General features: G+C 39.4%; 1 protein-coding gene across 1 annotated transcript; it reads left to right on the top strand.

The window, feature by feature from the left end:
* Positions 1–22,994: 22,994 nt before the first annotated feature.
* On the top strand, positions 22,995–118,503 carry MDFIC (MyoD family inhibitor domain containing). Its single transcript, XM_055138216.1, has 5 exons — positions 22,995–23,246; positions 23,605–23,814; positions 49,392–49,514; positions 78,240–78,515; positions 115,617–118,503. The coding sequence occupies exons 2-5, from the start codon at positions 23,715–23,717 to the stop codon at positions 115,862–115,864; spliced, it is 747 nt and encodes a 248-aa protein (XP_054994191.1). The 5' UTR covers positions 22,995–23,246; positions 23,605–23,714; the 3' UTR covers positions 115,865–118,503.
* Positions 118,504–144,179: the final 25,676 nt, after the last annotated feature.

Below are 144,179 nucleotides of genomic sequence, written 5' to 3' on the forward strand. Positions count from 1 at the left end.
CCATTTTTTCTTATATTTTATGCTTTTTAAAAACTATGTCTTACTACTTCTGAGTGGAGTTTCTTTGAATTTTGTTGAAAACCATTTAGTAATCTTTCAGAGTTCATTGAGTGGCCATGAATTTCTTTATCTGTTAGTCTGAACAATCTTACTACTACAACAAATTAAGTAATAACCTAGCTGTATAGAAAAGTCTAGTTTTCAAGGTTTTTTTTCATTTAATATTTTGTTTGTATCATATAAGTCCCTTCTGGATTCTAGAGTTTTAGTTAGGTCTTCTATATCTCTCATGGGAATTTCAATTAAATGTTAACCATTAATTTTTCTCATGTTATTCCTCAAACTTCTATTTCTGCATTTGGTTCTGGTCATTTTATCTATAGTAAATCTTTGTGTTTGCTTGTTTGCATTTATTTTGTACTCTGAACTTCCTGGACCTGACATATATTTCTTCATTAGATTAAGGAAGTTCTTGCCTATCAACTATTCAACCAATAATTTTCCCCATTTCTTTTTCTCTGGCTGGGATCTCTGTAATACAAATATTCATCTTAATGCTGTCCCATAAATTGTTTATATTTTTAAATATAGCATATAGTTAATGCTATATTTTATTCATTTAAAAAAATACTTTCTTCAACTTTTTTTCTGTTCTGTTAATTTCTCTACCTTTTTAATAAGATCATCTGATTCTGTCATGGCTTCTTACTGCTGAGTCTCCTTACTGTTTTCTTTTAATTCAGCTGCTATATTTTCAAGCTCAATTATTTTTGTTTTATTTTTCTTGTACTTACTTTTTTTTTTCTAAGTACATAACTCTCTCTTTTTTTCTTTCTCCTTCCCAAGCCACCAAGTTCGTACCTGCTTATAGTCCTCATAATATGGTGGACGCCACTCTGCTTCTCCCCAACAAGGGAAAAAAAACCGAGAGAGAGGGATATTTCCCCTCCTGGGCCAGCATGGGGCAGTGGCTTAGTTCACAGTCTAGAGACATGGCTGCAAGCAGTTTCTGGGACCCAAAGTAGTCTAGCTGGCCTCCGGATTGTGGTCAAGCAGCAGCAAAGCGGCCGCACCAAAATGTGGCCGCCCGGGTTGAGTCTTGGCAGAGCACGCACTGGTATCGGCCCCAGCCCAATTTTTCTTGTACTTTCATGGCAGAGAGTCTCTTGCCCGCACACCTAGCTGTCTTCCCTGGGGCCCCTCAGAAGGGATGGGATACAGCTTCCCTCCCCACCCCGAGCAGAGCTCCTGGCGGCCAAGGACCAGCAGAACCTGGCTACAGTCATGCTCCAGGCCCCTCTCCACACGTTCGGACAGGCCACACGCATGAAGGTACCAGCAGAGGAACCCAGGTGTGTGTAATCCCATCAACAGCCAACATCCAGAGACTTAAAAGCGAGCTCCAAGAAGCGCGTGGCCACACAATATCTTGTAGCCTACTTCTCCCTCTGGGAGAAACTGGCAAGCTTCTGAGAGTTTCCTGCCCACATGGGACAGCCTTGCAAGCCTTGCAAGCTTCCCATGGTGTATTCATATGCTAAATCCAGTAACAAGCTGGATCTCATTCCCCTGACCCTGAAAGAGCCCCCAGTGCGACATCATTGGGAGGGCCAGAGTCGAGAGAGACTTCTAAGATCTCAGGGAAAGGACGAATGGAGGGTTACTGAGCCTGCTTGAGAAATCAATGATTAACGGGATTTCGTGATCGTGATCGTGATCGGACTTTCATACTTTATCTTCCATAAAACTCTCTTTCACCAATTTTTAAATTTAAGTTAGCATGCTGGGATTGTTGCTTGGTTTATCAGGGAGTTTGGAAAGTTCTAATATACCTAGGGTCCATAATTTTGTCTTTATTCATTTATATGGACAACATTGTGTTGTCAAGGCCCGTGACACTTGGTTTGAGTAGATGTATACGACCACCAGATGTTCAAAATCTTAGCTACTCTAATGTTATTCTGCCCTATATTTGAGTAGGCCTGAATGATGACTAATGGCACACACTTGTTCATAATTATAGATATATAAATGGAAAATATAAAAATTATATATAAATCGATATAAATATGAATCCATATAAAATATACATTATTAACATATATCAATAACAAATACTAAAAGTTAAAATTTATATTTCACTTACTCTGCTCTAGAAAATATATAATTTTGATCATTTGAAAAATGGAATTCCATTTACCATCACATCAACAAAAGAACCCAGAAATAATTCTCTATAAGGTCTTCATTTTTTTGCTTGTCTTACAAGTCTAAGTGCTGATTGTTCTGAGCCATCTTAGTAACAAAGGATTCTTTGTTACAAGATAACATTGAGAGACAGATTGAGTGTCTTCCTATAGATTAAGGTCAGGATGCTTATTGCTACATATAAAAGTTTTGGATTTCTAGCCTTGTGCAATTATCACATAAACTTTTTGTGCATTATATCATGGGAATTAAGGTTTAGAGAAACTGTGTAAATGCTGATACTCTGATTAGTGCTATTGCTGTGATAATCACTTGTCTCTGACTTAAAAATTTCCTGACTTCTACCTGCATCTATGAACCTCTGGTTAACTAATTTGTTAACTTGAAAGTACAGTAAAACTTTAGAGTCTTCATAATTTATAATTGGAAGAAATAATTACAAGTGGTAAAAAAAAATTCTTCTTAAGAAATTCTCCTTACCACTTACTTATAATGGAAATATTCTATATTTAAGGATAATGGCTACCAAGATATTTATAATTGTCAACAGTTATCAAATCAAACATTTATCATCTTTACATTTCTTCAAATTTTATTCTAATACCTGATACTCTTTGAGTGTGGAAGAATTAATTTATTGTACTATAGGCATTGCAGGAAAAAGTTTCAGTCCTAACAAATTAGACACTTATTTTTTTCAGCTGGTTACCAAATCCTATGCTAATTTGGGTTGAGAAACAAAGGAATAATGATCCACTGCATCTGGAATATGAATTAATTGCTGGTCACTGCAACCCTTTTTAGGGTTGATGATTTTTAAAATCTCAATAGCGTAGAATCGAGTTCTATTGTTTTTAGTGAATTTAGAAATAAACAAGTGACAAATATTGTGTTCCCTAATCTGTTTCTATTAGATTTTCTGTGGGTCTGAGTGGAGACCAGTTTAAGCTTGGTTATTTTCTTCAGGTTCTCTCATAGGCTGAGGTTAAGATCGTATTGAAGTTTTGAGGATTCATCTGAAATCTCTCAGGGTTTTAGGTCTGCTTCTGAGCTTTTTCTTAGGATTTTGGGCAGGATTCAATTTTGAGGGGACCAGTTTACTACAGGCCTCCTTCAGTTCCTTCGCAGAGAGCAGATAATAACAATGAGAACCAATGAAGCGATTGATATTGAGATATAGTAAGATGAAATTCTCTGGCTTTGAAACCTCTTTATGGGAGACACTTCAACCGTCTTGGCTTATTTTCCTCAGTGCAGGTAAGTCACTAGGTACAACCACACTCAAGACAGAGAATTACACGAAAGGTGAGAATTACTGGAGGTCACCAATTTCTGCCTTCCAGGGTAGCTAAAAATGTGTCTAGAGTAGGAGAACCTGTAACATACTGTTTTTATGAAACTATTTTCTGACCTTCACTATGCATGTAGCACTGCACTGCCGTCCTTTTGTTCAACAATTTTCTCTAGCAGGCACCAGTAATGTCTCCATGTGAGACTTGTTGTTACTGTGTTTGGCATATCGAATACGCCATGGGTAGCTTGCCAGGCTCTGCTGTGCGGTGCAGGATACTCTCGGTATCTTGCCGGACTTTGCCATGTAGGCGGGATATTCTCAGTAGCTTGTTGGGTTCTCCAAGAGGAACAGAGGAATCGAACCCGGGTCAGCCGTGTGCAAGGCAAACACCCTATTGCTGTGCTATCGCTGCAGCCCATTATGCAAAAGTTATTTTATTTAATATCAAGAAAATCTTATATTAATATATGTAAAGAAAAATTATATTTGATAGATTACAGTTGCCAGTACATAATATAAATCAAATGATAAAATGTTTCAAAATTATAAATTACTAAATTCGTACTATAGTTTGTAAAGTACTAAGACAAATAAAATTAAAATATTGTAATTCAAATCTCCTAGTCACCTGGATAATGCTGAGATGATGATAATTTTAGTTTGTAAGTCCATTCTTGGCAGTGCTGAGAGCTTACTCCTGACTCTGTGCTCAGTGATCACTCCTGGTGGTGCTCAAGGGACCATATCTGGTGTTGGAGATGAAAACTGGGTCTGCAGCATGTGAAATAAGCACTTTACCCTCTATTCTATATCTTATTTTAATTTTTATAATTATATAATGGATTAGTTTTAGAATTATAATTTAAGTCACTGTCACTGTCACTGTCATCCTGTTGCTTGAGCAGGCACCAGTAACGTCTTGTTACTGTTTTTGGCATATCAAATATACCATGGGTAGCTTGCCAGGCTCTGCTGTGCGGGCAGGATACTTTCGGTAGCTTACTGGGCTCTCCGACAGGGGCGGAGGAATCGAACCTGGGTTGACTGCATGCAAGGTGAAGGCCCTACCCACTGTGCTATTGCTCATAATAGTGTATAATATAATTTGATTGTGCAATTGTTCGCTTTTTGGCTTGAGAGTTCAATGACAGAACTCATTCTAAATCACTAAAATAATTATCTAACTTTGTTTTATATTTAAGTTGGTTTTCTTTAAACTTTTTAAGAAAACTTTTAAAACTTTTTGGTACTCTTTAAACTCTTATTAAGTATTTATTGGTGTATCATAGAATGCCTCTGTGATCTTGGACTCTGGGCTTAATGGCACCCAGGAGCAGAGATCCTCTGCTTGCTTTTCCCAGTCTACAGCCACCCAGGGGTCACACCCATAAGCCACCTCCTGCCCGTGCCAGATAATCTACTCTTCTGCCACCGTCCAGAACTCACAGCTGCTTCTCCCAGAAGCAAGCATAAATTGAGGCCCCCATAACCATGCCACCAGACTCCACACCAGAGGCTGTTTCCACTCCGGGCACTCCGGAGTGGGGCAGGTGAGAGCCCTCCCTGCCCCAAGGACCCAGCCCTGACAGCCGACCTCCACTACCCAACCACTGCCATGCTCCAGGCCACTTTCCACACACTCTGGTGATCCTCATGCATGAGTGAACATATATTCCTGGACACATCATAAGACACTCCCTACCCATAAAGGGATATATATACATATATATAAAAAATCATAGAGGAATATATATATATATATATTTATATACCTCTCAGAGAACCTGGCAAACTACCAAGAGTATCCCACCCTCACGGCAGAGCCTAGCAAGCTTCCCGTAGCGTATTCAATATGCCAAAAAAAAGTAACAATAACAGGTCTCTTTCCCCTGACCCTGAAAGAGCCTCCAATCATTGGGAAAGATAAATATGGAGAGGCTGCTAAAATCTCAGGGCTGGGATGAGTGGAGAAGTTACTGGCACCCGCTTGAGTAAATCGATGAACAATGGGATGACAGTGATATAGTGATAGAATGCATTAGGTGTTGATTCCAAAAATTAGTTACTTTAAACAGCAACCATTTATTATCACAAAGTTTCTGTGGGATATGAATCAATAAAATGGCAAAAAAATTTAAAAATATTTCTAATATGAGCAGAAATGCTACAATTTAAATGTAATATTCTGAATTTACCATTAAGCTTCTACTGAATATACCAAGTTATATGAATATAGGCAAATTTTTAATCTATCTCTCTCGATATATACATACATATACATATATATATGTATATGTATGTATATATACATATGTATACATACATATACATATATTAGTCAAGCTTCAAGTTATCCATAACCCTGAAAGCAAAATTCTTAGACGTAGAGGTTATTACTTTTTGGAGGAATTTTAACAAACCAAAGGAATTATGTTAAGCTCATCAGAGACCAAAAAAAAAAAAAGGAAAAAAAGAAAAAAAAGGATTTCTTTCATTTCATCTCATTTAAAATGTACAATTTTTAATGTATCTGTTGCCTTGGGTCAGAGGACTCTAGGGAAATATTTCAAGCTGCTGATTGTTTTACTATAGCATTTCATCTTTCTCTCTGAATAAGGTTTAGAATTTCTAATCAAAAGTACTCTTTTTCTCCCTTACCCGATTGTCTACCCTGATTGGGGTGAGGTACTCTGGGGGAAAGATGTGGCTCATTGACCTAAGAACCATTCAGTGTGGAAAGCAAGATATTAGCAGAGTCTGAGAAGGCCATTGGTTTAAGTTATTTTATGCTAATATGAAAGTCAGAATTATAATTTGAGTTATTTAATATCTTTTTATGGTGCTTATGTTTACTTTGGGAATTAGACCTCATTTTTTAAAATAGCCTTAACAAGGCAACGCTAAAAAAATTCAGGTTTTCTACAAAATGAATTTATTAGGAGAGAAAATTCTAGTTGGTCCTAAGAAATTACTTCCTTCTTCTGGATGTGAAGGTTTGAAGGTATTTACAGCCTTGCATAAGAGAGGATTGGTGTCTGTAACACTAAAAGATAATAGACAGTGAAGAAGAGCGCACTCTAGGTCTCAGAACAAATAAAATGGAATTCTCAAAAGTTTTGGGGGCGGGAAACTGGAAAGATGTATAGCATGTAAGATGCTTGCCACGTATGCTGCTCACTTGGTTTTGATCTCCAGAACCCCATATGGTCCTTCAAGCCTTGGCAAGATTCATCACTGTGCCCCCCTCAAAAAGAAAACAGTTTTTTCGGGTTACTTAGAATGCCCTTGCTTCATTTTGTACCGGTTTGTTTTTATATCATCTTCAAATATTATTAGGCATTTTACTTTTAATGATTCAGTGGTTTTCTTTAATATAATTTTATAATACTGCCTTTACAAATACAATTAACTCTCTTTTGCTTAAAAAAATTATGTTTTTATCCAACAGGAGAGAGAAAAAAAGGGAATGCCCTGCTGCAGAGGCAGGGTGGGGTGGTGGGGTTTGGGGTGAGGGTGGTGGGAGGGATGCTGGGAACATTAGTGGAGGAGAATGGGCACTGGTGGAGGGATGTAATCGATCAACTGTATGACTGAAATGCAAACATGAAGGTTCATAAGTTTGTAGCTGTACCTCATGGTGATTCACTAATAAAAAATGTTTAAAAAATTATGTTTGCATGTTGCTGACCCAAATTTGATTTCTGGCACCACTTGGTTCCCTGAGCATCAACAGGTATGGCTCTGGAGACATACAACATCAGCCAAGTGGCCTAATAAGTCCCTGAACTTCAGGCCAGAGCAGGGTCTGAGTAGCATGGCATCCTTATGCTCTCACACTGAAGCATCAGCTCAGCTGGCAGAGATCACCAGAAGGGTCCTTGGCCTCTTGTGCTTCTTTGGGAGTCTTCTTGCCCCTCTCTTCACTCCAAATTATCTTTTGGTCATCAGTGGGATTTTGAAGTGCCACCTTTTTGATTGCAGAGGACATTTATTACTTTCCCAAGTGTCAAGAAATATTGCTATAAGTTTTAAGAAAGAAAAGGCCAATGACACCTTGGGATTTTTTTTCTAGCCTGACAATGCTATAGACTCCTGAGCGAAGGCAACATTGTTCTCCTATTAGTCATATTGATAGTACAATTTTTGTTTTAATAACTAGCGAGACTTTTAGACACAATTTTCCTTGTTGGAGGGGGAAAAGGGCTGCTTTCAGGTGGATTTTTCCCCCCAATTTTATATAACCAATAACACCTTGGAAGACACTCAAATAGACTTTTATCTGGTGAAATTGTATGAACAGCCTTAACGTTAGAAACTAAGAAGTTTAACGAAGAAAATCTCCTGGAATTGAATTGTAAAATAAAGTTAGTAACTTCTGCATGTAAATAAGTTTCTACTTTGATTTATTCATAGATATTGTAATAAGTATATTAAATGGTATCTCTCTTAATCTCAAAATAATAACATATCTGCGAAGATCCTAGAACCAAATAACGTTCACAAGTTCTACAGATGAGGATATGGGAGATATCTGTGTTTTTGGAACCACTCTATAGTTGACTGAAGCAGTTGGAAAATGTGAATAAAGGAAACATTTATTTGTACAGGCTGCCTTTTCTAGCCTAAGTGTATACTAGTACGACTGGATTTATTTATTTGTATTTTTGTTTGGGGGATTTCACAGCCAGGGTACCCAGGGATCACTCCTGGCAGGGTTCCAGCGACCATGCGGAGTGCCAGGAATAGAATTTGGGTTAGCTGCTCTGTAAGGTAAGCCCACTATGGGTTGACTCTAGCTCCAGCCCAGTGTGACTGATTTTAAATTCAGATCCGATAGGTAACTATCTGTGTAGCGATTTTAGGTATCCCTCTCCTGATATTTATTCCCCCACACATCCTTACTTCATTTGGACATTTTATTGCGCTGCCTGATACCAAATATAAATGCAGGAAACTTTATGGCTGAAAATACTATTGTTAGTGGCAGTAGATGTAATTGGTTTGATTCAGTCAGAAACATCCCAATACATGGTACATGGTCATCATTGATCTGTGCATATCCATTTTCTTGAACACATGCTTATCTGCATGAGTTTATATTTTGTCTCTGGTTCCCATTCTCCTCAATATATTAGCATTGCATGATTCTTATGTATGTCCTTTTGCTTACATGCTTCTTATAAAATGTTCTGTTTGACATTGTTTGACATGTACATTTAAACATTACTAATTTGCACTGTACTAAAACATTTCATTTCTACTGAATCTCCAGGCTGCATGGTGGCAGAGGACACGGGCTATCCCTCCCCGGGTTCTCACCCACCCAGTAGACTGGCTGGAATTTGCCTCCGGGCACCATCTTAGTGCACCAAAAACCCTGGCCCAGAGATACAGTAGCGAGTCCCAGAAAACAGCACAGCACCAGAGATCTCTCCGGGGCCCCATACCGGGCCAATTTCACCGGGGCACCCCAGATGGAGCAGGTGCAATTTCCCTGCCTACTCCTGATGGAATCCTGGTGACCATGAGCTTCCACAAGCATGGCCCAGGTATGCAGGTTCTAGAACTGAATCTCAATACCTCATGGCAGCAGAGGATCTGGGCTGTCCCTCCCCAGGTCCCTTCCTGCCCAGCTGACTGGCTGTTATGCCCACAATTTGCCTCTGGGCTCCATCTTAGTGCACTAACAGCCCTGATCCAGACTTCCAATTGAATCCCAAAATGTATTACTGCCATACAGAGATGTCTCTGGAACCCAATCATTTACAATCTAGAAATTTACATTTACAATCGTGGCTGTGCAAGCTCTCATGATACTTAAAATGAGCAATGGAAAATAAATTATCCAGCATCTGCCACTTGCAGGTAGGCTTGAATGGTGGTGGGAAATTTCGAGCAAACATAAACCCAAAATTAGAAAGAGAGTATTGGGAAAATTGTTTGCCCTACAGGCAGGGTGAGGACTGGGATGTGGGTGGTGGAAAATGTGCACTGGTGGAGAGATGGGTGTTCCATCATTGTATGGCTGAATCTCAAACATGAAAGCTTTGTATCTCTATCTCATGGTAATGCAATTAAAATAAAAAAGTAAAGTGGCGTTCATACCCAATTCAATCAGCATAATCAATGGCTGAATAAATAGCAGTACTCCTACATTATTAAAAAAATAAATAAAAACAAATAAATAAAACATTTCATTTCTTACTCTTTTTAAGCAAACACAGTGATTTCAAGATGAGTTTATTTATTTAAAAAATAAATATTATCACACAGGCAATATTTATTTTATTGTTAATCTGCCCTTTTGAATAGCAACACAGACTCATGTCCTGCTTCCATTCCATTAATATCCTGCTCTCCCAGTGTTACTTCCTAGGTTGACTCCAACTTCCTGTTATCAAAATAACATGTTACTTTTGAGCCTGAATGGGGTGGGGGTGGCGAGCAGGGGGAGTAGGTACAGAGGAACAGAACTGGTGACAGTTCCTAGATTTAAGAAGACTACAAATTCTTTTGTAGAAAGAATCTCAACAAGATGATGTTCATGAAAAATGAACTGGTTCCTGAAGCTCCATTTGCTCTCAATGGAAGAGCATCTCCGAATGCAGCAGCTATGTGTACCTGGGTCGAGAAATCAATGTGAGGAACAACTTGGTGCCAGAACTGCACAGGAGGAAGAGAGCAGTGTGGAATGCATTCAGGAGCATCTAAGAGGTGGTTAAGAGAATAAAAAACCTCCGACTCTGGGCACATCTTTTTGATTCCATCGTTCTTCCTGCACTAACATATGCCTCAGAGACCTGGGCCCTATGCAAACAGGATGAGAATGCTATTAGAGTATCCCAAAGAGTAATCGAAAGAGCTATGCTGGGAATATCATGTCTCACTCAGGTGAGAGAAGGAATCCGGAGTTCTGACCTCCGTCAACGGTCAAAAATCAGGGATGCTGTCTCGTTTGCAAGGCATCAAAAATCAGACGGGCCGGTCATGTAATGCGATTCAGAGACGACCGCTGTTACCGACTGGATTCCACGGGACATCAGAAGACCTCGTGGCCGCCCACCAACTAGATGGTCAGATTTCTTCATCAAATCCCTGAATGAACGATTTGAGCCTCTTCCTGTTCTTGGAGCAAGCAGATATCATTTGGCTGCACTAGCTCGCGACAGGGACAAATGGAGACGTTACTGGCACCCGCTCAAGCAAATCGAAGATCAACGGGATTACAAGTGATACAAATTCTTTTAATCAAATTTTATTTCTGTTGGTGTTGTTCTCCACCCCTAACACACACACGGATTTCTTTCGAGCTTTTCATTAAGATATATTCCAAATGGAAATCACTGTATCACTATATCACTGCCATCCATTATTCGTAGATTAACTCCAGTGGGCACCAGAGGAACATCTCTATTCCTCTCAGCCCTGAGATTTTAGCAGCCTCTCCTTACTCGTCTTTCCCCACGATTGGAGGCTTTTCCAGGGTCAGGGGAATGAGACCTAATGTTACTGTTTTTGGCATTTTGAATACGCCACGGGTAGCTTGTCAGGCTCTGCCCGTATGGGCAGGATGCTCTCGGTAGCTTGCCGGGCTCTCTGAGAGGTATGTATAAACTGTCATCTTGTTGATCAATAATTTGCTCAAGTGGGCCCAGTAATGTTTTCATTCATCCTAGCCCTGATATTTTAGCAGCCTCTTTTTACTCGTCCTTCCCAACAGTGCCACATTAGAGGCTCTTCAGTGTCAGGAGAATTAGACCATCATTGTTACTGTATTTGTCATTTGAATACACCATGGGGAGCTTGCCATACTCTTCCTCCTGTGGGAAGTAAACTCTCGATAGCTTGCCAGGTTTTCCAAGAGGGAAAACTAGGCTATCAGATATCTCGAGGTCACATTGCAGCCTCGCGATTCCAGGAGCTTGGTTCTATAGTCTATGGATGTTGGCAGTTGATGGGATTACATGGCCCTGGGGGCAGTTTCTCGGTGTGACTGCCTAGCTACTGGAAAATGGGGAATCTGGGTGGAAGAGGCCCAGTCCTGATCCGAGCAGCCTTGGAGATCTTGGCCCCGGCTGCCTCACACCTGGGTTCTTCTGCTGGTTCCTACATGCGTGAGGCTTGTTCGAATGTGTAGAGAGTGGCCTTGAGTATGGCTGTGGCTGGGTTCCGGAGGTCTTCAACTGCCTGGGCTCTGCCGAATGAAAATAGGAAATGAAATTTCTTAGCTTCTTCAATTTTTCTTATATGTGTCTCTGTTCCTGATTTTTGCTTCATGGTAAACTGTGAGTAATATATCACTGTTTTTGTATCAAAGGTAGTCTGTGTGTGTGTGTGTGTGTGTGTGTGTGTGTGTGTGTGTGTGTGTTGAAACTAGTGGCATCTTCGATTACATTAATTCTGTTTGCTTTCTACTGCCCCTTTGTTACTTTGCTGTTGACTCATTTCCCCTTGCTTTTATTTACTTTTTGTTTACTATTTATCACCATGCTCAAAGTTTAAAATCTTCTATTTTTACTTTTTCTGTAGAGGAAATCCCCTCAACAAATCTGGTGGTTGTAACTTCAGTTACTTTTGCTTTATCTGGGAAAAAAATCTGCATTTCTCCCTTCACATTTAAATGAGAGTATTGCAAGGTAGTTTTCTTGAATGGCTGTTTTTTTGTTTTTTCTTTTAGAGTTTTATGTCATTCTGCTTTCTCTTAGATCATAAAATTTTTGCTTATGAAACTTATTGTCTTTTCAGAATGACTTCATATTACACATTTTCCTTCACAACCTTTAATAATTTTATCATAGATTTTTTGGTATATGTCCTTCCACCTAGAAATTTTTCTTTTGGATTTCAATGGCTAGTTCTTTCTTTAAGTTTGGGATATTCTCAGCTATTATTTCTTAGACTAAGAAACATTTCTCTTGACCTCTGATTTACCGATTATGCTGATATTTCTTCTTTTACTGAGTCTGATAGTTCTTGAAAGGTCTCTTTATTATTATTAAACATTATACCCGTATCCTCTTCCACTGAGTGATTGCCAAAATTTTTTCTTAAATTTTATTATGTGTTCTTTTTAATTTCACTATTTCTGGAGACTAAGTCTGTAATGCCTTATATGCTTTAAATTCTTCCTTTATATATAATATATATACAAATACTTAAAAAAAGAAAATTGAACTATCCATACACACAGAACATTGCGTTGGAATTTTTTAAACAGTTTTCTAAACACTTTTTTTCATCATACAGTCCTTTGCTGTTGTTGCCGTGACTATAGGGAGAGAGGTGGTACACATTACGGACTGCGCATTTGATTGTGATCTCTGGGGATCACAGGTGCGGTTGAGGTGCTTGCACTTTAGGTCCAGTGCTTTCCAGAGCTGCAAACTTCTTTGTGATATCTGCACACTAGTTGTTGTTCCACAGAGGATTGTACATGTCAGTCTTGGTTGCAGTGTGTCAGAAATCGCACACATTTTTGAGGCACCCAGGATATCTAGAGGCATAACTGCTGGGATTGCACTGGACTTGTGGGAAGTGCCCAGAGTTGAACTCATGTCCTCATACCCTCAAGGCAGCACTTTGCCTAAGAGCTGTCCCCAGGCCCTAGCTTCCACACCTTTGATGGAGAACTCCCTCTGCTCCTGTTTTTTCTTTCTCATGTCATTAATATTTTATTTTGCTGTGTGCATTTGATGTATTTCATTGATTTTCTTAATAATTGTTATTTTAAATTCATTGTTAGATTCCCTATTTCCCTGCCATTCAGCTTAATTTCTAAGGGACTTCTGACTCATTTGATGGCCAGATTTAACCTTTTCTTGCTGTTTTTCTAGGAGGATGCGAAGAGGTTTTTGATTTGAAGATATTTTGGTTTTTTAGGATCCCTTTACACATGGGAAGAGAGATTATTGTCAAGGGGCTTCTTCCTCTGATGCTTTGGATGAGGCAACCGTTCCTGTATGATATTCCTTGCTGTAATATTTCTTTATCTGTCTGGATTTTTTTTTTCTGTCTGAACAACAAGAAAGTGGCCCCAGGAGGGACTTTCTCTTGCCATTGGTGGCATACTCTAGACAGAGCTGTACCTGGATTTCCAGTGAAAGTGGGAGGTGTTCATTTTGTTTTTAATTTTCATTTTTTTTAAATACATAGCTTCAAAGATGTTCAAGATAGGGTTTCAGGCATACAATGTTTCAACACCCACCCCCTTCACCAGTTTACACTTTCTGCCACCAGTGTCCCCAGTTTTTCCACCCCAAGGGCCCCCAGCCTGCCTCTATGGCAGGTACTTTTCTTCTCTCCATTACCACCCCCTACTTCTGAGGGAGGGAAGTTTTACAAAGCATGTCAGTTCCCTCTCAGAGTCTAAATGATAGGGTAGCTTCTTTGAACTTTGAGGTGCCAATGGGTTGCAGGTGCTGGTAGCTCTGGCCAGGAGGAAGCTTCCTTTCCCCTATCTCTGGGATTTCTGTCTAACCCGATTCCATGTCCCTAGGCTCGCCGTGGACTGGAACAGGACAGCTGGTGGTCAAAGAAAGGCAAAGGAAGAACGAGGATCCAGCTGGTTGCTAACCTGTTACTGTTTCCCGCACTCCCAGCTCTAGCCTCTCTCAAGATCTACTCAACTCCTCTCTCTCTCTCTCTCTCTCTCTCTCTCTCTCTCTCTCTCTCTCTCTCTCCAGGAAGAACATTGAGGCGACATTTTTCTCTTGTATCTGCAGGCCAGTAATCTAGGCCTCCGGAAAGACAGGCAGCACCTGGAATCTACAATGTAACAATTCAAGCTTTCAGCAGGACCAATCAATGATGAAATCCCATGGTTGTGTTTCTCTTCTCCTTGTCCAACAAACATATGAGTTTTGCATGGGCATAGCAAGAGATGTATTAAACTTTTAGAATTGCTCTCCTGGGGTCATCTCAATCTCAGACTACAGTGCTCAGGCCAGATTAGTCTTTCCTATCCCTAGCAGGGTCCTAGTCTCATCATTACTTTAAGATCATGACAGCACTTGTCCATGATCAGACTCTTAACTTACAGTTAAGAATGAGGCACTTTGGCCAGGCCCATCTCGATGCCAGGGTAGCACATAACTTACCGCTTGCCCTGGGTCCGTCTTGTCCCACGTCGGGACCCTGCTTTGGGGATGCTAGGAAGTAAGGGCAGCTGAGGCTACAGTCAAGAAAGCAGATGCCCGGGAATTAATAATATTCAAGGCCAATCAAATGTCTTTCTTTGTCCATACAAAAAGGACATTGCTCTGAATAAACCATGCAAAGGATTCAAGGAGAAGAGAAAAACATTATTTACAAGTTAACAGAACACTAAGAAAGAAGGTACAAATAAACAGAGGAATGGGAGCACTGTGATGGGAGTAACCCAATAAACCTAAATTACCTGAAGCTATGTAATCCTACACCTAGACAGTTATCCATGCAGTTTCCCCATTATTATTACAAGATGCACAGCTGTGATCTCCTCTTCTAGGCCAAGAAACAGGGAGAAATATATCTCCTGAGGATCTTGCACTGGAGCCTTAGAACTGATGGCAAGAAAAGGGTTTTGACTGCCGTCCTATGTCCATCAAAAATGTTAGTTTTTAGGGGGTTGTCTCATAACCCCAGGCAACTGAGGACCTTCCTGTTAACTAAGGGGATAAATTCTTGGCCTCTGCTTGGTCTGACATTCTCTTCTCAGTGACTCAGATTTTTTATGTCTGGGCTGTAATACTGTTTCCTTTCCTTACTCCAGAAACATTACAGTTTTTATGTCACTCACTTTCAAAGAACTCAGGTGCTTGACTATCTTGAGAAAAAATTGAAATGGAGGAATGAAAACTCCCAATGTTATACTATAAAGCTGTAGTAATCTAAACAATCTTGTATTTAAACAAAAGCAAACATACTGAGTGATGGAATTGAACAGAATTGAAAGCCCAGAAATTATACCCCATATAGACACTAATTTGTAACAAATGAGGAAAGAATATAAAATGATGAAAGGTTGAAATATATATAAAATAAATCATTTTGGGAAAAACAGTCAGGTGAAAAAGAATAAAATCAGTCTCCATATCAAAAACAAAAATTAATTCCAAATGGATTAATGATTTTGATTTTACACACAACATCATAACAAATTGAAGAAAAGGGATAAAACACCCTATAATATTGGCTCTATTTGTCTTTGGTTATTTGATTTTGGCTATAACAAAACAAACAAGCAAATGGGTTTTGCATTAAACAAAGAGTATTCTGTGGAAAAAAATCTTGTAATTAAAAAGACATATTAAACGGAAAAAACATCACACCACACTTTGGTACAAATTCATAAAGACTTTGATTCTGGGCAACTGTAGAAGTAAGAGATTATTATGGGGATCCAAGTGACTTGGTGAGAGGGCAAGATTTTTTCAGAAAGATTGAATAGTGAGAGGATATTCCAGAAATCTTTCCCTATTTCCCCTTAAATGAACAGTCTAGTTTAGCTATAATTCTGCAGTTTTTTCTTTGTGTTCATTTCTCAATAATAATAAAAAAGATAGGAGAGATGTATACCTTAAAGTCAGAGTAGTATTTCTTTTTTTTTTATTTGTGACCATAAATAAGTTTAAGGGCCATAGTGGCAAGAGTATCCTCATCTTTCACATCATCTTAAACGTCTTTGTCATAGTCATTATCTAAAATTCTTTTCAGTTGCAGATTCAGCAATCTTTCATCAGTTCCACAATACTTGGTAAATCTAAGTTTACATTCTATGTACCAAGGAAACGGATGCTTAGTGTCTATTACCTGTGAGATGTCCATTTTCATTTTTCTCATCACTCATGTTCTTAAATTGATATGTGCCACTGCCTAATTGTATATCTTCCTCTCTTCCTTCTAGACATAAACAGACATGTACAGTGACAGCAAGATAAGACCCTGAATTCCAGTGCCTCAGGCCAGTGAAGTCAATCCACTGAGTTGAGTTCAGGAGGGAAGAATGAGTCAAACTAATTTAGCATTTGGCGATTTGGCACCCAATTCTTTGGTCATACAGTCACCAGAGAAAAATCTTGGGAACTCCCAGGTATATGATATGTATGCCCTTGCTGTACCATCACTTAGAAAGGACAAACTAATTTACAAGAATTGTCCACAGAACTGGAGCTAGTGGTTGCCTATGAGGAAATTCAGACCCTTAGTGCTATATCTATAATCAACTCACTAAATGATCTTTGCTAAGTCATTTAATCTTTCTGGGGATTTCATGCTGCTGTGCCTTTTTACAATGTGTTCTCTACTACGCAATTTCATAGGCGAACTTTGACTCATCAGTAATACTCAGTTTGGTGTCTTCAGTTCTCCCCACCTACACACTTAAGCATTTCAGGGCTACTTCCTTTGTGTGTCCACACTGCAGAAATAATGTAGCTGGTATACTCTTTGCTCCCATCTCCTCCCCCCTCACCTTGACACCCTATAAGCACCCAGAGGACCAAAACATATGAGCCTCACATATGAGCTTTGTCTTTAGGTATTTTTTTTACATGTGAAAGTAAGGAACTGCACCTGCTTTATGATTTTTTTTTTTTTTTTGCTTTTTGGGTCACACCCAGCAATGCACAGGGGTTACTCCTGGTTCTACACTCAGGAATTACCCCTGGCGGTGCTCAGGGGACCATATGGGATGCTGGGATTCGAACCTGCTGCTTTATGATTTTTAAACATTTAAAAAGTTGGAAAAAAGAACCATTTGAAAAGGAAAAACTATTATCTATTATGAAGAGAAAGAATTGCTCTATTTGAACTAAGTACTGGATTCCAGAAAGCTGTGTGCTGACCTGTCATCTCTGAGGAAAGGTCTAGGAAGTGAAGAAAAAAATAATTAAATTGATGAAGAATCACGATTGCTCATTCATTGCTGCTAAAAATCCCAATCTGTGAAAGTTGATCTTTCAAGTAGTTGCATTTGTCATGTGAACAGTTTTAGGTATAATTTTTTTAATGTAAAAATATTGCAGCCAGTCCATAAAGTACTCTAAGAGTATAGCACTAACATAACTGAATGTTTCCTTAATGACTCAGGCCCTCACTAGGAACATTCACTGTTTGCTTGAGCTGAATTCACAAAGGTGTTGTTATGATGTGTTTATTTTTCTGTGTCTTTCTTCTCTGTCAGCTATCATTTCTGCCGCTGTCATTTTCTCTGACCTAATAACTCCCTTAGCTAATCTCTCTTGCTCAAAACCCCTGTGCCCTAAATTTTCTGTGAGCTAAAACAATTTTTTAAAAAGTTTGTTTAGAGATGTATGTTCCCATTGTGTTATCACTGTTATCTCGTTGCTCATTGATTTGCTTGAGCAGGCACCAGCAACGTCTCCATTGTGAGACTTAGAGATGTATGTTCACAGAGAAAAAAAAAGAAAACGTGAGAGAAGGAGTTGAGGCAGCTGGTGGCCTTTCTGTGGGCACTATGTGAAGTTTATGAAGGTATTAGATACTTTGAGGTCTAGGGTTATTTCCTTTTTTTTCTTACCTTGGGCTTGGGGATTTTTAAAGTCAGATTTATGTAAGTGGAATATTTGATTTTTAGAAAAATTAAATTTTGTACAATTTGGAATAACTAAGTGTGTGCCTCTTAGATTATTTAAAATCATTTTGAAAAAAGTGATAAAATACTTTTGAGCATAAGCCTCTAATATATGATTATATTAATTGCATAATATTCTGCTTATGTTATATATACTATTAAACATAATCAAAAAGTAATTTGGAATAGCATAGAAACAAACATAAGCATACATCCTAATATTTATTTCCATATTCCAGCAAATTACTTATACACACCCTGACATATACATATAATTATATACCCCCCTGGTAAATCTCTGGTTTAGATTCTTATGTAAGGATATTAACTTCATCTTTGGTCTAGCAACTAAGCTTCTGCTTAGTAAAATAGAATTCACACAGATTTTTAGGATATTAAACCGTTTTTTTATATCCCCAGAAGTCAGCATGTGGTCTAGCACACAGTAGGTGCACAATAAATGTTTGATTAATGTGTAATTGATGAATGACAATTGAATACTCCATAAGACTAGCTTAGTAAGTGCTTAGCTTTTTTTCTGTTTAGCTCAACTCATAACTATTTTATAATGTGTTCACATATTATTTATTATATCTTCATTGGTGTGGACACCACTAGGCAGGAATGGTTGTAAGGCTCATTGAAATTTCAATGTCACGGGGCTTTGAACCAGGAGTAGGGGGTCTAAATTCTGAGTTGATGTTGGGACATTATAGTAACTAAAAAATAGTGGTTCCGAAAGCCTGGCAGACAATAGTATTATGTATGAAATTCAAAAGGAGAGGACCAGTAAGATTTAGATAAGTGTTTCATGGCACAGATGCCTGGGACTTGCTGCTCTTTCTCTCCACGCTCTCGGGCACTCACGACCTCTGAGCCAGTAAAGCACAATCAGTATCATTACATTGCAGCTTGCTGGGTGCTTCCAGTTAGCTTCAGGCACTACTCCTACTAATACCTCAAGAGCTTTCTAGAATCTGCTGCTTCTCTTAAATGTTTCCATCTCTGAAGTCTGCACTACCACCATTCACCTAGATGCAGAGGTGATTATAAGATTGTTTTTCTTTACAAAATCCTCTTAGTTCAATGCAATCCCATTTGTTTGTTCGTTTTGTCCTATCAAAGTCGAATAACCAAATACAAATAGAGCCAATATTGCAGGGTGTTTCTGTTATGCTAGTCCATAAATTGGAATTAATCTGTGTCCCTGATATGAGACTGATTTTATTTTTTTTTACCTGATTATTTTTCACGGGATGATTTATTTTAAACTTTTTTTTACCTTTCACCATTTGCCTTGATTCTCCTAGCTCCCACATCCTTTAAGATTTGCCATCATCATGATGGCCACTCAGTATCTCTACTGCAAACCACAACACCCAAAAGGAGAGAGAGAGCAAAAGAGAATGCCCTGCCACAGAGGCAGGGTGGTGTGGTGGGGGGAAAGGGTGGAGGTGGTGGGAGGGATACTGGGATCATTGGTGGTGGAGAATGGGCACTAGTGGAGGGATAGGTGCTTGACCACTGTATGCCTGAAACCCAAGCACAAAAGTTTGTAAGTCTGTAACTGTATCTCATGGTGCTTCACTAATAAAAAATTTAAAAAAAAAAGATTTGCCTTCATGTTTACTACCGTTATTATCTCTTGCCTCCCAATTGAAGCTCCAGCTTCAATTTAAGTGCTTCCAAATTATTTTATAATTTATACCAGAGAAACTTTTATGAACAGCCACTTATATACTTTCCTTGTTTAAAGTTGTGATTTCATCCCAAGAATCCCTTAAGTCTTCTCCTCAGCGTCACTTCCCATTGTTGCTTCCTAGCATCTGAGCATCCTTTCGTATCGAATTCAGTTCTGCAAAGAGGCTCGGTTGCCCTCAAACCTCTGGGCCTCCTATCACAGGTGCTTTTGCCTGGAGCTGAATTTCCTTCTCTTTTTCCTTTCTCCTTTTTGCTCAGCTGAGGCAAGGCTTTTTCCAGAAACTTTTCCATGACACCCAAGACATGATGACATTTTTTCTGCGAGAATCATCATGGCTTCCAAAGCTAGGATTATCCCTTCTCATCCAACTTAGGCACTGTTGTACGTGGTTATGTGGCTATGTTTCTTTCTTGACTAAGTAAGAGCTCCATGAGTGCAATGGCTCTATCTGTTATTCCACGGTTACGTTTCCTGGAATCCATGACATTGCTTTCTACATCATTAAATAATTTTTGAATAAAAGAAAAAGAATGGGGGCCTTGGATTGCTCATCAGGGACCAAGGAAAGTGCTTAACCAGACAGACTGAACAAATACAGCAAGTGATTGGGGTAAATGGGCACCTTGGGAAACACTTAGGAGCCCACACTTAATTCTTGGTATACTGAACACCAGGGTTAGGACATTTAAGACCTCCCAGAGGGAAAACCGAATTTAACCCAAAGAAGTAGGGACAGCTAGCCAGACTTGACTTGTAAATCCTAGGAAGTTACTTATATATACTTGTTGAGATCATTTGGACAAAGTACTTGACATGGTCACTGTAGCACTGTCATCTTGTTGTTCATTAATTTGCTCGAGCGGGCACCAGTAATGTCTCCATTGTGAGACTTGTTGTTACTGTCTTTGGCATTTTGGAATATGCCACAGGTAGCTTGCCAGGCTCTGTCGTGGGGGAGGGATACTCTAGGTAGCTTGTTGGGCTCTCCGAGAGGGCTAGAGGAATTGAACCCGGGATGGCTGTGTGTAAGGCAAACACCCTAGCCACTGTGCTATTGCTCCAGCCCTACATGGTCACTAGGTTTATTTTTTACTAAGTTCTAGTGCTGTGCTGAGGGCTATGGAGAATGAAGTGGTGATGCTGATGGTGGCGGTGCTGTTGACAAATATTTCTGAGTACTTTCTCCAACTGAGAGTTTTCAAATCCTACAGAATTCTCTTATTGAATCCTCTGATACCCTACCAAGTTTCTTTTTTCACTGTCTCTTTATGAGACAACAAAATCATGGAGAGGTTAAGTAAATTGTATGAAGTCAGAGCTGAGTAAGATTCAGCGTCTGAACGTCTTTCTTTCTATTTTGGAGGGAGTGGGGTGAGAGTGGGAGAATGTGGGAATGCGCATTTGGGATTGAAATGTCTCTCATGTATGCATAGTAGCACATGTGTTGTCCTTATTTTTGACGAATTGGTGATTCAACTACATAGCCTTTTATTTGTTCATAATATATTATTGGGGTGGGAGGCGGCACAGCTGGTGGTGTTGCTCCTGATGGTGTCTGCGGTCTAGAGCTGCTGGGGATCTAATCCACGCTCATATATGCAAAATAAGCGTTCTGTCCATTGGACTCTCTCTCCAACCTACTTCCTATTTATATCTTCCCCACTGAAATATAAAATGTTTACATTTGACTATTTGTTGAATCCTTTACGATGTGAGCAACATTAAATATGGTGTAACAAATATTTAGAACTAAGGCTTGCCAGAAGAGTGCTGTCTATAACTTGATATTCATGCACTTGAACGTCTTACTGAGAGGATTTAGAAAAACAAGGGAAAGATGGAAGGGATGTAACAGAATCTTCCAGAGCAGCCACACCCTTGCAGATTATGCTGCAGTAGGCAGTGAGATGTCCTAAATGTTCATTCTTTAAAGGTAATGCAGTCATTCTCAGAATCCATCTGTTCCCATGAAACAGATTCCAGGTTGTCCAGGCCCATGGCAGATTTTTAAGTGATTTCTAAAACTCTTTTATACACATTATTTCTTTAAATTGAAAAAGAAATATAACTCAGAGGCCATGGAAGATAACGTCATTTGTCTTTTGAGGAGAATGGTATCAACATTAGAAACCTCAAGGCCCTGTTTTTTAAAGTTAATTAAAAGTAAGTTTGATTCATTGACTCTTTAAGAAGATCCATTGTTTATCTTTGGCTAGAATCAATTCCAGCTTTGTTTTTGCTCTTGTTGAAGTCTCTGGGATATAAGAGAAGCCTCAGAAAGAGAGTGTTTCAAGTATAAATTTTCTTCACTTTTGATGGTTTTCAAGGCCCGCTTGTCCTACGGATTCAAAGAATGAGTTTTCTAGTTTTCAGCAAGTGATTTCTGCATTTTATACACAATGAGATAAAGGGAAAAGTTATTTGTATGCATTAAAATACTCTCCTTGATCTGAAAATGTGCACTTGTTATTCTTGATTGGTCAGATTAAGCTGCGGGCGCTCTAGTCCCTTTATTAATGGAGCGTGGATAAACTTTTTACTTCTCCACAGGTTTGCTTGCCACAGAACCATGCATCACTCAGCAGCAACAGGCTGGCCTTTGGGGACTGGGCCCAGGACAAACCCAAGGGTGTCACCCTTGCTACAAGGAGAGTGCCACCCTTGCCTCCAGGGGATTCGAGCAACAACTGGTTCTACCTGATCCAGGATCTAGCCTGACATAAATAAACACCACTGAAAAACAGAATAAGGTCATTTTAGAGTCAGGAAATTAACAATCAGGAGTCAAGATCTGAGTCCTGCACTGCAAGTCACCAGGAAATATTCTTAATATTCGTGTCCTTTGTTTCTCCTTCCTAATTTAGGGCACTTTTGCGAGAGTCTTGCAGATTTGGGGCAGGGTTGGGAACAGAAGTTCAAAGAGGTGACCGGGACTTTTCAGGTCCAGCAAACCAGGAACCAAGCGACCTTCTTTTCCAATCCTCGGAAGAGCCTGGGCTGCCTCGCCAAGTCCGCCAGGTTAGCTGGACTTCGGCCTCCTGACCCAGCCGGGGCCCAGGGGGCGAGAGAGCACGAGGCCGGAATCCCAGCGGCACCGCCCCCAGCCTCTCGCCAGGAGTTCGAGGCCTCCCCAGTCCGGATATGATGACAAGGAGCCACTGAGGGAGAAGTGTTTCAGGAGCGGCGGCGCGGTGGCAGGGGACGTGCGGCCCCCGGGTAGCGGGTGGGGGGGAAAGTCCCGGCGGCGGGGGAACTGGCCCGGGTGAGCTGGCTGGAAAGAGGGGGCGGAGAGCGCAAAGTCAGAGCCGCCGCCGCCGCGTCCTTGCAGTCACTGCGGCGGAGTCTGGGCTGAGCCCGGGGGAGGCGGCCGGGACGTGCCGGGGCGAGATGCGGCGGCTGCTCCAGCCTCTCTTCTAACTTTCCGGGGGACCAACGCGGAGGAGCAGGGAGAGAGTTGGGGGGATGCCCAGGTAGGTAGTGAGCTCTTGGGCTTTTGCTCTCTTACCCTTGATTCCCCGCCCCCCCGCCCCCACCCACCCACGCACCCACACTTTTCCTTCCTCCCATCCCCATCCTACCCCCTTCCCCAGTACCGCCGCTCTGCCACCCGCGGGCCCTGGCACGGCGCAGCAGTGCTGCCGTCCACTTCCCGGGAACAGTTTTCCTCGCCAGTTTCAAATCACAACTTCCCCGGGGTGGGGTTTGCTTCTGGGAGGGAAGCGGAGGGGGAGGGACCGTCCCGCCGGGGGTGGTGGAGTGTGCTCTTCTCCGAAAACACTTTTTTAAAAATTTTTCTCTCTCTCTCTGTGTCTCTCTCTCTTCCGCCAGAAGCCGTCGGTTCCCCGCAGCCCGCGCTTAGCAGCAGCAGCTCCCTGGCACGTCCGCCCGCGGGGCAGTGAGCGCGGCCGGCGGCGGGCGCGCGGGCACCGGAGCGGCCCATGTCCAGCGCGGGCGACGCGGCCGCTCCCGGGCCAGCGGCGGGGCAGCCCTGCGCGGCCCCGGCGAGAGGCGGCGGCCGGCTGGGGGCCCCGACCCAGGGTGAGTGCGCGCCGGCGAGCTGCGATCGTTGGTGGTGGGGAGGGCCTGGTGGCATTCAGTTCAGCCGGGGCACTGCCCGGGGCGGGGGTGAAGGAGGCCGGGAGGACGGTGGTGCTGCAGGACGGATTCCTGCCTCGGCGCTGGGGCGAACTTTTGCATAGTTAGCATGACTCGAGCGAGTTCTCCAGGATTCCTGTCCTGGATCAACAACAGGATGAAGAGGGCGGGAACCCCGGGGCCCCTCTCTCCACCTCTCCCCCCTGCCCGTGGCGGCGGAGACTGGTGGACAAACTTGCTGCTTTCTCCAGCCTCCGCATTTGGGGCGGGGGTGGGTGGGGGCGGGGTGGGGGGGTGAGGGCTGCTGCAACTCAGACGGGGGTTGCAAAGCTCTGTGCTGCAATTTCAAGTCCTGTCTTCTTGCAGTTCGCTGCCGCTCCCCGGAGGAGCACGCGCCCTCGATTCTCTCCCTCCCTCTCTCTCTCTCTCTGTGTCTCGCGCTCCTCTGTGCCCAGGCTCAGCTGAGAAGCCAGGGTTTCTGAAACCAGCCGTGTTTGGAATGGCTCTTGCATACGTTTTCAATAACTTTTGTTTTGAACCGGAAAAAAAAAAAAAGACAACCAAAAAAAAAAAAAATCCCTCCAAAACCCAAACCCCAAACATGCTTTAGAAGAAACACTTTCCAAGAATGAATGAGCGCCTTGTGTTCTTCCAAAGTGCAAACACTTGCAGCCAATGAAGAAAATACTCTTGTTTTTAAGAAACTTCTGCACAAGCTTGTAAACAAGTCCGATCGTGCTTTTCTTCTCTTCAAGGTACCACGCTTGGTTTCCTCTGGTGACAGCAAGCCGAGGCCCCAGTCTTCTAAGTACTGCTCTGACTTACGAAGTCTGAGACTGGTGAAAATGAAATCATTTTCCAGGGCTCAGAAGCCTCGGTTCATAGTCTTGATTGTAAGCGTGTGTTGCTTACAGTAATTATTAGTATCTACTGATAGCCTTTTTAGTTTAGCTATTACGTAGTGAGCTTGGGATTCTTTTTTAAGGCAGGGTAAAGTGGGGAAACAAGTTAATGCAGTGTCTACCTACAAATGGTTTAAAGCAAAAAACTCGCCCCCTGGCTCCTGGTTAAATTCCAAGGTCCTGGCCTCCAGGGCTGTTAAACTGAATTATGTTTATTATTATCTATTGTCTCTGAATGGTGACTCATTATTTTCGAAACGAAAAAAAATCACAAGTGATAAACATCACCCCCATCCCTGCAGACCATGTTGTGCACATTGTTTTGTCCATACTGTCATTTTTCTGTCATTAGGCATGCCCTCAGTGGACAAGTGGATGGGCTTTCTAAGCCACAGCTGAGCTGTTAATCACAGTTTTTGAGTTAATGCTTATGTCACCGACCAACATCCATCACACTGGAAAAACAATGACTTTGGAAACAGTTGATGTTTATAAGATATACCCTACCAGTATATATTTTGAAAACTCAAGCCAGCACTTACAGTAGAGGTGCAGACTTACATGGTATCATGCGATTTGACTTTTAAGATACTGTGCATCTGGAGTGTTCTGAAAGAGAACCAAAAGAGTAGTCTAAATGTGTTCTTGGCAGTGTGAAAACGCTTTATCTAAGTTGTATTTTACCTGAAAATTGACTTGACTTTAGTAATGTGTCATTATATTGTTTTTGTATTAAATATTTATCTAAAAGCACTCAGAATTTTGTTAAAATATCGTGTCTCGATATAGTCAGGTTTCATAATGCAGTATACATATCATGTGCATATATGTGTACATGTATACATGTAGACATCTATGTATATGAGTGATTAAAGTGGGTAGGGAATAAACTTCAAAAGTTAACAGCTGTCCACAGTTTGGTTGGCTTCCGGGTAAAGGCTTTAGTGAAGAAGGTTTGCCTGTCCCCCAGTCTGTCATAAGGTCTTCCTCAAGTACTTTTATCTTCTTCCTTGCCTCTGGATTCTTTGACATCATTTTTAAAAGAATGCAGTAATAGTAGTATCTTTTGCTGAGTTTGTTGATTCTTCATCTAAATACTGAAATAAGTAAGGGAGAAATGGAATGTCGTATAGAAGTTAATAGGTTAGCTTAAAGAAGTTAATAAGTCAATAAAAATATTTCCATGAAAAGGAAGGAAAAGATCAAGTCTTTCACTGAAAAGTTAAATGTACAATAAGTTAGATGTGCAATCAGACATTTACCATAACTTAAACATTTTTCTGTGTTGTGATGTGCTATCTACACTGAGCCATGGAATTTGGAACTTGGAACTAACTCTAGGAAAGTTTTAGTCTAAAATGTCCATCAAGCCCAGAATTCCCTGCTATGTCCTTTTAGGTAGGTAGGTAGAAACTACATTCTATTCACCAGTGTTCAAAGTGATGTAGGTGTGCCCTACTGAGGCTTCATAACACCTTTTAAAAACTTCTGCCCATTTTTTTTTTTTGTGCTCCAACATGCAAAATCTTATTGCTTTGAAAGCATTAACTATCATGTGTAGGGCCAAAGACATAGTCCAACAAGTAGGGAATTTGCCTTGCATGTAGCTGACCCAGATTTGATCTCTGGCATCACTATGGTCCTCCAAACCATTTAAGGAGTGTTTCCTGACTTTCAGTCAGGAGTAATCCCTGAGCATGGCTGTGTGACTCCCAAATAGAAAAACCAAACCAAACCAAACCAAACCAAAATAACTTCTTTTAACGGGCTGGGGAGATAATACAGTAACAGAATGTTTTCTTGCACGCAGCCAACCCCTGTTCTCTGTGGTCCCTTGAGTACTACCACGAGTGGGCCTTGATCACAGAGCAAGGAGTATGTCCAGAGCACCATTGGGTGTGACACCCAAACCAAATAAAAGTCTTTTACACCTAACCATGAAGCATATGCTCAGGCTGGTATAGATGATAGAGGGTCAAGAGTAAAGGAAATTGGGAATTGATGACAATCCAGATTTAGGAGATAGTATTTCTCAGTTCTAGTTTATTGTTGCTACTTTGGTTAACATTTTCCAATATTCCACAAACTACTGAAAATTTTTTTGATTTCTTTTTAGTGTTTCTTTCCCTTTTTAAAGGTTTCCAAATAAGTAAATGCAGTTTTTGTCCAGGTCAAACAAAACACCTACACCTATAGGCTTGAATTTACTGCTGTGCAGCTGATTTGTAATCTCTGATTCAGAAACCAGAAATTGTATATGATGCGAAACAGTTTCCTTGTTTATCCCATATGGTCCCCAGAGCACCGCCTGGAGTGATTACTGCAGTAGCCCCTGAGCATCACTGTGTGTGGCCTAAATACAAAAAAAAAATTTAAAAAAGAGTACATCTATACAGCAGAGCCTGGCAAGCTCCCTGTGGTGTATTCGGTGTGCCAAAAACAGTAACAATAATGGGTCTCATTCCCCTGACCCTGAAAGACCCTCCAATAGGCAGCATTAGGAAAGACGAGTAAGGAGAGCCTGCTCAAATCTCAGGGCTGGGACTAATGGAGACATTACTGGCACCTGCTTGAGTAAATCGATGAACAATGGGATGACAGTGATACAGTGATGATTAATTTATGGAAGAGTGATTTGGTTTGTTTCTCCTGCAAAGTGTTTGTGTCTAAGCATTTTTTAGGTGAAGGCAAATTTTGACTATTCTTTCTTCTTTTGGTTTTTGGGCCCTACCTGCTATGCTCAGGGGTTACTCCCGACTATGTTCAGGGGACACTCCTAGCAGGCTTATGGGTCTGTATGGGATGCTGGGAGTCGAACGTGGGTCTGCTGTGTGCAAGGAAGGCAGGCACTTTAACCACTGTATTTTCTCCCCAGTCTCTTGACTATTTATTATTTTTAACGGAATAGATGGTGTATACATTACTTTCTAATGGTCATACTTTTCCTTCTTTCTTTTTCGTTAATGAAGTATCACAAAATTCATTATGTTTTCAAATAACATTGACAGTTTAGGTATTTACTTAGTGGTGCAGTTGTTACTAGAATTCATCTGGTCAAAAGAGCCTTTTAATTAAGTGCTTCGTTGAAAAAATGTGGCATGCCACGAGTAGGACGTTGAGAGATAGTTTAGTTAAACTGACTCACTTTATTATAGAAGGACATCTAAAAAATGTAAGTGACTTGCATAAGGTCTCATACCCAGTGAGCAGGAATGAGGGTGGAAGCACAAATTGCAGAATACATGTCATTGTGATAAATGCGGTTGGAGGAGAGAATCAATACAGCTTTTCCATACAGATGGATGCGTCAGAGATAATAGGCTTTGGGTAGTGTGCATCATTTGAAACTGTTCCTGTTTTTCTCTCACCCCCCCACCTCCCACTCCATTGCATTTGCCAAGATTTAGACAGTTGGACTGTGAGTGCTGGAATGTACTTTAATGTGATAATGTGTGATTTAATGCACTCTTTTCTCTTGGGAGAGTCCTTTGAGACTATTAGGCGGACTTTTCATAGCAGGATGCAAAATGCCAGTGAAGTTAATTAAAAATAATTTAAAATAGAGGCTGGGGAGAAAAAGCTTCATGGTGAAATTATGTAAGAAGAGCTTTGACTTAGAAGCTTAGCTGAGTTGTCAGGAGTTTATAATGGCTAATCAGATTCCCTTTTGTGGGACGCCTGTTTATTTTATTAAAACATATTTATGTAGCAGCCGTATTCATCTGTTGTTATTGTATTTGATCCTTTTAATTAAGTCTGATAGTTCTCAAGGTGTGTTGTGTTGGACCAGCTTCTCTTTCTTAAAGAGGGACCCCTTGGGGTCTGTTGCCCTCCAGGAGATATTTGGCACAGTCTGGGGTCATGACGGGTGATCCTAACAGGAAGGAAGTAGGTGCATTTCACAATGTATGCAGAGGTCAGCCTCCCCCATTGCTCCTGTGACAGAATTGCCAGCCCAGAATGTCAGTAGTGATGTGTTGGGGGACACTGCTCGCTCTCCATTGCATGTGTAGCTCTACCTCATCTACATAAACGACTCTCTGTGTGTAAAACTCACAAATTTGAAATTTAAATAAAATCTGGATATGCTGGAACTTTGTAAATCAGTGTATTAGAGATCGTTATCTGTAGATTAGAGATTGTTATCTGGAGAAAGACATATTTTACTGATACACTCAAAGATTTATTACCTGTTTTGAAGAGAAAAACTTCACAAAACTTAGGAAAAGTCCCCTTTTCAGTATTAAGCTTTCGATCGTATACTTTTTTTTGTTTTAACTTTTTGGGTCATATCCAGTGATGCACAGGGCTTCTCCTGGCTCTGCACTCAGGAATTACTCCTGGTGGGTTTGGCCGTGTGTAAGGCAAACACACTACCCACTGTGCTATTGCTCTAGCCTCTCAGTCATATAAGTTCATGTTTGTTCAGTATGAATGCTCTCCTCAGAATGCTTTTTAGGATGTCTTTGAAGCAGTGCTCAGGAACTCAGAGGGTCTCTTCAGGTGATACTGACCCTACTAGGAAGATCTGATATACTTAAGTCCAGTGATGCTGGGGGCCATCATGGCCACATGAGGTGATACTGGTATACAATGTGGTGCAGGGAGTTGAACATGGCAAGGCAGGTGTTCCCACTCTTTGACCTTCTTTCTGGCCTCTTCTTAATATTTATCACATACCATAATTAGTAAAAATAGGTCATAGTTTTCCATTGCTGAGAATGAAGAGATATGAAGTCGTGTGGCCACAATAGCGGCCGCGAGGTTTTGGATGTCTATATTTTAGTATTTTAGTAACTAAGTCCAGAGGAATTTATGCCAGAAGTTGCATCATTGCTAGTTCGTACCTCTCTGCTACATTATATTCCACAGATGAGTGCAATCTTTCTATGTCTGTCTCTTTCTTTCTGACTCATTTCACTCAACATGATAGTTTCCATGTTGATCCACTTACATGCAAATTTCATGACTTCATCTTTTTTAACAGCTGCATAGTATCCCATTGTGTAAATGTACCAAAGTTTCTTTAACGAGTCATCTGTTTTTGGGCACTCCGGTTGCTTCCTTTCCAGCAGGTCTGACTTTGGCGGGGGGAGGGGGCTCCAAACAATAATAGTGAGTTTTTTGTTGAGATATTGAATATAATCAAAGTAAAGAGAAAGTAACATGAAATTTATCAGCTACACAAGTGTGGTAGGGGACTGGGGAGCTGGGGGGTGGGGGGGAGGTTTACTGTGGTTTTTGGTGGTGGAATATGTGCACTGATGAAGGGATGGGTCTTTGAGCATTGTGTAAATTGAGACTTAAGACTGAAAGCTTTGTAACTTTCCACATGGTGATACAATAAAAAAAAAGTCATAGTTTTCATCCTATAAGTGTTCCTTTTCAAAATAGTATATAATATAGGTGTTAAGGTACTTGCCTTACACACAGCCAGCCCAGGTTCTGTGTCTAGTACTGCAAATGGTACCCTGAGCACTGCCAGGAAGATCCATAAGTACAGAACCAAGAAAAAGCCCCGAGCACTGCCAGGTGTGGTCCTGACTACCCTTTTTAAAATAATACTGTTGACCCAAGTACAAAATTTTTGTCAGTATTTTTACTTCCCTTGCCATCCCGTTGATCTTCGATTTGCTTGAGCGAGCACCAGTAATATCTCCATTCGTCCCTGTCACATGCTAGTGTAGCCCAGTGGTATCTGCTTGCTCCAGGAACAGGAGGAGCCTCAAACCGTTCATTCAGGGTTTTGACAAAGAAATCTGACCATCTTGTTGGTGGTCAGCCACGAGGTCTTTTGTCGTCCCGTGAAGTCCAGTCTATAACAGCTCTAGTGCAGCAGTCATCTCCGTATCGCATTACGTGACCGGTCCATCTGATTTTTGACGCCTTGGCAAACGAGACAGCGTCCCTGATTCTTGATTGGCTCCACTACCCAGTCAGTATTTTAAAATATAAAAATAAAAATCAATGAAATTAAAAATTAGTAAGTAAATATCAATAATAATAAGTGATAATACTTGTATTACCTCAGTAGATATTTTTCTTTTTTTTTTTTTATTTAATCACCGTGAGATAGTTAAAAGTCTTCATGCTTGGGTTTCAGTCATACAGTGATCGAACACTCATCCCTCATACCAGTGTACGTTTTCCACCACCAATGTCCCCAAGTGTCTCTCTTCCTCCCATGCCACCCCTCCCTCTGCCTCTATGACAGACAGTTTCCCTCTTACCTCTCTCTATTTGGGGGCATTAGGATTTGCAATACAGATACTGAGAGGCCATCATGTTTGGTACTTTATCTACTTTCAGCACACATCTTCCATCCCGAGCAATCTCTCCAACCATCATTGACAGTGATTCCCTTCTCTATTTCAGCTGCTTTCTCCCCCAGCTCCTGAAGCAGACTTCCAACTGTGAAGTGATCTTCTTGGCTCTTGTCTCTGCTATCCTTGGGTGTTAGCCTCATATTATGTTATTCTACATTCCAAAAATGAGTTCAGGCATTTTATGTCAATAAATATTCTTGATCTAGCTTCCTAACCTACTCTTTGGAGATGCCAACATTATGGAATAATAAAAAATGAAACAACAAAAAAAGAATGTCATTTATTTACAAGTTATTTGTAAGATGATTTTTAAGTTGGATTTCTGGAACTGACTTACAGTTTTTTATAGGAACTAATAAATTATATTTAGTTCTATAATAAATTTCAGGAGATTATTGGAATTTTTTAAAACTAAATGTAATTGATTGCAGTGATAGATTTTAAAAAGCATATTTTTATTATATTGACAACCAAATTAAAAAAAGTCAAGACCAACATGAAGTTCAATAGGATCTTTTTGAGAAAGGACAGGATTAACTGGAATAACAAGGAGATTTGTCTAGATTTGGGAGAAAAGTTAAAGATATTTTCAAGTACCTTGAACTCACAGACCTACTTTTGTGTCTAAAGGAATAATTAATAATTATTTCATAATTTTATATATAAAAATGCAAGACTTATCAGCAGGGCATTTTCAGGTTTTCTTTGTTGAGAAGTGGAAGCAAATAGGTAAGGGAACAGAGTAACAGGGGAAAAACAAGAGATGGAAGAAAGAGGTAAGAAGCAAGTATATAAGGAATATTTAAACCTGTATGTTTAAGAAAGAGGGGCTGAACTCTCTGGTCTGAGGTTGTGAAAAAATACGCTTTTTTTTTCTTTTTGGGTCACAGCCGGCGATGCACAGGTGCTACTCCTGGCTCTGCACTCAGGAATTATCCCTGGAGGTGTTCAGGGGACCATATGGGATGCTGGGAATCGAACCTGGGTCAGCCGAGTGCAAGGCAAACCCTACTCGCTGTGCTATTGCTCCAGCCCCTGAAAAAAAAAAAAAGTTTTAAGGTATATCATGTTTTGAGCTGAGTTGATGGCAGACCTGTTAAGGAATAAATGAGGGAGGTGATCTTGAGTAAGCAGATAATAGTACTAACCTTAAATTCTGCTTGTAACATATATTTTTGGAGTAAATAAGTAAAGAGAGACTCCATCCCTGTGGAGAACAGCAGTCTGAGTCAGGGTAGCAAATGGCAATAAAAGGGGATAGTTTGGGCTCAGGTTGGAGAATGGAAATAGAAAAAGCATTTCCGTTTGTGTTTATAATTAAGAGTCCTTTTACAGAGGCTTAATTGCATCACTGATTTTTATATCTACCATAGTCTTATGGTTTCTCTTTACATTGTTTACTTATCTGTTTATTTAGTGTTCGGACTATACCTGGTGGTGCGAGGGCTTACTCCTGGCTCTGTGCTCAGAAATCACTCTTGATGTTGTGGCTGGGGACCATACGTGCTGTCAGCGATAGAACCCAGGTCGATTATGTATCAAGTACTATCTTACTGAGATGCTGTATTGATATTCTTTCTTCCCCACCCACGTGCGCCTGCAGGTACACTGAACCTTTTTATAGGAAGGATAGCTACGGAGAAAAATAGATTGATGAATGAAGTCTGAGGCTTTGGAGGATAATAGGGGAAAACACATCTACTTTTATTTATTTATTTATTTTCTTTTTGGGCCACACTCAGCGATGCACAGGGGTCAGTCCTGGCCCATGCACTCAGGAATCACCCCTGGCGGTGCTCAGGGGACCATATGGGCTGCTGGGATGCGAACCCGGGTCGGTCTCGTGCAAGGCAAACGCCCTACCCACTGTGCCATCACTCCAGCCTTGAAAACACATCTACTTGTAATACCAGTAATACTAGAAGATTGATTTTTAGGTGTTCTCATAGAGATACAAGACAATATAATGGCAAGGCGTGGATGAGAACTCGCGACCAATCCCGGCAGTGCTTTAGACTTATTTTTGGCTCCGTATTCAATGATCATTCCTGGCAGTGCTCGGGAGGACCGTATGGAGTGCTGAGAACTGACCCTGGATCAGCTGCGTGCCAGGCAAGAGTCCTGCCTGCTCTATTATCCTGCTGGCCACTCAAGTGAAACTTCTGAGTCGAGTTGGGCTAAGAATAGTTGTAGAACTGAATTCTGGAGATAGGTGATGTAAAATGATAACTGGGAAATGGGGTAGGCTATTACAGAATAGTGAGTATTTCACTACTACTACGCCAGTATATGGACTTAGTTGTTAGTGAAATACTGAACATTCTGTAGTGTTGAGTTACATTACAGAAAGAGCAGAAAATAAGGTAAAATTATAGATATAGGGTAAAGCCATTTTGAGGAGGACCCTGGTTTGCATGTTCAGAATTTTGTATATCCTGTGGGGAGAGGTGATCCATTGAATGTCACTGAGAAGGGAAAGGACAGGACCAAACTGGTGGTTTTACAGAAATGGTGCAAGTTTAGAGGTTGCCTTTGGAGTTAGGATCAAAGGTGAAGCAATAATTAAGGGGACACCATTATTATAAAATCCTAAAAAAGACTAGAGAACCTAGAACAGTGCAGTAAGAGTCGAATTGAGAAAATGAGTGTAAGATTAATGGCAAAAGTAGGATGGAACTCTACTTTATCTCTTTGAGAGTCTGTTTAGGTCATTGGTTTTTACTTACTCCTCTCTGAATCTCTTAAAGTTCCAACAGTCTCCAAATTTTGTTAAGGTAGATTGTTATGGTTGAAATATTTGACATATGGAATACATAATATTAGACATCATCAAAAATTTGCTTATTCATGGATCTTCTTTTTAAATCAAATAAAACCATAGGATGAATCTGTTAGCCTATGTGTTAAGAGTTTCAGGGAAGTTACTCCTAGCTATGCTAGCCAGCTGATGGCCAAAAAATAATTTATAACTAGCAAAGACTGGAGATTTTATTCACATCCTAAAAGTTCACTGCCACAAAACTGATGGGTGGGCATGAGAGTGAAAGAATTAAAACCAAATTTGGGGGGAAAAATAAGACAGTTCATAAGGATTGCTCAAAAAGTGTCGTGTTTGGTAGTTATGGAAGATAAGAAGAGTTGAATTTATTAAGGTAGAAGCAAGCATATAGAGATTAAAAAAATTTTTTTTTGATGGTGGTTGGAGTTTTGGCATGGCCACCGTTAACTGATTGGAAAGAAAGCCAAATAAAAAGAGATATGAAAGGCCATGAAAAAGGGTAATGGTGAAGGGTGAATATAATTGAGAGGATAATATTTGGGGAAGGATTGTGATGAAGAGAGTAGTCTTAGGAAAACTGAGAAATTTTCTCTTTGAAATGCAGGTGAGAGATAAGGATGGGTGATAATCTACAGAAAATGTGATATGCACCGGAGATTGTTAATGGCCCAAACCTCTGAGAATTTTGTGATAACATTTTCTGAGGAGAAGTGGGCTTAGAGTTTTAGACTTTAGACTTTTAGACTTCTCAAAAGTCAAGAAATTTGAGATGTGTGGAAAATGTTGGGAAGAATGAAGAATTCAAGAGGGAGTCAGTCTAGGGCAGACAAAGGACTACTCAGTAATACTGAGGGCTTAGCTAAGAATGAATGGCATGAATTCATTGTGGACATGGACAGCATGATTGATTGCTTTTATCAGCCTGGATATGCGGGAGTTTGTGAATAGAAGCAGAGTGTTGGAATTAGCAGAGACTTGGAAGTTGGCAGTGTAGAAGCGCTGGGGGTGGGGGGTGACAAGGGAGGAACATCTTGCAAATGTGGGCTGAGTGTGTTTGTACTAACTGATCTTGTGTTCTGGCCTGGACAGAGGTGGGGGAGGGGCGGAGAGACCAGAAGTGTACTTGGCAGGCTCAAAATCTGGCCCTCGAGAGCCACACTTGTTGGCTGCATTTGGTCAGTTCCCGTGCAGAAATTTAATATATATGATTGAGTGACCTTTGTAGGGCTCCTGGGAAAACTGTGGAATTTTGGGTGTGTGAAGTGACTTTCCTGTTTCTTTGAACCTTATTTCCTGGATCTTGTTGAGGTGATTTCATGGAAAGGTGAAATAACAGTGTGTGATTTTTTTTTTAAAATTTCGTATTTATTTTCATAATAATAAATGATTTAGGAAAAATAAGGAAACGTAAGTGGACATAATCTAAAGTCATTCATTTGCCAATGGAAAATTACAGCTGCCACCGACAGAAAAAAGAAAGAGTTGAACTGAATTGTGTTTCAGAGACAATGTGATATACTACTTATATATAGACAATATAAGTAGGGAGGTGATTTTTATGTTTCTAATTATAAAATATTTACTCACTTTTAATGCAGGGCAATCTGCTTCTGCACTGGTTAGAATCTAGGTGATTGAATAGTTTGAGCTTGGTGATTCATTGGAGCAGATTAAAGACACTGGTACTTCCTGTAGTATTAATCAGTTGTGATTGTTTACTCCTAGTTTGAACGCTACTCTACTCTCTCATCTTTTTCTTACTCTTTCCTCATTATCTCCCAGCCCTCTTGTCATTAGACTTTACTGAAGTTACTTCAACTTTCCATATATTCTTTTTAAATCTCGGTAAATACCCAGAAGGAAGAAAGATTTTAACTTTAAATTTTGAAAGAATCTGTGTAATGGAGTCTAATCTTTATCACCAGTCACTGAGTAGGAACTATGAAAAGTTATTTTAACAATGGTTTTGCTTGTGGTTTCTGCTTACAATCCACTTCTGTTTTCAGATTCACACCCACGTGATCTGAAATACGATGATTCACTTACATGTGCTTTTTATGCCAGATTTTTCAGTAACTTCAGAAATCATCTTAAATTAATTTTTATGAAGGCACATATTCGTTGACAGGGTTTCTCCTCCAGTGCCTTAATAGTAGAAAACAGTGTTGTATGCCTTGTATGGCAAAAAAGTCTTAAGAATAAAAACGTATAATATTTGGTTGCCCACAAAGGGTTTGTCAGTTAGGTAAGAGAAAGGGTGATATAAGTATGTCAAATTTGCAATCTCTTCTCTGTATAATCAGTTAAATATTATTACAAAAACAATCTGGTAGACTATTTTATGCCCAGTTAGCAGCTGAATGGTATGGTTTTGGGGGGAAACGGAAGTAGAGGTTTTGAAAAAACTCAAAGTGACAGGTATTCAGTTATTTTGGGTTTGGCAGTTCATAATACCAGCTCAAGAGCACTCAGTGCATAAATCTTTTTGGTTTGGATATTGTAGAGTTTGAGCACTAAAAATAAGACAGTTTATGGTTGAGCAGGTGACATGCTCTTTGAAGCAGGTGGCAGAACACAGAAGAAGTATTTTTCTTTTTTATTTTCTCTACTCCCAGATATAATCCTTCTGCTCTTAAGGGGTGAATCAGCCTATGATCTTTCGGGTGTCTTTAAATGTAGATCTCTTCCCATTTCTTTTAATTACCCAACAATATGCTGGAACTTTAGTAAGAATTTCTGAGTGGTTTTACTCTGTATTCTCCACTGAAATAGAAAGTGAAATTGCAAAGTATGGTGCAAATATAGGAATTTATAATGTTAAAATGCATACAATGTTAAAACAACGATCAGTTATCATCAATATGCATAATGAGGAGCTGAGAGATGACTCAAAAGACTGTGTTCATGCTTTGTCAAAGAAAGGGTGAGATTCTACCTCTGGAACTGGGTGCCCTGATTCCCAGCACCCCTGGAGTGACCCCTGAACACACCGTTGGGAATAACCCCTGAGCGCCTCTAGGTATGGTCCAAAAACAAACAAAATTTGTGTAATGAATTTAATTCTAACTTGGGCTCAGTGCTTAAGCCTGGGGATGTGGTGCTGTTCAGGATCACCTTGGTTGTGCTCAGAGTCCACTGGGCCACTAGGGCTCCCTCAGCAGTGCTTGGGGGCTTTCCAGTGGTACCTTGGAAATGCTCAAAGAGACTTATGAAGCTGGGGATCGAGCAGGGCTCAGGTGCATGCAAGGCATATTCCCCAGCCCCTGTTCTATCTTCCCAGTCCTGGAATTAATTCTTTTTCTCCCCCGTTTTAAAAAATTGTTCTCGTTATGGTGACATAGTTATAATAGTGTTAGCGTTAATGAGCTTGATGTACAGTTACCACATACTTAGTCTCTGTTAGTGTAGTATTGTGGTTGGAGGAGATAATGGTACTTGTAGTGGTCATGGAAAAGAAAGCATAGCACAGCGGTTGGGCGTTCGCCTTTCACGCAGCCAACCAGAGTTCCATTCCTCCGCCCCTCTCAGAGAGCCCGGCAAGCCACCAAGAGTATCGAGCCCACTCGGCAGAGCCTGGCAAGCTACCCGTGCGTATTGGATATGCCAAAAACAGTAACAATAAGTCTCTCAATGAGAGACGTTACTGGTGCCCGCTCGAACAAATCGATGAGCAATGGAATGACAGTGACAGTGGGAAGTAGTCACTAACAGGATCTAGTAATTATGTTTGGGCAGGGGAAATAGCTTACAGATGATTCTAAATCTGGTCAGTGGAGAGCACCAGAGACCAAGATGCATATTTGGAAAAACAAGCAAGAGCGAAGGGAAGTACTTAAGCTTTATTCATGTAGAGTTGAAATTTCAGCCTTCCTTGAAGATGACTGGAACTATGGAAGTTACTGAGATTGAAAATATTGCAGATGTGGAGTGGGTTTGTTCTTGGTAGTTACTGGTGGTGGAGGTCCTTCCCCATGGACACCTACTGGACTGCACCTGGTTGGTAGCCCTAGGTTAGTAGTCATAAGAGAGAGTCACAGAAGATGATGTTCAAGGAAGATGGTAGTGATGAGAGGCTGTGTCAGTGAATTACGAGGGCTCTTGTTTCAGGCTTTAGGAGATTTGCCCAAGAGGATATATGCCCTGACTTCTAATCCATATTCATCATTTTGAAACCCAAGAAATCAATTTCAGTATGTTTCTGATTCTCCTGTTACTTTATGTGTGCCTTCCTGAGTCTCTGAAATGCATCCTCTCTCATCTATACACTTCAATATTAAACCCATGAGACATTTATGCAGATTAAAATTCTCCCTTCCACTTGACTCACTTTTGGTTTCCACTGGCTCCCTTCCCAGTAACTGTGCCAAGTGAAGGCTCATCCCTTGGCTAGAGATCTTGGGAAAAAAGTGATCTTGATGAGATAGTTCTGTAGGTGCCAGAGAGATAGTACAGGAGGTAAGGCATGCATGCATGTTGCCCTACATGCAGCCAACTACAGTTAATCTGCCAAGAGTAAGCCCTGAGCACTGCTGGGTGTGTCCTCAAAACCAAAACCAAACCAAAACCAAACCAAACAGGAAAGAAATACATCTCTATATAACTGAGAAGTAACAGAGAGGTTTTAAAAACTGTTCACTTATAACAATGGTCATCCTAAAATATAGATGTGTATTTTTTTTTTATAAAAGGAAACATGGTAATGTTTTCATTTCCTTTTATAGTAGGGTTAATTGATAGTCAAAGATAGGGAGTCTCTGGAGTTTAGAAATCAGTACAGAAATTTGTTTATGTTTGCTTTTTAGACAAGATAAAACTGCCCCAAAGAGTGACTATGAAAACTTAAAAACCATTAAACTAATTGAGGGTGTTTAACACAGGGAACATTAAGGTAGAGGAGCATGGGATATTTTCTAGTACAGTAGTGTCACATGGAGGGAAGTTTAGACTTTAATTATGGAGAACAAAATAAGATGAATCAGTGAAAATTACAGGGAAGTAGGTTTAGGCCAATTGTGAGCAAGTTTGTGAATAATTAAAGGAGTCCCAAACTGGAGTGAGCAATCTTCTGAGACTATTTCCCTATCTTTGGAAATACTCTTGCCTACTCTCCTTGGCTTATTTTTGGAGGTGATGGTTATTTTCATCAGAATTCACATTACACTTTGAGCTAAGAGACTTCAAAAAATCTAACTCCAAATTCTGTGAGTGTATATGTGCTTGGCTCTAGCATGAGTATCCTTGTTGATTCAGTGAACACAACTGGACCTATATTTAAGTAGGCAGAAATTTCCAATGTCTTAGTGTTAGTGACTGATAATTTTCAGGACAAAGGACAATGTATTGATTTAAATGTTGAAGGTGCAGGAGAATTAGATTACTGGGATAATGTGTTCTTATAACTCTTGTCAACTTGCTAGTTTTTAGTCTATATGCCAAACTTTTGCAGCTTTTCAATGGAAAGTGCCAAATTCCTTCCTCCAGTGTCTTGCTTATTATTTGAACTGTGTGACTACATTTAAAAATTATTAATATATTTTTGGCTAGTGGGCCACACTCCTGGTTCTGCACTCAAGGATTACTCCTGGTGGTGCTGAGATGCTCATTTGGGATTTTGGAGATGAAACCCAGGTAGGTCTTGTGAAAGGCAGACACTGTACTATCTTTCAGGCCCCATAGTAACATTTTGCACTGTTCATTTGCACATTCATGTTCATTTGCATATTAATGAACTTTAGTAATTGTTTTCTACTTTACTGTGTGTAAATCACTTTTCTTTACCCTACCCCAAACCCACCAACTTGTTAATTCAAGGTCACATTTTTCATTTTTTTTGACACTAAACCAACATAAACTTCTAAATATCTATGAAGAATTTAATGGAATTGGAAGGCACTTAAGATTTTCTTCAACTATTTCCCCCTTGTCCCCAGAATATTGATAACAATGAATTGATTAAATTAAGTGCATGATCCCATCAACATTTATAATGTATCTATTGTTATACAACTTCTTTTTATTTACAAAAGTTATGAAATGTTATGCATGCTCGCATCCATCTGTTAAAAATACTTTGGGTTATTTTTGGACTTTTTTTTTGTGGGCAATGAGATTTTAATCCATTTTAGAAAATTAGAAAAAGCAGGGGTAGGTTTTGCAATGTTTCCTAAAGGTCATTTTATTTGAGAGTTTTTAATTTTTATTTATTTTTTAAGATAAGTAAGAAGTAACTTTCCAGAGCCTCTGGTCTTCCTGAGAGTTGCCTTATCTTTAGTTTTTTAAAGGTTACATTTGGGAAACATTTGTAGATTTCTTCATCATTCATAGCCTCTGGGAAGTACAGACCCAGATTTTTCACTTTTCCCAGAAATTTTAGTCTCAGATTGCTTGAGACCTCAAAAACCAGAGTACACAGAGATCATGTGAAAAAAAGCAGGTATTTGAATGGAAGGAAGATTTACAAAAATAAAACATTTAAAGTGATTTTTGTACAACTAAAGGAAATAGGAAAATAGATTTTATAACAGCATGAATATGAGTACTGTGTAGATTGTGAGTGAGCTATGACCTTTAGGATTAAAATTTTATTGAAATGACTGAAAAATACCTGAAAAATTCCTAATATTTAAGCACAGTGAAGCATTTTAAGTACTTTTCCTCCTTTATAAAAAATGGTATATTTTATACTGATTAAGTTTCATGTAGTTTTTTTTGTTTTGTTATATTTTGTTTTGGGGCCACACCTGGTGATGCTCAGGAGTTTCACCTGCCTCTGCACTCAGGAATTACTCATGATATTCCCAGGACTGAAACTGGGTAGGCCTTGTGTAAAGCAAACGCCCTACCCACTGTACTATCTCACCAACACCTTCATGAGGTTTGAAAAAAAAGATTTTAGTCAAGTGCAATCATTTGTATCTTCAGTGTAAAGAAATTAAGGTAAACAAAGAAAATATGTATCTGATGGTTGGTTTCTGCATTTGCACATACTTTTCCTACTCCAGACAACTATTTGAGATGATTTAAAAGAGTATACTAAAATTCAAACAGAATAACTGGAATTATAGCAGTCTTGGTGAACCAAAACTGGGAAAACTAAGAATGTATAGGTGTAGGTTACAGGGTTGGTTCCAGCGATTTCATTTTTCTATAGATTTGAATAAGAAATAATGTATTTAAAATATAATTTTGTTGTCCATACAGGATTTTAAAAAGGAAATAAAACTTACTTTTCTTTGGAGAGGGGTGTGAAAGGGGCCCGGTTGGATCAGCAACCACATGCCAGGCAAGCATCTTAACTTTTGGACTATCTGTGTAGCCCTCAAAACATTTTCTTATATTTGGCCTAGAGACAGATTCTTGCATGATTTTTACATAGGTATTACTTGATTGGTACAGCTCCAAGTAGCCTCCCTATGACAACTTTATACTAGATTTTAAAAAGTTGTTTATATATATACACGGAGCGATAGCACAGCGGGTATGGCATTTGTCTTGCACTTGGCCGACTTGGGTTTGATTCCTCTGTCCCTCTCAGAGAGCCCAGCTAACTACGAAGAGTATCCTGCCCGCATGCAGAGCCTGGCAAGCTACCCTTGGCGTATTCGATATGCCCAAAACAGTAACAACAAGGCTCACAATGGAGATGTTACTGGTGCCCGCTCAAGCAAATCGATGAACAAAGGGATGACAGGGCTATGACAGTGTGACAGTGCTACAATAACACTTTCTGTTGTAGCAATAGCAAGTGAGAATTGCTCAAGAGTAGCCTGCTCTTACTATATACCAGGCAGAACCCACGGAAAAGGTTTTTATTGGTTAGCAAGGATTTAGATATCTCAACTTTTAGGTAACAGTAACGTTTCTATTTCTTGGCAAACTGTGGCATTTCATTATAGAACTTTGCATGTTTTTAAAAGCTCATTATTTACTTTGACGAACTCATTACAATTTCATGTAACATTGCTGCATTCGTCTCTTACTATTATTTGCTAGAAGCATTTAGCTCTGGAGATAATAGATTTGCCTGACTTTGATAGAATATACCTCTTCAGTAATTTGAACTGCTACTGTATAGGCAAATTTAAGCTTACTTATTTCTACATAAGAATGAATAGAAATAGAATTCTTTATAAGTAATATGACACTGGATTTCTTTCTCTTCAGAATGTAGGATAATTTACTAATGAACCAAACTGACCAAAATTATGGTTTGTTACGGGAATAATTGATTACGGCGGGGCTTTCTTTTCTTGATGGTCATGACACTCTAAACTTCGAGGTCCATTGTAACTTTTGATAATTGTATTTCCACTGTAATCCAGTTCTGAAATAAAATATATATTAATCTTTTAAAATGACTAATAGTATAATTTAAAAAATTATATAACACAGCGGGTAGGGCGTTTGCCTTGCACTCGGCTGACCTGGGTTCGATTCCTCTGTCCCTCTTAGAGAGCTTGGCAAGCTACTGAGAGTATCCTGCCTGCAAGGCAGAGCCTGGCAAACTACCTGTGGCATATTCGATATGCCAAAAACAGTAACAAGTCTCACAATGGAGACGTTACTGGTGCCCTCTCGAGCAAATTGATGAACAATGGGACAACAGTGCTACAGTGCTTCAGTGTTACCAGTATTTCATTTTTATTTTTGCTTATTTAACAGTGATCTCCCAGCTGGATGATCATTCTCTATATTATTTTTCAATGCACTTAGTTTTCTTTTTTTTTTCAATGCACTTAGTTTTAGTTGTCTCAGATTTTTTTCTTTCGTGAGTCATCCTCTAGTTGTTTTATTCCCCAGCTCTCAGAGATAAGTAAGACACTCCAAGTTTTAAAATTGGATAATGCCAATTATGTAAAATAGTATAAAATTTAAATCAAATGGATATTCTATTTACTTGAATCTTCCCTTATTTTTCTTCAGCAGAATAATCGAGATTGGACAAAGATTGCTTCTCACCATTCATGTCCTTCTTTGGAAAAATAGTTAAAAAAAAAGTATTGACCATGTAAGATAGATTATCATTTCTGAGTATAATATATTGTATTTAAATGGATTCTATGGAACTCTTATTTTTCCCTTTGATTCTTTTGCCTAATTTATCCTGGTGACTTTCTTTGAGAATGAACTCAAAGCCAATTGTCTCACAAAGGCTTTTCTCTGATTTCTTCTGCCCTATTCTCCATACCCTTCAGTGTGTATATCAACTTTTGTTTCTATTGTTTAGCTCTTGTGCAGCGTCAGGGTTACAAAGTGGCTTCTGCAGCCACCCCATGCAGCATCCTCATTTCTCTAGGGACTGATGGGTTAGTGTCAACCCAGCATTATGACCCAGGGCAGTTTTCCTTCCTTTATGTAAGCCATGGCTTGATTGTTTCATGTGATTGTTTTATGTGTATGTTGGATGTCCCTAGATAGAGGATTTGTTGTCAGCGACCCAGTTTTTTCGTTTGTTTGTATGTTTTTTACCTTATCTCAAGATTCTGCACTGTTGTGTTTAGGGTAGGCATACTCCGGAAGTTAGCTGGTTGGAAGCAGGTAACCGTGGTTTTCAACTGACCTTTAATTTTAAAAGTGTCTTTAATTTAGTGCTATTTTAAATGTGTCTTCCATTTTTATTTAGTATTAGGGCCACTCAGAGTGACTGTTGGGAAGGACAAGTAAAGAGAGGCTTCTAAAAATCTCAGGGCTCGGACGAATGGAGACGTTACTGAGACCGCTCGAGAAAAATTGACCATCAAAGGGGATGATGATGATGATGATGATGAAGATGATGATGAAGATGATGATGATGATGATGATGATGAAGATGATGATGAAGATGATGATGATGATGATGATGATGAAGATGATGATGATGATGATGATGATTGGGGCCACAAGGGCTGAAGCTATAGCACAGTGGGTAGGGCATTCACCTTGCACGCAACTGACCCGGGTTTGATTCCTCTGCCCCTCTCGGAGAGCCCGGCAAGCTACCGAGAGTATCTCCCCTGCATGGCAGAGCCTGGCAAGCTACCCATGGTGTATTCAATATGCCAAAAACAGTAACAACAAGTCTCACAATGGAGACGTAACTGGTGCCCACTCAAGCAAATCGATGAGCAACGGGATGACAGTGATACATTGATACAGTGATTGAAGCCACACTTGGCTGTGCCCAGGACTTACTCTTGGCCGTGTTTAGTGATCACCCCTGGTAGTACTTGGGGGACCATATTTGGTGCCAGGATTTGAACCCTAATTAGCTGCATGCAAGACAAGCACCTTACCCACTGTACTTTCTCCCTGTCCCAGAAACATGTTTCTTATGGATTCATTTGTTAACAGATCTGATTACTATTATATATTAGTCAGGTTTTGTGTTCTCCCTGTTTTGACATGGAACTGAATACCTCTGTGCTAGTAAGTGGTTAGATCAAATTATAGTTCCTGATTACTGCAATAAGGAGATAAGAAGCAAAACTTCTAGCTCAGTATTTGATTCAGCCCTTTATTCCCCTCTGAATCATGTAATACATCAGATGACCCTCAAATTTGGTCACATACGATGACGACATCTTTTCCCACCTTCAGCCCTATCTCCCCAGTTGAATTTGGACTGTTTGAGATTGGGACCTTAGTGTCTTTATGTTTAAAGAGTGATGTAATAAAGAATTGCTGGCTTAAAATGAGCAATATTAAGATGATAGAATTGTTAAATGGGGTCTCTGGGCTTGTTGGTAGATATAAATGTTACAGAAAGGAACAGACTGATTTTGTGCATTACTGAAATTACTTGATTGCCAATGACACAGGACATTCAGGCCCATAGAAGGTGTGAATTACAAATACAAAACTATGAACTCAGATAGGACTTGATTAAACTGGAATTGTGTTCTCTTCTTCTGTAGTGGTGAATTGACACAGCAAACCTACATTTATAATATAAATCTGCTACTAAAAATTTGTTTTGTCACCTTCATGTAGTCAGGAGTGGCTGACTCATCCTCTTGAAAGTTGTCATATGTTAGTTCTCTGACTGAAATCATGGTGCCCATCTAATGACTGTATATTCAAAAACATTTACAGTGCATTTCTTCAGTACTAGGATGTAACTAAGCAACATTTATGCTCCTACCAAAGAGGTACTCTATTAAATATTAAAGAAATGCTAATAGAACTGTATACCTATGTTAGAAAGTTTCAACAGTCATGGGGTAATGGAAACAGTTTACAGAAGCAGAAATTGTTCAGGTCTGTTTAAATTTCACACTCAGTACCAAAGCCTTGCTTTGAACTGATGTTATGTATCTTAGTAAAAACTTGATATCAACTTTTTTTTTTTTTTTTTTGCTTTTTGGGTCACACCCGGCGATGCACAGGGGTAACTCCTGGTTCTACACTCAGGAATTACTCCTGGCGGTGCTCGGGGACCATATGGAATGCTGGGATTCGAACCCGGGTCGGCCGCATGCAAGGCAAAAGCCCTACCCACTATGCTATCGCTCGAGCCCCTGATATCAACTTTTGAGACATGACATTTGATTTCAAAGATGCAAAGATAGCAAGATTGACTATTATGATTTAATAGAAGTTAAATGTTATTTATTGTTTTACTATAATGAAGAAGTGATAGTTTAGTTTTTATTTTTAAAAATAAATTAAAAAAAAATTTAAGACTCTGGTTATCTTCCAGTTCCAGAAATTCATTGATTAGGAAACTTTAAAAGCACACATAGTACACATATTTAGAATAGGTAGAAGGGCTGGCACTATTTGGTTATTAGTAGTGTTACCAGTAGGGCACTACTAAATCAGTGTGTATATGGACCACATGACATATTCATTTATTCAGTGAGAGTTGAGAGGGTCTGTGTGTAGCACTTGAAATATTGGACATGATTCAAATGTGAGTCAAGTGTGTCTAGAGGCTTTATTCATACCTATTTTCTTTTAGTCAGCAATGCTTCATAATGCCCTCGTTTCATGAATTAATTTTAATGGAATTAAACTTGAACAGCTCAAAATTATATAATTAATTTCATTCAGCTTCAATTAAAGTTACTAATTGAATCAAGCCTACTAGCGTGACACCTGGCGGCAGATAGCTACATAACAGTAGCAGCAGAAAGAGAGGACTCCGCTGACGAGCCAGTTCATGTTTACTAACAAGTCCGTGTAAAATCCTCATCTGGTGATAATCTCAGAGAGGTCTTGAGTTGACTTTGGCAGTGGAAAACTTTCTGGGGTTGTTTAAAAAGAAAAGATTCTAATTGAAACGAGCACATGTCAGGAAGATTATATTCTCTATGATAATGTTGAATAAATGTTACATAAATCTAAAACATCTTGGCTTAACATGCCTCTAATTAATATTTTACTGCTATCTGAATATGGTTTTGCTTTCTAAAAGTACTTAATGTTGAAGATCCATTTCCCCCCCCTCCCAGAGAGCGTAGTCTCAGGACTTCGGCTTGGTGGGTCTGCATGTATTTTCATGTGCTGAAATGTGTTTCATGGCAGAGCTTCATAATTGCTGTGAAAGCTTCATGCTACTGGAGGGAGTCATTTCTGCATATGCAGACTTTTTTTTTTCTTCCTCTGGATGTTCTCAACACAGAGGACCAGCAGCTTCTGGTTGAATCTCTCTCCTGTCTTTGTTTCTGTGAGTTCACATCACCCATTTCTTTTGTTTTCTGAGTCCTTTCTAATTGGACAGACCTTACTGAGTACTGACTGTGAAATACATTCTTTTGGTAAGCCCATTCATTTGAATGAGTTTTAGCTATCACGCTCCACAATGGAGACATTACTGGTGCCCGCTTGAGAAAAATCGATGAGCAATGGGATGACAGTGACAGTGATGCTTTTAGCTATAACTGTTTTGTGACTTACAAATTCAAATTGAACACTAAATTCGTCCTTGAAAGTCTAAGCTTCCTCTTATAATTTGTTGTGTCCACTTGCTTCTATGCTTGGCCATCTCCTGCATATAAATATATATCTTTAAAATGATTGAATTCACCTAGACTAGAGGAATTTAACCCCAGTCAAATCCAAACTAAGAGAACTGTGCCAACTTCATTTATTTGATTGTCTGTGCAAATCTCTAGTTATTTTCTTTCATTTCACTGTATCACTGTCACTATCATCCTGTTGCTCATTGATTTGTGTGAGCGTGTACCAGGAAGGTCTCCATTGTGAGACATGTTGTTACTGTTTTTGGCATATCGAATACGCCACGGGTAGCTTGCCAGGCTCTGCCGTGCGGGTGGGATACTCTCTGTAGCTTGCCCGGCTCTCCTAGAGGGGCGGGGGAATTGAATCTGGGTCTGCGGCGTGCAAGGCAAACACCCTTACTTGTCCAGTTGATCAAACTCTCAGTAGCTTCTGCCTGGAATGCAAATTCCCATTAAGTTACTCTTACTAAACTCTCTTGCTTACTTGAATTTATATTATATTCCAATGATTGTTGAGGATGTAAGTGCAGTAGAATAACCTAAGTGTCTCTACCTGGAATTGAAGTAGAATCTTTGGTGTTGAAGCCCAGGAATATTTTTCTCTCCCTCCCTCCCTCCCTCCCTCCCTCCCTCCCTCCCTCCCTCCCTCCCTTCCTTTCTTCTTGGGCCATGCTCTATGCTCAGGAGTTATTCCTGGCTCCACACTTAGGGATCAAACCTACATTAGTTCATACAAAGCAAATACCCTAATCACTTTACTATCTCTCTGGCCCCTGCAAATCTGTTTTTATAAACCCTTCTACTTTCTCCTACCCCATGCCAAAGTGGTTAAAATTCAGTTAGGATTAAGAACCATAGGTGTGCACAAATTTATTAATCTCCCTATGCATGGCCATGATTAGGCAATTTCTAAAACTCCAATATTGACTTTGAGTCATTTATCTTGCTTTAAGATATTTGACCCTGGCATATGTCAAGTATCTCTACTGTCCCTGTTAAACATTTACAATTCCTCCTGAAGTACTCACAGGTGACAGAGGTTGATCCTTTGCCCAACTCTTTGCTTCTTAGAGTTTGCCCATGCTGTTCTTCCACCTGGAAAGGCCTTTCTCACAGCTCTACTTTTAAACTTTCTGCTCATCTTCTAAAGACGATTCACTATGCATCTCTCCACTTTTTTTTTCTAGTGCTCTTCCTGATCTCTCGATTCTGATGAGTTTCTTTTTTCTTCCTTTGAACTACTTTAGCACTCTGAATTTCTAACACTCTTTTTTAACCTTGCTTTAGAACCTGCTTTTTGCCAGGGTTATTATGTTCCCAGTAGGATGTTACTTATCCTTCAGCATTGGCTTCCTCCCTGGAGAACCCATTTATTTATGTATAAGTCTTTTATACGAAACACTCACTTCTCTAAGAGTTTGTTACTCATTCAAATGCAGTCGAACTTTCATTTTCATCCTCTTTGGGGGTCTCTTCTCCTTTGCCCCCATCCTCTCCATATGTGAGATAATACATCCTTAGTACAACCTTTTCACAGTTCTCTATCGTAGCTGATCACTTGAGTGACGATGGTCTCTCTATGAGCAATACTCTTAACGCATTATTAATTTCATTACTTTGTGATGGAGAACTGGGCCCCACACAACTATTTTCTTAGATTATTCCTGGCTCTGTGATCAGGAGTCACTCTTGGTGGTGGTGCTCAGAGAACCATATGCACCATTATTAGTTTTGTGCAAGACAAGCACCTAACCCCCTGTACTATCTTTAGGGCCCCTTATTATTTTCACTCTACACTCCTTTTTTTGATCCTTGGTACATGCCAGATGCTCAGTAAAGCTGCTGCTGACTGCATAGCGTATACAATGATCAGTAGAGATATGGCTCTCACTCACATTTCCTTAAATTGTGATAGATTTCAAGACGTTTAGATAAATAATCTATAAGATAAAAAATATAAAATCTGTGCAGCATTTAATCACGAATCACGAAATCCCGTTAATCACCAATTTCTCGGGCGGGCTCAGTAACATCTCATTTTGTCCTTTCCCTGAGCTCTTAGAAGTCCATCTCGACTCGGCCCCCCATGTTGCACTGGGGGCTCTTCAGGGTCAGGGGAATGAGATCCAGCTTGTTACTGGATTTTGCATATGAATACACCATGGGAAGCTTGCAAGGCTGTCCCATGTGGGCAGGAAACTCTCAGAAGCTTGCCAGTTTCTCCCAGAGGGAGAAGAAGGCTACAAGATATCACTTCTGGGAGCTTGCTTTTAAGTCTCTGGATGTTGGCCGTTGATGGGATTATACACACCTGGGTTGCTCTGCCGGTACCTTCATGTGTGAGGCCTGTCCGAGTGTGCGGAGAGGGGCCTCGAGCATGGCTGTGGCTAGGTTCTGGTGGTCTTCGGCCGCTGGGAGCTCTGTTCGGGGTGGGGAGGGAAGCTGGAGCCCATCCCCTCCGAAGGGCCCCGGGGAAGACAGCCAGGCGTGCGGGCAAGAGACTCTCTGCATTTAATAATAATAATAATAATAATAATAATAATAATAATAATGTGTATTTTTTTTAATTTAGAAAAATGTGATAAAGAAGTTTCTGAGAGAGATATAACTCAAGCTCCCAGTAGCTGCTTCACACGTGGAGAGGCACAAGACCAGTCTCTTTGGGGAGATTGTCCAGATGACCAACTCATCCAAAGTAAGTGTTTTTAGAGAAAGTTAGATTATTTGGAGATATGTCTGAGAGAAAATGCTCTCAGTTAAATCCTCTCTCATTTAAATCTTCTACATGTATCAACAGTTTATCTGATAGTGTTTCCATGTACATTTTAAAATACAGTACTTAAGAATTATTAGGATGGGAGTAATTGTTGACATTCATTCCTTCTTCATATAGAAAACGTTAAAGAGGTGAAATTTAGACGTCAGAGAGATTTAGACAAATTGTTATTTCTTTTATTGAACAGCAGCTAAGTGGGAGTAAGGCAGCTCTAAACATCTACATGGATGATCCCAAGAATACAAGAGCAAGGCAAAACTGAAGTTGTACTTTGAGGATGCTATAGTGATGACTGTTCTTCTAACCAAATGATTCCAAACTTCATCTTTACTGCTAGCATCTCAATCATTATTTGATTTCTTCTTCTTCTTCCTAAATTCCAGCTCTGAGGAATGGAAGTACTCTACAGTTCTAGTAATATTCAGAAACTTCATCATATGTTAGATTCTGCCTTTAACCTGGAATTAATTTATTTGCAGATCCCTAAATTCCCTTTTTTGGTTCCAGGTGGATTTGCCAGGGATAGGATTGTTTTCTGTAGTTAATTTGTGAGTATAAAGATCCTCATTGTGCCACACCTTAAGGTGCATAGGAATCAGTTTTTTAAAATTCTCATCTGTGGTTTGCAAGTTACCACATTTCATTCTCAGTTTTCAGCCTGAACAGAAAATTCCCTTCTGGAAAACAATTGTGTTCTTTAAATTTGAATATTCAGTTCTGATAACTTTTAATAACATAGACCTTTCACTTGTATTACATCGTACACTTACTTTGAAACTTTGGACATTATCTTTTCTTTGCTAGTATCTGCCCTTAACTGGAAAACAAAAATGAATCTAACATAGGAGAAAACAAACAATAACTGTAAAAACACCACTGAAGGAAATTTTAAACAAAAGTTCTAAAGCTGTGTTCTAGTTTAATTTTAGTACCATTTTGTTTTCTTACACTTTTGTCTTGGAGTACGGGATAGGAAGGAAATGGGACTCAGAAATAAGCAAGCGAACAGCAAGATTTATATAACTTCTTCCAAAGAATCAAATAAACATGATTCCAAGTAAACATTTATCCCTCAGGCATATATTGGTTGTATTTATCTAAATATTGACTCTGCTGTTACAAAACTTGGGGTTTTGTGAGATACTAGCTTATTTTCTCTATGAATTCTTGACAACTGGAGACTTAGGACATAAAGAAGTCTTAGAAGGCAAATTTAAGTCCATAGTCTGGAGAATATAGTTATTTTTCCATATTTTTCATAGCCCCAGAATCAAAAGTATCATTTAATTGATTTATTTTCTTAATCTTCCTTCCTCAGGCCCACGCTAGGAAAACATGAATGAGAACTCAGAACCAAAAAAAAAAACCCAAAATACAAGTACTATTGCATAAGGATATGGAGGGTCATTTTCAAATGTTAAGAAAGATTTTTTTTTATGTGATTTGGTTCGACTCATTTTAGTCCCAGAATTCATACCATTAAAAGAAATGGATGTAAAATGAACTACTCTCTCTAACTTCTGTTACTTGTTAAATGGACGGTGATGGACAGTGATCAAAAGGTATTGTAAATTGCATGAAATAGTTTCTTAATTGAGATAATGATGCAGTCTGTGCCTGGGACACTGCGGGGCTTGGAATAGTCTGTCGCATGGCGTACTAATAAGCACTCACAGAATGTAGAGACAGAGAGATTTCTGACCCATTCTGAGTGGACTGCTGGCAAAACAGACAGATAAAGAGATCGGCAAAAGAAATTGGCCAGAGACAGTCATGTCACTCCTGCCTGAAATCTAAGTTGGCAGGAATTCTCCAAATATGGTGGGTTCCATAAGACTCTCAACCATGATTACCAATTTCAGAAACTATATTTTGATTATTTTCCTTGCTCACATTTTACTAAACAAATGCTGCTTTGAGGAAAGGACAGAAAAAATAAGATTATCTAGATTTGCCAAAGTGGAACATTTTTTGGGTCAACTCTGAAATGGCCTCAACTCCGGATAGCATTTAAAAGTCTGATACTAAGATAGCTTCTGCCCCTCAGCTCCTCCCTACCAGACCCCAAAGCCCCACTTTCCCTTTTTGGCCCTTTCCCATAAGGTTGCTCCCATCTCCACGAAATTTACTGTCTCTCAATCCCACGGGTTGGGAACTGTGTTTTTCTCTTGCTCTGGTATCTGGCACATTCTGGGGCCCAGCAAATCTTTGCAATAACAATAGCCCTTGGAAAGAAGGTTGCGGCTCCCAGCTGCTTGGAGAGGAGGAGAGGAACATCTGTGGTGAGTCACGACCAGGTTGGCTCCTGTTCCAAGAGTCCTATGTGTGGCTCCCTGAGCACCGTGGAAGACTCGGACAGCTGGCTGTCACGGGGATTGGTTTCAGAGTTCCGACAGTAGTGTGAGGTTGGCTGAGCCAGGAGGGAGCATCAGAAAAAATGAGTTCAGCTGGGGTGTTGGAGCCTTTTCAGATAAGCATCCCACTCTTTTTCCAAGCTTCCTGGGACCCTTTCAGTTACATACGCAAGAAGTTGAGGAGCCCGAGCCTGTCTAATGGGGCGCCTTTTTCTCTCTCTGTTCTTGAAAGTGGCTGGAGGGCTGGCAGCTCCCAGCAGCTCTTTCCCGGATGCCTCCTGCCTTCTTTGTTGGACATTTGAGGCATGGTTTTTAGAGAACTGTTAGCTGTCGCAGCGATGAAGCTGTTTTTACTTTTCTGAGAATAACTGAGCTCTGGAAAGGCAAGGGAGTGGCTGCTTTGGAAATTGTATTCTAATTAAAGGATGTATTCTCAGGCTTCATAAACGCAATCCGAGCCGAGAATAATTTCCAAGTTATTCGGTGAACTTTAACCCTTCCGCAGTGGACCACCCACTTGTGGCTCACGCTTCGTTCATGCTCCACACGGAAGTTGGCACTTGGCCCTTCCTGGTCCTTCTAGAAAATGTTGCAGGTGGCAGACCTGGGATTGTGTGCTCTCAGGACCGGGATTTCAAATTGATTGCCCTTGGATTGCTAACATATTAGAAAGCGTCCTTTCTGGAAGTCATAAATAAAAGAGAAGAAATCCATATGGAATCAAACATTTCGAATAAATAAGGCCACACACAATCTGGTCAGGGAATGTGTGCATGGTGATCCTTTTTCTTATGAAATTTAAATTAAAGTGACTCCAGCCACTCCGGGATTTTTTGTTTGTTTGTTTGTTTAAAAAATGTAATTCAGGTCAGTTAAGAATTAAAAAGAGTGGAGGTTTTGTAAGAAATTTATAATTAGAAAGTTTCATTTTATTAAAATAATTTTTTGTCCTTTTACAGTTTTAAAATCTTGCATAATTTAATTTCTGAATAAAGGCTTAGATTTTAGAGTTTATAAAAGCATCTTTGTATGGAACACTGATTAAGACTCTGGCTTTTCCCCCCAGGTGAGTGCATATGGCTCAGTATATAATTTGGAGCTATGCCTTGTTTTAATAACCACCATTCCTCTAACTTAGTAAAATAAATGTTGCAGTGAAGTGACACTCTCAATTAATATTAATTTTCCTATTTAACCCATAATATGCATAAACTGATAGCAGGTAATAGGCAACATTTCATGTTTTAATTAGACTAGAAAAGGAACAGAAGTAACATTTTGATCTTAGTCTTTGGGGGAATTTCTAAAGTAGGAAGGAGTATGAGTGTGTGTTTCTCTGCTTATACTCATAGCCATGTGTAATATTTTCCTTTAATTTAGGTCAAATTCTACTATTCTAATTATTTCCTATAGAGAGGGAGCTTACATTTTTCTTTGTTCTTTTTTCTAAAGTGCCTCGGGTCTCTATTTTCATTTTTTCTAGGTCTTTCTGAAAATTCTTATTACTTTATCCTTGGTCATTTCTTTTACATAAATGTCTCCAATTTCTCAATGTCATTACTTAACTCCAGAAATTTTCCTTAGCTTCTTTTCCGAAATAAATTCCCCATTAAATTAAACTATTTTGTTCAGCTAATTCTCTCCTTTGTGATTTTGTAGAATTCCCATGCTCTGAAGCATACTTAGAATGCTCTACTTAAAAGGTAATCCCCATACTGTTTAACCCATTTATTCATTTTGAAGAGTTTTTAGCTCGCCTAATAGTAAGCACTTAATTGTAGTAGAAAGCAAGCCTCTTTGTCTAATTCATACATTCACCCTCTTTATGGAGTTGATGTCATGCTTTTTCATCCATCTGACTACTTGAAACCTTTCTCTTGGCACCCTCCGAAATTCCTCTCAGCCTCAACAGGCTCTGTTAATAAGATCTCTTTATTTTCCTAGCCTCTGTCAACTTACCTCTGATCACCCTGTAATGAATACCATTTCATCACATTAGGGAATGCCTCCTCTGTGCAGGGAAGACAGAAAGAGTAGACTCGGGTGGACTATTGAAGTACTTGAAACATTTCTTACTTTGATGGTAAGAAAAGCACATGGAGAGGTTTCCCTTTAACTTTGTTTAGAGGCTTTCTTGTTTGAATGCATATTACCGTAAGTATAATTTGGTGTTTTTTAGAAACCACTATGCAAATAAGAGGTCATAGGCAAGTTCCATACGTATATGCCACCCAATAAGACTGGGAGATGCAGTTTTTTGTTACATATTTTTTTCTTCTCTTTTTAAAATTTGTTTTGTTTGGGGGCCAAACCTGGTAGTGCTGAGGGCTTTCTTCCACCTCTGGACTCAGGGATCACTCCTGGCAATTCTTGGTGGACCCAGGTTGGCCATGTGAGAGGCTAGTGCCCTGCCCACTTTATTATTTTTCCAGCCCCATTGTATTACATTTCTTAAGTAATGCAGGATTCTTTTCCTAAAATTTCATGTGTATTTGTTCTTGAGACTCATACTGGGAATGAATAATAATTATGATTTTCAACTTGCTTGATGTTGTTCAGCAGAATTCTCTGTTTGAATTCTGTTGTTATAGAGAGGATTCTTTAGCCATTGATTTGCAAAATTCAAGCCATGGTTGGTTTTAGGGAAGGGGTAAATTGTATTTATCTTATTTATCTATGATAGCCTTTAGACGGTGCTATAGAATATAGCCCAAGTTCCCTAATAACTCTTCTTCAGGGTGCATAATGCCATGGCTTTTTGATTCTGCCCAAGAGGTTGGGAAGAGATTCATTACCTGTCTTTTCTTTTGAGCATCTCAAATTTGGGATCATAGAGGTCAGTGAAGTTGACTGCCTAGTTTGATCCTAAATGTATCATTACTCCAGTATGGACAAAGTAACTTAAGGCCTCTCAATTCTACTTTCTCATTTTTTTTTAAATAGAAGTACCTCTATATCCCAGGGCTATTTTGAAGGTTATATAAAAAATGCATATTATATGCTTAGTTAATTAGCATTGAGCTAAGGAAACAGGGGATTAATCATTTTTCTTTCTTCAACTCAAATAATCAGTTTTAAGGCTTTTTGTTCTCTTCCATTATTCCATGGGTTTATGTATCCAGACACATTCAGAACCTGGACCAGTTTCTTCTGAGATCACTGATGTTTATATCTATAAGGCAACACATTGAATGCTGCATAGTAATTATGAATAATAAATACTTGATGATCTAAGCCTATTGAATTAATGAAGGGAAGAAAGAGTTGCTCATCTTGCTTCTATTATATTAGATTTGAATGTCTGATAGTTCAGTGTGAATTACTACATTTATGCTTTTCTTCCTTCTAACCCCATTCTTCTAAGATGCTCATGGTTTATTCATCAAAAGTTCCAAGTAATGATAGGTGAGTCTAATGATATCAAAACAATTCAGTCTTAACTTTGACTATTTTTACTGATAAGACAGTATTCCTTATTTATCTTGTGCAGGGTCTAAGAGGAGATTTTGAGACGATTTCAAGAGTTCCCTTCTTTCTTCAACCCTTTCCCCTTACCTCCCCACCCTCTTTCTCTATCTTCCAGCTTTCCTTCTTCCTCCATGCCTCCTGTCTTTGCCCTTTCATTTTTGTGTTTTGTATCCTCACTAACTAGCAGGTGTTTATAATTCTACTTCCTTAGTAGGTGTTCATCTGTATATGTATATATATATATATATATATATATATACTGTATACATAATGGTTAGAGACTGCTATTGGTGGTCTAATATTTACCACTGTCTGGATTTACAAACTCTAATTTGCTTATGGATTTTAATGGATTGTTGAATGACAAGTTGTATTTAAAATGATTTGTAGAGTATAAGAAAGTGACGTGGCTTCACATCCCAGAGATGAATATGTTCTAATTATACCTCTTTTTTCTCTTCCTCAAGTAAAACTTATATTTCAAATAAATAGTTTGCCTAATATCTGTGTAACAGATTCGCTATTTATTAGGGGTTAGAATAAAGTTTTCTCATTTCTCATGTATCTTGTGTTTTATTGTCTCTTTGTTCATTGTTTCTTTGAATTCTTTAAACATTCCCAACATTTCCTCTCTGTGGTCCTTATTAGATGGTCCTCTATTTATTACTGGTTGAGTCTTCAGGGATACCGTCTTTGCTCATGATGGGGTTCTGTGTTGCTTTCCCATTGTCTCTTTTGCACCCTCTTTTTTATGTTGTTGTGTGGGTAGGCAACAGGAATTAGAATGTTGGTGTATCCTTGCTGTGAGATATGATGAAGAGGAGAAATGCACTTAGTGGGATCCTGACTGACCTGAGGACAAAATGGTGCAGTTCTGAGGGCAGCTTTCAGGTTTCGAGGGCGTAGGTTGAGTCTTTTGAAAATGCTTTGTATAAAAGTACAGTAACATTACTATTGTTCTTTTTATTGCTCTCATTGTCGTTGACCACTTTAACCTTTATTTTATTGTCTACCTTAATTCATTCAGTTTTTGGTCACTACCTTTTGGTACAGATTTTTCAGTTTATTCTGCATAGTCCTTAAAACATTGGATGTCTGTGTGTAGAGATGAGATTTATTAAAGCTAAAGTGGCAGATGAGAATCATGCTTATATGTTTACCCTTGGGAGTTCTTTGAACATCAGCAAGAAGCTAAGAATTGGGAACTAGTTTAGAAGTGGCTTCGAACTACTCTGAGAACTCTAACTACTGAAGAACAAAAATTGTTTAATCATTAAAACCATGATGCTGTGGTCAAGATAGTTTTAGTTCTCAAATCTTAAGCTTCCTGAATCAAAGCATTGCTAATTTACACAACTAAGTTCTTTTTTTCATAGAATACATTGTAGATTGAACTTTTGGAGATTAGGAGTTAAAAAATATAGCTTGAAAATGGAATAAAAAATTCAATTGCATTAAGACAGTGCTTAGAGTGAATCGACAAAGTATGTAGAGGTAAAATGATGAGTAATGGAAGTATGGTATCTGCATTCAAAGTTTTCAATCTGGGGAAGAAATAGACAATTCGTCCTTAAATCATAAAAAAGTGTTATGAGTGCTGGGGTGGGAAATGCAGCTACTGTATGTTCAAATTTGAGAAGCACAAATATTCATATGGAGAGGGATGAGAGAGGCTTTTTGCAGGAGGGAAGGTCTATGATGATACCAAAAAGGAGTTGGCTGTGTTAAGCAGAGAATGGCATGGAGTGGAGCCAGAGTCTTAGGCAAGAGGATGACATATGTACAAGCCTAAAGGTGAGAGAGAAAATATGCTGGCTTAAGGAAAATTGTAGATATTTTATGTAATCTGGGATGAAAAATGGTAGGTGTAGGGTGGAACAAAATAAGACAGAATCTGTTAACAAATGGTTAAGACCAGATGGAATTTATTTGAGGAAGTTCTGAAGCACATCAATATTTCAGTTTGACTATATGTTAGGATGATTCTTCTTACAATAACTTAAAAAATAAACTTGCAAGGGAAACACTGAAGGCCCTTAGAGGCCAACTTTGGGACTGTTGTAGTATTTCAACTGGAATGGCTAGATGAGAGTAATGGCAGGGAGGATTGCCAGCAGTAAGGGTCCAACTTTTTGTGGGGATCAATGAGTGAAATCTATGGAGTAGGGAAATGGCAGCTACTATGAATGAGGCTAAGCTTTTTAGTTTTGACAAAATGGCATTTGCGATGAAAGGATAGTAAGGCAAAGGATTTAAAAATGTTTATAGAGCATTGAAAGGTCTGGACCATGGATGTCATACAGAGAAGAAGGTAAAGAAAAGGGCCTATTAAGTTCAAAAATAAAACAGAGAGGTTAAGAAACCCTAATTATTTTCATTCATTAAGAAATAGAAGAACATGCGTACAGATGAAGTAAATGAACAAGAAATGTGGGAGGAGAAGATTGATTTTAGAAATGGTATATGTCAGAGTTCTCAGGTAGAATGATCCTAAAAGAAGAGAAGCCTCAGGTATGACTATGAGGGGCTAGTCCAAAGTGCTAGGTTTGTATAACGTTTAGGAAGCTTTGTAAACATTTCTGTTTTTAACAGATTGGGAAACAAAATGTAGATTTTTTTTTGTTCGATTTGCATGGCAAATGAGAGGCAACACTTTGAATCTGTCTCTTGAACTCCTCTCTGAACCTGTTAATGGCTTAGAATTTAGCCATCTGGTTATGTATGTTTTGTTTTTCTTTAAGAAAATTATTTGTTGTAGTTCAATAGAGGAGTAACATTGATTTTTTTTTTAAGCTAAGGGCCTTGAAATGAAATCAGTAATAATCATTGATTGGAGCTACCTAGATGATGATGATGATGATGATGATGATGATGATGATGATGATGATGATGATGATGTTGTCTCCCAGAAGAGCACTTAAATCCAAGACACGTGCCTTAACCCCTGGACTAGCTCTCTGGTTCACCACTGATATTCTTTGTTGAAAACTTCTAAAGGATCTTCTCTATCTCTTCCAATAGAAACCCAAATTTGGACTTTAAAAAAAGATGAAAAAAATATATATACACACATATATATAATTTATCTTTGTGTATAGTTCGTACTAGGGAGACTGTATGTAGTTATATTTTTCCTTAATGGAAGGTATGTTTTCATAGTTGTTACTTATAGGAATTATATTATATTAAGTGGGACTATATTAAAAGGGAGGACTTTATATTCTTTATTATTTAGCTTTTTACCTTGATATGAATTATTATATAAAAATAATATTTTCAATGAAAATTCACCTATATGCCAAAAAAATATCAGAGTGAAGGCCCAACTCTTCAAAGTCAGAGTACAGTCACTTGTGATAAATACTTTAGGTTATAGGTAATTCAGGAAATTGAACTTCCTTCAGACTAAGCAAGAGATGGAGATGGATAGTTGGTGGCATGGGAGGCAGTATAAGATGACAATACAGATTTCTTGTTCAGAAATTAATATGAATTTAAGTATAGGACCTGGAGAGCATAAACCCAAAGTTAAGGAAGTAGATGCTGGTTTACAATACTGTCAATGGTAGGGTTTCATGCATAACTCATTCTAGCACCACACCAGAGTGTGCATTTCTTTCCACCGTTGTCCCAGTGTATACCACCACCCCCTTATACAGAGGTGGAGGTGAGCAAGCTTTGTGCTTAGGACTAATTCTTAGTTCCTGCTGTCTTTGAGTATTTGTTAGTCTCCTACGTTTTTTCTTTATAGCCCACTTATGAGAGAGATGATTCTACGACTGTCCATCTCCTTCTCTCAACATGATACAAGATTCACCCATGCAGCAGCAAATTGCATGACTTCATCTTTTCGTAATGCTGAGTAGTATTCCATTATATATATGTATATATATATATATATATATATATATTGTTGTTGTTTGTTTCTTTCTTTCTTTACCCAGTCATCTGTTCTTGTAAAAAATAATTTTTATCAAGGATTTGATTCTTAATTTTTGTGACTAAGTTAGAATTTGTTTGGATTAATTCAAGGCAGGGTGAACAGTTTTAGGCTATATCATCAGATCATTTTACTGTTAAGTTAGAGTCTTAAAAATCTGGGAAGTTGATATGCAGGGATGTGTGTGTGTGTGTGTGTGTGTGTGTGTGTGTGTGTGTGTGTGTGTGTAGAGCACCTTAATTCCCAGGAGGCCCTGAAAGTGAAATGGCAGGACCTTAAATTTAGTCAGTTGTTTAAAGTGCTGTTGAGTCACTATTTATACATGCTTTCTTCTCTACCTTCTAGCATGATTGATCCGATCCCTAACTAGGATCTTATTTTCTTCTAAGTGAAAGTTTCTTTTAATTTAAGATAGAGTGCTTATTTTAATTCCCTTGAGATCATGTTGATTGTTTCCCTGTGAACTCTAAGGACCTTACATCTGTTACTCTTAAGCCAGCTAACAAACATGGGCACGCCTTAGAATTGATTGCACTGAGTTCTGCTCTTTTCTAAGATTTCATATTACTATTTGGGGCTCCAGGTTGGCTCTGTGCTCAGGAGTCGCACCGAGGACTCTGAGGTTTCAGAGATTGAACTGGAGACAGCTGTGCTTAAGGCAAGTGCTACAGCCCTCTTACTAAGTCTCTGCCCTAATTCTAAAGTTTTAAAATCAGTAGTTGATTCTCACATTTCTTCCTCCTACTTTCCATCCTAGGGGCTCATTTCCTTCTTCACTTTCCTTGTCCTTTTCATGGTCAGCAGGAATCTGAAGATGGTCTTTCATTATTGCCCTACATTTCACAGTCGCATGCCAGATCTAACTAAGCTCATGTTGAAACCCAGGCAATAGATCACAGGAACAGTCTTCTAACTGCTAGCTCCAGAATGCTGCTGCTAAGGGTAAACACTCAAGGGAGCTTTAGTATTAATATGTCCTCTCTAAACTCAATTTGAGGGTTCCCTTCACTATTCAGATGCACTTTAATTTCTAGTTGATTTTCATTTTTGTACCATTCTATCTTTGTATTTTATGGCACTTACTGGTGTATAATGAGTCAGAATATATGCTCTTTCATCACCAAGACCCTTTAGGTAAGCATTAGCTACTGGGATTCAAATCCAAATCTGGTTAAATGATTGATACTTATCTCATTGTCATTTATATCCTGGAAGAATTACATGCAGTGAAATTGATCTTTTTTTTTTTTTACTGATAATTCACTTTTATCAATTAAGCCAGTGGCCTTTTCCCAGTCTTCTTCTTTTTTTTTTTTTTTCTGCATTTGGCAGGGCAGGCGTCCTCTCCTGCTACTCACTCCTGACCTCCTGTATCCCTGGCCGTACTGTCTTCCACTCAGTCCCTCAAATGGCCTTCGTTCCTTTCTGTCTTTGGACTTTTGCAAGGCTCCTACCAGGATTAGCTGTCACTTCCCGAAGAAAAAATCGTTTTTAGGTCTCTCAATCTAAAACATAGTTCTCTACTTTCTCATAGTACTTTTGTTTTGCAGTGGTTGGTTACATTTTTTAACTTTTTTCTAGTAGATGAATAACATCCACTGGCTTTATTTAAGTTACAGCTCCAGCAGTTAGTGGCATTTCAGAACATAGCAAATGTTTGGTAAACTATCTTGGGTGATGGATTGTGGGAATATATTTTTCTTTTCCTCCACTACTTCTTTTCATGACCTTTTGCTTGTTCTTCCCAAGGCATGCTCAGTATTTTCCTTCCCAAGCTCCACTCCCAGCCTTCTTTCCTGCTGCTTGTTTCTCTGTAGCTTCTGTGATTTCTCCCCACGCTGGGCCTCTAGAGCGTTTGTCTCCATCTTGCCTAACAAATTTGTTCTTGGGACAGTTTGCCTTGCATGCGGATTTGGTCCCACACCACATACAGTCCCCTGAATCTGCTAGGAGTGATCCCTGAGCACAGAGCCAGTAGTAAGTCCTGAGCACTGCTGAGTATGGCTAACTCCTGGTTCTGTGCTTACTAGGATCACTTTTCGGGTGGCCAAAAAAAAAAAAAAAACACCCTAAAATTGAAAATCTGACATACTTATCAACGATTGCTTGATTTCTTGATGTATTTGATTAAAATCAAGGCCTAGGTTATCTATGAGTCAGATATTTAAGTCTGAAAAAATTCTTTTACCTGTTGCCTGAGTTACAAATGCCTGCTATTTTTATCCTTCTGTTTTAGGACTGGATAAAAATTGGAATAAACCCTCTCTGTCAGTTAAAATTTTCTGGAATAAGCAGTCTTGCAATCAAGTGGCTGTAGGTAGATTGGAAGAATATCTTCCTAATTATTACACCTACAGTTTGTTCTTGGAGCAAAGCAAAGTCTATTATAATAGAGATATAGTTTACCTAAGAGTCATATTAATAAGTAAAAAAAAATCACCTTTTTGAATAATATATGAATTCATATGGTATCAGTGGTATCTAGGCATTTGGGGCAATACATAATTAGTTTCAATTCCCTTTGAGAAGGAGATGTGGATGTTAAAATAAATTGCTGATGAAGCATATACTTTGGAGAACAGTGTATTTGGAAACTTTGTGCAATATCAGCTATTTCTTTCAATGGTATGGAAATATAGCATAAGACAGAAGATTTATTAGGGCAAGTCTAAACCATTCTTACTGTATAAAAGTTCATAGTATGCTCATTTAGGAATAGTGACAAAAAACAAGAATAATAGCAAATATTTATAGTCTTGCTTAGAAAATCATTAGTTCTATACAATTGCTGGCACCATTGTTTGTAGCCAACAAACCAATAGTAATCATTTGCTTATGTCAAAATAATCATAACACAATATTTCAGTATTTTTAAAGGCTTGGTCATTTCACTATTACGTGCTACTCTTTTACAAAACACTGAAGAATGGACCCACTCTGGAAAAATCTGCACTTGGCAAAAAAGATTTAGAATTGTGAAACAAATATATTCTGAGAGAGGAAGGAAGAAATAGAATTTGGAGCAAACTGATTTTATTAAGCCAATATGAAAAACTGCTTCTATGGAAGTAACTATTTTGCTATCAGGAGTAAATACTGAATACTAAACTGTTCTTGCAGTGTAGAATATCTAATCATTTTTCACCTTGAGGGAATTGTTTGAAAGGGTTTGGTTTTATATTAGAAAGTAATTAGGGTAAAATGCATACAATATATGTAATATAGGGCCCTATGCAAGCATAATTTATAATCCGCTCTTAATTTTATGGAGCAAACAAAATTTTGTACACTTTCATCTGTTACCCGAGTCTTTAAAGTTAGTATGTTAATATAGGTTATCATGGTAATCTTAAATATTCAGTTTTCTTCCAGTATAATAGAGATGTTTAGCCAAGTCTTCATTAGCTTTCATCGTCTTCCTTAGCTTCTTTTGGTAAACTTTGGGCTCGTGGTCAGTTTCTTATCCCCATTAAGCCTACAGAAAGTGAGGTGTTATAGTAATCACTATTCTTCAGGTTAATTTTTCTGATGATAACTTCTATAGTTTAAAATAAAAACATTTATATGTTACAGTTCACAGAGTACATGCTTAATGTGCAAATAGCACAAATGTGTTGTTTCGTTTTCTGCATTTAATTTTGAGCGATAGCACAGCGGGTAAGGCATTTGCCTTGCACGTAGCTGAGCTGACCCTGGTTTGATTCCTCTGCCCCTCACAGAGAGCCCAGCAAGCTACGAGAGTATCTCCCCCACACAGCAGAGCCTGGCAAGTTACCTGTGGCATATTCGATATACCAAAAAACAGTAATAACAAGCCTCACATTAGAGACGTTACTGGTGCCCCCTCGAGCAAATCAATGGACAGGGGATGACAATGAAGCTAAAAACAAAAACCCAACCACTACTTCTTGCAATTAAATACGCAATCGGATAACAAGTTTTAAGAATCAGACTTTACAGTACAAACAGGCTAAGTAAAGGTTTACTTGCATAGTAATCTCATTGCCAATAATGACAGATTTTTGTGCCCAGTTTAGTGTGTTACACACAAAACTATAATAAAGCCTTGAAAAAAATCAGTAAATGTATAAACCTAGAATGGCATTTCCATCAGGACACAGAAAACATGAAGTCATTGAGCTCTTCTTTTTTTTTCTCCTTCGAATGGTTTTGAATGTCTTCTTTTGAATTGGTATTATTTTTGCTTTTTTTAGATATTAATGCAAGGGCAAAAATATTTGTGAGTGGTCTGTTTGGAAGAGAGTCTCATTATTTCTAACTTTACCCTCAGTGTATCCCTATGCTTTTGGGACCAAACTGTATTAAACATTATCTCTTGGAAATTGTAATAAAAAGTTTCATTATCTAGATAGCTTAATTTGTTCAAGTCTTCATTAAAGCTACTTCAGCTTTGAGAGTTACCAGTGAGTTGGACGGGATGTGCCGGATGCAATCCATTCTACTATGCCTTGCAAGCTAATAGCTGAAGTCTCACACTGTTAATGATTATGTGTGAAGACTTTGGAAGGGCTCGCAGTGTCACTGATGACAGATACAGACATAGCAGATGCTTTTTAAAGGTAAGGCAAAATGCACATGTGGCAAGTTAATTAGCTTGACTCCTATATTCTAAATAGACCCCAAATAATATAGCCTTTGGAGGAAAGGCGCAAATGAAGTGATGGCCAGAAACTTGACTGACTTTGCAGCCGGGCCATTTAATCAGAGTAAGACTTCTGGTCAGGCATAGTAAAGGGATGACAGGCAACACCGGGACTTGGAGACCTTGTATTATGTGGAGAAGGTAAGGGGTTGAGTCACATGATTTAGATTCTGATCCTACCCAGATCTCATTATCTCTGGGACACAGGGCAGGTCACTCTTGTCTTTCAAGCTTAATTTCTGCATCTTTAGGATAGAGAGAGAGGCAATAATCCCTTCTGCGCAACTTCATGAGGTTAATGAAGAGTCAGGCATGAGAATCGAGATGAAATAATCTTAAGTATCAGTTTGTAAATGGATATTAGTTATAAATCGTGATGAGAAGTAACTTATAATGGGAACTAGACGGGACCCTTTTGAGTTGTGCCTGGAAAATCAGAAACTTTTTTAACTGCCTATTCAGGCAGATGCAAAAATACTAAGAGCAGAGTATAAGCCAAAAAAAAAAGAGTGGAAGGAAATTCTCTCTAGTTATCTAGGAGTTAGGGCTGGAGTGATAGCACAGCGTGTAGGGTGTTTGCCTTGCACACAGCCGACCCAGGTTCAATTCCTCCGTCCCTCTTGGAGAGCCCGGCAAGCTACCGAGAGTATCCCGCCCACACAGCAGAGCCTGGCAAGCTACCTGTGGCGTATTCAATATGCCAAAACCAGTAACAACAAGTCTCACAATGGAGACGTTACTGGTGCCCACTCAAGCAAATCAGTGAGCAACGGGATGATAGTGATATAGTGACAGTGATAGGGGGAAAAGTAAAGTACCTTAAAAAAAAAACCCTGCTTTGCATGTTGCCAAACCTGTTTTGAACCCTGGCACCATATGATCCCCCAAGCATTACTGATGCCCTTTGCCATGAGTAATGGCTTGGGAGCACCCTCCCCAAACTCCCTGCCTCCCTCCAAAGACAGAGAGAGAGAGAGAGAGGAGAGAGAGAGAGAGAGAGAGAGAGAGAGAGAGAGAGAGAGAGAGAGAGAGAGAGAGAGAGCCTTAAAATATATGCCATCAGCTTATCCCACTGTCAGGTGGGAACCTGACACTCCTGTAAAACTAGAACCACTGTTGGTTTTATTTTGGTATTAGTTTATTAGTACTTAGGGTTCTCTTCTTTTTTCATCTTCTTTTTTAAAAAAAAAAAATTGAAACCACTCAGACTGCATCCTCTCCTCACTATCCCAAGGGAAGAGAAGGGCTTCCTACTGGTTCTGTGCTCAGGAGTCACTCCTGATGGACTCGGGACACTATATAGATGCTGATTTTTGACTATGGGTTGGCCCTGAGCAAGGCAGGCACCCTGCCTGTTGTACTATCTTTCTTTCTCCGATTCTTCTTTATTTTAAAATTTGTTTCCAGATTTATATGAAAGGAAATATTTAAGAAAAGTATACTATATTTTGTATTGCAAAACAATAAAAATATATTGATATAAGAATATCACAAAAACTAGTTTACAGCTTTTGTTTAGTACTTTACGAGTTTATTGAGAAAATGGAACAGATTTGGCCTTACTTTTTGTTGGTTGTCATGGTCACTTCGTACACATGTGCTGCTGACATGCCTAGCGTAGAGCAGAGATGCTTGGAATTTGTGAAATAAGGAATTGTTGGCCGGAGTTGTGATAAAGAGCATTAAATCACAACTGTGATTCTTTCAGGCTAATCTTGCTTCCCATGAATTCTACTTACCTTCCCAGTCACTGTCACTGTCATCCTGTTACTCATCAATTTGCTTGAGTGGGCACCAGTAACGTCTCCATAGTGAGACTTGTTGTTACTGTTTTTGGCATCGAATACACCACAGGTAGCTTGCCAGCCTCTGCCCTGCGGGCGGAATACACTTGGTAGCTTGCCGGGTTCTCTGAGAGGGATGGAGGAACCCAGGTCGGCCGTGTGCAAGGCAAACACCCTATCCACTGTGATATCACTCCAGTCCCAAAATGTGAGGGCGTGAGGATGCGAGGACAGTCTGACTGTGACATATGTCACCCCATCGTTCAGGGTTGATTTGGCTGATCTGGCTGCCTAGGTGGGTGTCCCCTTCCTCAGCGTTCCATGTGCGTCCCTTGGTGTACAGTATACAGTACTCATATTTATAATTATAAAAAAAAAGAAAACGATTTAAATGATGTTAATGGATACTATCTAGAATAAAATGATAAATCACAGGTCTCATAATGAAAATTGTCTTTAGATTGTTTCTTCCAGATTGTTTTCCTGAATATTATTTCACAAATAGATGAATATGTTGTCTTTCTATGTGTTGACAATGAATTACGATCTATACACTTGTAGTATTAGTTGGATGGCATGGAAATCACTGGGTTTAACTTCCAGGTTTTTTCAAATAATCAACTGAAACTAAAAGATGTAAGCTTTTTGTTGATCGTACCAAGGTAATTCTTGGCAAAAGTAAGGCTAAGTTGTTTTGTTTTTTTTTTAAAGTCATTGTTAAAGAAAATAATCAACACTTATAATTTATACACTACAGTGTGGGATTTGAAATGCATAGAAAATAATCAAATTATCACCAGAAATTAATAGGAACTCTTAAGACCTCAGGTAAATTAATTTACTCAATTTACTGTCCAATTGCCCATTTTTGTTGTCCCCGAAGAGTTTGCCTTTATGATAGAAAACTGTACTTGGTCAGCATTTTACCCAGCTACAGTTCCTGCTAGAATTACGATTCTCTAGTGCAGTGCACGTGGCATGAGATAGGGGAATCTCAGGAGATGGAGTATGATTTTTGAAACCACATAAGATATTACTAAAGGGGTGTGTGCTGCTTAAATAAACCCTGTGGAGCTTGGTAAACGGTTGAGAGTTACTGCTAGAAAATTGTGTTTTAATTGAGTAGAGGAATTTGATTCTAGAAATTGGAATAAAAAGTGAAGATAAATATATGATAGTCCTATTTCTAAAATCCGAACAGATTTATAAGAATAGTAACAAGATTCCCTCCCAGCCATTCATTTTACTATTAAAGAACATCAACTAATTCATGCTGTTCTCTCTCGCCTCAGAACAATTTTCACCCTATTTCAATATAAATAGATTTGTACATTTCAGAGAAATGGATGTATGTGTTTCTTGGAAAGTAATTTAAGGATAATGTTTTTATAAATGTTTCCTAATTTTCCAGTGTAGTTGTATTTTACATTTATATACAGTGACGGCCCCTTTATGAAAACTCTTAAGAACTCTTTTATTGAGAGTGCCTTGGTGTACAGTATACAGTGATTATTTATGCCAGCTTTGCTCATTAAGGTGAGAATAATTTATCTTAGTATTTGGTTTGTGTGTAAAAGAAGCACAATTTGTGAAACAGTATTACTAGGAGTTTTTAAAGAAGCAAATTCCATATTTTTTCTGTTTATTAATGCTTTGCATTTGAATTAGTTACCACTTATAGATCCAAAGGGCTAAATATTCTCTAGTCATACTAACTTTTGGTCAGTTTGGTTAATGTGCTGAGCCTCGTCCTATTTCATGGCTTGAACTCCTCTTCTCCTTCCCCATGCAAGATCCTTCTTCATCAGGTCTCCTTGAAATGCTTTTACCGACTATTCAAACCAAAGTAAATTCCCTAGTTATTTTCTCTGACCGTTAGTATTTTCCCTTTTTAAATACTTACCATGATTTCAAAATGTGCATTCTGTTATTTATATATTCGAAGTCTTTAGTTCCTTTAGGTAGTATGAACAGTTAATTAATATTACCTTGGGGCTGGAGCAATAGCACAGCGGGTAGGGCGTTTGCCTTGCACGCGGCCGACCCGGGTTCGATTCGCAGCATCCCATATGGTCCCCTGAGCACCGCCAGGAGTGATTCCTGAGTGCAGAGCCAGGAGCAACCCCTGTGCATCACCAGGTGTGACCCAAAAAGCAAAAAAAAAAAAAAAAAAAAAAAAATTAATATTACCTTAAGTAGTATTAACATTGTTAATTAATGGTGCTTTAAGTAGTGTTAAAACTGTTATATATTAGTTCTCTGAATTATTGGTAATATAATATGACAAAAAACATAATTTCACATAATTTCATATATATATAAGATGCACTCCCAGTCACTTTTTATAAAGCATATTTCTTACTAGTTTCAGTTGTATTTTTTGAAGAATTTTTTGCCTGCTGTTGGGAAAATAGATCATATTCTTCTAAATATTGGTGAGATTAATATGAGGCCTGTGGGGATTTGACATTCTTTTTTAAATTTTTTAATTGAATCAGACCATATAAATTATACAATGATTGTGGGTTTTAGAGTTTTTTGAGGATGAATATACTTTAAACAGATTCTGAAAATTAGGTGAATTAAGTAGAACTTAAATTCTAGCAAGGAGATAGGGGAGACAGTGATTAGGCGTGTGTTGTCTTTGTTTACTTCTCCAGGTGAGCAATAGGTAATTATGGTGAGTTTGTTTCAAAATAACTGACCTTCGGAGCTAGAGAATTAACGTTATTGCTTCTACATTTTTTAAAGTGACCTTAGCTCAGATTGGAGTAGACATTCACAAATGCTAGTACTTGAATGTAGCACTTACTACAAAGAGGCACGGTGGTTGATCACTTACCTCTTTCCCTTATAACAGTGAGGGAAACATTAAATAAGAAAACTGATGCAATAAGGAAGACAGTGACCATAAAAAATTTGTGAAGTGAGTGAGGGTAGAGCTGCCCTATGTTTGGATTTTTGTTTTTTGAATTTTTGTTTGATAAGACAATAAGAAATATAAATTCAGTGAGGGTAATATCTTTGTAAATGTGTTTATTGTATATCCCTTTGCCTAGAAGAGTGGCAGCACTGTAATTATATACTCAACTAATTATTATAAAACAATTTATGATAGTTTCTATCAGTTGAAACTGATAGATATAGTGAGTTGGAGAAAAAAACTTGTATAAATATTCTTATACAAGTTTTATAAATATTCTTATACAAACTTGTATAAATATTCTTCATTTTGCTAATCCTGAAGTGTGTTAAGAATTGGTTCCTTTGTTTAGCCATTTCCTGATGCTTGTGTTTGACCAAATTTTTTTTTTTTTCCCCATAGACATTAAAATCATTTCAATACCTTGGTAAAGACAAGAACCTAAAATTAACATCCCTAAATAAGAAGTTTTAGGGCGTTAGTAATTAGAGGTTTTAAGAGGTGGGAGTAGAGATTTCATATTAGGAAATTACAAGATGTTAGTATAGAGGAACCGTTAGTTTTACTGTTTATTTATGTACTGAAAACTTTCTATTATGCTTCAGTGAGGATCTGTTGGATATAAAAGTGATTGGAAACTTTGTATATCTGAATCTACCTTGGCAGGTTTAGATAACTGTGTACTATTTTTCTGAATACTGTTGTTAGTTTTATGTGATAACTGCTTGTTTATTAATTCCTGATGGAGGAAACATGCCAGAATCTGCTATAGTGATTGGATATAATCATTAGAACCATACAGTCATAGTCAGTTCTGAAAGGTTTGGGTTTTTGTTTTGTTTTTTGTTTTGGGGCCATATCGGCGGTGCTCAGGGCTTACTCCTGGTTCTGAGCTTAAGGATCACTCTTAATGGAATGATCAGCTTATGGAATTTGGGTCAGCCAGGTGCAAGGCAAGTGCCTTACTTACTTAAGACCCCAAATCCTTGTGTAGAGGCTACATTTTCAGACTATATTGGAAGAACATCATCTGTAATGTGAGTTGTTATTAAAACTAAAGCACAGAGTTTCCTTTGTGTAAGACCATATCAGAAAGGAATGTATAGTACAGCAAAAGGCCATGCCAAAAATAAATACTTAACAGTGCATTTTGAGAGTGACATGCTCTTAAAACTCCGGGGAATTCATGATAATAAAACCCCCTTCTTTGCATAAGTTTCTATAAATAAGTTTACGTTTTAAGTTTTCAGTTAGCAATTGACCAAATTTCATATCATCTAACAGAACTTTATTTGCATTTCTACTACTCTAGCCTCAAAGAGATATCAGTTTAACTTCCATATTAAGTTGGATTTACTTTGATTAAAGGGAAGGAAAAAACTTTTCAGATATGTAATTTGATACTGAGTTTCTTCTGCTGCTTTCAAAAAGGTCACTTAAGTAGTATTTTTAAATCATTTCCCTACATACAGTATGATATCTGTAACTGGATCTTTAATTCCCTTGTTATAGCAGAGAAAATTTCTTGAATCCTAGCTACAGTTCCACCATCCTCATATTATGCTTTTACAGCAATTCCCTGGACTCATGAAGGTGAAGGATGAAGTTTAAAATGGTTTTGAATACCAAACTGTTGCTTGATTTATTCAGAAAGGTTGTTTTATACCGGGATCAAGTGACAGCTTAAAAGCTAGTATAATTCATCATCATCAGTTAATTTTCACTGGGTGTCCACTGGGTGCTGAACATTGTACAAGACTCTTTGTCAGCATGTGTGTACCTGATAAGGTTGATGGGATGCTAAGAAAATGGAATCTTGTCCTTAAGGCCTAGCTATATAATCAAAAAGCAAGTCAGCAAATACCGGCTTGTCAAGTTCCGTGTCCAAAATACATGTAATGTAAATTACTTTTTTTTTTTGAGGAATTTTTGTCAGTAAATTTAGGTTTCACTCTTATTAATATATTTTGTCTATATTTAACCATAAATGAAGGGGGTGATATTGGTTGAACCAAGAGTAGGTATCTGTTGTGGTCTAGCTCTTGACCAATGCACACAGATCCTTTATGTTCCTGTATATATATTAGCCATGGTAGTCGTTCCCCAATGAGGTGCCATTATTCTTCACTCTAATACAAATGTATTTTGCAGATTCTCTTTTAAGTAGAGAAAAAACAGAGGCACTTCTGGATGATGTATTATACAGTGTAAGAGGTCATTTCATTGCTCTCTGTTTGAGCTCGGTGATGTTTATTTCTCCTCTGAAGTGATTTACATATCTGAGCAGTCAAGTTTGGATGTTGCTTCATTTGATTCTGCAGCTTATGTTTTTAAAAAGTCCTGGCTGTAGTGATGAAGTTTAGAATGATTGCAGTAGAAACTCACGTATAATACTGGTCTAAGGAATAAGCCACATTCCCCAGGCTAGGGCATAGAATGGAAGACTGTATGTCCAGAGATGGTCATACCATTATCTCACTGAATTTCTTCCCTTTATCATGTCTTAAGTTCTGTCATCAGTGACTGTACTTACCCTGGGATTATCAAAGAAATGTTTCTTTGTTGGTTGTCCTTTATGGCCTTGCCTATAATGTATAGTAGTTGGCATTTGTACAAATAGGATCAAATTTATCATTCATTTGAAGCTATAAAAACAAGTATTACAGAAAACTACACATGGAGAGGGTATAGTAAAGATCTTTATTTTCTTTCAGAAACATAATACATGCACATCTTAAAGGAACACATAAGTTACCTGCCTGAATGAGCCCTTACGTATGAATTTATTTTTTTTTGTTGTAATTTTCCTGGGCTGGAGCAATAGCACAGCGGTAGGGCGTTCACCTTTCACTCAGCCAACCCATGTTCGATTCCTCTGCCCTCTCGGAGAGCCCGGCAAGCTGCCGAGAGTATCGTGCCGGCACAGCAGAGCCTGGCAAGCTACCTGTGGCGTATTCGATATGACAAAAACCAGTAACAATGTCTCACAATGAGAGACAGTTACTGGTGCCCACTTGAACAAAATCGATTAGCAACGGGGTGACAGCGACAGTTGTAATTTTCCTAAGAAGTGCAAGGTATAGTGTTTGCTACCCTCCCCCCCAAAAAAAAATGATTTACATTGATTTACTCCTAGTAACATAGAATTTTAAAAATAAAATTTAAATAGTAAATTTGAAAGAAATGAGGGGAAACTTAGGGGAGAGTAAAGAAAAGTAAAAACAATAGGAAAAGCAAAAACACTAGGTTGGATCTGGGCAATTAAGCCTGTCGTAGTCCAGAGGATTCTGTCATTGTCACCCATTTTGCTTATGATGGTCCTAATGTCCAGGGAGATGAAGTAACTTTTTCAAGTATATAGATCTGGACTGGAGCAATAGCACAGCGGGTAGGGCATTTGCCTTGCACGAGGCTGACCCAGGATTGATTCCTCCGTCCCTCTCGGAGAGCCTGGCAAGTTACCGAGAGTATCGTGCCCGCACGGCAGAGCCTGGCAAGCTACCCATGGCATATTCGATATATCAAAAACATTAGTAACAAGTCCTGCAATGGAGACGTTACTGGTGCCCGCTCGAGCAAATCGATGAGCAACAGGATGACAGTGATACACTGAACCATTATAAAGGTTAAGGCACTTACCTTGTATATGGCTGACTCTGAATCCCCTACACAACCTGAGCCTCAAGAGAGATCCCTTAGCACAGAGCTAGGAGTCAGCCCTGAACACTTCAGGGTGTGGCTCAAAACCAAAACCAAAACAAGTGTTAAACTTGACGGAGTGGCAAGCAGATCAACTGGATGTGATGTTTCCAGAAGACAAAGCCCCCTGCATCCTGCTCATTAACTCAGTCATGTAGTCAGAGATTCTAAATGATCAGTGTTCCACATCCTGTCACGATACTAAAATATGTTTAGTGGTTAGTATTTGCATTAAATAAAATGGAGGTGGAAATTGCTGTTTGTCGTGAAAGAATTCATAAGCTCAAATTGTAAACAAAATTTTAAAAGTCAGAAGGATTTTGCAGGAGAACTGGAAAGCAAATAGAACAGAAGTTTCTAGACTTTCTGTTAGGATGCAGGTGCCATATGGGATCTGTGCACTGAGGAAAACTTGCACCAGGCTGATGAAGAGTTGGCCATTAGTCATAATTTATAACAATATGCATGCTTGTCACATTGATGAATATTGAAGTTATTTTTAATGGTCTTATTGTATATAAATGCAAATTGTATCCATTTATAATAAAACACTTGTAAATATGTGTGTGTTTCCTACAGAAACCACACAATCAATAGTGGGACTCAACAAAAGTTTTATAACTCTCCTGGGACAAATCATTTATATTTACGGCAAGCCATTTTCCCTTCTCCATATTCTATTTTCGTCATTTTATAACTGGTCATTTGAAGTTCTAGACATTTAATTTTGAGTTTTTGTACGTGTACAACAGCTCTTTACATGGCATGACAATTCATTTGTAGTTTTACTAAATTTTAGTAGATAGACTGGGGACTGGAGATAACTTACACATGCTAATAGATTATATGCTATAGCAACATACTGCTTATATAATATGATACTAAAGCAGCTGTAGTTTCAAGTATAGTTCCTCATAGGTAAAATATCAGCCAACTTTAAAAAATATTATCCAAGGTAGTTCATATTATGTACTCATTACTCCCATATTTACTATTCTTATTGAAAATGACTAGATTTAATTCTGTTGGTTTCCTTCCTGATTGAAAACATTTGGACAAGCACAGTATTTCTTAAGATATTTGTAACGATTCATTGTGGGTTATTAAAATTATAATCATGCTGCACTGTGAGCAATGATTTAAAAAAATCTTTACACATATGATAAGCAGGTGACTGATGCTACCCAGGTTTGAAGATGGTGAATGTTCATATAACTGGTATTTGAAATTTTGATGTGTATTGCATTTATTGCCAAATATCATGAATAATTTTTTTTGCTCATATAGACCAAGTTTAAAATGGGATCTTTTGTAGAAGCACCCATCCTGTTTAGAATGATATAACAGATGCTGAATGTTCACATATCAAACAAAATGCCAGCTTTCTGTAGAAAAGAGGTGTCAAAAAGTTTCTTTGTACCTTTAACGCATGTGATTATGTAGTACAAAATGCAGAGTTTGTAAAATTTCTTGAATATACAGGCAAAAAAAATGAATAATTCAAAACAACTCATAAGTTCTACATTCTATTGTCCCTTTATAACGCAGGCAGAAGATAGCAGTGCGCTCCCAATAGAGCTGAATTTGCACAAGTTACACCTCTGAAAATGCCAGATGGTCTATGGTCTACTTTTGAGAGCTGTCACATATGTAAAGATTTGAAAAAAGAAAGACAGCTGAATGAGAGCAGTGGATCATTAAAAGGAGCGTGAGGGTCCCTAGGCATCACTTGTGTTTTAAGAAGCATCGTTTCACTCCCATGTTAGTGCTTTTTTTTCTTTTAAAGCCATACACAACTTTTATACAATAATGAAAATAAATCGAGTAGCTACAGTTTAATCAGTGAGACCATTTTGTTCCTTTTTCAGGAAAAAAAATTATGATTCTTGACTTGGTTCTAGTTGTGATTTTATTATAGGATTCAAGTCATACCCATGAAAATTTTATGCTTAACTATCTTTTGAGGTGACTAATAGAGTTACTGTTTATTCCATTTTGGTTTGATTTATATAATGCATGCATATGACAAAATTATAAGAATAATTTTAATGTGCAAAATGGAGCTAAGAGCTAATATTATTCTATCTAACTACAGTACGAATTATACATTGTAAAAATTAGATGACAGTGAAACATAAATTAATGGGCTATTATTTATCTACCAATAGAATTCAATATTGGATATCATTTTGAAGACTGAAATGTAGGTAAATTATTAAGGAGCTTGCACATAATCATTTTAATAGTAGAAAATGATCATATCGGTCAGTTTTAGAACTTGGCAACAAAACACAGTTGTCTTCTGTCACCTTATTTTTTATTTATTCATTATATGATAGAGAATATTAATTACATAATAGCTCTAAATGTATTTTGGAATATGAACTTTGACAGGACATTTATAAATTGATCAGTCTCTTCAGCATTAGTAGATGGCATTTCAACTTAACCAAGCTCTTGGGTTGCTTGAATTATTATTTTCAGAGAAAATGTGGCCCCAAACATTCTACTTTTGGGTATATGATTACAGGAAAATCCTCTGAAAAGAAACACACACTGAATTAGGTTTAACTGATGACATCTCATTAAATACATAATGCATAACTAGGTTTACATTTCAAGCAGTCATTAGGATGTAATCCAAGTTGATACAAGAAGTTATGGGAGCAGCAATTTATCTTTGATCAATTGGTTGTATACCAATAAGAAATACTTTTTGTAGATGCCTTGACTGCTGATGTTAGCTATGATAATGGCATATCTAGCTTTTAAACAGTAATAATTATATTATGTTTTTTGCCAGAAGCCAGAAAAAACATATTTTACATTATACGATCACATTTTGGTATTCTCAAATATTTTAGTCATAAATATTATTTAAGATAGTTATTCTTTATCTCTGGAGAACAAGGAAATTGTAAGAGGAGGTGATATATTTTCTAAATTAAGCACTGGATATTAATGTTATTGACAGTGTAAAGCATACTATTGTTAAGTGAAAAAATAATGAATCTGCCCTTTTTCTTGAAATGTGTTTTCATGAATCGAATGTTTTGATTATTAAGATGTTTTTCTTCAAGCTATATAGGATATGTGAACAAGAAATAAGTAAACAAGGTTTGCCTAAGTCTTACTCAAATACAAACTGTCATCTTTGTCAAAAATATATATCAAGCCATAGCTATTTCCCAGATCTTTATCAGTGTCTTTTAGACATTTTCAGTGCCATGTGAAAGAGTTAGTTCTTGATAGACTGTTTTTTTCTAAATGGAAGAGTTCTTGTTTTGAGATTAAATTACCCTTCCCATAACCCTTTATCCCATAGATCTCCCCAGTTGTGGAATTTATGAATGTGATTTCATATTCAGTAATTCAAATTCTACAACTTTTTCTTACCCGCTTAAGTATTTTGTTAATGATTCTTGAATAGTCTTTCTTAGACACTGTTGGATTGACTCGTTTATATCCATAAATAAGTCTGTTAGAAATTTTTTAGGACTCATACAAAGTAAATTTTTGAAAATGAACATGTTGTCAGAATTAACATATCTCTGCATTTATTAGGATTTTCTTCCATGCTCTTCATGCCTTATAATTTCTGACATAAAATCTCTGCCTATTGTCTAGCTTCATTTCTATAAACTCAGAGCGGCTTTTTGGGTTTGTTTATTTTTCTTTCTATTTGACTGTGAAGAGCTAATTTTTCTTGCATAGTTATAATTAGTTGATGTTGTAATTATAGTTACTAATTCGTAACTAATAATTTGTTACTGTTGGCATATGAGACTATGATGAATTTTTTTTTTTTATGGGGGATCACACTAGGCTTTTGAGCAAACCAAATCTTGCTCATGGTTCTCTTTGGCTCTCTGTTCAAGCATCCCTCATGGTGGTGCTCAGGGAACCACTCATGGTGTCAGAGCTCAAACCAGGGCAGAGCCTTAAACTTTTGCACTGTTGCTCTGGCACAGCTTTGTACATTTTAATCTGAGTGATTTGTATAGAAATATTTATAAATTATTTGGTCTTATGGTTCCTTAGATTTTTTACAAACTGTTCAAATCATATGGAATTCTCAAAATTTTCCTTCTTTCAGAACTTTCGGTTATTTCTTATTTAAAAAAAAAAATTTTATTAGTGAATCACCATGGGGTACAGTTACAGATTTACAAACTTCTGTGCTTTCGTTTCAGTCATACAACGATCGAGTACCCATCCCTCTACCAGAGTACCCAACCCTCTATCAGTGCCCATTCTCCACCACCAATGATTCAGTATCCCTCCCCCCAATAGCCCTCTTCCATTCCTCCTCCCTCCCCCACCTCTGTGGCAAGGCATTCCCTTTTGTTCTCTCTTTCCTTTCTGGTGTTGTAGTTTGCACTAGAGGCATTGAGTAATCATTGTGTTTGATCTGTAGTCTACATTCAGTTTGCATCTCCCAACCTGAGCTGGTTCTCCAAATACCCTTTACTTGGATGTTCCCTTCTCTATCTGAGCTTCCTTTTCCCCCAGCATTTGAGGACGGCTTCCAAGCCATGGAGCAAACCTCCTGGTCCTTATCTCTACTATTCTTGGGTGTTAGAATCCCATTCTGTTATTTTATATTCCACAGATGAGTGCAATCTTTTTAGGTCTCTCCCTCTTTTTCTGACTCATTTCACTTAACATGATACTTTCCATGTTGATCCATTTATATGAAAATTTTATGACTTCATCTTTTCTAACAGCTGCATAGTATTCCATTGTGTAGATGTACCAGCATTTCTTTAACCAGTCATCTGTTCTTGGGAACTAGGTTTTTTTCCAGATTTTGGCTATTGTAAACAGTGCAGCAATGAACATAGAATCTCCACCATAGTATTACATAAAAGAGATGAAAGTGGGCTTTCATCTGAAAAGTGGGCTATTCTGAAGCATGTGTTCCTATTTAGAAGCATAGCTTCTAAAAAAATTGGCGTTTAATTATGGTAGAAGTGTTTTTTGTCAAGTTATTTTCTAGTCTTAACATTTCATAAATGATTACCAAATCAAGTTAAACAATAAGAGTAGAAATTATTCTTTCGCAGAACTTCAAGTGAAACTAAAAGAAAAACCCAAAACCTCCATCTCTTTTTATGTTCAACTTTGATGTCTTGAATTTGATGTCTTTTCCTTGCGTCTCTAAAGTAACTGAGTAGTTTATCATTATCATAGTTATTGAAATACTACTGTGTCTTTAGCTTCCATGGGTCACATAAAGCAATCAGCATTTGATGAAAAGTATTGATTTACTTTTTGAGATTTCCGTCTTTATTTTTCTTTGGATTTGAGGCACTCCTGACTATGTTCAGGAGTTCTAGGCTGATTTCCTCAGCCTGGAAAGTTTAGGCCTTTCTCCTGGTTCTGTGCTCAGGGATCACTGCTGGCAGGGGTCAGGGGATAATTTGTGACTCTGGGAATCCAGAGGACAGTCAGTGCATGTAAATTACATGTAAAGTTATTGTTTCAGAGTTAAGATTTCCACTGTATTGTTTATCTGGAAACAGACTTCTAACTTTAGTTAAAAAAATATAAATCCGATATATCCTCTTGCTTCTCTTTCTAGATCGCTCTGTAAAGTCACCTTTGATAATCTCTGATCCCATTTTTCTCCTTAGTAAACATGCCTTTTCTGTATTCATGTTTTTTCAGTGATTTCCTTTCTTTCCTTTTCCTCTTGATTTGGAATCTCATGGGTTAGAACCTAAAAGTGTCTGTAACTAAATGCAGTTTGGTTATTTTCAAACATTGATGTCTTAATGAATGAACTTTTCCCTTTTTTTTCCCCAACTTAGCCCAACCTCAGCGCTTGCCTCAGCTTCAGACTTCAGCACTGGAAGCGAGTGAGGAAGAAACGAGCAAGATAAAGAATGGCCACACCAGCCTGAGCAATGGAAATGGAATCCACCATGGGGCCAAGTCTGTATCTGCAGATAACCGAAGACTTTCGGGACCTGTTTCTCAAAAAATGCATAGAAAAATTCAGTCCAGCTTGTCTGTAAACAGCAATATCAGTAAGAAGAGTAAAGTAAATGCTGTCTTTTCCCAGAAGACAGGCTCTTCACCTGAAGGTAAGTTTGAGATATATGCATATTTTATTTGACCAGATGTATAATCAGATTCATTAATAATTGACCAAACAAACATAAATGAAGAATCTTGCTTATCCTTTAGACAAACAAAAAATTTGGTCAAGTGTAACTTAACTTTCCCAGAGGAAAGCACAGGCTTGTGAGGAAAGGAGAGGAAGCACTGTTGACTGACATTCTACTTTGATATAGTCTAAATAGTCATCTTGTGAATAGAACGCCTGCACCTTCTTTGATACTGCATTTGAAAATATGACACAGGCGTTTGATGACATGCAATTTTTTTTTCCTGATTCAATCTGCTATTTTGTGTTTTAGAGATAAGACGACCTGTTTGTGTATTTATTTATTTTAATATTTTGCAAATCAGTTTTTAAATATGCAAAAGCTGAAACAAGGAAAGATTTGGCAGTTTCCCTGTTCCTGCCAGGCTGTGGACTGGGCGATCGCTGTTGCTTGATCGAGCAGGAACTTCTCAGAGGATCTGCTCACAGCATGGTGCTCATCCCGCCCTCCTGCTCTCATCTCTCCTCCCCTCGAGGCCAGAGGCTGTTTCTCCGATTTCTCTGACCTCTCTGGAAGGAGTCTTACCTCCTCACTTCAACCCTGCCAGGCTTCCCTGCAAGATTAAATACTATGAACCTGAGAAAATGTTTCTTTATCAAAACTTAAATTTATCTGATGATAATGGGTTTTGGACCTATAGACGCCTTTTATAAATAAAAGTAACTTAATCTGGTATTTAAAAAAGAAGTGTGCTTCTCCACATACTGTTCCAAATTTCTCCCTGCATATTCTCTCTCTTGTGTGTCTGCTTTTCCTCCCGCCCTTCTGTTATCATTTCTCGGACATGAAAAATCTCAGATCTGCAGCAGTGAACTGGCCTGTGTGCTTTGCATGCTGCAGACCTGTATCCAATTCCAGGCGCTGCATGCTCCCTTGAACACCATGGGGAATAACAACCCAAACACCTTGAGCAATCGCCAAACACTGCCAGATGTGGCCCAACCCCCACACCAAAGGACCAAATCTGATTTTATCATGTGTTGTGTGTGTGTGTGTGTGTGTGTGTGTGTGTGTGTGAAATCTTAAATAAGGGGGATTTTGTGATTGCTTCTGTATAGATGGTCATGCTTATTCATAGAGATAAATTGAGTTGTAAATAGGAAATTGTATCCAGAGTGAGAGTGGTGAGTGGGAGAAAGGATATTACATTTTGGCTACAGGTGTCTCAAACTCAACTAAGGTAAAGTGTCAGATTGATCAAATGATATGATAATAAACGGTCTGCATAGTTCCAGGTCAGTGACACTACTTTCCAAACTAATTAGATTGAAATGGACATGATTGACACTTTAAAATGAGTTTGACATGTAAGTTGCATGGTCATCTCTGAAGCAGGGGTAGGCTGTTAACTAACTGGCTCTCCAAGGACAACGTAGAGAAGGCAATGCAATTTTCTTTAGAGAGTCTTTGCCTCTAGATGATTGGGTGAAATAATTGAATGCAATTGAAATCTACTTGTTTTATACATTCACATTTATTTCTTATTCCCCTAACCTCTTATTTTCCATTTGCTATTTACCTTCTTTAAAGGATGGTAACATATGTTTATCATTCCAACTGAAATAGCTTACCTTTTTTTATTTGCTTGTTGTTCTTCATCTCATGTCTGAATTTACTTCTCATAGAAGAATGCAGTTTCTTAAATAATACGTAAAAGAAGAGGAAAAATAGTACTAAACAAATATATAATTCTGCTCTTCATCTTCTCTCACTTCCTACTTCTTATCTCCTTTTTTCTTTCTTTCTTTCTTCCTCTTATATCCATAGACCACCCAATACCTAAATTGGACCTCAAAGAAATGAATAAGGGAAATAACTTAATCCTATTCTTTTTTTAAATCTTGCTTCTTGGGTCACACCCGCTGATGCACAGGGGTTATTCCTGGCTCTGCACTCACAAATTATTCCTGGCGGTGCTTAAGGGACCATCTGGGATGCTGGGATTCGAACCCGGGTTGGCCACGTGCAAGGCAAATGCCCTACCTGCTGTGCTGTCGCTCCAGCCCCAATCCTGTTCTTATCATGCATTCTGTTCCAGTTTAAATTGGGAGCATGAGAAGTATGGAGTAAAAATGAATCTCACTACCTATATATACTATATAGTGCTCTATCCAGACCTTTGCTGTTAAACTGTGAAACTTGAGCAATTATGGATACTTTTATAATGGTCCCACAAACCTGGGTTCTTCTACTGGTTCCTTCATGAGTGAGACCTCCAAACCTGCTCGGATCGGGACTGGGCCTCTTCTGCCCAGATTTCCCATTTTCCTCTAGCTAAGCGGTCACACCCAGGGACTGCCCCCGGCGCCATGTAATCCCACCAACAGCCAACATCCAGAGACTATAAAACCAAGCTCCCGGAAGTGACATTTTATAGCTTAGTTCTCCCTCTGGGAGAACCTGACAAGCTACTAAGAGTTTCCTGCCCCCATGGGAGAGCCTTGCAAATTCCTCATGACGTATTCATATGCCAAAACAGTAACAATGATGATCTCATTCCCCTGACCCTGAAAAAACCTCCAATGCAGCACCATTGGAAAGGACAAGTAAAGAGAGGCTTCTAAAGGATGAATGGAGACATTACTGAGACCGCTCGAGAAATTTGAGGATCAACGCGATGATGATGATATGATGATGATATTGATGATGATGATGATGATGATGATGATGATGATTATAATGGTCATTTGAGTCTAGATGAAAATCCCATGGCCCTAACTCATATTTTCCCAAAGTTTACTATCTATCAGCTTTCTGCTTTTTGACACTTTTTAGAATTGTGCACTAATACTTTGTTGTTTGGGGGACTGAATCCAGGGTCTCACCCGTTGAAATATGTGCTCTGTTACTAAGCTACATACATTCCTGGCTCAGTAATAACGTTTGCAAGATGGCTTTAACATCTGTTCTCTTGGTTCATTTTTTTTTTCCCTTTCCTGTTAGACTGTAAATTCCTGAAGAGATCAAACTGGCCGGGGTTTAAGTTAATTTTTTTTTCTTGTAAATTTACTGTGGTGTCCAGTACAATAGCTTCACTGAGTTTCCTACACTTCAATAAGTAATAGTGTTATTTTTGTTTTGTTTTTGTTCTGGGCATACATCTTACTCTCTGTTCTGGGTCACTCCTTGGAGGACTCTGGAGACCAAATGTTTTTTTTTTTTTAACTTTTTGGGTCACACCTGGCGCAGGGGTTACTCCTGGCTCTGCACTCAGGAATCACCCCTGGTGGTGCTCAGGGGACCATATGGGTTGCTGGGAATTGAACCTGGGTTGGCCGCGTGCAAGGCAAATGCCCTTACCCGCTGTGCTATTGCTCCAGCCCCTCTGGAGACCAAATGAGGTGCAAGCGTTGTCCATGTGCAAGGAAAGTGCCATAACTCCTGTACTATATCTCTGGCCTGAATATTTTATTCCAAATATTTAATCCTGTCTTCCTTGAAGGTAGTACTGGAAAAGAAAATTTGTACTCTGTTCATTTTTAAATGTTCTTTATAAGTTTCATATATGCAATACAGGGGAAAAAAAACCCATGTGGGAAAATATTGTACATCTTATTTAAAGGTTTTTAAATTAGTAGGTTTCTGTGTCTTTTGTATAATTAGATATTTTCATACATTCTTTAACTTTCTGATTGCAACACTGAGGTGGAGAGTTTTAAGACTAAATGTTTAAAATTCTTGACCTTTAAAATAATTATAGTATAATTTAATATCATATAATATTCAAATTGCCAAGGGTTTTCATTAAACACTTTCCTATCATAGAATTGGCAATTCCTAGCACGTTTTAGGTGTGCCAATTAGAGCTATGTATTTTTGTAAAAATTAAATTTCAACAAAGATATTTTTAGAGAAGATTTTGTACTTTACAGAAATATTAGATGGTTAATTTATACTTCATATGATAATATAGGTTTCATCTTTGTAGAGAAATACATACTCAATTCAAGCACGTCATTGAGCACAAATCCTCAGTAAGACTGCCAGGAAGGTGATAGGTTGCAATTCCTAGGGCCAGCCTTAGTTTTTTCATTTCAGTGCAGCGGTGTCATTAGAGCTCAGACTTGAGAACCAGTGTGGGCTTAACCAGTATGTCACTAGTACCCATGACATTGGGTCGGTTTCTTAGTCTCTTTGTGCCTGTGTCTTCTGTATAAAATGATAATATTAGCGCAGCCTGATGCAGTTGAATAGTTGACGAGTGTCTAGCGCTGCTCTTATCATTATTGAGTGATCAGGAATGTAGGTTTCTTGGGCAAGTCTAGGATTTACCAATTCCGTCTTTTGGATGGAAACCCAAAAGAGTGGTGTAATGATAGAATTACAGGAGGAATTCATAGGTGATGTGACCAACGAATCAGTCTGCAGTGTTCAGAGAATCGTAAACAGTCTTCAGTCTGCAGTTCCCGAGAAGCTGGAAAGATGAGAAAGAACTAGTTCGTATGCATTCTGGAATCCAGTCCTTCCAAAGCAGCATTGTTCAGGTACACTTGACTTCACTGAAGGATATCACTTTGTATCCAGCATATATTTTTTTGGAAAAATTCTCTTCTTTTTTCTCCATAGTACCAAACTTTTATGACTGCTATTATATAAAACCAAGACACCTTACCTGTAATGAGTTCCATAATGAGCACCGTTCACTGATTGCCTTTGCAGTTTTTTTTTTTTTACTTTACTAATGAACTTCACTATATCCATAAGTATCCATATGGATAATGAAAAATTGTCCTTAGAACTATTGTTTGCTAATGAGCTCTCAGAAAGCCTTTTGACTTCTGGACAGACTTGAACTCAACCCTCTGGTTGAGTTTATTGGTTCTCTCATTTTTCCTTTTCACTCAAACTATTTTCTTAACTTTAGACCTCTGTGATGTTTCTCTTGTCTTTTTAAGACTTCTTCCTCCACTTCCGTGTAATTCCCCTTGCATTCACTTTGAGCAGCTGCCCTAGAGCTACTGATATCCTTAAAGAGACAGGGCGTTCTACCTTCAGTACATCAGTAGGGGTACAGCTAAGATGTTAGGAGAGAGTTTGGGTGGATCATACAGCTTCAAAAGGGATGCAGCATGACTCATCCCTTAGCTTAAAAAGTGATTCAGAGATGTCTAGTCACCTTCTTACTTGGAAATGATTAGCCAAATGGTAAAAATATCTTAATCTCACGACTTCCCTCCTTTTCATCTGCAAACTCTGACCTACTCCATACAATTTGGAATTCTACCTTTACCTCAGTGCTTGTAGGACACATGCAATATGGGATGTTCTCATCATTTTGCCTACCTGAGCTCTGCATTTATTTAGTTCTTCTAAGAACTCAGCTCAAACATCAAGTTTTGAAACCCCATTTGTTCCTATTTTCCCCTTGTTTGGGTCACCACAGTGCCTTGTCAATACAAGATGATACTGGAATTTGCCAGTTTTGTTTATTTTGGTTTTGGTTTTGGGCCACACCCAGCATTGTTCAGGGATTACTCCTGGGTCTGCAATCAGGAATGACTCCTGGTGGTGGTCAGGGAACAATATGGGATGCAAGGGATGGAATTCAGTTTAGCCAGGCCTGCTATACTATCTTTCTGGCCCCTGGAATTAATAATTTTCACTTTCTCTTGCACTAATGTGTCCTCTCATTGGTGACAAAATTCATGTATAGTTAATTCCCAGCACAGTACACATAGCGTAGTCCCTGGCTTGTATTACGGGTTCAGTAAATGCTAAAGCAAGTAGAGTTAATTTTGGAGAACCTAGTTATTTGTTCTTCAGTATTCTGGAGTCATTGTGGTTGAAAACTCAGGAATGATTACAATCTTTAAGGAGGACACTGTGGTGAATAAACGGGAGTACGCATACTTAAGGTAACCGAAATGCAAAAAGAAACTCAGTGAAGGTGCAATTAGAATGCAGAGCTCCTGCTTCCATATATTTTCCTTAAAATGATTTTCAGTTAACTACACAGTCTCAGGACTGGAACGATAACACAGCGGGTAGGACATTTGCCTTGCACGCGGCCGACCCGGGTTTGATTCCTTTGTCCCTCTCGGAGAGCTACTGAGTATTCCGCCTGCATGGCAGAGCCTGGCAAGCTACCCATGGCATATCCGATATGCCAAAAACAGTAACAACAAGTCTCACAATGGAGACATTACTGGTGCCCGCTTGAGCAAATCGATGAACAACGGGGACGACAGTGCTACAGTGCTACACAGTCTCAATTCCTAAAACCAAAAATTAGAACACTTAGAAAGGTAAAATAGAAAATTACATTTTCCTACTTATAATAGTATTATAAAATCATATATTTATTTTGCACTGTTTAAAAAATTCCTAAGTAGGTTTTTTTTTAATTAATGACTGCTAGCACTTTAGAAAATATAATAGCAAGACTTTACAATCTGACCATACTGTAATCTAAGCTTTTGAAAACAATTTTTTCTATGACTTTGGCAAGATAAGTCACTGCATTCCTCAAAATACATAACTTGCCAGGATGATGATTTGTTTTGCTTTGTTTTGCTAGGCCCAGTGCCTCCCATTCCGTGTCAGAGTAATTGTGTGGGAGAAAGGTTTGGAATTCTGCTGTCCTCTGCAGTATTTTTCAAATTCGTAGGAAAACAAGACTTTTAGTAACTTTCATTGGCCACACGGAAAACCAGATGGAGCAAAAGTAATAAACCAAGGAAGGTTTTTGTGCATGATAGAAGAGCTCAGGTTTGAATCTTGTCAGAGTAAGCTTTATCTGGCATGTACAAGTAATTTGCCTTTTATTTACTTGAAATATTTGATCAGCTGTTCTTAAACAATTAAAACAATGATCTCTCTGAATTTTTTATAAGTAGTATTTCTTTAGGGACAAAAGTAAATATTTATAAACACTTCCCTGCGTGTTTAAGAAAACATAGGTTCACGATATATAATTTATTACCTGTAATAAATTATTTTCATATCCACCCATTTGATTAGGAGTGAAGGAAAGCTTTGATAAAGATCTGAATATGTAATTTAGCATTTAAAGCAGAGACCCATACAAATATGGCTCAAATCTGAGAACTCATGATAGCTGACAGCTTTCAGACCGTAAAGGGAGAGATAGCTGCACCCGTGTGAGGACAAGGACGCTACTCCCATGTTTGGTTTCAGTTTCATAACAGTCTTAGATGACTTTTTCAACAAATTAAATTAGCTTACTTTCACTCAGGAGATGGGTGGAGAGGAAATAGAACAATAGCTGCACAGATAGATTGGCCAGGAAACTTTGGGGTGTGGGGTAACAGTGAATAGACTATTTAGATATTAAAGACTGCTTCTCATAATAGACTAAAAGGAAAAAATATTATAGTTGATAATCCCAGTACACCGAAGTTTTCAATTTTCCTTTATAAAATGATGAAATTTTAGTTGATTTAAAAAAAATTATTTGAGCCCAACTGATTGAGTAACTGTCAGAAATAAAATTCTGTGAAATAGCTGAGCAAAGTTTGAGGACAGTTGTGATTTTGAAAAAAAAAAGAATGTAGGTGTCGCGTGCCGCTTCGACCAGCGAAGAAACACGCAACTCGGAGATCCTTCTTGCTGCGATTTATTCAGGAACTTTCCATTGAAGGGGGAAGAAACGGGAACGAGGGGAAATGACGAGGAGGAGGAGAGAGGGACGAACGAGGAGAAACCGACTAGCTAGGCAGCTTCCCCCCTCATACACCTCTCCCTGCCTGCCTGCCCCCAAGTGTCTGCAGCTGATAAACTAGCCATAACTTGTGAGCGTGACAAGACATCCTGATTCCCCATCAGGTGTTGTTCACGAAACACGGTGCAACCAACAAGAAACAGGTGTTCACGAAGCACGGTCCCATGGAGGCTCCCCACATGTAGGGGCCGGAGTGATAACACAGCGGGTAGGGCATTTGCCTTGCATGTGGCCAACCCAGGTTCGATCCCTGGCATCCCAGATGGTTCACCAAGCACTGCCAGGAGTAATTCCTGGGTGCAAAGCCAGGAGTAACCCCTGAGTACCTCTGGGTATGACCCAAAAAAAAGCAAAAAAAAAAAGTTAATTATATTTTAACCACTGTATTACAATTTTACAATGCTGTCAAGTGTAAGGGTTCATGCAGACAATATTTTAGTATATGTGCTACCAAAGTAAGCACTGATTCATGTATACAATATTCCAGTACCAGACCGAGCTCTGTGGTCCTCATTTCCCGCCTCCCTTGTCTCAGGGTCCCCCAACACACTGGACACTTCATTTTGTAGACCAGTTTTTAGATTTTGTTGCTTTGGCCTTTTGTTATTCCCTTGCTATACTTCCTTATATCCCACATATGAGAGAGGTAATTCTGTATCTGCCCCTCTCCTTCTGACTTACTTCAGTCAGCATGATAACCCTGTTGTTACATCTGCATAATGGATTACATAATGGATTGTTTTAAATAGCAGAGAGGTGGTCTATTGTGTATATATCATAGTTTCTTTATTCAGTCATCTCTTCCTGGACACTTGAGATTTTTTTCCAGATTTGCTATTGTGAATAGTGCTGAGGTGAACACAGTAGGGCAAATATTTTCTTAGGACCTTGGGGTAGATGCCCAGAAGTACGATTGCTGCATCATGTGGAGGTTCAATTCTTACTTAATTTTTTGAAAAGTTGTTAAAAACTAAGGCTCGCAGACGGGTGTGTGCACTCTTGGGCTCTTCGGGAGGCTCTGTCTCACCGCCAACGTTCGTTTGATGCTCTGGAACCTCTGTGTGTGTTGTCGGTCAAGGGCAGGCGACGGAAGCAAGAAGGCCAAACTGGCTGCTCGATCAGTTTATTTCATTCTCTCTCTCTCTGCTTCTCTCCGGGCTCTGGATCTCTATCTGGATCTCTGGATCTGGCCTTGCCATCTCTCTCCTCCCTTTTTCCTCTCTTGCCCTTGCCCCTAGGTTACACACTGCCAGTAGCAAAATCAACATAAGAAAGCCCTTCCTCAGGGCAGGGCATTCCAAAGCCCTTCCTGACTGCCAGTAGGCAAAATACCTCTTAAGGGTTTTTTTTCTCCTCTCCTTATTCCAAACACTCATTAACATCTTAATACTAGTTATTTTTGTATGGACATAGCAAGAGATACATTGAGGCTTGCAAGGCAGCTCTCCTGGCAACATCTTGCCAGACTCAGACTACAGCACTCAGGCCAGATTAATCATTCCTAACCCTAGCAGGGTCCAAATCTAGTTATCACTGTTTGGATCATGACAACATTTGTCCATGATCAAGCTCTTAACTTATAGTTAAGCATTAGGCACTTTGGCCAGGCCCATCTCGATGCCAGGGTAGCACACAACTCACCACTTGCCCTGGGTCTGTCTCGTCCCTCGTTGGGACCCTGCTTTTGGGGGTGCTAGGAAGTAAGGGCAGCTGAGGCTTAGGTCGAGAGAACTGATGCCCAGGAGGAAAATATCATGTAGAGTCAAATGACTCCCAGGTTATAAAAGCATAGCATTTGCTAAGTCTTCCTGTGTCCATACAAAAAGGACATGGCTCTGAATAAACTATGCAAAGGACTCAAGGAGAAGAGAAAAACAATATTTATAAGTCAACAGAACACTAAGAAAGAAGCTACAAATAAACACAGAGGAATGGGAGCACAGTGATGGGAGTAACCCAATAAACCTAAACTACCTGAGGCTATGTTATCCTACAAGAAGTGTCAATATTATTTCCCAAAAAAGGTTGAGCCAGTCAGTCAACATTCCCACCAGTGGTGGATGAGGGTCCCTTTCCCTCCCACCCCCCATATCCACACCAACACATGGTTGTGCTCATTCTTTGTGGTGTTTGAGAGTCTCATTGGAGTAAAGTGATATCTCATTGTTGTTTAGATTGGCATTTCCTGATGATCAGTGAAGCAGGGCACTGTTTCATACATCTCTTAGTCATGTGTAAGTCTCTGATGAAGTTTCTGTTTATCACTTCTCCCTGTATTTTATTGGGCTTGGTTGCTTTTATCTTATTTAGGTTTACCAGTACTTTATAAATCTTGGTAATTAACCCTTTGTCAGTTGGGTGCTGAGCAATTTCTTTTTTCAGTCTGTGGGTTCCTTTATTTTCTGGACCATCATTTCTTTTGTAGTGCAGAAGAATTTAATGTAGTCTCATTGTTTATCTATGATTCTGTTTGCTTGCAAAGTGGCGCTGAATCATTGAAGATACTTCTGGAGTCTATGTCATGTAAGGTTTTGTCTAAGTTTCCTCCATGTGATTTAGAGATGCAGGTCTGATATCAAGCTCTTTTATCATTTCGAAATAACATTTGTGCACAGTGTGAGATAGGGATCTGAGGTCTTCTTCTTTTTTTTTTTAAAACAAATGATTGCCCAGCTTTCTCCGCACCATTTGTTGAAAAGGCTATACATGGATATTTCAGACTTGTTCAGTTTCAAACAAGAGTATGTCATCCTGGGGATTTGTAATTATACAACTGAAGCTTGAAAAAATGTTAAAACCAAACCAAGCACATTAATTTGTATTTGTTCTCATGGAGGGAATATTTGAACTATGAATCTGGATTAGTTTTCTTAAGGAGAGATTTCAGGGAATAAGTTAACTGAAAATTGAGTGACTCAGGGAACATTGGAGACCAGCCAGTTTGGTGGGTTCAGCTTGAGTGCTTGGGAAACAATCCCATGGGAAGTTTGGACTTTTCTCTAGCAGTGCAATCAGATATTTTGTCAGAGGGGGGCTGTGACGTTGATAAGATACCCTAGGGAAGAATCAAAGGAAGAAGGGAAGTGGAAGGTTAACTGGCTTAGGGGAAATAGTAATACAAGAGAGAGAAGCAACAAGCTGAAGAGGGTCGTATCCAGGAGGTCAGGAAAATACAGTGTTAGGAAGAGGACTGTCTGTCATAGATTGTGTGGACAGGCTCGTATAATGAGTAGAAATCATTCCGTTGGACTTAGCAATAACTATGCCATTTGATGACTTTATTCAAAACCGTTTTCATGGAGAAGACAGAGCAGTGTGGGTTGTGGAATATGAGGAAGCACATCAATGTCAGCTGTACTAGGTGTAGGTACAGAGAGCTGTTTGGATTGTTTATATTTGTTTTCATTTGGCGGTAGGAATCCAAGTGAGATCAGAAAAACTTGTAGATACAAGAAAGTAATAATGGTAATCTTCTTGACAAGCCAGTTTATAGATTTTTAAACTTTAAATCTAGATTAAGTACACTAAACCATGTCAGTATGCTGAGTTGTTAACTTAGATGACACCACTTTCTGTAGATTACTTGGTTGATTCATTCTAGAAGCCTTATGAGTAACTTCGATGGAATGATTTGGTATGAAGAAATATAACCTTTAAAATGTTTTCAAGCTGATCAGAAATCTCTGTCCCTACTTCATTCCAAACATCATTTTGCATTCAAAAAAGGAGCCACTTCTGAGTCCCAGATTTCTTACTTGTATATTTAAGACCACAAGTTCATAGCAGTTGATAATTTCTATCCTATGAAGCATCAAATTGAATCTAATTATAGCTTTTGCATATAGTATCAGGAAGTAGACTATTAAGCAAGCAGTTAAAATGTAGGGCCCCCAAAAAAGAGGTCAAAGGCTTAGGCCAAATGTTTTGCATGTGGAAGGCTAAGACACCACATGGTTCTTTCTCTGAGCACCACAGGGCCTAGAGCTAAGTAATACAAACAAAGGGACATGTGGGAAAGAAGAGTAATTTGATAATTTGTGAGTGTTGATATACTGCCTATATACAGATATATATATATATATATATAGTTTAAATAATTTAACACTGGAAGAAAAATACAGCTTAGTTTTAATATGCATTTAATGTAATTTCATGTTCAAATGTGGACTACTCTTCACTGAATTAAAAATAGTTTAGAACCAGAGAGATAAAACAGCAGTCAATATGTTTGCCTTACACATCACTGACCTAGGTTTGCTACCAAACACCACATATGGTCCCTTGACCACTTAGTCAGGAGTGAGCTCTGAGCAAATCCAGGTTGAGCTTCAAAATTTAAAATAAAAAAAAACATAACCAGGACAAGAAAGGAAGGAAGGGAGGGAGGGAGGGAAGGACGGAGGGAGGGAGGAGGAAGGAAGGGAGGAAGGGAGGGAAGGAGGGAGGGAGGGAGGAGGAAGGGAGGGAGGGAGGGAGGGAGGGAGGGAGATCTCTGTGTTCCTGGAGTGAGCAGGTACCATTGGGCTAAGATAAACAGAATGACAAGTAATACAAGTGAATCTCGTTTTGAAAAAAAGATGATCTTCAAAGATCAATTTAATTAAAAAAAAAAAGAGAGAATTCATGAATTGTCAGTGTTCCTTCTGGATAGTATGAAGGGTTATATAAACTTTATGGTTTCTAGAATCAGAAACAGAGTGGTAGTAGGTTATTTAGCATGGGAAAATATTGTTTTAGACAGTCACCGTCCTTTGGGGGAAGGATCATATGGAGATCAGCTGATATTGATGCAGACTGGTACACTCCTGGGAATCTTCATGAATCCCACTAGGATTCTTTTTTTTTTTTTTAATGTAGGAGTACTGCTATGTATTGTCATTGATTAAGCTGATTGAATTGGGCATGAACTCCACATTACCTATTTTTTTTATTACTTTTTAAAATTAAAAAAATTGAATATCCTTGAGATAGACAGACCATTACAGAACTGTTCATATTTGGTTTCCTGTTATACAATGACTCAACACCCATCCATTTTTAAAAATTGAATATCCTTGAGATAGACCATTACGGAACTGTTCATATTTGGTTTCCTGTCATACAGTGACTCAACACCCATCCCTCCATCAGTGTACATTTCCCACCACCAATGTCCCTTATTTCCCTACTACCATCCCCCAACACCCTACCCTACCACCCCCAGCCTCCCTCTATGGGAGGCACTTTCCTTCTCGCTCGCTCGCTATCTCTCTCTCTCTCTCTCTCTCTCTCTCTCTCTCTCTCTCTCTCTCTCTCTCTCTCTCCTCATTTTCCTTTTTTGCATTACGGTTTGCAATACAGGTGCTAAGCGGTCATGTTGTCGTTCAGAGCATTCAGTATTTTTATTGGGACAGTAAGACTGGAGTAGCTTTTCAATTGGGTAGACACGCTGGGGTGTGGATGTGACTGCTGAGGCTTCCAGACGTACAGGGAAGTGGGGGGAGGTAGCCTATTCTGACCCCGAGAAAGCCTGGAAATTTCAGTCACAACACCTGCCTACTCAAATTTTCAGCAGATTATATCTTGGTGAGGACAGACCTGAGACAGTGAAGTCAGACCAGGAGTATCGTGGTGATTTTGTATTGTGGAAGCAAGCAGTTGTTGGGGGCTCTGTTTGGACTGGCCTCTGACCAGCCCGACCCCTCTGATTTACCCTGGTCTGTTCAGCCATGTGCCAGTCTGGGATTAACTACAGCTTTTGATCTCTTTCGAGATGTATTTATGGGTCTCCGAAACAAGCCCGGTAGTAGAGCTTACATGGTGGTGCTGGAGTTGTTTCGTGGGGGTGACTGCCAGTGCTTCCAGGAGTATTTGGAAGTGGTGGGTGGTAGCCCATTACAACTCCGAGAAGGCCTGGAGATTTCAGTCACAAAACTGCATACCCGAATTTTCAGCAGATTATCATCTTGGTGGGTTCCATCCTGAGACAGTGGAGTCAGGCTGAGGGTATGGCTGCAATTTTGGATTGTGGAAGCAAACAGCTGCTGGGGGCTCTGCTTGGGCGGGCACAGGCCAACCTGCCCCCCTCCAACTTGCCCCAGTCTCTTTGTTCAGCCATGTGCGGGTCCACGATTAACTGTGGCTTTTGATTTCAACTAGGATTCTTTGGCTTAATGTTTTTAGAAACATTAAGCCAAAGAATTTTAGAGGATTATGGTAACATAATCCTCTCCTTTCCTGTGTTGTTCTTAGAAGCAACTTCATATCTTGCTTATCCTTCAGATTTTTTTCAGGAATGATCATTGATTTTCCTTCATGTTCTTATTTTTAAAAATATTTGTTTTGGCTGTGTTGGTGGGGTGGGGGTGCTCAGGGAATCATATGTGGTGCCAAGGACTGAACAAGGGTTGACTGTATGCAAGGCACTCTGGCTTTAAGTAGTACTATCTTTTTTTTTTTCAGAAGAAAAACTTAGAATATTTTCTAAGCATTTGTGCATCCTTCCCATACAATCTTAGAATCATAGACTCTTGTTTAAAAAAATTGTATTCAATAACCGCGAGGTAGCTACAAACTTTAATGTTTGCGTTACAATCACACAAGGATAAAACACCTATCCCTCCACCAGTGCACATTTACCACCACCAATCTCCCTAGTATACCCCCCCTCCCACCTTCCCTCTGATTCCATTGTAGACAATATTCCCCATACTCTCTCTTGCTTTGGAGCATTATGGTTTGGGATACAGATACTGAGAGGTTATTATCTTTGGTCCATTATCTACTTTCAGCACACATCTCCCATCTTTAGTCCTTTCTCTCAGCCCTGGTTTTCGATCTGAGTAAGCATGAAAGTCAGTGGCTGATTTGAACAAATGACTGACATATGATTTGCCTTTTGTCAGCATCATCCTGCCTCTTGTGCTTGAGAGTAGGCTAATACGGTCAAACAGGGGAGGGTCTACTCTGTAGTTAAATGAAGTCAGATGGAAAATGACAAGATTGGATCAGGAAGACAGCGGTGGAAGGTTTGAGATGTACATGTGGATATATTTTAAAGGCAGGTTAGGTTTTACCGAGGGATACAATGTCAGGTGAAAAGCAGAGTTAATCAGAGCTGCTCTGCAATTTGTGTTCATTAAGCCAAGTCCAAGTGTGACCCACGTGTGGTACGTATCCAGTGTCAGTCTGTTTCAGATGATCTGAGCTGTTGAAAGTATAGTGGGTCCAGTAACTGGGTTGAAAAGATTAAGGAGGTAAACATGGTTCTTGCAGGACGATCGAGAATTTAGTTTGACTTGTTGCCCATTATCTAGCCAAGTAGTGATTGGAGGTAAGTCATTTTAAAGGAGAAGTTTGGGAGATCAGGAGTTCAAAGGAAGGGTCAGCATCCTTGACATTATTTTGTTAGTTGTCAGGGCACAGAGCTAAATGGAAGGAAATACCTAGGGCTATGATTCTCAGTCATAGCTTTTGCATAGAAGGAGTAGAAAGTAAAACACTTGTACCTAGAGACTCAGATTCATTTATAAGGAATGGATGAAGGCATCCAAAGCTCTACCAAGTGTTTCTAATAAGCATGTACAGTGAAGAATGATACTCAGGCAGTAGATAGAGTGAACTGAGCCCCAAGATCAGTACAGAATATGGAGTTCAAATATGGGTGACCAGGAAAGAAAAAAAAGGTGAACTGTTGGAAGTGGAGAAGGAAGAAAGTAGAGATAGACAGGCAGGTTGGTACCCTGAAAGATAATTCAATGGATTGTAAGGCACCTTTGCATGTAGGAGCCTTGGATTATATCCTCAGCATCATATAGTCCCCTGAGCACTGATCAAGGAATAGACTCTGAGCCCTTCCCAAGTATAAATTAAAGAAAAGAAGAGAACAGAACAGAACAGAACAACAGCTTGGAAACCAAGTGAAGAAATTATTTCAACATGTAGGCATAAATATATGTCAAATACAAATGAAGAAATCTAAGATGAATGAGAAACAACACTGTTGTGTGAAGGTTTTTGATAACCTTCATACTTAAGGTGTGTTGAGAATGAAAGTCTCATGATAAGCAAATTCCAGAAAGAAGAGAGAAATACTGAAAATCTAAGTTACTTTGCTCAAGGAGTTTTTCTAAAAATGATTTGGATGCAGTCTCCATCCAAAATCAGACAGCATTCTTCCAGGACCTAGAAAAATCAAAAATAAAATTTGTATGGAATCAGAAAGACCTGGATAGCCCAAAAAGTAGTGAAAAACAAGAAATTGGGAGTTATTTCTTTACCTAATTTGGAACTGTACTGTAAAGCTATAGTGATCAAAACAGCATGGTTCTGGACTAAAGATAGATCCTCCAATTAATGAGTCAAAATCAAATACCCTCTGACAAAACCCACATATTAGGGCAGTTAATTTTTGATAAAGGGACTGAGAACATGAAATGGAGTATAAATAGTCCTTCAGCAAATGGTTCTGGGAAAATTGAATAACTATATGTAAGAAACTAAAGCTGTATCCATATCTCACACTTCACACAAGTGATCTTGAGATCTCACCAGAAACTGTAAAGTCCATTCGGGAAAGTGTAAGCAGAACAGTTGAAGACTTGAATCCTAAAGGTGCTTTGATGATCTGATACCAGTGGCAGAGGCAAAAAAATCAAAAATAAACCCATGCGATTACATAAATATAAAGAGCTTCTGCATGGCAAGCAAATGTACAAACAAAAAAAACCATGGACTAAAACGAAAGATAGCTAACTAGCCAACTGAATGGGTAAAAAAAAATGTGTTCAACGCATCAGGTAAAGGTTTGATATCCAAGATACATAAAGTACTCACAAAAATCAACAACAACAAAAATTAAAAAGCCCTACCAGCAAATGGGGAGTGGAAATGAATAGACACTTCTCAGAGGACAACAGACAGATGGCCAGTAGGAACATGAAAATGTAATCAGCATCAGGTATCAACAGAGAAATCCAAATTAAGACAAAGAGTGATACCATCTCACATCAGTGAGAATGGCACATATCAAAAATAGTAGGAAAGGAATGGTTTGTCTTTGCAGGGATGTGGTGAAAAAGGAACTCTCATCCACTGCTGGTGGGAACATTGTCTGGTACCACCCCTGTGGCAAATAATATTCAGAGTTCTCAGTAAACTCTTAACTGAACTGCCATATGGCCCAGCATTTCTATTTTAGGGCATCTCTACCCACTACATAAAAGCACTCTCTGAAAATATGCACAATATCATTCATTGATGTACTAATTACAATGCTAAGGTATGGAATCTACGTAGGTTTCCAACAACAGATGAATGGGTTATTAAGATGTGGTATATATAACAATGGAATACTCTGCAGCTGCAAATAACAATGAAATTGTGCAGCTTGCTGCAATATGGAACTGGAAGATATGTTTAGTGAAGCAAGAAGAAGAAAAACAAGTATAAGATGATCTCACTCAGTGAAATATAAAATACCGGATGAGGAAATGTATTTTAGTAAAAGGGAGATGCTAGATCATCCTTGACCCCAGTGTTTAGAGAGGAGATGACAAAGGAGGAAGTGTGGGAAGGGGGGGGGAGGCTAAGTAGAGAATGAGAAGTTATGGGTTAAGAGGCATCAGGGTTTACCAGTGATGTGAGTGCGGGGTATAGCCATATTTGCAAAACATAGGCTCAACAGAACTGAAAACAGGAGATCTAAGTGGCAACCACTGGAACTCTGCAGTGTGCCTGTCAAGTTGACAGGCAGGGGTGGAGTGAGGGTTGGGATGGGGAGGAAATCTGGGAACACTGGTCGAGGAAAGTTGACAAAGGATTGTTGTTGAATTATTGTATGCCTAAAGCTCAATTCTCAGTAACTCTATAAATCATGGCTCATTCATAAAAATAAGTAATAGTGCAAAGGCAGTGAGTTAAATGATTATAGAAATTACCAATTATGTGTTGTCAGTTTTGGGTCAGTGGAAGGGAGATTCTGCTGGACATACACCCTGAGCAGGTGAGAGGGGTGGAGATTTCTTACAGAGTTTCTCATGAGATGCTCATTGATGATCTGTCGTACTTCTCAGACTCTAGGTCATTAGGAGAACGTAACCATGCTTGGAGATGTTTTAGATGACCAAAGGCTTAGACGTGGTGTGGATTTATAGTTCTGGGGACCTAGCTTCTAAAAAAATATTTGATCATGTGGAGTGATGTTTAAAGTATGCCCAGTGGGCTGGAGAAATAGTACAGCGGGTAAGCAGTCAACCTGGTTCCATCCCCGGCATCCCAGATGGCCCCCCGAAAGCACCACCAGGAGTGATGATCCCTGCTTGCAGGGCCAGGAATCAGCTCTGAGTATCACCGGGTGTGGCCCCAAAATAAAACAAAACAAAATTGATTAAAAATTAAAATAAAGCGTGCCCAGAGTGTTTTTTCATTTTAGAAAGATTACAGAAAATTTTTCATAGCTATAATAATGGAACTAGACACTGCCTAATACTGTAATTCTCAAAGGAAGAAATTTTAAAGAATATAGACAAAACTTGCAGGATGTTTTCAATCTTCTGACAAAAGCTGTCTGATGACTCATGAGTCTGTCATTTAGAGAGTTGTATACACAGGGAAAAAGAGTCCTAAAGTCTTTTCATTGATCATGATTTTTTTCTTCAAATATTTTGAGACCACTTACAGTAAAACTTTACCTCAGAAGATGATAAGTAACATTTTTGGATCGGAGAGAGTACAATTCAGTAGGGCACTTGCCTTGCATGCTCTGACCCTAGTTTGATCCCTGACTTCTCTTGAAGTGATCCCTAAGAACAGACCCAGGAGTAAGCCCTGAGCACACCACTGGGTGTGGCCTTCAAGCCAAAAAACAAAGCAAAACATTTCTTTATATTTTGTATTTTACTTAGCCTAGATTTTTACTACACTAGGAAAACAGAGTTTTCCCTTTGAAAAAACATGAGTTTCCGGGCTAGAGCAATAGCACAGTGGGTATGGCATTTGTTTTGCCTGCGGTTGACCTGGGTTCAATTTCCAGCATCCCATATGGTCCCCCGAGCATCGCCAGGAGTAATTCCTGAGTGCATGAACCAGGAGTAACCCCTGTGCATTGCCGGGTGTGACCCCCCCCAAAAAAAAAACTATGAGTTTTCTTTTTTCAGTTTAGAGGAATAAAATATTTAAATTAGTTAATGTATTGAATGCTGATGTGTAGTTCATACCTTAATTTATGTCGAAATGCCATCTGATCTACACAACCCATTGACAATCTGGAGGAAAGAAAAAATTCTAAACTAAACCAGATTTCTATACAGTATCCTGCCCGCACGGTACCCATGGTGTATTCGATATGCCAAAAACAGTAACAAGTCTTACAATGGAGATGTTACTGGTGCCTGCTCGAGCAAATCGATGAACAACGGGATGGCAGTATTACAGTGCTAGATAAATGTCTATAGATATAGATATAGATCTATAGGTATAGATATAGTTACATGTATGTATATATGTATGTGTGTGTATATATATATATATATATATATAGTTGTCTTTACATCTTTTGGATGCTACTATATTCTTGTCTTTTGGTTTGGGTGCCACACCTGGGGTGCTTAGGGGCAGTTACTCTGGACTTGGTGCTCGGGGATTGCTCCTGACAATGCTTGATGACCACGAAGTGCCAGGGATCAAACCCAAGCTTACTGCATGCCAATTGTGTGCCCTATACTGTTGAACTATCCTTCCAGCCCACACTGCACATTTTATTGTTGGCTTTCATTCATTTTATCTTACAGTAGTTTATTAGTATAGTTTTCTAATTCAAAACGAAGCTTTGCATGTCCCCATCAGTATCTCTATAAAATCAGAAGATCTATTGTTTTTCTTGTTAACAAAGACTGAAATACTTGATAATATTGGGTGGGAATTAAATTTCAGCATGGAACTTTTTTGGGGAAAAAAAAAAAAAGGATTCCTGCAGGAGAAAGTCCAGAGGTTAAAGCACTTACATTGCATGTGACCAACCCAGTTCTATGCTTTGTACCACATGTATCTGCAAGTACTGCTGGAAATAAACCCTGAGAGGTGCTGTGTGTCTGACCCAAATGCTTTCCTTTTTTCCCTCCACCCCCCCTCCACAACTGCCCAGAAAGGGAGAAAGAGAGGACTGTGAAAAACTATAAGGTTCCTTTCATGCCTAAGAGAAGCTTCCATATTTGAATATCAAATTTGCCAAGTCAGTAGATTTGGTTGTTCCTTCAAAGTATACTTTCTGTACTTTTGTTCATTTGCCTGTGTCACTCTTGCTATTTTTTGAACCCACCTCATTTAGACATCACATATGTTTTATTAATTTACTGTGCTTTAGAGGAACCAAAATGGCAGTGATTCCTGCCATTTATGGTAGGGACGGGCACTTGATCCTCACAAGAAGTGCTCAGCGGGCTCCTGACTGCCCCCAGAGATACTTGACCAAGCAGCCTGGAAGGTTCAGTAGTAGGGGGAGCAGTGCTGGAGAATATCAGGATCACCCCTGATGTTGCTGAGGTAGGCAGGTAGCATCAGGTACTGAACTTGGGGCCTACTTATGCAAGGCAAACAACCTGAGTTTTTTCCCCCATCCTGATTCATGACTTTTATGTTTTGATAATATTTCATTTTGTCAGTGATTTTTCAGTATATACGATCTTAGTCATATCTCAATTTTTTTTTCTAGTTCCTTGTCTGTTTTTGTAAATTGCATCTCAAATGACCCTGCCAGAACTTGACTTCTAAAAATTAATTGTAGCCTAGAAATAGTAGTTTCTCTTGAAATATTTCCCCTAACTTTGTACTTACATAGTGTTAAACTATTATAGCTTGAGAACCTTTCACAGCTCTTATAATCTTGTATAAGTATCAACTAGTAAAATATAAAGTAGAATAAAGAGCTCCTGGTTTAAAAAAAAAGTTGCTATATTTCTAAAAATCTCTTACAAAGTGATTTTTTTATATATATAGAAGGATTAAGTTAAATAGACGAGTAAGCTATTTCAAAGATTCACTTATGATCCTCAAGCTCAGGGTCCATTAGCTTCAGTAAGAAAAAAGAACAACTTAATGTTATTATATTTTAAAAGAAATTTAGGATTTGCTTCAGTTATAAATTGAAGTGGTTCCTGGGACTTACTTTGTCACTGATACTGTTGTAGAAAATTTTAAAATAATAATCGCTATTTTTAATTAAAGGCAGTAAATAGATTGTATTAGAACTTATTAATTTGCTAAATCATTTTGTCTACCTCAACTTTATATATATTTAAATATAATTAGTGTCCCTTAATTGTATTCATATTTTATTTTGAACATTAAAGGTATACACACACACACACACACACACACACACACACACACACAAAGAAAATGCCGGCTTTGGCCCTTTTGCACCCTAAGCAATTTTGTACTATAATTTTTTTGTGGCGTTCTTGTTTTGCAAACTTTCATTTCTACGTGCAATTTTAATAATACAAAGAACACAGATTTCAGTGCTTATTATGTTTGATTTCGCTTTGGTGCCATCCCCAGTCGGCTTACTCCTGGCTCTGTTCTAAGGCATCATGGCTGGCAAGTGTGCCAGGGATCAAACGTGGGCTGAACTGTTCCAAGCAAGCACCTCACCCTCTGTCCTGTTTTTTGACCTACCTGCTAACTCTTTCTTAGCATGTGTTTTGGTCTGGGGGCGGTAGTTGGTGGTTCTCAGAGCTGACGCATGGTCCTACACTCAGGAATCATTCCTGGTGTACTGGGAGGGGGAACATACGGGGTCAAACCTGGTCAGTTCCCCGCAAGGCTTACATGCAGTACTATCTGTCTGGCCCACTTGTCCGGCGCCATTTTATTGCATTTATTTGGGGTTTTGGGGGGGGGGGTCAGTTTAAAATACAACTACAACGAAGGAAGTATCCAAATTTTCACTGTGAAGAAAACATATCAGGACTGGGGTTAGTTAGTAGCTCAGTGGTAGATCACGTGTATGTGTGAGACGTGAGTTCAGTCCCTCCATCACCTAAAAAATAAATATATAAAATTGTTTGAAACTGTTAAATCCCAGAGTAACTGTTCTTTCCAGTTTCACATTTTAAAAACCAGTCTTTACATTTTTGAATGAGCAGAGCATAGTCAACGATTCCAAGTCATGGAGACTTGGAGAAAAATAAGTTCACGAGTTACATGCCACAGTTTGGTCATGCTGATTTAACTCTCCATAAATAAGTACAGGAGAAAAATATATCAAAGTAAACAAGCTTGATTGTTGGTGAAAAATTGTTTCAGGGTTCTTAAGCCAATCTTTGCTGCAATTTGTATTGATATGCAAGATTGGATGATCCCAGATTCCTTGCCAAACACCAGACTCTGGTAATTTGTACTGCCTTCTTTTACAGTTGACCAAAGGAAAATGGAGGCAGCAAATATCCTTTACCATATAGCACTGTAGCACTGTAGTGTTGTTCATCGATTTGCTCGAGCGGGCACCAGTAACGTCTCCATTGTGACACTTGTTGTTACTGTTTTTGGCATATCGAATGCACTGCGGGTAGCTTGCCAGGCTCTGCTGTGCCGTCGAGATACTCTTGGTAGCTTGCCGGGCTCTCCAAGGAGGAATCAAACCGGGGCCAGCTGCGTGCAAAGCAAACGCCCTACCCACTATGCTATCTCTCCAGTCCATAGGGACAATTAGAAGCAGAAAATCAAATAATTATAAAACACTTTGCTCAGAGAAATTGATCATGAACCTAATTTTGAGAGGGAAATTTTCATATAATGGTAGTTGTCTCCAAAAAGACTGATAAATCTTAGGGTTTGAGGGAAATCTAAAGACAGTGAAAAGGAAAAAGCAATGTGGATTAATAAACGAGTTTTCCAATGACATATTAGACCTGCTTAAATTTCTTCTCTTACTTCCCTTGGGAAATCAAACTGAAGGAACTGGACCTCTTGGGGAATAATATCCCCATACCATAACATAATTTAAAGTTGACACCAGAAGTTGAAGTTTATTTTTTCCCTAATAATTATGCTTAGTGGGGGACATAGAAATTGCCTTTTGGAGTGACAGGGAATAGTTATTCAGAAAGTGTCTTTAAAATCTATGATAGAGACCTAGAAAATGTGTTCCATGAAGTGATGAGAGAAGTCAAAGTAATCTTTAATTACTTCAGGCCATCAAAATGAATTTAATCAAATCAGTGGATATTATTTAGTAAGGGTCTGCCATCTGACTGCTCAGACGTGTTTACTAGATTCTGTAGGGGAATTCCTTTTTTTTTTCTTCTTAATAGCAATCCTTTGATTTTTTTTTTGTTGTTGTTGTTGTTATTTTTTTTTAAAAATACACTTTTAGTCAGATATACCTGTCTGGGCCTAGCTGCCTTCTCAGCCTCAATATCGTACCTCCCATCCTTGTGCTCCTTACCCAGATTTAGATTTCTATATAAAACTTCTAAATTGCTTCATACCCTCTCATTTTGGCATACCTACCATTCAGAATAATTAAAAAAAAATTACAGTATCTGCCTTTTATGCTGAAAACATTATAGGTAATGAATAACACCTGAAGAAATGATGATAACCATAAAAATCCCTCTCAGTGCTCTGGGGTCTCAATTCTGTAGCTGTAGGATCCCTCAGCAAATCTTCCATCTGTCTCTAACTTATCCATTAGCTGACTATTCATTTTGCTCTGTGAGAGGCCCTGTTTGATGAAGTCCCGGGATCCAGTCTTGAACTGCACAGACAGGCTAACTGGCCTGTTTCCATTTTCCATGATGCCTATTTCATTGTGTTCTTTCTTTCTTTCTTAAAAAAAAAAAATCAGAATTTGCCATCGCCTTTCTCAGGCGTCTCCAGCAAACACACCTGCTGCTGAACCTGCTCATGTTTACCTTCCACTTCAGAGAGCTGTGTGTCTCCTTCTCCTGGACCTGTACAGTTCCTACAGATGTAGTCACCACTCCTTGAAGTCCTTTTTCCATGTTCTAATTCTCATCCAGAGAGCCGCACGGAGCTGCTCTTTTGTCAAACACTGTGTGTCATGGTTTGTTGAGTTCTGTGTTCCTTGCTAGTTTTTCGGTTTCTCTTTCTCTTCACAGATATCCTGAAAGCGTTTATCATGTCTTCCTTATTTTTCCAATCATTCCTCTTCTCACTGCTGTTCTTTTTTATCCTGACTGCTTCTCTGGCATTCCTCTGGCTGGAAAGTATCTGGTGTGACCTCCATAAAGTACTTTTCTTTCTTGTACGGTGGTTCCTCCCTTTCCTGGAGTTTGCAAAAGCGCCTCTTTAAATCCTCAGTCTCTGCTGCCCGCTTCCTTCCCTTCCGTCCTTTCTTTAAATTGGTTGTCCTCTGGCATCTTTTATTTTTTTTCTTTTCTCTTTCCGTGTTACATTTCTCCTGCATAATGTAATAATTTAACTCACTGTAAGGGTTTTAGTCTTTGAAACTTGAATCCACATCCAATTCCTTTCGAGCCCCAGAGCCCTGTCCTCTCCGGTACCTCTGGGACATCACCAGTTGGACATCACAGGCTGACCATGTCTGGTCTCCAGAATTTCATGCCAGACTGTTTTTTTCTTCCTGAACTTTTTCCTTGATAAGCAGCTGTAGAAGCCAGGAAGCTACATGCAAATTCTGTTTTCCTACTGCTGCCCCATCCCCTCACCCGGACCTTTATCCTGCCTGGCCCCAGGATGCCGTATTATCATGGATTTGGTCCCTGCTTCCCGATGTCTCAGATTTCTCAAATGGAGTCATAGAAGCTTTCTCACTGATTTTCACTGCTGCAACCCCATGGAGACACGTGTCTCTGAAGCTCTCCTGCTCTTGTGTCTGTGTGTTTTTGTAGCCTCTCCGCTGCCTGGTACTGTTAGTAACTGAGGGGAGAGTTCTTGAGAATTGTAGGAATAACTTGGATACAAAAGTCAGATACTTAGAAAAGATTTATTATACAGTTCAAAGAGAAAAGTCCAGGTTCCCCATGTATGCATGTATGACATCACTTTCTCTCTCTCTATCTCTCTCTCTCTCTCTCTCTCTCTCTTCCCCCTCTTCCTCTCCTTCTCCTCCCCTCTCCCCCCTGACCCCTCTCGCCCCAGTCTGGATTTTGCCTCCAGTGTCCATGATCTGGTCTTGTTTCTACACCATTCTTGCCTTCAGCGTTCCTGATCTGGAGTCTGTCTAGCCGAGAGGACCCCCTGCCCCCTGCCCCCTGGCACCTATGTTTCCTTCCTGCTCTGTAACCGGTTACTGGGCCTTTAAGACTGTACTCAATGGTTCCTTGTCATCCTGACTTTCTTAGTCTCTCTCCATGGTCATCTGGGTCTGGGTGAGACTTCCTTGTCGCTATCAGGTTTAGGAGCCCTGGCAGATTCTGCTGTCTGTCTGGGTAAATGAACCTTACCCCGTCCTCCTGTCTGTCTGGGCATAGTGAGGGGGCAAGGCGAGGAGAGCTTCCTTCTTCCTGTTGTTCTTTGTGTGTGCATCCTGTCCCTATATCTTTTCTTCCTGGGCTTCCTTTTTATCTGCCGTCATTTCCCACCCTCATCCGCCCATTAGCTATTCTTGACTGGATACCTCTTCCGATGGATGTGATTAAAGTGGCCAGATTGGATTAACCTTAGATAAATTTTTGATCTGGTTTCACCCTTCCAACTGTATCAGAACCATTTTTTTTGGCCTTTTTTCTTTATATCTAAAATAGTGACCTCTTCTAGGCATTCAGGAGTCACCCTGATCTCCCCTCCACTTTCTCCCTCCCTAGAGCCCCATCTTCCAAATCTGAATATGAATTCAATAAATAAATGTTTTCAGACTGCTTATATCAGTTTCTGGAACATAATGATCATTATATAAAATTTTGCTAAATACAAAATCATAAAGCCTAGGGGCCAGAGTGATAGTACAGGAATTGCGTCGTCAATCCCAGACTATTTTCTGATACTGTGCATGATCACCTGAGCATCACCTCCCACCAGATAAAATAAAACCTGGATATAATATACCCTGGTGAGGAGAACAGGCTTTGGAATCACATAGAATTCCAAGTAGTTTTGGATCTTGGATCTTCCTTATTGTAGCTTTGCCTCATGCCATTAATTTAAATTTTTTTCAAAGTCAGTTTCCTCATCTATGAAAGGAGCCAGCCTACCTAATGAAATTCTCTATCATGAAGAGATGATGCCTTTAGATATCTTCCAAATGTGGCTTTCCAGATTTTTACTTGTTCTCCCAGCATCACGGATTTTATCTGCATCCCACATCACTATACTATATTGAAATGGCATTTTTTTTATTGAACCAGCCTCTGTGTTCTTTGAGATTGTCCTCTGCAGCCTGGGAACTGTCTGGCACTTTCATTACTCGAACCGAGAGCTACCAAGACTATGTTTCTATACTGGTTAGAAATGAGGATTGTATTTCTTCACCTTTTCCCCACTGCTTATAAACATAGCACTTTTAGGAAGTTTTCTATGACTTAATAAGACCATCTCTCCCTAGTTTGTTCTTAGCAACTGTGTATATGCTTTACACGATCACTTCTTTGAAGCTGACTTTAAGGATGCACCATTAGTTCTACAGAATGTCACTCCAGGAGCCTTTGTAACTTCTGCCTAGTTTGTTTGCTCGTAGATCATAGCCGATTTGGAGTCAAGTTATTTATTTATTGTGCTTTGAACATTGTGTTTATAACCCCAGCAATGGCCCTGTGCAAGACGACAGAACAACCTCAAGCTAGACCTTAAGATAGATCATATCAATTGTAGAAATGTACTGCTTGAAAGGAATTTAGAGGCCATTCTCCTTTTCACTGTACACTTAGGGACATTGTGTAAAATGACTTGTTTAAGGTCACTTTGCCAATTCGTGACAAAATCAAGATTAGAAAATATTTTAATTTTCCAGTTGCTAATGGGGGGGGGTATATTTGGAAATACGCCGTACATCAAACAGGGCATGATCATAAATTAAAATCTTTGTTTTGTGCTCCCAAGATGTTACTTTACAGCCACCACCAGACACATTTATAGCACTTATTCTGGATACTTCTGGCACTTGCCTGCCTGAATTGTGCCAGAAGGTAATGAGCTCTGACTCAAACAAAGCTCATTTTGGGGGGTGGCCCAGATGAACTTCTTAGAGTTGGGAGACAGCTCACTGAGCGGGGTGTTATTTTTATCTTTTCCACAATTTAAAGTAATAGGCCTAGCTACAATAATTTTATTATCCGAGCAAGTGAAGTTCACATGCTTTTGTCCATTTTAGAGCACTGCAAACAGCACGTGAGTAGGTTTTCTGGGCTCTGAGATTATTTGGCCAGTCCATTCAGGTGGCAGTAGGGACACACTATCATTTCACTGCGATGTCGTCCCATACACCTGCAGCCTGTGACGGTGCCTTAGAAAATCAAAGACAGCAGGCCCGCACACCCTGGCTAGAGAGTGAGGCATGTGCAAGGAGGGACAAAGCCATCACAGTGTCACAAATTAATTCCATAAATAACAGGATTTACTTCCTGTGTGTGGCTTTGAAAGGTACTGTGGTGTCTCACTTCACTGTCACTTTGCACTCCGCGTTGTACTTCATCTTGCCTGGAGTGTCTGTTAGACCACTGTGCTCTTTAGTGGGGATCTGCTTCTTCTGAAAGCAAAACTCGTCCTGCTGGGGGAGACTGCCCTGGCCTCCACCGGGCCTGCAGGAAATCACGGCGTTGGCCTCTCAGCCCTTTGGTTTGCACAGTTGCCCTTTGGACTCCGGGACAGCCAGGTGACTAGAGAGTTGTTGTGGCTGCTTCCAGCCCTGGAGTGTCGGTCAGCTTCCTCTGAGCGCGGTGTTTACTTCCACGCTGCCATGAACACAGAAGCGACCTCTACCTATGAGCAGTTTATTCTGAAAAAATCATCTAAACGCCAGCCGAGCCACTCCTCCATGTTTTCTCACTAAGCAGAGGAGGGGAAAAAAAATAAGACCAAACCCAAACAAAGAAAGTTTTGAAGCGCTTAGGAAAGATTGAGACACGCTCCATAAACACCGCGCTTGGTGTTGTGAGCGACGGTTGAGAGGAATGCAACACCCAAAGCTTCTCCCGGAGGAGGAGAGGGTTTGAATCCCGGGCTTGACATCCCAGCTTTTAAGCTCTGCATGTGACAGGTCAGTCCTCCCTGTCCCCTCCACCCCAAACAGCCTTGAAAACCGAGGGAGCCACGTCCACAGGACTCACACAGAAGGCTCTACACAGCAGAATGAGAAATGGCTCTTTCAGTGCTTGGAGAGTCTGACTCACTGGCTCCGGGGATCAGCACTGAGGCTGCCAGTTGGAATTCCTAGACCTGATGTGATAGACTCGGATCTGCCTGTTCTCGGAAGTCGTCCTGAGGGAAAGGGCTTGAATTGAGCACACATCTGGTGGCTGACTGCCTAACGGTCCAGGATAGACCTTTGCACTCTCCCTTGCTCCAGCCTACTGTCATCTCCTGGGGAAAAAAAGAGCTTGTCCCCCACCTCTCCTCTGGCACTCCAGTTTTTGCGACGCACACAAAGGGGCACTTCTTTTGTTTTTGTTTTATTAAATAGAACATATGGTACTCCAGGGTTCTACAAAACAGTAACAAACCAAGAATAGAGTTCCTTCGTGACTTCTACGACCATGAGGCACGGCAGAGGCAGCTGATGCAGAAGCCCATACTTTCTGTGAAAGAAGATTTAATTGCCTGTCTTCGTATCATGGTTTGGTTTTAAGGCCACACCTAGCTGTGCTCAGCACTTAGTCGGGGCTGTACACCCAGACATCACTCCTGGCAGACGTGGGAGACCTTTGGTAGTGTCAGGGATCCAACGGCATTGGTCGCATGCAAGGCAAATGCCCTACCTACTGTTCTATCGCTCCGGCCCCCATTTAGTGGTGGGAATGGACTTGACTAGGGCATCCTTCCTTCTGAGAAGCAGGCACATGGTGTTGGTGTCAGAGAACACACTTGGGGAGCCACAGAAGGAAAGGAGGTGTGAGGTGAAGACTGCTCAACTAAGTAAATGGCCTCTACCTAAACAGACAGGTTCTTTTCCTGAAGGAATGAATTCAGTCAGGAGTCTTAGTTGCACTTGTAAAATGTTACTAGGAAATAGGAGAAAAGTAGGGCCTCACTTTTCCTCACTTTAATTTTATCTTGGAGAGCAAGAATTCCTGAAGACCATGTGCGTACTAGTGCAATTAGCGAGTTCTTGCCAAAGAGACTGTAGGTGTTGTGCGTTGTACCAGGTTTTGAGATAAGGGTTGTTGTTGGTTTTATTTGTTAGGGTTGTTGGTTGGTTTGGGAGCCACACTAGGCATTGCTCAGAGTTTTTGCTCAGTTTGTGCTCAGGAATTACTCCTGGTGGTGCTCGGGGACCCTCTGGGATGCCAGGGATCAAACCTGGGCCAGCTGCATGCAAGGCAGGCAGCCTCCCCACTGTACTATCACTCTAGCCCCGAGAGAGCGGTTTTTAAGAAGTGAGTGAACTAAAGGAACAGGGCACTAGGGTCTGGGTACAAGTAGCTTCTTGGGATGGTATTAAATTTGCAAGGATGTGTAGAACTCCATGCTTACTCAAAAACTGCATGTATCCTTAGTATATAATTATGTAGCTAAGGGGCTTGTAAGTTGATACACGTTTGGGACTTATTGTGAAGAAAAATGAAATAGGATCCAAGTTCTCCCCAAAGAACACACTATAGTATCTGGCTGGAGCTGTTTTTCCAAAGTCCTCTCTTTCCCTGGGTTAGAGGCTCAAGGTCCTTTTGTCATTTGAATACACCAGATAGTCTATTTTATTTCTTTAAGCATTTTCCCCAAACTGTCTCTCCAGCAACTCCTTGGCACACCTCTAGGGTACATTGGATGCTTGTAGACACCATCTTGCTCTCTCTCTCTCTCTCTCTCTCTCTCTCTCTCGCTCGCTCGCTCGCTCGCTCTCCCTCTCTCTCCCTGTTTCTCTGTCTATGTCTCTGTTTCTCTCTCTCTCTCTCTGTTTCTCTATGTCTCTGTTTCTCTCTCTCTCTGTTTCTCTGTCTGTCTATGTCTCTGTTTCTCTCTCTCTCTCTCCCTCTCTCTCTCTCTCTCTCTCTCTCTCTCTCTCTCTCTCTCTCTCTCTCTCTCTCTCTCTCTCTCTCTCTCTCTCTCTCTCTCTCCCCCTCTGAAGGGGAAGCCCCCTCCCCTTCTGTTCACCTGGCCAGCATGCCCCATAAAGGAGTTTGAATTCTTTTAGGATTGACTATTGCCCAGAAGACACCTCTAGATTGCCTAGCTGAGGTAAGGAGTAGTTGTGTTCATAGTCAGAGGACTGTACCCAACAGGGAAAGTTCACCGTGACAGAACCCTGCAGAGCTGACAGCCCCAGAGCCCACTGTTTCTATAGAAGAAGTTTGATTATTTTTCCAAGTTGTGCCCTGGACTGGAGCGATAGCACAGCGGGTAAGGTGTTTGCCTTGCACACGGCCAATCCAGGTTTGATTCCTCAGTCTGTCTCGGAGAGCCCGGCAAGCTACCGAGAGTATCCCGCCTGCACGGCAGAGCCTGGCAAGCTACCCGTGGTGTATTCGATATGCCGAAAACAGTATCAACAAGTCTCACAATGGAGATATTACTGGTGCCCACTTGAGGAAAAATTTGTGAACAACAGGATGACAGTGCTACAGTGGTAATGTGCTAGTTGTGCCCTGAGGGAATGGATTTCAAGTAAAACTAGGTCTGAGGGCCTGCAAATGGTAGTTTTACCCTGAAAAATCTACCTTCTATAACACACACACTTCATTATTTCATGCCACAAATGGGGGCAATATTATCCACATTAGGAAACACTAATTTAAACAGTTAAACGTAAATAAAAACAGCTGTTCAAAACTTACACTTATATAAATGTGGGTTTAATACAGTTGTTGTGAAAGTTTCAAAAATGAAGTTTGTAACTATGGCGACAGATATTAGCCAACCTTATGATCATTACATAATTATATAGATATTGAATCATGTTTTACAACTGAAACTAATATAAAGTATGTATTAACTATACCAGGGTATACACACACTTGTGTGTGTGCACACGCATGCACACACACACTCATATTGTCTTCATTGTCAGAAGTAAAAATATATAAGAAATAAAAATAAGAGGTGAAATAGAGATATGAGTTGTTATAAGTATTGTTCAAGGTTGCAAAATACTAAGTTCTGCTTTTGGCGATAGATTTTCATTTGAATTTAATAAATATTTTCTTGAAACTTGAGAGTTTTATTTTTATATATTTTGCCCATGCCATAGATGATATTAAAACTAACTACTCACTGTTAGAAACTGGTTCTGTGTAGGAAAGTGACTTTAAGATCTTAAATAGATTTTATTATTCAGAAATGATTTAAACCTTCTTCTTAATTAAACTTTTTGAATTAGGTATTTCAACTGACCAGTTAAATAATTTCACAGTGATTCCAGTATAGTTTAGTGTCACTGTTTTTGCTTTCTAGCTTTCTGAGAAAGTAAGTGGATAATTTAAATGTGGAAAAATAGATTATTATTTTTAAATCTACTGCTACAGCCAAGTACAGGATTCCCTAAGTCTTTCCAGACAGATTTTGGCTGCAGTCTTCAAAGATTCTGTCTCTTAAAATTGTCTTCTAAGTTCTTTTTTTTTTTTAAGTGTTTGAGTTATGAACAGAGGCACAGAGCCTTTTATAAAGTTCTTCAGTTAAAATAGAATGGCCTTATATTGGTGTGAAAATAAGTTAATGTAATATCAGTACGTAAGATGTTGGCCTCTTGGAAATAAATACTTTGCTATTATCTTTATTGCCATCACAGTAATAATATCAGTAAGTAGTTCCATGATAAATCCTTTATTAAGCACTTTCTATGCATTGTCTCTTCATCCTCACAGTGATCTTCTGAGGATAGTACTCATTTCTAAATCTGAAATTTCTGATCTTAAAGGCCAAAGAGATTCAGTAAACTAATACAAATATTATTTGCGCTGGTATTTTCAGCTTTTCACTTCCTCCTCTCTGCCCAGATTTTAACTTTACATATACAGCTGTTAAATTAACCCCTCTAACTAAACCTTTACTCTTAGTCAGATTTCTGTGTAAAGTTTCTAGCATAGAAAATGAGTACTGGTACATGTGTTACCTTCTTAGATGTTGTAAAATGTCACTCTTTAGAAGAATTACTTGAGCAAGTGCTATAGCTAAGTCATATCTAACAAACTGCATCAGATATCTGCAAGTTTGGATAGCTGATGATCATCCAAGATCAGGCAACTGGATAAATAAGAGAAGCAAACAATTATCCATTCTCTTCAAATGAGTATTTTAAATTACAATTTTTTTTTTTTTGCTTTTTGGGTCACACCCAGCGATGCTCAGGGGTTACTCCTGGCTCTGCACTCAGGAATTACTCCTGACGGTGCCTGGGGGACCCTATGGGGTGCCAGGGTGCCAGGATTGAACCCGGGTCGGCCGTGTGCAAGGCAAACGCCCTACCCGCTGTGCTATGGTGCCGGCCCCTAAATTACAAATTTTATTTCACACCTCCCAGAATGAGATGGAATCCAGGATTTGGAAGCGAGTTGGAAGAATTGAGGAGTCTTTTCTTGGGGCTATGGGGTGGTGCTGTTTTCACCAAGGTTCTCCCCATTCTGTTGAGTTTTGGGTATTGAACAAAGAGGATTGTTTGAATAGAGTGTTGTGCGGTGTTCCCTGTGTTGCAGTGGAAAATACGGCTCTTCTCTTTCTTTTTTACCTCCTGACCTATTTCACTTTCTTCCCCACTAGGAAAATATTGACCGCTTTCTGGCTAGGATACACAGCCTCCTCATGGGGACTGTAACGTGCCAGAAGATTCTGTGTCAGAGGCTCACTTCAGGCCAGATCCCGGCAGCTGGTCATCTGAGGGCCAGAGGCCAAAGTGCTATGCATCCTCTGGCATGAGGAGCTAAGCTACCGTGCTGTGTTAGTAAATATTTCCTGACCCCACCAACACTTGAGGAGAAGATCTCCCTGGAGATGTCTGTGTCTAGTCCCTCACAGCTGGATTTTCACAGCGCCATCTTGGCTGCCATTCAGGATTACCCAAACTCACACTTCGAGGTTTTGGTTCTCTATGGAGAAGCAGCAGGCACAGTCAGACTACAGCTGCAAAGGAAAATATGTCCACCTCATCAGCCTTCAATCCCTGCTGCAGTGAGGCCCCGTCCCCTGACTGAGCAGATGTGAATTGGAGATTCTCAAAACTTAAGGACATCTGTGGGGTCTCTGCCCCTTGGTTGTAAAGCAAGAGTCAGATCTGATCTCAGTGTCGTTCCCTAACCAGCTAATTATCCAGAACTGACAGCTCATGTTCTCACATACAGTTGTCTTTTTGGCATACCATTAGGCTCTTAAAAATGATACTGTAAAGTCTGTTGCTTCACATAGAGTTTATGTGATGATTAAGAAGTTATTTTAAAGCACTCTAAAATCATAGACAACTTTATTAGAGATTAGTCAAGATAAAACAAACAAAACTGCACTTGCTGAAAAGTGGGTTGTGGGTTATTCTCAGAATCCAGTGCACTTGGCCCTTCTGTGTATTCTGCTGTATTCACTGTATTCACTGAAGTCTTTGTTCCAAGAAATTCAAAGCACCTGTCATAATACACCGTAGATGAAGAAAACCGAAGATGAAATAGAACTCTTACTCAGAATAAGAACTGAGTTTATTGTGTAAATAGTTTCCCAGTGTCTCTAAATAAGGGTTCCTTTTACTATAACTAATGGTTTTCCTCATAGTATATTCTTTGGGCCACATAAAATTGCATTAATCAGTTTGAGATAATTGCATTATTAAACTAAAATACTCTTATACATAGTAATCTCGGCCTCATTTTAAATGGAACAAAGCTTCTTGTATGAGTCATAGGTATTTCACTAGTCATTTAAGATGAAGATGAAGTAGATTTCAGTTATTACCTACATTCTTCTGGGAAGCTAGAAACTACTGGATATGCCATCTGCATGGATTTCATGCTGATGACCTCTCCTGGGACCCAGAGATTTTGTTTGGGTTTGTGTCTGCAGTGATTTCCTAACAGTTCTTCAAATGTTGTGCTAAAAAATGTCCTTTTATGCTTTCTCGTGAGTTCCTTGGACGACTTGAATGTGCCTTTGTTTTACAGTAGCTGTCGATCTGGTAGTGAGTTCGCCTCTCCCATAGTACACTGAATTGCACAATTCTTGCTTGGCCCATTCTGGGTCAGGCATTCTTCCCAGAACCTAGTTGGCTTCTCAGAGGTTAAATAGTTTCAGCAAAACTGTACATATGACTAAATGAAACCATAAAAATGAAAAAACATCAAGAACGGGAGAATTAGAATTCTTTCTGACAGTGAACTGCACCAATACAGAAAAATGCTTTTTTTCTAAACTTTGGTTCTCTATTCAAGTCTTCTTGGTTGTAGCATTTTTTATAATCCTCTCTATGTTTAAAATAAAGCCAGCATCTTGAGTCTTTTGTAATTCTTGATTCCCTTGGGATAGGTTAGAGGTGGTAATACTAAAACCTCTAACATCTGGGCTTTTTTTCCTTAACCTTTTAATTACCCCCCAAGTCACAATCAAACTTCTCTTCTAGGCAGTAGAAAAGAAAACTATTTGGGGCAAGGACTAAACATCAGATTTAATTGATTTGACATATTGTATTTCATTTTTTAATAGTTTTGATGGAAAGTTGCTTAGAAAGTTCTGAGGGAAGAGAAATCAAGGAAGTGTTCAAGAGAGAACAGTCTTAAGACTCCGGTAGAGACATAGAGGCAGAACTTCGGCTTGAAAACCAAACCTAATTTGATAGATTTCAGAGAAATATTTTTTTCATTTCTTTTATTATTGTCAATGTGGGTATTTCTCTATTTAGGATATACAGGAAAATGGTGGTTTTTTGGTTTTTTTTTTACTAGATGTCTTCATAAATGCATCTTGCTGACTAATCTCTATTTTGTATTTTGGTTTGTGGTTTCTTAAAGTGTTAGTTACTAGGAATGGGTTTTTCAGAGTAGCCTCATATACTCTTCTGAGTAATATGTAAAGGGCTTATAGATGGCTCCATATATAAAAACGTAAATAATATTTTAAGTATCTATTGGTTATAAGTGTCTGGATTTGGTAGATGTCTGTTTTTTATAATAGATGTCCTTTTTTTCCACTCTCTTTCTACAATGTAATGTATCAGTTCTCCAAGTCAAACTTTGTTCTTTCTTATGGAAGGTTCACATATACCATCATCTCTTCATTAAAACTGAAATTCACAGTCATCTTTTAAAAACACAAAGTATATGAGTCAAGAGTTAAAAAGAAATGAGCAAGACACATGAGAAAGTATTGGACGTATAGCTGCTTAGGCCAGGCCCCAGGGAAGATGAACAACACAGAATTAGAGATGAGTGATACAGCCACTAATCCTGGCTCTATGACTTCTGTGCCTTTGACTTTGGGCAAATTAACCAACTGTTCTGTAAGACTATATCTACATTGGTAGATATATAAAAGGCCAGTATTGCTTCTTCAGAATGATATTAGAATTAAATATTTGTAAACAGGTTAAAACAGAATTTAATACAAAGCAAGCTTCTAAAAATCTTTTAAAAGAATAATGGAAGTATTTTCTCACCTAAGAAACTGTAGCACTGTCGTCTTGTTGTTCATCAACTTTATTGAGTGGGCACCAGTAATGTCTTCATTGTGAGACTTTTTGTTACTGTTTTTGGCATACTGAATACACCACGGGTAGCTTGCCAGGCTCTGACCTGCGGGCGGAACACTCTCGGTAGCTTGCTGGGCTCTCCGAGAGGGACAGAGAAATCAAACCAACATCGGCCACGTGTAAGGCAAATGCCCTACCCGCTGTGCTATCAATCCAGTCTGACTGGAAAATGGTAAACCAAATATGTTAATTATAATCTGTTTTCTCTTCTTTGAGAAGTTTAGTAAGCATCATTATATAAGAAGCATTAATAGAGATATTTCAGAAAATATAAATTCTAAACATTGCTCCCTAAGAAGTAGAAAAGCAGTGTTACTATATCAATATAAAAGTATCTGTGAGAAATAGTTAAAAAAACAAAAACAAACTAAAAAACCTCTTCTAGAAAGGATGGTTGGACCTAACCAGAGTTTCCCTTTTTATTTTTAAAATTCTTGTGACATCAGAACAATTTGGGAACATGAAATTGAACTAATTTAATTAAACCATAAAATATGTTGATCCCAGTTTAATAAATTCCAACTTAACTACTGAGTCTATTATTTAATCATATTCTGACTAAATCTATTTTTTTCCTTCTGTCTTTGTAATAAGTAGTGCAATCAGTTGAAAAAAATTTCCTTCTGAAGGAAGTGGGCGGGTTTGGGCCAATATTATGAAAGGCAATGAAACAGGTAAGATGGCTATACATCATAGAGTAGAAGATCTAAGAACTGTTTACAGAGAATCAAAGTAATCTAACCTACCTGCATGCAGACTATATAACAAGACCATTTTCACCCAATTCCCTATCTGCTTGTAGGGCCAGAGAGATAGGACAGGAGTTAAGGAGCAGGCCTTGCATACAACTCACCCTGGTTCCATACCTGGCACCACATGGTCCCCTGAAGCATCAGTGAGTACAGCCCTGCAGGCCATACCCACAGGTTGCTGAATCTCTATCAAGGCTGCTTGGGTGTGGCCTTGGAGGACCTTGAGTGGCACTCTGGTGCCCGGGTAATTAATGGAGATCTCTCAGAAAATTGAAAGCTAGGAGCTTTGCTGCATGGAAACTGGATGCAATGTTACTGTGTTATAAAATGATCTGTTAGAAATCGGTCAGGACCTGAAAATTCAGCAGTATTACATCCTTTAGGCCCTTGCATTGGATTCTAGCATTGTTTGTGAGCACAGTGCCTCTCAAATAAATAAGTAGAGTTACTCATCTAGAATTGAATTTGTTTCTTTTTGAGTTTCCAGCGCCCACAAAAAAGCTGCATGTCATTAGGTCTGCATTGCTTAAGAGGCATTGATTAGGGGCTGGAGCAATATAGCACAGCGGGTAGGGTGTTTGCCTTGCACGCGGCCGACCCGGGTTCGATTCCCAGCATCTCATATGGTCCCCTGAGCACCGCCAAGGGTGATTCCTGAGTGCAGAGCCAGGAGTAACCTCTGTGCATTGCTGGGTGTAACCCAAAAAGCAAAAAAAAAAAAAAAGGAGGCATTGATTAAATAAATTGTGTGTTGATGTCTGACATATTTTGTTCCTTCTTTTTCTCCACCATGCTTTCTCCTCACGGTTGAAATGAAGACTGCTGTGTCCACTGTATCCTGGCCTGCTTGTTCTGTGAATTTCTCACCCTCTGCAATATTGTCCTGGGACAAGCGTCATGTGGCATCTGCACCTCCGAAGCCTGCTGCTGTTGCTGCGGGGATGAGATGGGGGAGGACTGTAACTGCCCGTGTGACATGGACTGTGGCATCATGGATGCCTGTTGCGAATCATCAGACTGCTTGGAAATCTGTATGGAATGCTGCGGGATTTGTTTTCCTTCATAAATATTTATCTTTTGTTTGTGTTAAAACTGGAGAGTGTTTTCCTTTTTTTTTTTTTTCCTTCTACAAGGCTTGGAAAAATACATGATAAGATTCTCACGAAGCAACCCAGTATTTGCACTGTTTAACTCAGTCTTTTGATTTCTGAAGGTCTTTTTCCTATAACTAAATCTTCATGGTTTAATATGTGAAATGTTAACTACTTTTAACTTTTAAACTTCATCCTAGGTGACAGTGACTGAGGGACATTTTCACACACACACACACACACACACACACACACACAAACACACATACCATGCAAAATTAAGTGTCTCTTTTTCAATACGCATTTCTATTTTTTTTTTTAATATTCTCAGGGGCCTCTTGCTCCAAAATTTGTTGTTTTTCAATGACTATTTAAACCAGTTTATTGTTGGTGTTTATCTGTTAATAAGGTAGAGCAAGCATCTTTAATAGAGACCTGAGGGAATAAACACACACAGTAGTTCGTCACCTTCCGTCTGTGTTCCTATATCCCTGCACTATTTTCACTTTCTCTGCTTATTCCACAGACATTCAGTAGGGAGGGTTTTGTAATCTTTTCCTGAGACACAGATGATGGCAGTCAGCACTTATCCAGACAGGAGTATTCACTTTAGTAGAGGAAAAAAGACCAGTGAAGAATGAATCGGTTCAGAAGGCATAGTCCAAGTGAGCACTAGGACAGAGAGAAACTCAAAAGGCTACGGGTAGGGTTATAGTAAAAGAACAGTTGCTGTCTTGACAAATGTTCCAGAAGTTTCAAGAATGGGACATTTGAAGAGGCTTTTAGGTTGAGTGATTCATCTGCTGCTTGAATGAATTATTTAGATTTAGGACAAAGCTTTGGGTGAACAACCTAAACTGTGGGTGCCCTTAAGCAGATAAAAAGAAAAATGCTTCAAATACATATTTTCTTTAGCTGCGGAATACATTCGTTTTAGCTGCAAATTTTAAATTAACTAAGAATATGCATTTTTACACGTAATTTAAATGTTATGATAGTTTTTTGATTAAAATGCCTTGTTAATTGGCTAATTTTACAGAGTATGTGGAATACTTTTGACAAATTACATTCAAATTATGCATTTCAATTGCATTAAATTTTTAATACTAAAATTCCCATATTCAGAATTTGACTCCCCACCAACCCCCGCCCCCTAGAACTTTATCCTTTTTGGGGAGAGTAGTGGGGAGATCTTGCAGATTTTTTCTTTTTTACAAAAAAGTTGTATTTCGTAAGTGTTAATTTATTTTTGTCCTGCTCTGGGATTGAGTCTGGGCTTCACATATGCAAGGCATATGCTCTACTGCTGAGCCATCCCTGGCCCTTCCAGCCTGAATCTTAAATGCAAATCCATCCCTGCTATTGCGGTGGGATTCTTGACAAACACTATTTAAACACATTCTAGTGTTGCATTTTTATGTTAAATTAAACCAAATTAAAATAAGATTAAGTATACATAGTTATTAAAACACGGAGACTGTTGCAGATGAATCCATAGTAAATTCTCATAATATGTGCTGTCATTAATAATTTTGATCTCCCCCAAGTTAGTATGGTTTGATTGAATGTAATTTCTTTGAGAAAAAATTTTATATGCTTTTGTATTAATAGTTATTATTACATGTGTTTGTGGTATCAGAGGTTGAAACCAGGACCTCATACATGAAAGCATGTGCTCTACTATGAAATCACATAGTTGGCCCCAATAGTTACTCTCAGTGCTTTATTAAATTGATAGTAAAAACAGATGTTCTTCTTTTAAGTTGAAACATAGGTTTTACTCCTATTAATTACTTAAAAGGCTTTAAAAAAAATCTTAAATTCCCAATATAGTGCTTTATATATAAATGCACTTTAAATTGTCCAGTTTAAATAGAATTCTAATAAACAGCTATATTTATCTTCCTTGTATAGTCTCTTTCTTTTGTCACATCAAATATAAGAACATCTTCAGACTATCCATAATAACTAGAATCTGAATATTTACATATAGCCAAAGTTAAGTTAGGCATATATAATAGGATATAAGAATATCATCTGTCTATGACATATAAAACCTATTTATAATGACTTGAAATTGCCAAAATATTTGGTTTTTCATCCTGCGAATTTTTTCAACCAAATGGCCTGCCTAATATTTAAATGTATTCTGCTACTATTTACCATAAAAATGTTAGCACTTTCAAAATAATTCTCTGTAACAGAGAATTTTAATTGATGGCAGAATTTTATTTCATATTTATATTTAGAGTACTTTTCTCTATTTTCTGTTCTGTGGTCATTCCATAAAATACATTATATAATTTTTTAAAATAAATGTAGAAAATCAATGTGGAAAAGGTGAAAATAGTTTCAATATGTTTTAGAACTTCTTTACGTAAAATGTTTTGTTGAATTATTTGTCCATCTTGACTAAATGCTACAGTTACAGATTTGTGGTCTTTAAATGTGGAAACTTAAATATTACTAAACTGAAAATATATTAAACTGAAATATTTCTTAAAATTAGAATATGCCAGGAATGAGAGTCAGTGGTAGAACACCTGCGCCACATGTGTGGCTTCCTGGGCTCAATCCCTGGCATTGCAAAAAAATAAATAAAAACTGAGTTCACTCTTTTGCTGTAACTTTTCTTTATGAATATTCTTTTTTAATATTTCCTAGCCTGAAAGTTGCACAACAGGAATCATGCCTGAAGGTGGACTATACAAGGTATAGACTAGTCTGTATTGTCAACCAGAGCTAATCTAATTTCAACACTGCACTTTCCTGGCAATTTTCCAGTAAATCTTCTGTTTATTTACTTAGAAATGATTTCTCAGTTTATAAAAATAATTTTTGTTGGGGGTCTTATTGTTTTGGCTCATCCAAAAAGTGCTCAGGAGACCCAGCACCCCTCTCAGTGGATCTTTCGCCAGTGGGGCTCAAGGTGGTGGCTCTGCTCGGAGCCTAAGGAGTTGGGGATTTCCTGGGCCACCTTGATGGTACAGAAGGGTGGTTTAGGGGCCACATGATGGCAGGGATCAAACTAGAAATGGCCACATGCAAGGCATGCACCTTAACCTCTACACTCCATGTTTAGCCTCCAAACATAAATAAAATTTTTAGACACATGCTAAGACAGAAAGCCCCTCCCAAAAATTGATTAATTGGGAGTTAGTTTGTATGAATTTTGCCCTGAAATAAGTCATCAAATATGTCTCCAGATACGCTTCGCATGGGATAATCTGTAAGTAGCATCGTAGCACTGTCGTCCCGTTGTTCATCAATTTGCTCGAGCGGGCACCAGTAATGTCTCCATTGTGAGACCTGTTGTTACTGTTTTTGGCATATTGACTATGCCATGGGTAGCTTGCCAGGCTCTGCCGTGTGGGCGGGATACTCACGGTAGCTTGCCAGGCTCTCCAAGAAAGACAGAGGACTCAAACCTGTGTCGGCCGCATGCAAGGCAAATGGCCCTACCCGCTGTGCTAAGAAATATATTTACATAGACTTTTTTTTGACAGTGCTAGGAATCAAACCTAGGACTCATACATATAGGCTAACTGCTATACTGCTGAACCATGCAGCTCAGCCTGAAAATATATTTAATAAGAAATGTATAGAATCAATGTGATAAGATTTTTTTATTTTTTATTTTTTAAAGAAATATTTTATTGAATCACCGTGAATAAAAGAAAGAAAAAAAAATTACAAAGCTTTCAGGTTTAAGTCACAGTCAAATACTGATTAAACCCTCATCCCTTCACCAGTGCACATGTTCCACCACCAAGAACCCCAATACACCCCCCTCCCACCCCACCCCCCATCTAAGCAGCTAATGATATTCCCTTTATTCTCTATAAACTTTGAGTATATTCTATATTTCCATACAAAACTCACTATTATTGATTGGAAATTTTCCCCAACAATCAGACCTGCTGAATAAGTATCATCTAATAATTTCCCTTCATTGCCGAGAGTGAAGACTTGAGTCTTCACCGCGATAGTGGCCGCGCGGTTTTTCAGTTTCTAATATTTTAGCTCAGTTCACAGTCAAAATGCATGGCTGCAAGAATCCACTCTGGTGCCAAAATGGGTTAGGAGACCTCAGGATCACAGTCTTTAGGCACGGAGGGTCTGCTTCTCTTGCCACAGCTCCGGATCATCTCTGAGTGGAAGGCTCGCCGGGAACGCCCCCCCTCCCAGCACCACCTACAGGCTGCATCACTAAAGAAAGTCGTACCTCCGGGTTGAGGGGTCTTAGAGGGTGGCTCTCACCACATGGGCCCTGCCACGGCCGCCATTTTCACTCAGAAAAATGGGGTGGAGAGGGAAAAATCCCTCCCCGGGCTGCATGAGGTTGTAGCTCAGTTCACAGTCAAAATGCATGGCTGCAAGAATCCGCTCTGGTGCCAAAATGGGTTAGGAGACCTCAGGATCACAGTCTTTAGGCGCAGAGGGTCTGCTTCTCGTGCCGCAGCTCCGGATCGTCTCTGAGCGGAAGAAGATTTTTTTATTTAGGAAGTAATTTTAACATTCTTTCATGATTTCAATTATATTTATTTTCCTCTTCTGAAGTAGTTTCGCCGAAAAATTCGCTAACCTTATGTAGTGACTTTCCATTCTTTTTCCATACAAATGCTATTAGTGCTTAGGTTCTAGAATTATAAACATCAAGCATACCCGTTTAACATAAGTAAGACAGAGACACAGACACTGTGTCTTGACTTCTGGAATTCTAGTTTAAAGGCTTACATTTACCTAACTGCTGAAAGAGTAAGTTAATATGATCGTCAAATTATCCAATGACTTTATGCCCCTTCTAGTTATTTGTCATTTTAGACTTCTAGTTTGTTATACTTAATCTGACAAGCTAGAAAAAATTTTTATCAACTGCCTTAATAAGCATTTTTTCTTTCTTAAACACTATTGATTGAAACATGCTGTTTCTCTTTAAATAGTAGCTAGTAAAGTGATAGCTTGTTCCTTCTACTTTTGATTTATAATTTTTCAATAAAAGATTAGGTAAAAAAGAATAAGAAATTGGGGCCGGAGCGATAGCACAGCGGGTAGGGCGTTTGCCTTGCACGCAGCCGACCTGGGTTCGATCCCCGGCATCCCATATGGTCCCCCAAGCACCGCCAGGAGTAATTCCTGAGTGCAAAGCCAGGAGTAACCCCTGAGCATCGCTGGGTGTGACCCAAAAAGAAAAAAAAAAAAGAATAAGAAATTACTTTGACACTTCATCTTTCCTATGACCAATAAACTTATAATACTATCAGGACTTCAAGAAAGTCGAGAAACCCTAAGGATTGTTTTAATCTGGGGCAAATAAAATTATAGCACCACCATAAGAAAGTTTTAAGATTGAAGTTAGTAATGTCATTGTCACTGTCATTCCGTTGCTCATGGATTTGCTTGAGCGGGCACCAGTCTCCATTGTGAGACTTGTTGTTACTGGTTTTGGCATATCGAATACACCACAGGTAGCTTGCCAGGCTCTGCCCTGTGGGCGGGATACTCTTGGTAGCTTGCTGGGCTTTCCTACAGGAACAGAGGAATTGAACCCAGGGCAGATGTGTGCAAGGCAAACGCCTGACCCGCTGTACTATCACTCCAGTCCAAGGTTGTTAATAATAATTGAGATTAATTGTAAAAAGTTTGATTAACAAGGCCATAGAGATATTACAGGGGGTCAGGTGCTTACTTCGCATACAGCTGACCCAGATTCAATCCCCAGCACCCCATATTGTCCATTGAGGCTCCCAGAAGTGAATCCCTAAACAAAGAGCAGGAATAAGCATTGAACATCACCAGGTGTAGCCAAAGCACAAAACAATTTATATTTTTTTTAATTTTTAAAATGAATTTTAATGTAAACAAAGCCATAAATGTTGATATAATTCTAGAGTTGAAATTGATCAGCTAACAAAGCTCTCGTTTAAATCAATAAGTATAAAACAATGATTTTTATGTGAAAATTTTTTATAGTTCATCACTGAACACTTAAGTGCTTACGTATTTAGTCCTTAAGAACTTAGGGAGTCCTTAAGAACTCCCTAAGCTGTTTGTTTTTAGTTTAGCCTTCTGTGTTACTGTTTTTGTTTGATACACCGCCTGTCAGAGATGTTGGGATCTATGTTGTGGGCCGATGAGTTGACATGGAAACATATATGAGAGGTGAGTGTGGTTGCTGGAGTTTCCAGAAGTACGTGGGGAGAATCCCCAGCCCAACTCGGAGAAGAAACCTGAGTTCTCAGCCCGAAGAGCCAAGTACCTAAAATGACTTGCGGTTTGGTCTCTGCAGAGAAGACTAATGAAGCCGTGGAGTTGAGCCCATGACATGGCCGCAGTGCTGCGGTGAGTGTGCCAATGCTGGGCCTTTAGCAGTGCAGGGACTCTGTCCACCTGCCTCTCCAGGGTGGCTCAGAATTTTCAGCCCTGGGGTCTGGTGTCTCCATAAAATGTAGCTTTTTGGCTTGCATTTCCTTGGAGATTTAGTAGGCAAACAGTCAATGGAGATATGTAGGTGAGTCCATGAGTCAACACAGTGGCAGCTGTGGGAGGTGGGTGTGGCTGAGGGGCTTCCAAGAATATGGGGCGGGGTAGGGAGGGGAAGGCTTCGCACCCAACTCCTAGAACACACCCAAGTTCTCAACCTGGGAATAGGGGCACCTGAAATTATTCAGACTTTGGCATCTCTGCTGCAGGGAGTATTAATGAAGCAGTAGAGTTGAGCCGTCCGTCTGGCTGCAATGTTGGGCTGTGGGTGTAGCTGCTGGGATTTTGGCAGATACTCAGCCGGACAGACTACCAGGGTTTTCGGCCACAGAAAGTGACTTGTCCATGAGTTTGATTTGGCTTGCCTGTACTCTCAGATTCAGTCGTGAGTCAGTAGAACAGGGCCCTTGGGTGATTCAGCGTGTCAGTGGCTGTGGAAAGTGGGGCTGTGGCCTTCAGAAATATGGGAGAGTGTGGAGTGTGAGTCTCTGAAGTATTACTGAAGTGGTGGAGGTGGGTTCGGCTGTGGTGGTTGAAAGGGTGTGTGGCCGCAGGGTCTTCGGCAGAGTGTGGACTCTGCCGGTTTGACTCCTAAGGACGCGCCTGAGTTTTCAGCCATAGGGACCAGCTTGTCTATGAATTTCAGTGCTTGCCTTGCCTCTTATCAAAGATTTGTTGAATTGGTAGAGCATAGGTGAATCAACACGGTGGTAGATATGGGGACTGGGCGTGGGCGTGCTGCTGAGGTTTAGGAGGTTCTGGATGGTGTTGGGCGGCTACCCACCCTGACTCTGAAATGATACCAGAGTTCTCAGCCTGGGCACCAGCCTTTACCTAAAATGATTTGTAGGTTAGCATCTCTGCAGAAAACGTTAGTTGAACATTGGTTAGTTAGTTAGTTGAACATTAGTTAGTTGAACATTAGTAGAATTGAACCCTAGGCTTGACTGCATCCTTGTGTTGTGGTGTGGCTTCAGGACCTTTGGCAGGATGGATAATTGCCCTTCTCACCGCCCTAGGTTGCCCCAGGGTTTTCACCTATGGGGCCCATTGTGTTCATGAATCTTATCAGCTTTGCTGACCTTTTCTTGGAGATTTAATCTGGAACTGGAAGAGCAGGGCTGGGGGGTGTGCCTATGGGAGGTGGGCATGGCTCACAGAAATATGGAGAGGTGGGGAAGGTTGCCCAACCCAAACCCCTGGACACTGGGGTCCATGAAATGTTTCACACTTTGGGTCTCTGCAAGAATATTAGTGAAGTGGTAAATTTAAGCCCTCAGAGTGGCTGTAGCTAAGGCGTGTAGGTGCCGCTTCTGTGCGTTGGCAAGGTGGGTATCCACCCCGCTCACCTCCTGAGGACGCTCCAGATTTTTAGCCATGGAAACGGGTGTGTGTCCATGAATTTAACTGTTTGACTTGCATCTCATCAGAGATTAACTCAGGAATCAGTAGAGCAGTGCAGGTAGGTGATTGGACATGGCAGCCACTGTGGGAGGTGAACGTGGCTGCCTGGCTCCTGTGCAGAATAGGAACTGAGGGGAGCACTCCCACTCAGACTATGAGAAAACACCAGGTTTCTCATCCTAGGCACAAGACTACCTGAAGTGATTCAAAATTAATGCAGATAACATTAATGAAGTTGTGAAGTTGAGCCCTCAGCATGGTTCTAGTGGTGGGTGTGGGTGTCGCTGCTAGGGTTTTGGCAATAGGTGAATACTTGGCCTGCCCACCTACTTACACTCTAAAGTTTTCAACACAGGGCTCAGTGTGTCCATAAATTCTAGCTGTTTGGCTTGCATCTCCTGGAAGCCTTAGTCATGCATCAATAGAGCAGGGCCAGCGGGTGAGTCAACATGGGGACGATTGTGTGAGGTATTCATGGCTGCTGCTGCTACCTGAAATTCAGGGAGGATGGGGGGAGGCTGTCCATCCTGACAGGCTGAGAAGACATCAGAGCTCTCCTTCTGGGTACTAGGTAATCTGAAATGATTCACAGTTTGACATGGCTACAAACAACATTAATGAAGCGGTGGAGTTGAGCCCGTGGCACGGCTGCAGTGGGTGGGAGTGGGGTTGTGACTCTGCGGCTTCCACAGGGTGAAGACTCAGCCAGACCACAGTGCTTGACTTGCCTCTCGGGCAGAGATTTAATTGGGAATCGGTAGAGCAGGATCAGTGAGTGAATCAACCAGGCCACAGTGGTAGGAGTTGGGTGTGGCTTCCAGGATTTCCAAAAGCATGCTGCCCACCCCAACCCTGAGTTCTCAGCCTGGGCACCTAGGTACCGAAATTATTCATGGTTTGAAGTCTCTACCAGTGAAGCAGTAGAGTTGAGCTCAACATGGCTGCAGTGTTGGGCTGGGTGCAGCTGCTTGCGCTTCGGTGGATAGGTACTTGGCCCACCTGCCTCCCAAGAATGCCCCAGAATTTTCAGCTACAGAGACTAGTGTGTCCATGAATTTTAGCTGCTTGGCTTGTGTGTCCTTGGAGATTTAGTTGGACATCAGTAGTACATGGCTGGTGAGTGAATCAACATGGCAGAAACTGTGGAGATGGGTGTGGCTTCCAAAAGGCTTCCAAAGTTAAGGCAGTGAAAGAGGTTGCCCACCCCAATTTGGAGAGGGCACCAGAGCTCTCATCCTGAGCCTGGGGGTAGGGGGCATATCTGAAATTGTTCATAGGTTGGTGTCTATGTAGAGAACAGTGAAGTGGTGGATTTGAACCCTGGGCATGGGTGCAAGTGGGGTGGGTTTGGGTATAGTTGCTGAAGCATTTGCAGGGTAAGTACCTGATCTGCCCACCTGCCAACAATGCACCTGACTATTCGGCCACAGGGACAGGTGTGTCTATGAATTTTAGCTGTTTGGCTTGTCTCTTGTCAGAGTTTTATTAGTGAATTTGGTAGAGCATCGCCAGTGGATGAATCAACATAGCGGCAGCTGTGGGAGGTGTGCGTGGCTGCATGATCTTCCAGCAGGAGGGATGGAGAGGGTAGCCTGCCCTCTCAGACTCTGAGAAAACACTAATGTTTTCAGCCTGGGAACCAGGATATCTAAAATGATTTGCAGTTTGTTGTCTCTGCAGAGAATCTGAGTGAACTAGTAGATTTGAGTCTTCAGCCTGGTTGCAGCAGTGGGCTATGGGTGAGGCTGTAGGGGCCTTGGAAGTGTGAGTACTGGGTTCACTCACCTCCCTAAGATGCCCCAGGATTTTCAGTCACAGAGCCTAGTATGTACATAAATTTTAGCTTCTTGGCTTGCGTGTCCTTGGACATTTTGTTGGGAATCTGTAGAGCAGGACTGGTTGGGTGAGTCAACATGATGGCAGCTGTGGTAGGTGAGTGTTGTTTTGGGGCTTTGGAGGTATGAGGTGGGTGGGGAGGCTGCTGACCAGAATTCTTTGACAAGGCTACAGGGTACTTGAAATGATTTGCAGTTTGGAGTGTCTGCAGAGAAAAATAGTGAAGGAGTGGAATTGATCCTATGGTGTGGCTGCATTGATGAAACGTTGGGTGCAAATGCTGGGGTTATGGCAGGGAGTGTACTCCATGTACCTCTCAAGAACTCCCACAATGTTCAGCTGCTGAAACTATTGTCTCCATGAATTTAGCTGCTTGGATTGCCACGTATCACAGACTTACATCATGAATTGATAGAGCCTGGTAGGTGGTTGGGTCAATATGGTGAAGGCTGTGGGAGGTGGGCATGACTCCTGGGTTTTCCTCAAGTACAAGGTGAGGAGGGCTGAAGCTTCCCAACACAACGCCTAGAATTCACTAGATTTCTCAACCTGGGCGTTGGGGTACTTGAAATTATTCTTACTTGTCATCGCTGCACAGAATATTAGTGGACCATTGTTGTTGAGTCCTCAGCATGGATTTAGCTGGGTTGGGCTTCTGCAGGATGGGTACTCAGCCATCCCACTTCCCCAGGGATCCTGGAATCTTCAGCCACAGAAACTGGTGCATCCATAAATTTTAGCTTCTTGGCTTTTTATCTCCTCAGAGATTTAGTTGTGCATCAGTAGAGCATGGCCCACTGGGTAAGTCAACAAGATGGTGGCTGTGGGAGAAGGGCATGTCTGCTGAGGCTTCTAGAAATACAGGGAGATGCAGAGAGGCTGACCACCTCTCTAAGATACCAGAATTCTCAGCCTGGATACGGGATACTGAAATTGTTCACAGTCTAGTGTCTCTGCAGAGAATATTAGTGAAGTGATGGGGTTGAGTCCTTGAAATGGCTGCAGAAGGTTGGGGTGTGGGTGCAAATGATGTGGCTTTGAAGGGCAGGTACTTGTCCTAACCACCTATTGAGGACACCCCAGAGTATTTTGCTGCGAGTATTTGTGTGTCTATACATCTTAGCTGCTTGGCTTGCATCTCTTTAGAGATTAGTCATGAATACGTAGTGGTTGAGTCAACATGCTGGCTTTAGCGGGAGGTGGATTTAGGTGGCGGGACTTCCAGAAGTACCAGGTGCAGGGTGGAGAATCTATCCACCCTGACTTTGAATAGACACCAGAGTTCTCAGCTTCAGCACCTGGATACTTGAAACTATTCGCAGTTTGAAGTCTCTGTAGTGGAGTCCTGATTGGGCTGTTGGGTCTTCAGCAGGGTGGGTACTCAGCCTGTCCACTCCCGAGCTCAGCCTGTCTGCTCTTGAGGATGCCCCAGAGTTTTCAGACTGATGTTCTATGAATTTTAGTTTCTTGGCTTGCGTCTTCTTGAAGAGTTAGTAGACAATCGGTAAAGCGGGACTGGTGGGTGAGTCAACATGTTGGGGCTGTGGAAGTAAAGACGTAAAGGGGTGTGGGTGAAGGGAGATCTCAGGGAAAGGACGAAATGAGAGGTTACTGAGCCCGCCCGAGAAATCGGTGATTAATGGGATTTTCGTGATTTCATGATTCGTGATCCTTTTTTTTTTTTTTTTTTTTTTGCTTTTTGGGTCACAACCGGCAATGCACAGGGGTCATTCCTGGCTCATGCACTCAGGAATTACCCCTGGCGGTGCTCAGGGGGACCATATGGGATGCTGGGATTCGAACCCGGGTCGGCCGCGTGCAAGGCAAACGCCCTACCCGCTGTGCTATCTCTCCAGCCCCATGATTCGTGATCCTTGGCCCACCAACGTCCTGAGGACTCCTCAGAGTTTCAGTCAGAAGGACTGTGGTTGCCATCAATTTTTAGCTGCTTTACTTGCATCTTATAACAGATGTGGAAGGTTGGCATGGTTACGAGTGATTCCAGATGTTGAAAGGAGTGGGGTGCCCAACCCACTCCAAGAACACACCAGAGTTCTCAGTCTGGGTATGGGGGTACCTGAAATGATTCCGTATGGCATTCGCAGTTAAGTGGTGGAGTTGAGCCTTCAGTAAAGCTGAGGTGTGCACCTGCAAGGGCTTTGGCAGGGTGGGTACTTGGCCCGCATGCCTCCTGATGCTGCCACAGATTTTTCAACCATGGAGTGCTATGTTCATAAATTTCATCTGCTTGGCTTGCATCTCCTTGGAGCCTTAGTCATGAATCTGTAGAGGAAGGCCAGTGGGTGAGTCCTCATGGTGGCAGCTGTTGGAGGTAGATTGGCATGGTTTAAGGAAGTATGAGGAGTCGGGGGGAGGCTGCATGCTGGATTCTGAGAACACACCAAAGTTCTTAGCCTGGGCAATAGGGTACCTGGAATGATTTGCAGTTTGGGAATTTCTACAGAATGTATTACTTGGAGCGGTAGACTTGAGCCCATGGCATGGCTTCAGTGGTGGAGTGTGTGTGTGTGTGTGTGTGTGTGTGTGTGTGACTGTTGAAGCTTTGGCAGTGTATGTACTAGTCCCAGCCTCCTTTCCAGAGGGCTCCAGAATTTTCAGCTATGGGCATGGGTTTACTCACAAATTTTAGCTGTTTGGCTTGCTCGTACATTTAAATTGCAGATTTGGTCATGAATTGGTAGATTATGACTGGTGTTTGAGCCACCATAGTGGTGGCTGTGGAGGTGGACATGGCCCTAGGGGCTTCCTGAGGTTGGGGATGAAGTGAGAGAGGCTGCCCACCTGACTCCTAGAACATACCAGAGTTCTGAACCTGGGCACAGAGATACCTGAAATTATTCATACTTTGGTGTCTCTGCAGATAATATTAGTGAAGCTAGCGTTGAGCCCTGGTGTCACTGCAGCTTTGGGATGTGGGTGTGGCTGCCTGAGCCTCAGCAGGGTGGTACTTGCTTGACCGTCTCTTGAAAACGCCCCAGAATTTTCAACCACGAAGACTCATGTGTCCTTTAATTGTAACTTCTTGGCTTTCAGCTTCTTGGAAATTTAGTCTAGAACTGGTAGAGCAGAACTGGTGCATGAGTCATCATGGTGTCATCCCTGGGAGGTGGGCATGACTATCAGTGCTTCCAGATGGATGCTGGGGTTGTCATTCACAGACGCTGCCCACCGCAACTCTGAGAAGTCACCAGACTTCTCAGCCTGGGCACCAGGGTTCCTTAAATTATACACAGTTTAATGTTAACATTAGTAAAGCGGTGGGGTTTAGCGGAGGTGTGGCTGCAGAGGTGGGGTGGGGTGTGGCTCTGGGACTTTGGGCAGGGAGGGTACTTGGCTAGAGTGTTACCCAAGGATGTCCCAGAGTTTTAAGCCATGGTGACTGGTGTGTAGGTGAATTTTAGCTCTTTCTTTTTTCCTATATTCAGAGATTTAGTTGTGAATCTGTAGAGCCTAACTAATGGACGAATCAACATGGTGGAAGTTGTGGCAAGTGAAAGTGACTGCCAGGGCTCCTGGACATAGGGTGGGGGAGAAGGGAGGCTGCCCACCAGACTCTGAGAATACTCCAGAGTTCTCATCTGAAAACCGGGATACCTGAACTTATTCACAATTTGGTGTTTCTGCAGAGAACATTCATGAAGCAGTAGAATGTGCCCTCGATATATTTGCAGCCTTGGGGGGTTGGTCTTCAGCAGGTTGGGTACTTGCCCTGCCCCTCTCCTAAGGATGCCCTCAAATTTTCAGCCACAGAGGGGAAACATATGTGCATGAATTTTGTTTTGCACGCATTTTTTTAAGAGACTTAGTGGTGAGTTGGTGGAGAAGGGAGCGTGGTTGAGTGAGTCAACATGGTGGAGGCTGAGGGAGGGCACTTGGTTGCCTGGGCTTCCTGGAAGTCTGGTGGTGTGTGTGTGTGTGTGTGTGTGTGTGTGTGTGTGTGTGTGTGTGTGTAGGGTGATAAAAAGGGTTTTGTTGTTGTTGTTGTTGTTGAAGTGAAAGGGTTAGTGAAAAAGGGATATCCTTATAATGCATCTTTCACAAGGACTGTGGATTTTACAGTCATTGTCTTTGGTGATGATTCTGCTACATGTGTTCTCACATTCAGAGTTTCTAATGAACAATGGTTAATCCTTCTGTGAATCCTCCTACTGAATGATGTCAATAAGTAGTGCAGGGATACATAAGACTGTGAGTCAAACAATCCCCACCTGCATAACAGGGTCTGTAGGTAATAAGAAACCTGCACCCTTCCATTCTTCATCAAGAAGACATAATAGGATGACATTTTCCCAATGGGACTAGAAAGTAGCCTCTAAGCAGCCAGATGTCAATAGGAGTAGTTGCCTGCATTCTGCCTTAACAGAAGCTGGGAGTTCTAGCTCTATTGTTTGCTTACCCTTTATTTGTGTCCTCTTTGCTTGCTAAAAGAATACTTCGTTGTGAGATGATTTTGATAAAAATCATTTTAGACAGCCATCCTTTGACATATTACCTATATGGGGTACAGATACACACATTAAAAGACAAATATAGCTCTACAATTAAGTGTTCCCTTCCAGACCTACCCTTTGTGTGAGGTTCAGTTGAGAATATAATTATTAGGAAAATAGCAAAAAGCAAATTCAAACAAATTCTAAGTTTAGCTTGAAAAATTGAAAAGGTTCTTAAGTTCTGTCTGATGCATAAAGGGGTAGAAGCAAAGGAATTATGTTCCAAAGCCAAGAAAAAGGGTGTACAAAAGCAGCTGATCCACTTGACATAGTTCATAGCCTTTTGCAAAGGAATAAAAGCCTGTTGAGCAGGGAACCAAAAGATCTCATTATAGGATGAAGCCAAGCCATATTAAAGCTTGTGCACTAGTAACTATGTCTAAAAACAGCCTGCTGTTTTATATTGAACCAATACATTTCTTAACTTGGTGGGTTGCAGTGTAAAGATGTACAGAGCCTGTCTGCTGGATGCTATGCCAATTACAGATGTGGCAGAGTGGTGTCAAACACCTACAAATAGTTAGGATCTCCAGTAATCTTAGAGCGAGACAAAGAAGTTTTAAAACGTCTTCTTAAAATCTAGAAAGCAAAGTTCATCATTTATGTTTTGGACTCTTAAAATCTTGAGATCACCTTTACTATATAATTTAATGTGAACGTCATATGATACCTGAATCAGAATGCAGTTCTTTGAAGGACATGAATAGTGCCTGAGAGATAAGGAGAATACCTTTTAAAAAGTAACACCTTCAGATGACAAGGCATCTGTGATCATCTCTGCAGGAACTGTATTTTCTTGGTGTTGAGGTGAGGAAGGAAAGCATTACCCAAGAATACATATTATGTTGAATATTGTTAGATCATCAGAAAGAATGATTGGTCATATTTACCCAATTACATTTTGGTAAACTATTATGTCAGCTTAACTGATACATATTCTGGTAAAAGTACATTAAATTGCAATTCACAAGCAATTTGGCTGCTGAGAACATTATTGTCTTTATCTAATTATTCACAAATTAATGAATAAAATTAAATTCAAATCACTGAAGAAAAGGAAGCAAGGGCGAGAGAACTATAGATTAGTTAAAACAAAGATATGCAATGCATAACAGAACTAAAGCATTTCTTTTATTCAAACTCAGTGCTTAAAAAAGAACAAATCCATCATCTTGAAATTTGACTTGTAGCTTGACATTAAAAATAATATGAGTAGAATTTTCAGTGGGGTAAGCACAAAACTAGTTCAAGTTGTGTCACTCTCAATTACTGTACTCAGGTGGTGTGCCCATTAAAATTCCCACTTGTGGGTTCTGCTCACTATGCAAATGGGGTCATTACCTAGAGAATTTAATTGGTTATGACACTGGGAGTAGAACGTTTCCTTTCAAAATAAACCTACTTACACACATTTTCACTAGATATTTGATTGTTATATATACTTTGTGTTGTTTTGTTCCATAAATATTTACTAAAATGAACTTTTACTTTTGCTTACATATTTCTTATAAATAATTCAAAATTGGTTAGAATTTATTTGATATGATTGTGCCAATGAAGTTAGTGAGAATGAATGTTTTGTAAGTCAGATTGCTTAACAAAATATTAAATAAATCTTTGTATCCATTATGACAGCAAGCATCACATATGGCTACGACTCCAGGAAGGTTTTCAAGAATTTAGTCATACACATTTTATCTTTCAAGATGGTTATCACCAATTAATTTGAGAGTTTTTTCCAATTTTTCTCCTTTATTCCATGTAAGAGAGCTATAGTAAAAGCTATAACCTGCCCAATATATCATATTTACAAAGATATATACATATATGCATATAAATACCTATACATAAAGCTGGGACCATGACTATAACACTTATAAACCTCATAATTCAATGATCATCAGTGACGATGTTGCAAAAACTATTTCTAGAGACATTTGTACCAAGAATCTGAAACAACTGAATTTAAAGAGAACAAATAACAAATCAGCATGAAAAGTGAAACTTTCTGTACACCTGCCATTTATTTTCATTTATAGTAATGTTGTGAGCTGGAGAAAACCTGAGTTTATAGGTACCTATCATAAATATTGATAATGGCCTGGATATACAACAAACACTAAAATTACTAAAATTAAATTAGTGTGGGTATAATATTAAACTGGGCATACAGGAATGTAGTTCCTAGACACTGTCTTGATCTGCAATTAGAGTGCACTTGAAGTAAAAACAGGATTCCTGTAAGTACTAGAGATAAAATCTCAGGGAAGCACTCCCAGTTTCTTGAAAGAGAGGGACTAAGGCCTCGTAATTTTTATTATTATACCAAGGTGTCCAACAAACCAAGATTTTATTGCCAATGTACCTAGACCTGAAGCAAATGTTTTCCTTTAATGTGGAAAAGAATATTTTAAAATCAGAAAAAAAAATAATTCCAAAGATGACAGAATACGACAAATTCATAACTGCACCATTGGGCAGGATTTTTAACATCTGTAACTATGGGAAATTTCCCATAGAATATCAAATATGGATCCAAGTCTCTGACATTCATTTTTCTATGATATCTCTAATTGTGCCCAGAGGATAAGAAGGAGTTGGTGCATCCAATAAATATAATCATTTACATGCACGAAGCTCTCTTTGAAGTTAATAGGACCTATGGAAAGGGGAGTTATGCACACTGAAGGCATAGTTCAGTGTGATTTTAGTTCTTTTTTTCTTAACAAGCAGCTGTATTGCCAATACATTTGGATTTTTTTACTGCTTATCTTTTCTTTGTATGTTATGTTTAAGTTGGAGTTGACTGAAGTGCTCCATGTGTAGAAGAGAGATAGCCAAAAAAGTAGAGGACGTGATGATTGGCAAGAATTATTCAGGGACCAGCTTTATAAGATCATGTCCAAAAAGGATAGGGCCTGACATTTGTGGAGTTTGTTTCACTGTTTAAATGGAAACCACATCCACATTCTCATTTGATCTCCACAACCTTACAATTCATTGAAGGTACATATATGTATGTGTGTGCATAGGTATAAATGTACTTTTCCTTCCATTTCACAGATGAAAAATCTGGAGCAGATTGTTTAAATCCATTTAATTAATTAGCTCCTGATGAACCAAATAAACTTAATTTCTATCCATAGGTATTTTCATTACATTGACATTTGTTAAGAAATTGTATATGTATATCATACATAAATAGACTCAATCAATGACCAGATTGAAGATGGGATAAGGACAAGGGAATATAAAATCCCACCTGACCTTATTTCTGGTCTCCATCTTCTTTACCATGATGTGATGAGAGAATAAAAACCACAGCCACTGTGCTTTACTTACATCTTGCATTGATACATTATCTACCAACCTGCAATATCTTGCTGTTGGGTGTCTACTTTTAGTGAAATCCTCTTTTCCCAGCTGGATGAGGAATCACAAGTTAGATGTATTTTCCAAGATTGCTTGCAAGTCATTTTCCATGTGTCCCTCCAGATTACTTTCTCTTTCTGCCTGCTTTGTCTAGCCTTCTTGCTTTCTGGTTTCCAGCTGGCCCAGCTGTTGGCTAGAACCATGGGAATCAGAAGAGAGAAAAGAGAAGTCAAAGTATAAATTGTCATGTCAGTCCTTGACCCCCTTTCTAGCAGGCAGTGATTTTTAATAATCCCATTCCTTCACATAAGATGCTCCTTTGCAAAGAGCCTAGTCCCATAGCTACAGCTCTCTGCTCTTGCCTCTTTCTGCAAGGGGAAGAAAAGTTCCCAGCTATTGTTAGTTGCTGGCACTTCAAACTCCCCTTTGATTACCTTATAACTGAGTATTCCTCTGTAAACAGTCCCTTTTCAAAAATGCTCCTTGGTTAAGTCCTTAGAATGAACCATCTATTGGCTGCCAGTATTTTGACTAAGGAGGTAGTGAAGAAGAGTTTGTGGGCATGTGTTTTCTGAGAGCAATCTTCTCCTGTATTTCTAAGATTGCTCACAAGACTATAAATCCTGATCATCTCTTGAATATTTGTGTCTTTTTAATATGGCAATCAAATCCAATACTACAGACAAGGCATCACAGAAACTTACTTAACATAATCACTTCAATGATTGCATAACCCAAGCTAACATTTGATACTACAAGATGGAGATGAGAGGGAAAGAGAGTATTATTACTATGAGTGCTTTAAATTTGTAACTGAATTCACAAAGCTTTAGAATCCCTAGAGACCATGAGATTTTCCCCTTTTCTCTACAACCTGAAATAACTCACTATCATTACAATATAAATAGACACACAACAGAAATTTTATTTTTTTTATTATTATTTTTTTTAACCTGGAAATTAGTCCTACCAGAAATGTACTTAGGAAATCCAGGTGAATGTATTTAGAGACTCCAGGTGAATGTAACTAATGATAATGAAATAACAATATGGCATCTATTTGCCTTCAGAGACAAACATTTCCAGGCCAATATATTCAAATTTCTACACATACATTGGAGCGATAGCACAGTGGGTAGGGCGTTTGCCTTGCACGTGACCAATCTGGGTTTGATTCCTCCATCCCTCTCGGAGAGCCTGGCAAGCTACCAAGAGTATCCCACCTGCACAACAGAGCCTGGCAAGCTACCCGTGGCATATCTGATATACCAAAAACAGTAACAAGTCTCACAATGGAGATGTCACTGATGCCCGCTCGAGCAAATTGATGAGCAATGAGAGGACAGTGCTACAGTGCTACACATAAATGAGAACTGGTATTTTTACTGATTCTTTAAATATTCACCGAGTTAGCCAAGGAGAATTTACTGCTCACCTGTTTCTACCAGATCTTGTATTGGCAGTCATAGAAAGATTTCTATTTTTTTTTATGCCACATCCGGCAGTGGTAGGGCTAACTCCTGTCTCTGCACTCAGAGATCACTCCTGGCTGACTTTTGGGACCATTTGAAGTCCTGGGGATGGAACCCTGGTTGGCCACAGGCAAGGCAAACTCCCTATTCACTGTACCATGTCTCCAGTCCCCAGACAGCTATTTATTGATGAATCTTTAACTAAGAGAACATAGAGAAAAAATGTACATTAATTTGATACACTTAAAAGAGTTATCATAGAAACTGATATGCGATTAAAGAGAAAAAGCATAACTAAAGAGATAGAGCAGATAGAGGAGACCAAGGCACCCTACGAGAGATGGAAACTTTTCCAGAAGAAGTAACATCAAGCTGGGAGGTGGGGGAAAGTATTTATTGGTGCATTGTGAAATTGCTATAATTTTGAAAAAGATTAGTAGGAAGTGATGGAGGAAGCAGCCTGGGTCCAACAAGGCGGATTTCAACTGCTTGGATGAAGCTTTCTAAACTCTGTCCTGTAAGCAAGGAAATCACATGACCAAGAGTGTATTTTGGTATAAGTTACTGATAAATAAAGAAAAAAATTTCTTTTTTATAGGGACAATGATTAATATTCAGAAGAAATTTAAGTAGGTGGCTAAAATGTTGTACATTCACTTACATAAAATCTGGTAGAGCTTGAACTAAGGCATTGGCTGTATGAACAGAGAACTGACACAAAACATTGCTGGAAGAGTGTGGAGAGACTATTTTATTTGAATGGACTGGTCAAATGTGACCAGTGTTTGTAAATAAAACCAAATGTATGTATGTCAATAAATGACAAGTTAATGAAAGTTTTTAAGCACATTCATGTTTCAGGCCACAAATGGAATGTTTTTCACTAAGTGTGTAAAGGAATTGGAAAGTGTTTTGTTGGGGTCTCAGTAGCCGGCCTGAGACTTTGACTAAACCCCCTGCCCCTGAAAGCAAGAGTTGGCCCTGTTTACAGGGGCCCAGGGGCTCTGCATTCCACACACTCCTGCACTCCACACACAGGCTCTCTGGTTGACAAGACAATGGGATGAGGGCTGTGACAGTTAACAGTTACCTGAGCTAGTTAACCCGGCCCTGAGATTGGGGAATACAAATCATTAACTGGCATCGGTACTGAGCTCCACGGGGTAAACGTGATACATGCGTGGAATGTCCCCCCACCCTATATTGTGTGTATAAAATCCCCTTGTAAGAATCAATAAACGGAGTCTGCTTGACCACCTGGTTCCCCGCTCTGCTTGGTGACCCTCTCGGTCGGCTTCTTTCTCCGCAGTAGGAATCCTGCAGCGAGCAGACGGCCAGGGCAGAGGCTTCTCCCCTTCCCACTCCCTCTCCTATAGGGAGTAAGTCCGGTGACTTCGGGGCTCATACTCCAGTGTGCCAGGGTCGACTGGCCAAGACCCCGACAGTGTTTGTAAACAGTTTCACCATTAGGAAATACCAGTGGAATTCCATTCAAGATTTACAAAGGGAAAATGGCAAAATATATGGTATTCAGGTGGGTGCACTAGTGAAGCCAGTGCCAGAGTTAATTTTCTTGGTAGTATAGATAGAGTTCAGTGGGTAAGATACGTGCCTTGCATGCTGTTAGCCTGGGTTTGATCCCTGACACTGCATAGATTTCCTGAACACAGATTCAGGAGTAGTCCCTGAACACAGCTAGGTGTGCTACAAAAACTAAAACCAAAACAAAACAAAACAAAACAAAAGTAGAGTAAATGTTCTAATCCCTAGTCCTAATGTATGTAATCCTTGAGGTGGTGAGAAGAGAATGATAAAAGCAAAGAGATAGAGACAAGGGACCTGCAGAATACCAGACATAAAAGAGGAATTCATTCATATATTTGTCAAGTTAATAACTTGATAAATTAATATATGCAAATAAATAGCAAGCAAGTAATTCAATTTGCAGAATCCAATATATATGTTAGGTCCTACTAGATGACATAATAACTGAAAGAAATGTTTCCACTTAGTTATAACCACAGCGGTTTGGTCATTTTTAGCTAAATCAATAGATCACTAACTAGTTATTGGTTACGACTTTGTTAAAGTATTATTATTTAATTTACATATTGATGTCATAAAAGCCTATTGTTTTAGGTCATGTACAATAGAGTCTGATTGGACTCTGCAACTCTAAAATTAGTAAACCTTCCTTAGTCATATTCTCCCCAGTTTTTGTCTTTTTAACTCAGTCTTCATTTTTGAACTAGTCATGTTTCAAGTTTAATGTTCATCTGGGAAGGTGCATGATGGACACAAGAAGCTTTCTAATTTGCCTTAAGTTCTTTACATCAGACATCGTTTCCTACTAATAAAAAGATCCAAATTTGCTTTAGCTATTTTATTCATCCCAAAAAATTCTATAGCACAGCGGTAGGGCGTTCACCTTTTATGCCATCGACCCGTGTTCAATTCCTCCGCCCCTCTCGGAAACCCCGGCAAGCTACTGAGAGTATCGCGCCCGCACGGCAGAGCCTGGCAAGCTACCCGTGGCATATTGGATGTGCCAAAAACAGTAACAAATAAGTCTCACAATGAGAGACTTTACTGGTGCCCGCTTGAACAAATCGATGAGCAACGGGATGACAGTGACAGTGATTTAAAATGGAGTTGCTGGGCGAGAGAGCTAGAGCAAAAAGGTGTCAATTAGGTCAAAGAAAGTTCCTCATATTCGTCCCCAGGTTCACACACGAAAGGGATCGCAATTGTTGCTTTGGGGCCAGAAATTGACTTGTATCTGGCAAATATGTCATAAAATATGATATGAGGGCTTGTTTTCTTTTACTGTTCATTAACATATTGAATAATTATTTAAAATATAGGAAACAAGGCAATGGGTATCCAAACCATAGGGAGAAGACTTAAATTTGACAGGATCTTAAATATTTGTATTTTATGATTTCACCGGTGTTTATGCTTTTAGTCAGTATGTCATAGAATAAAAGGAGTAAGTGCTGAGACTACTCATATGTTATCTTATATAAGTTACCATTTTTCATTTGTATTACATTTAAAGAAAACAATCTTTTGGTTATTTGACCTAAAATATGGGATCCTCAGACCTACTTTTATAATATGTCAGCTCATAGTGCTGATATTCTGGTTATTTCTTTTAAAACGAGAACATTTACATGAATCGAATGACTATTTCTGTAGAAAATAAAGTTAATATTTAATGAGAGAAAGTGTCTTAATGTTAGGCTTCTTAAATTTCGTTGGTATAGGATTGTGAAATATGAAAAAAAAAAAAAGAAAGAAAAAGAAAAATCAAAAAAACCTGCATGGCTTCCTTAGGAAAAAGTTACATTCTTTCTACATTCACTAAAAATTTTCCATTATTTGGAAGTTGGCAGTCAGTCTTCAAAAAGTTTTTAAATGAAAAAAAAAATATAGTGGAATAATGTATTGCATAATTATATCCTGTGTTTGCATTAATAAACTATCAGACTTGTAAGTTTTACAACCAGATGTAGCACTGTGGTTGTCATATATTACAGTACACACAATTTGATTGTTACAGAGTAGACATCTGCCAGAAACACTTCAGTTCAGCATGATGAATTTACCTTGCCCTGTCAAGAGTCACATTACAATGCCAAGTATTGCTTTGAATATATGTTGAAAAACAGAAATAAATTTGTTGAGGTAGGGTTTCAAATCCCCTCAGAATCGTGCCATTGTATTGTGGCGAGGCACACGTGAGCTCAAGTTGCTCCACAAGGGATTTGCCAAGAGCGAATGCCACTCATTTAATCAAGACAGCTAAAGGAAAGATATTGTTGACTGTAGGTGATAGAAGGAGTTTATCAGCATCACAGCAAGGATTCTAGCACACTCAATTTACATAAAAGTAGAACGATATTTAAAACATAATCCCTTTTTAAGCCATTTAAGCACACTCTACATGAGTTGTTTATCTGCAGTTCTAGTTTTTTGGTTAATAGTAAACTTTTTTGAAAGATTTAACTAAACCCTATCTAATAGAGGCCACATTTGCTTCAAAATACTTAGCTGCAGTCATTGTTTGTTCAGATAGTGGAATTTACACTTTCCTTGTGTGTGAAATACAAGATTACTATAAGGTGGAGAGCAGGAAATGCAAACAATTGGCAGATTGTCCCCAAACCACTCAAGAAGTGTTGATAAGTTCATATTTAGTGTCACTGGGAACTTGGGTAAACCAGGGTCACCTCTATTGTATGCTTCGGAAATGCCAGTTGATATTTTACTGTACTTTCTTGAAGCTCTGTGAATTTTATCAAGAATTTCCTCACACTTTGAAAAGATTTTACGGTGTAGACATGGCCACAAGATAGGGTTCTTATTCCATAGCAACTTTGAAAGTCTAAGATGCAGAATAAAGACTACTCTTTAATAACACTAAAGGGCTGCATCCACATAGGAAGATTGTGTGCAGAGTTCACAGTTAAACTACCATAAAATTTAGCTGCTGCTTTCATTTGAGAAATGTAGCAGATAAAAGCAGTTTCAATATTCCACCATTGCATTAATGTAGATGTAGCACTGATATATTAAATTTTTTCCTCTCAACACCATGCTCTAAAAGTAGTAAAAGTATTATGTTTGCATGATACTGATTTGACATGTACTCTGAGAAATATATGAAATGTATTTTTAAAGGACTTGGCTTATGAAAAGTCATATTGAGGGAGTGTGGAATCAATTCCTAGGGATAGTTTATGGTCTAGGAACTCTTGCTAGGTAATGGGAGAAACTGATATATATGTATATATGAAAAATATTAATACCCTATGTAGAAATTCATCAAGAGAGAATAATCAAAATCATATAGCCTCTGAGATTATGGTTGTGACATGTAGATAATATTCCCTTACTTTAAAAGCAAATTTCATATGGTTTTCAGGGTGCTTTTGCATCTTCTGGTTGGTTCCAAATCAGCTAGTATTTCAAAGTTATCATGTTCAGATAAACTGAATATAAAAAGGATTTCAGAAAATAACTTTGTGGTAAAAAATTTTATCTATATGTTATATGTATAGCAAATATACATTATGTATGTTTATGTAGGACATATACATATATACATACATTATATAATATAAATTATATGTGTATCTATGCATAGACATAAGAATACAGACACACACATATATACATATATATATTCTTGATCTAGGTAACCATATAAATACCTAAAACCTGAAAAAATGCTGAGTAACTCACTTCAGCAAAATTTGACCATGATATAGTTCTGAGAATGCTATTGCCTCCTGCTCAAAGGAGAAACCTATGGAAAAATAGCTCAGGTAAACAAAGAGAATTTATTCAAAGAAAGGTTTATGCATTGCCTCCAATTTAATGGAGAGAAATGAGAACACACGCACAGGTAGAACACATGAACAAATAGAAAACATGCAGAGCCAAAATGTATACACTGTAGCACAGCAGACAATCTCCATCATCACTGCAGCAGAAGAAAAACACTATACTGAGGGGCTGGAGCGATAGCACAGCGGGTAGGGCGTTTGCCTTGCACGCGGCCGACCCGGGTTCGAATCTCAGCATCCCATATGGTCCCCTGAGCACCGCCAGGGGTAATTCCTGAATGAAGAGCCAGGAGTAACCCCTGTGCATCGCCAGGTGTGACCCAAAAACCAAAAAAAAAAAAAAAAAAGAAAAACACTATACTGAAATCAAGCTCTCACTGTACGCAGATGATATGATACTAAGAGAACTCTAAAACCTTTACCAAGAAACTCCTAAAAGCAATAGACTTATATAGTAAAGTTGCAGGCTATAAAATCAATACCCAAAAGTCCATGGCTTTCCTATCCGCAAATAATGAGAGAGAAGAAACTGACATGAAAAAAGCAATCATCTTTATTGCAAACCACAACACCTAATCAGAGAGAGAGAACAAAAGGGAATTCCCTGCCATAGTGGCAGGGTGGGGTGGGGGGAGATGGGACTGGGGAGGGGGGGAGGGATGTTGGGTTTACGGGTGGTGGAGAATGGGCACTGGTGAAGGGATGGGTTATCGAACTTTGTATGGGGGAAGCATGAGCACAAAGATGTATGGATCTGTAACTGTACCCTCACGATGACTCTCTAATTAAAAATAAACTAATAAAAAAAAGGAAAGAAAAAAGCAATCATGCCTCAGATAATTAAGTACCTCGGAATCAGCTTAACTAAGGAGATAAAGGACTTGTACAAAGAAAACACAAAATGCTACTTCAAGAAATAAAAGAGGACATGAGGAAATGGAAACATATCCCCTGCTCATGGATTGGGAGAATTAACATTGTCAAAATGGCAATACTCCCCAAAGCATTGTACAAATTCAATGCAATCCCTATAAGGATACCCATGACATTCTTCAAAGTAATAGAGCAAACACTCCTGAAATTCATATGGGACAATAAGGCCCCAAGAATAGCTAAAGCAATTCTAAAGAAAAAGAAGATGGGAGGAAACAACCTCCCCAACCTCAATCTCTACTACAAAGTGATAATAACTAAAACAGCATGGTGCTGGAACAAAGGCAGAACTGCAGACCAATGGAGCAAGGTTGAATATCCTGACACACACCCTCAAATATATGATCACCTAATCTTTAATAAGGGAGCAAGAAATGTGAAGTGGAGCAAGGAAAACCTCTTCAACAAATGATGCTGGCAAAACAGCATAGCTACATGCAAAAAAAATAGGCTCAGATCTCTACCTAACACCATGTACAAAAGTCAGGTCAAAGTGGATTAAAGACCTCAACATCAGACCAGAATCCATAAGGTACATGGAAGACAAAGTTAGCAGAACCCTACACGACATTGAAGCTAAAGGTATATTCACAGTTGACACACCACTGGCCAAGCAAGTGAAAATAGAGACAAACAAATGGGACTATCTTAAACTAAAAAACTTCTGCAACTCAAAAGAAACAGTGACCAAAATATAAAGTATACAGAATGATAAAGAATATTCACCCAATACCCATTCGATAAGGGGTTAATATAAAGGATTTACAAGGCACTGGTTCAATTCTCCAAGAAGGAAACATCCAACCCATAAGAAAATGAGGGGAGGAAATGAACAGAAACTTTCTCAAAGAAGAAATCTGAATGGCTAAAAGGCACATGAGAAAATGCTCCTCATCACTAATCATCAGGGAGGTGCAGATCAAAACAACAATGAGATTTCATCTCACACAACAGAGACTGGCCCACATCCAAAAGAACAAAAGCAACATATGTTGGAGCAGATGTGGGGAGAAAGGGACTCTCCTTCACTGCTAGTGGGAATGCCAACTGGTTTAGCCCTTTTGGAAAACAACATGGATGATTCTCAAAAAATTAGAAATTGAGCTCTCATTTGACCCAGCAATACCACTCCAGGGAATAAATCCCGGAGAGGCAAAAAGGTATCATAGAAATGACATCTGCATTTGTATGTTCATTGTAGCACTGTTTACAATAGCCAAAATCTGGAAAAAAACTGGAGTGCCCCCAAACAGATGACTGATTAAAGATACTTTGGTACATCTACACAATAGAATACATGCAGCTGTTAGAAAAGATGTAGTCATGAAATTTGCATATAAGTGCATCATCATGGGAAGTATCATGTTAAGTGAAATGAGTCACAAAGAGAAAGACAGACAGAAAGATTGCACTCATCTGTGGAATATAAAGTAACAGAATGGGAGACTAACACCCAAGAGTAGAAGAGATAAGGACCAGGAGGTCTGATCCATGGCTTGGAAACCGGTCTCACATCTTGAGGGAAAAGGCAGCTCAGATAGAGAGGGGAACACCAAGTAGAGGATGTTGGGAGGACCCATTCGGGTTGAAAGATATGTGCTGAAAGTAGACTATAGACTAAAGACGGTGGCCACTCAATACTTCTATTGCAAACTACAACACCCAAAAGGAGAAAGAACAAATAGAAATGCCCTGCCTCAGAAGAAGATGGGGTGGTGGGGGTATGAATGGTGAAAGGAATAATGGGAACATTGGTGGAGAATGGGCACTGGTGGAGGGATGGGTAAATGATTGTATGACTGAAATGCAAACACGAAATTTCATAAGTTTGTAACTGTACCTCATGGTGATTCACTAATAACAATTTAAAAAAAAAAGAAAAACTCTATACTGGTGGGGGAGGGGAGGCATTTTCAATAGAACTTCGGGAACTTTTTTCATGTAAACTCTGAAAGCTTAGACATTGTAACAACCTTGGTAGCTCTCCAATATGTCTTTTATATTAAAATCAGAAAAGGTTTAAAATCTGTAAAGTTTGTTCTACTTACCTATGATACTCTAGCAAGGGAAATTAAGAGTATAAATCACATTATTTTTTTCTGAAGTTACTTGTATGATGAAATAGATTAAATGTGTTTGTAAAAGTTTCAGAGAATTTTTGGCAGACTGATACCATTGTTCATGGGAGTCCATCTCTGGATTTTAAATCAAGTAAACTATGAGATATTCAGAAACGGATGCTCAATATCCTTCCTGGATCACTGAGATTTTAAAAAAGAAATTCTAGTTTATAAGACCTTTTCAAAATAGAGTATATTATATATGTGTACATGGTGCTTTCACGGGTTCAACATATATGTGTGTGTATATATGTACATATATATGTGTATTATATATACACATATATACACATATATGTGTGTATGTGTGTGTGCGTGTGCATTCAGCAATGCTCAGGTCCTACTCCTGGTTCTGTGCTCAGCAACTGCTCCCAGAGGCTTGAGAAACCAAATAGAATGTCAGGAATTGAACCTAAGCCTATCGTATGAAAAACAAAATCCCCTACCTGCTCTACTACCCAAAAGGGCACAACAATTTTTTAATAAAAATCTGGAATATTTAATACCAAAGATATACTTGCTTGTACATATACCAGAAGTACAAAGAAAATTTAAAATGAATAATCTGTAGTATAGCAGCATAATTTTTTTTAAATAAGCAACATCATTGAACCTAATGTCTTTCTGTCTATAGGATGTATAGCTTGCTTCTATTTGTGTCCAATCTACTGACATTTTCTTCCAATAAGTTTGTCTTTTCTCTTATATTTCAGCTTTCTTTTCTTTTTGTTTGCGAGGAGGGGCCTCCTAAGTTGTGCTCAGGGAGTCTGGGTCACTAGCAATGATAGTCTCTTAACCAGGCTAGAAG

This window comes from Sorex araneus, chromosome 1, assembly GCF_027595985.1.
Source record: "Sorex araneus isolate mSorAra2 chromosome 1, mSorAra2.pri, whole genome shotgun sequence".
NCBI lineage: Eukaryota > Metazoa > Chordata > Mammalia > Eulipotyphla > Soricidae > Sorex > Sorex araneus.

Coding starts and splice junctions, on each gene's coding strand:
- MDFIC (XM_055138216.1), top strand. CDS start 23,715: ATGTCCAGCGCGGGCGACGCGGCCGCTCCCGGGCCAGCGGCGGGGCAG. Junction 49,515..78,239: donor AGATGACCAACTCATCCAAA/GTAAGTGTTTTT, acceptor TCCCCAACTTAG/CCCAACCTCAGCGCTTGCCT. Junction 78,516..115,616: donor GACAGGCTCTTCACCTGAAG/GTAAGTTTGAGA, acceptor GTTGAAATGAAG/ACTGCTGTGTCCACTGTATC.